The sequence below is a fragment of the Meles meles genome, chromosome 1 (genome assembly GCF_922984935.1).
Source record: "Meles meles chromosome 1, mMelMel3.1 paternal haplotype, whole genome shotgun sequence".
NCBI lineage: Eukaryota > Metazoa > Chordata > Mammalia > Carnivora > Mustelidae > Meles > Meles meles.
In genome coordinates, this window is record NC_060066.1 from 7,525,050 (window position 1) to 7,665,755 (window position 140,706).

At 44.1% G+C, this 140,706-nt stretch overlaps 1 protein-coding gene and 1 non-coding gene across 2 annotated transcripts; both read left to right on the forward strand.

The window, feature by feature from the left end:
- The first annotated feature begins 60,776 nt into the window (after window positions 1-60,776).
- Window positions 60,777-121,184, forward strand: LOC123940845 (basic proline-rich protein-like). Its single transcript, XM_046003799.1, has 3 exons — window positions 60,777-61,242; window positions 118,513-118,593; window positions 121,054-121,184. The coding sequence occupies exons 1-3, from the start codon at window positions 60,777-60,779 to the stop codon at window positions 121,182-121,184; spliced, it is 678 nt and encodes a 225-aa protein (XP_045859755.1).
- Window positions 121,185-128,019: 6,835 nt separating this feature from the next.
- Window positions 128,020-128,130, forward strand: LOC123928846. The gene has a single exon (XR_006815829.1). It is a non-coding gene; the product is annotated as a small nucleolar RNA SNORA48 (small nucleolar RNA).
- The last annotated feature ends 12,576 nt before the right edge of the window (window positions 128,131-140,706 follow it).

The following is a 140,706-nucleotide window of genomic DNA, read 5'->3' on the forward strand; positions in this document are numbered from 1 at the left end:
AGAAATAAGCGTTTAGCATGTGGAGCCCCCGAGATTCAGGGGCTGGCTTCATAGAGCAGTTAACCTATCCTGACCAACATGACCAAAGAACATGTAACATCATAAGAGCAGTGACACCATAACCAAAAAGAATGAAACCCAACCTCCCTGCCGGCTGGAGAGTTCCAGGATTCGAGCAGCCGAGCCCCATCAGAGATGTTCCCCGTCACACCAGCACTGTTGCTAGAGTTTGTCACTTGGCCCCCACACTGAGTCAGCCTCCTGCCCACACCTGACTCATCCCGCCCTCTCAGACGCTGGGCTGTCCCCCATCTGTCTCTTCAGGGTCTCTGAAAGCTGCCCACACTGGCCTTCCCCAGTGAGTTGGGTTCTCCTCACGGGGCTGCGTGCTCCTAAGCACAAGGTCATGGGGGACCAGGGTTGGAGCAGTAAACAGAGCCACATGGGAAGATGGACTCTTGGCTCTATTCAGGACTCTGCCACTCAAGGGCCCCTTCCTTTTCTAGGTCCAGGCATCATAGTGGAGGTCCATATAACCGTGACCGTCCACAGTCCTAGAGACCCTGGCTCCAGTCTGTTCACTTGCATTTCAAGTCACTCACACAAGTGCTCTCTTCACGGACTCAGAAACTTGGTCTGCAGCAGGCCTGTGATCCGTGTGCTTGTGTCCATGTTTTAATGCTCATGACAACACTGGAAGGTAGTACCCTCTGCCCTTATTGCAGAAGCAGGAACGTGAGATTCAGAGAGAAGAGGTTTCTAGTATTCACACTCATGGCCCCTTGATTCCAGTATCTCCTTCTGACTCTCTGATAGTTCTTTGTTTTCTGAAAACACCCCATCATGTTGCCTAGTGGAATCAGCTCTAGGTTGGCTTAGAAAGTCATGGATCAGGACCCTGATCTTCCCTGAAATCCCTGTGTGACCTTGACCCCTGTGAAGGCATTTAACCAGCAGGAGGAACGACAAGATGCTTGAAACCTTGCAGAAGTGGAGGGGATTGGATGTGTTTCTAGATATAAAAATACTTGAGAGAGGGAAGCCGTCCAATCAACAGAAGGTGGTACTTCCCCTGTGCACATCAGACCTCACTGAGGGTGGAATGCAGAAAGCATCTGAGCTCTCCCTGCATTCAGAACTTGTGGAGAAGGAGAAGGTGTGCAATTTGTGTTGTTCTTGTTGCTTCAGAAGCTCAGAGAGGGGCTGGAAAATCGTGACTTCCAAAGCTCCCAGCTTTGGGTTTGTGTGGACATCTGGGCCTGGAGATGGTATCATCTGGCATGAGTGAGAAAGCCTCCCTTTAGCAAGAAGTGATTTGCAGGAAGGGAATTTCTGTACTCTGTGTGTGGGCCAAAGACAAACCAAATGTTCCCTGGCATTCACGCTCCATCACCGGTGAAATGGGGTCCCATCCACGACCATCCATGGGGAGAAAAGAATAAGAAACCCCACAAGACTGCATCCTCTTTAATCCAGAACCAAGATCCCGCATGTGAGCACACTTTGGAAAATAAAATATAAGGAAATAATCTGAGATGGACACAAAGATGTACAACACACGTCTTCCCTCCCTACTGACAATATAAACAGTAGACATAGCCTGCAGACTTCACTAGAGTGAACCGATCCGATCCCTTTTGTGGTATAGGCACATATTAGAATCCTGTGATGCTATTAAAAGGATGTGTCCAAAGACCTGGTAGTAGGTTGAGAAAGCGTTAATAAAGTGCATGTAATGTCAGCCTACAAGTTGCCCATGTGCCAGCAGGTGCTCAAGTCCCTGGGAATAACAATGCCTCCGGGAGGAGACAGTGCACAGCCCGTCTCCTGGGTGAGGAGGGAGACTGACTTCTCGTCATTCATTGTCTCATAACTTTCAAATCTTCAGACAGAAAAGGACCATAGAAGCCCAGCACGGTAGAGAAAATAAGACCCACACTAAGACATATGATGAGATCTGACCAACTTCCAGATAGAAAAGGGAAAAAAGCTCACTTACAAAGGAACTGGAATCAGAATACCATCAGAGTATTTTCAACGGAAGGAGCAAAATAAATATATTTGCAGAATCGAAAGTTAGCTTCTACGCAGCCGTTCTTGGGAAGCTACTTGGATTTGTCCTTCCGTGTACAAGAAAGTAAGTAAATGGGAAGACAGGGGACTCGAACACAGGCAACTGGAAGATCCAGCCTAACAGGACAGCATCCAGACCCAGAGGACCCCCTACTCCAGACAGCAGAAGGAATCAGAGTGCTCCTAGAGGGAGGAATTCAGGAATATAATATGGATTAAGGTCATTTGTGATGTTAGGTCCCTTGAAAAAAATTAACAGTAGGTACCTAGGAAAGTAAACAAATAAAATACATGAAATGACGTTGACTTACAGAAAAAATAGAGTGCAGTACTTAAGGCAGGGCTAGAAATTATCTGCAGAGTCATCGTGATGTATGTGTTCATTCAGATTCCCTGAGGAGCAGATGTTAAAAGATGTACATGGGATTTACTGGGGGAAACACCTAAGGAAGGATAAAGCAGAGGGAGCCAGAGACAGATGGGAGCCGCCACGCAGCCCTGACATTCTGAAGGAAAGAAAGTCAACTTAAGGAAATGTTCCCACGCTGATGAGCCACCCTCCGGCCCAAGTCCCCCACTAAAGGAGTCCAAGATCCAACACACAGGGGCCGGAATCCTTGCCCACGCTCTGCTGTCCCTGAGCGGCGGCAGCTGAAGGAAGCCGTATCCAGGGGTGGTTCCAAAAGGGCAGCCTCCACAGTGACGGGCGATAAGCAGAAGTGAGGTGTGTCCCCTTCCAGTGGAGGAGATCCAAGCCCCAGGACGTCATCCTGTGCTCACTTCACTGTTACGGTGAACTTGGAAGCCACTCGCTGAGATGGTGACAGCACAAGTTGAAGTTCATGGACGTTCTTGAGTCACAGAGAGAGGACAGACCCCATAGACCCACATCAGCACAACGGACCTGCCTCCCTGAAGACAACTTGGTCATTCGCTCAAAGGAGGGCACCAGCCACTGTCCCCATAGCCTCAGGGCTGTCCCAGCTTTTCTGTTGATGGGGTTCCCACTTCCATCATACCCTCAGCAGTATGCACCAATGCAGCTCCGGCCCTCATATCCAACCACAGCAGACCCAGGCTCTGGTTCCCACCTCGTAGGCTCAGGTGGAGCACTGTGCTAGGAGTCATAGGGTCTGGCTTCTCCACCAGCCAGGGTCTGTGCACCGCATCCAGAAGGTGCCGAGGAGTTCACACACCTGAGCACACTTGGACCCATGAGAGACAGGAGGTGAGAAGGAGTCAACAGATACATCCTGTCCCTTCTTCCCCATGGTAGATTGTTCTGAGGTGTGAAGCACCAAAGGTGTCTTATGTGAGTGAGCAGGTATGTCTTTTGTGACGCTGTGGCCTCAGCAATGCACCCCCGTCTGTATGTCCTCCACTGTCCGTCTCCCTTCCCTGCACCCTCCCTCATGCAGGGACCAACCTCACACAGAGCCTGAGGGGGGGAACTTGGCCCTGGCTCCACACTGAGTGGCTAAGCCCTTTCCGCAGGAGGCCCCTCTGATCTGCAGGCAGCAGAGGGGCTTCAGGAGAAAGAGGCCTCTGAGGACAGGAAGGGGAGGTGTGCAGAGCTCTGTGTTCAGGACGACAAAAGAGAAGCAAAAAACTGAGTATCTCAGAAAGGGAATCGGGAAGCACAAACCAGGAAAATGACTACGATCATTCTGTGAGACTCTAGGAACCTGTTTGTTTACCCGCCTTTGTGATTTTTCCCTGACTTTTTCCTACGAAGATGAGCAGTAACACGTACACTGTGAAAACAGCAACCTACAGGTCAGGATTAGAGAGTAAAAGAACAGGAAGTTTTGGGTGCCCACAGCAGGAACACAGTGAGGACCAAGGCTGGGGGAGGGGGGCCAGGCCTGCTGAAACCCCACCTACACCAATAATAATAACAAAACCCACAAGACCAGTGAATTACCTCTCTCACTCTCAGGTCCAAGAAATGTCTTATTTCTTTTCTTTTCTTTTCTTTGCAAGAAATGTCATATTTCTATATATTGCTAAGTCAAATTAAATCCACCTCAGCCTTGTCAGCCAAGATCAGCAATAAACCCACTTTCATTTACTTGGGAGGGGAATGAAGCCTCCCATCTCTCCTGAAACCTCAAATGATACAGTTGGCATTTGTTGACCGCTCACTGCCTGTCAGAGGCTGTTCTAGGCACCTTGCATGGATTAATGCACTTTATCTTCACGACATTTTGGGTTAGATACAGTTAACATCTCCATGTTATTGATAAGGAAACTGAGGCACTTGCCCCAGATCCTACAACTAGGCAGCGACAGAGAGACACGAGGCTCTGAAACCCACCTTCCTAACTGATACCCTATCATGCATGTTCCGTGTGGCACCACAGTCCAAACACAGGAGAGCCTCTGCTCTCCCAACTGCCATGGGGGCTGCTCCTGGTCTTCCTTGTCAAGCCCTGTGTGGTCCATTTGAGGGGAGGGGCTTTGCTGCTGTTCACCACTCCAGCGCCCCCACGGAGATGTGGACTATGACCGAAACACTGTGGAACCGGAGGCTCCATCCACCTGGCACCTGCCCACTGTTTCTCAACTCAAAGTTTGACCGAGTAACCCCCACAACTCTTCTTCTTAGTGGCTCAGGAATTTCAGTTCTCTTTCTCTGGGATTATGCCCATCTGGAGAATCCACCTCCACCCCCACACCCTAGACTAGGAAAGAACTGAATCTTCATCCACAGGTCAGTTTCACCCTAGAACAAGGGAGGTCCATCTCTCAAAGGCGTGAAGTCTTCGTCTTCCACTGAGGAAAAATATATATATATTTATTTTTCTTTTCCGAAGGGATCCAGGGCCGCGTGGCACTGTTGTACAAGTTGTGCACTGTTACTGTAGGAGGTGCCATTCATACTAATAGTCATCATAGGTTTAAATATTTATTAAGACCATTTCTGAAAGATCAAAATAAAGTACCTTGAGAAAGGGGAGGGCTTTCTCTTGGCCCAGAGATGGGGCTGGGAGTGGTTCACCACAGAGCAAAGGGGGAAAGGTCAAAACACCATTAATGCCTCAGGAAGACATCCTGTTAACGTTTACTGAGTACCTCCTATGTCCAGGTTTCTTTATATTCATTATGTCCCTTGATCTTCAAAACAATCTTATAAAGTAGGCAACACTCTAATTTGCATTTTACAGATGAGAAAACCAAGAACTAGTTAAAGAGTTTGTCCAAAGCTGAACAACTAAGAAGTTGGAGGAGCAGAGACTTGAACCCACACCTGCCTGACTTCCCAAGCCCCACCCCCACTCCCACCCCACCCCCACCCCTGCTCCAAACCTCTGTGGATGACAAAGTCACACCAAGACTTGGGATTGGGCGAAGAGGGATCAGATGAGTTCTGCAGTCACAAGACCCACTCTGTTTGCACCAGAGTTATATTCCTTTTACGTAAAGTTATGTCTCAGAGTTCCGAGATGGTGGGATCACACAACGTGTGTTGGGGTGGAAGGTCTGCGTGTTCAGAAACCTAAGTGGAAGCCATTGCCACCAACTGGCATGTGTGGCTTTGGACATGTTATTTCATATATCACAGCTTCAAATTTCCTCCCCTGCAAAACTAAGGCTGGTGCTCACTTCCTTGCGGGGGCGGATTAAGTGGTGTCTCTTACATAAAGTGCCTAGGACACCTCCTGCCTAAATGTGAGTTTCCCTTTCCACCTAGAACCCTCCCCACTCCTAAATTCCCTACCACTGAGTCCGTAAGGAACCTGCCTTTTCAGTTAAATTCCTGGAGTGAGCATTTAAAGAGAGGCTTAAGCTGGGTTTTATTATCTGATGCAGATAACTTTTTTGATGTGTATCAATCATTTTCATTCGTAAGGTGGGTGGATTTTATATATCTATAGCTAGCTTCTGGGAGAAAAATCTTTAAAGCTTCAAGATGGGATTTTAAAACATCTTTATAGATGAAAAAAGCAAAAGTTTAACCTTCAAGGAAAATAAAAGAGAACATGAAGTCTATTCTTGAACACACACAATACAAAAAAAAAAAAAAAAAAAGACCAAGTTTGGGATTGCAGATGTATGACCTTGATGTCCATTGTTCCGGCAGCATAAAAAGGATTACCTCCCCCTGTGTTGTTGAGGAGGCAGCCCAATGCATCATATAATTCCTCCAGTTCCATCCTCATCCAGGACGCTGCCCCGGAACCTAAAACCTCCCTATCAGAGATGCCTCGCTCATTCATATCATTGCTCCCCCACCTACAATCTCCATTCATTCATTCACAAAGAGTCTCTTTTCAACTGATTACCATTGGCTTAGCTGCCCTGATACTGGCAGCCGCAATATAGATACCTGATTTACAGAGAGGGGGGAGACAGTAGGGATGCACACACAGTCACATCATTTTTTAAAAGATTTTATTTATTTATTTGACAGACAGAGATCTCAAGTAGGCAGAGAGGCAGGCAGAGAAAGAAGAGGAAGCAGGCTCCCTGCTGAGCAGAGAGCCCCATGCAAGGCTTGATGCCAGGACCCTGGGATCATAACCCCAGCGGAAAGCAGAGGCTTTAACCCACTGAGCCACCCAGGCACCCCAACATTGAGCAAGTTTTATGCTTTAAAGTAACTATAGAGGAAGTAACATACTATAAGAGTAGTAAGAATGGTGGAGGGGAAATAGACTCAATTCAAAAACAAACACAGGAAACAATATCAACAATATCGCTATTGTGCTCTAAGGTGCAATGAACAAGCTCAGAATCGGAAACACTTGACATTGCCTGGGGATGTTACAGAAGGCTGGGGGGGAGGGGAAGGGGAAAGAGTGGGTCTCTGAGCTGCTTATAGGAAGAGCAGAAGAAGAGAATATCTTGGTCCCTTCACTCCCTGGTAACAGATGAATTTCGTAAGAGGAATAATCTAGGTCATCCTAACTGCCCCTTCCTTTCTTTGCTTCCATAATTTCTGATCGTTTGCCAGATCAAGGCTTCGAAGGTGTAACACGCGGGCTAGGTCTGTTTTATAAAAGGTTGAAGTGCAGAATGGGAGGACCTGGAGCATCATCGGCTCCAAGCTTATCTTTTGCAGATCAAATTTCAGCCCCTGAGAGGTTAGGACTTGGGCCCTGGGTTTCCCTAATCCTCTAAATGCCTCCCCCTGAAGGTGCTTATCAGAGTATACAAGAGCCCTCACATACCTGGGACAGCAGGTGCCAACCGCCCCATTTTACGGAGGAGAAAACAGAGGCTGAACATAGGACAGGAAGCCCCTTGCCCAAAATCACAGGGCGGAAGCTGTAGGCTGCGAGAGCAACCCTGTCTGGGAGTCCGCGCCCCAGCCAGGCTCGGGAGCGCTTTCCCGCTGATGCGCTGCTGCCGCCTAGAGGCAGGAGCTCCGAGGGGGCGCCCAGGGAGGGCAGGCTGAGCTGGGAGCACGCAGGACCCCAGCAGGGAAGCGACTTTTCCCAATTCCCGCCGAGCCGGCCCACTCGCTCAAAACTTCTGTGCATCCCTCCGGGGCTACTCCTGCAAGCCATACTCTCTAATGCGGCCAGGCGGAGCCCTGGGCTGGAAGCAGGTGCAGCCCGCGCTCGAGGGACCGTTTTCCCTCCGCCTGGTGATGAGCATAGGGAGCGCGGAAGGCGATATCCCTTGGAAATAGTTGGCTGCAACCTGTGGGTTTGCACGATGACTCTGTGACTCCTTCGGAGCGTGGGCCAGGCGGTGTGTCTCCTGCGGGCACCGTCCACGCAACGCCAGGTACAAGCGGGCTGGGATGCAGCTAATCGTCTGCCCCATCCCTTTCATTATTGGCCATTTCGGTGTGACATTATACTTCGTGAGTCTAACTGTCGGTAGCGATCATCCTTTTGAATAATGCATTGTCGCAGGCAGGTGGAGACGCCGAGGGACCCAACTGCAGACCCATAGCGCCGCCACGTGGTGAACCAAAAGACGACGGCTTCCTCTCGCGGTGCTCGTGCTCCAGGACGTCGCAGGAGACTGACATCTACGGAGGGAAGGGAATTTTAAAGAAAGGTCCAGCTTTCTTTAGCCAGTCCTACCAATCCCACTAACATTTCATAGCCCTGCTCTGTGCCAGACACCGAGGGACAACTCCTAGACCCGATGATAAATAGGACATGGTCCCTGCCCCGTGGGGAGGACAGAGGTGACCACCAAGAACCCAGCAGGATCTGATGGAGATGGAAAGAGAGGGGCCACAGTGTCCAAGGACTCGACAGTCCATAACCAGGCCAACAAGTCTTTAGTGAGGCTGCCCCTTTCCTGCCACATGGTCAAAGGTATTTCCTCGTTCTGGGATTTCTGAAGAATTACTTATATCCGTCACGAGAATCCTGGATAGAGGCAGTTCCAATTGTTAAGAGAGGTTGTTCTTAGCTCTTCAGAGGTCACATACCCTTGGAGAAGCTGAAGTCTGTGGGTTCACCCTCTTAGAAAATACACCCACGTCACCTGCAACCACACGGCAGAGAGCTTCTCAGACCCCGTGATGCTCCTGTAAGCATTCCCCTGAGCATCCCTGGTCTCCAGGGTCATTCTCTCCTGATCACTTGGAAATCTATGCCTTAGCTCAAAAGAATCACCCTTCTAGATTACTGACTGTGAGATAGGTGCAGGTCATCAGTGAAATCAGAGAGATTGCCAAGCACCCACCATACACTCCGGACAGCTCCTTTACAAGTTGGCAAGGGACTTGGCATTGGGTCCTGTACCCCCTTTGTCTGACAGTCTGGATGCCACAGATATTCAGGGCCTGGGCTTGGGTCCACATGCCTGCTTCACCCTCAGAACAATCACTCAGCCTCCCTGGGGCTTGGCCTTCTCACCTGCCAGCTAGGAGAAGTGCTAAGTCCCTTTCCTGGCTCTACTTAGAATTAAGGTTAAGTCTGAGTGCCTGACAGATACCAAGAGCTCAAACACTAGCTTTTATCATCAGCATTATAATCAGGATGAATTAATTCTCTAACCCAGCCAGCGACAATTTACCTATCACCCACTATTCACCCAGTGGCAAATACTAAGTATTGGAGACACAGATTTGGCCCGATGCCTGGCTATGTAGCTAGACCCCCCCTTCCAAAGTTTGGTCCAAGGACACACAGCAAAGTTATCACCCAGGAACTTGTTAGAAATGCCAGATCTCAGGGCCCTGCCCAGAACTACTGAGTCAGAATCTGCATTTTAACAAGATCCCTGGGCAATTTCTGAACATTTTAACATTTGAGAAGCCCTGCTGCAAGTCTTGAAGAGAGAAAGAGAGAGAAGATGGCTTTTGAACAGTTGCCTTGCTTTGTAGTCTAGAGAGAATCAGAACCAGCCAGAAGCAAATTGTCTTTGTTCTTTGTCATGCAAAGTGTCACTATTCAAAGCAGGTCAGAGCACTGTTGCGACCTCACAGAGGTTGTCCTTCCAAGGCCGGGGCCTCTGCAGACGGGCTGGTAGGAAAGGTGTACAGTTGGCTCAGAAACTAAGGAGCCTCCTGAGGGAAAGGGACCAGAAATTCCCATGCCTTTCCTTTGGAAAGTCAACGTCGTTGGAAGCTCTCTGACAAACCGAGGCGGTTGCAGAGCGATCTCCTAGCAGGAATGGCCACCGAGGGAACTGCAGGAGAGCACAGCAGGCAGGAATGTTGGGGCTGGGGCGATGTGGTCTAGTCGAGGGTGGCTATGTAAACCCAGAAATGAATCCTTACAACAGGGGTCATTCTCTTCACTTCCCAGGAAGGACACTTCAGCCTGGAAGAAGTTTCTCGAGGAAAGTCCCAGGGAGCTTGAGAGTCACCCCCAAAGCTAAGCCCAAACACTGCTCTCTGCTCACAAAACCACCAACCAGCACAAAGGGTGCTCTGGTGAGAATAGCCACACTGGGGGTTAGGGGTGGCGGGGGTATTAAGTACAAATTTAGTACAATCAAGACAACATTCTCCAGGGACACACAGGAGGAAACGTAGTTTGGCACTGAGCCATCAGGAAGACCTTCTGCCCTTTGAAGCAGGCTCAGGAGAACACAGGGGCCCAGGGAAGGTGGAGCAGCAGCCAATACAAGGCCTGGGCCTTGGGTACGAGGCAACTTGGCCTCACTGAAGCTTGAGAGCGGAAGCGAGTCTGCGACTGCAGAAACTGATTAAGGCCAGATCTCCGAGGACCTAGAGGACCCCCTACAGAACTTGCGGGTACCTGGGAGCAGTAGAAAGCCACAGCAACTTTTGAGAAGAAACCGTGCTTCAGATCCTCTGGGGACCCCAGCGAGGGTGGTTGGAGGAATGAGAGAAATTTGAGGCAGGAGATCCAGTTAGAGGATGGCCCCCAAGGGGCCAGACAATGGAGGGGAGAATCTTGGAGAGGCATTTTGGAGGGAAAAGACAAGCCTCCCCGCTTGCTGAAGAACAAAGAAAAGGCTGGGAACTGAATATGGCCCCTAGATCCCCACCTTGGCAGGTTTGAAGCCAGATGAAGAAGAGTGGCTGGGAGAGAAGGGGGGCTCCGGCAACCTGGTGGCTTTTCACCAGCAGGCAGCGTGTCTCTCTCTCTCTCTTCTTGCTTTCTGTTCACCCTGCAGCCCCGCAGGAAAATACTCTAAAACCCAACCAATGCTTGGGAAAATCTGAGAGCAGCCAGAGCCCCGTTAGGACAAGGGGGCTGGAGAGTGAAGGGTGGAGTCAGGCTTGCAGGTGTGAGGGCCCAAAAGCACCCCAGACACCAGGGCTGTGAGTGTCCATGGTTAGCCAGAGTGGGTCTGCATTGTCTCACATCACATATTGCAGGGGGGTGGGGAGGGGGGTTACTCTGAGCGTGGGACTCCACTGAGAAAGGAAAACTTGAAGCTCCTGCCTTGTTTCCCCGGGTCTCTGTCCTCAGTGCCTTTGTCCCAGTGGATTTAGTCTGTACCCCATCACAGTAATAAACCACACCTGTGATTACAGTATCTTGTCTGGGTCCTTCTAATGAATCATCAAACCTAAGGGTGGCCCCAGGGTCCCCCAAGTACCCACCGTACTCTCCAGGCCTGCCTCCTCACTCAGGACACTGCTGCAGCGAACAGCAACGAGCACATGGGTGCATCTGGACAGCTCCCTGCCTCAGTTGTACCATGGAACTCGTTTTCTGGATCGGCACCTCTTTAGTCCATGTCTAGATGGACTAAAGCCACTCCTTGAGGACTTAGCCATTCTGGTGCACGTGCGAACCTGGGAAGATGCATGTGAACACCCCTTCCGTGTGTCGACCCTTCAGGAATGGAAGACTGCAGCCAGTGGGGGAGACACTCTCATTCTCATCTCTTGGGCGGAAAATTCAAAAATGCCGCCTGTGTGGTTCTTCCAAGAGCCCTTCGTGATGGGACTGAGCTCGACCACCCACAGCAGTAACCGCTCAGTTCTTCGCCTGCTTTGGCTTTTCCTCCTTCCCCGTTTTACTCTTTTCAGCTCTCCACTCCGGTGCCATAGCATCACTTTGCTAAACAGACTACGTGTACACAAGCCCACACTCGGGATCTGCATCTGGGGAGGAACCCAGGCTCAGACCAAGCAAAACTTCCAGATGACGACGGCCTCGTGCTCCCGCTCCTGGGACTCTGTGGCACCTTCATTTCAGCCGCAAGATCGTCTGCGGTCATGCCATCACGCAAAGGCCTCATTACTGCTGGAGAGTTATATGCCAGGTTCAAAGCCGAACTTCTGCGAACTCTGTCTCCTCGGTGGGGTCAAGTCTGTAGGAGACCAGGAACAGACACGACCAGGGAGAAGACGCGCATGAAGGGAAATGCACATTCCTTCCGCCCCCTCTACACGGGCAGCCCCACCAGCACTAGACTTGCCTGCATTATGAGCTTCGCATAACCCTTAGCCCGTGCTCCTGCAAAGCCATCTCTACGATACAGCAGCCACGCAATGAGCCCTTCTCTGGAGAGCGAGAGCGCCAACCAGTGTAGCCCTGTGGGCTTGCAGAGTCTTGATGGGTAGAAGTGATAGAAAATGTCATTTTATCTTGCCAAAATGTGGAATGTGAATCTGGCCAAACCTCTAGAACTAATTACCACTTTAGAGGAAGTATGGAGGATAGAGGAATGTCTTAAGATACAATCCATCAAATCCAGAACATGGAAAACTCTAGAAGATAAATGACCTGGTTTCTTTAATAAGAATCTGACGAGACGAAGAGCCAGAGAAGGAGAGACAGGAATCCTCCAAGATTAAATGAAGCTTAGAAACATGTCAAGCAAATGCGATATGCGCTTACTCCAATAAAAGCAATTGTAAAAAAAAAAAAAATATTTCTTTGTACTCCATCGGGGAAATTTGAAAACTCTCTGTATATTTGACGATATTAAGGAATTATTTTGAATTTTTAGGAGTGATGGTGGTATCATGGTTATATTTTTTCTAAGAATGTGTCTGTTCTCCTGAAGCCTTTACAGATAAAATAATTTGATGTCTGAGATTTGCTTTAAAATATCTCAACATGGACAAAAATAAACAAACAAACAAACAAAAAAAAAAAAACAATGAGGGTAGGGTAGGGGGGATAAATGAGACTCACACAGTTGTGATCATTGTTGCCTGATTGGTGTGTGCCTGGGTGCTCATTAAGCTTTCCTGTCTGCTCTCCTGCAGATTTGGAAATTTCCCTTATTACAAAAAAAAAGAGGAAAGGGAAGAAGGAAGGTGGGAAAGAAGGAGAGAGAGAGAGAGGGGAAGCTGTCCTGTTGAAGCTATCAGATATGTGGCTGCTGTTTCTCTAAAGATGATGTCATCCCACTAGCACCTCTGGTGGTGGCCTCAGAACAGCAGTAGGAGAATGACAATGAATGATGCTGATCATGATGTCTGTGCTGAGGTAGGGCAAGTGTCCTTGTCTGGGATGGGCTGAGAAGGAGCCACAGTGATTCACCAAATTCTGTCGACAGCTGCCTTCAGTCTGTGCAGGTCCTGTCTCAGTCTGGGGTTGTGCCCCCCTGTCCCCAAAGTGCTTGTTTGGGACAGCATGCATATGCCTTGTGCAAGCCAATCCCCATAGGAGCAGAAATGATGATGGCAGGGAGGGCTGGTTGGAAGGGAATTCTAGGAGGAGAGACTTCCCCAAGCCCTCACCTCAGCTCTCCGCTCACACGGTGAGGGCACGCTGTAGACAAAATTCCTGTTTGGTAAGTCGTGGGAAATACTGAGTATCCATAGTTCAGTCCCTTCTTTTCTTCCTCTGGGGAGTGAGCTGCCCCAGAGAACAGACTCAAGAACTCGAACCAAACCGTAAAGACACAGAGAACCCCTGAAAATTTTAAAGTAAAGAAATGAGGGATGTTAATCTTTCATTTAAATCTTACCTTCTGCCCTTTGCATCTTCTGTTCCCCTTGCCCAGAATGCTCATCCCTACACTTTCCACCTCTTGTCTTGATCAGCTTCCATTCATTCTTTAGGACCCAGCTTAGATGACACTTCCTCTGAGAAGCATTCTCTGACTGCTCCATCACTTAGAACCTACCAGTGTCCAAGTTCATGTTCACTTGTCTCCATACTAGACTGCAAGTCCCAAGGAACAGGGACCACCTGCCCTGTTCATCCTTGAATCCCTTGAGTCCCTAGCTCCCCACCACATGATAGTACCAAATTAATCAATCTAACGTGAACTATTGAATTAAATTTGAAATGTGACCAAAAATACATATATATTGGAGATATATAGATAGAGTGAGTGAGTGAGCAGGAATCAAAGGTCCTCTGTCAAGAAGGATGGATGGAAGATGATAAGGACAAGAGAGGACTGAGCATGGCTCAGAGACAGGGCCAGCCAGCCTTCCCTGGGATTGATATATGCAGATAGAAGAGTCCTTCTCTTAGGAGTTGCCTAAGCTGCTTTGCACATCACCTCTTGCTACATCCTTGAGGATGCTCTTAATTTCCTCAAGCCAGTGTCCCCGTGTCCCAATCCATTACTCCACTGTAACTCCAGTTACGATGAAGGCTTCATTATATGATACTTTCCCTGTTCACATGCACTGGGCTTTCCTCTCCGGTCTGTATCCTGGCTGATACAATTTATCAGCAACATGATAAACCCCCTCTTTGCTTAAACTACTTTCTTTCTTTCTTTCTTTCTTTCTTTCTTTCTTTCTTTCTCTCTCTCTTTTTCAGCTCACCTATACAGTGATTGAATTATTTATACATGCTATGACCATGGCAGTAGGAAAAAGAAAATAGTCATCATGCCCAGGTATATAGATAAGTGCTCTAGATAAGTGTTTCCAAATATTAGTGTCATATGAATGACCTGGTGCTCTTTTATATATATACATACTTTGGGGGGACATAATTGACATAGAGCGTTGTATTAGTTTCAGATATAACATAACAATTTGGTATTTGTATACATTGAGAAATGCTCACTGTGATAAGTCTGGCTAACATGCATCACCACACATGGTTACAATTTTTTCTCTTGTGATGAGAACTTTTAAGATCTCCTCTCTTAGCAACTTTCAAGTATACAAGACAGTATTATGAAGTACAGTCACCAAGCTGTATGTTACATCTGTGACTTACTGTCTTATCATTGAAAGTTTGTACCTTCTGACCACCTTTGCCCATTTTGCCCTTCCCCATCTACTTTTTTTCTGTTCCTTGCCATTGAGATCCAGACCCATCCACAGGTAAAGAAATAACTGAAAGGGATTGAGTAGTGCTGAGCTCTGGACACCATGAGAGCTCAGGGGCTATTCTTTTTTTCTTTTAACTTTGTTTTATTTTTTCAGTGTTCCAAGATTCAGTATTTATGCAACACACCCAGTGCTCCATGCAATCTGTGCCCTCCTTAATACCCACCAACAGGTTCACCCAACCCCCCATTCCCCTCCCCTCCAAAATCCTCAGTTTGTTTCTCAGAGTCACAGTCTCTCATGGTTTGTCTCCCCCTCCGATTTCCCTCAACACACTTCTCCTCTCCATCTCCCAATGTCTTCCGTGTTATTTCTTATGCTCCACAAGTAAGTGAAACCATATGATAATTGACTCTTTCTGTTTGACTTATTTCACTCAGCATAATCTCCTCCAGTCCTATCCATGCTGATACAAAAGTTGGGTGTTCATCCTTTCTGATGGAGGCATAATACTCCATCGTGTATATGGACCACATCTTCTTTATCCATTTGTCCGTTGAAGGGCATCTTAGTTCTTTCCACAGTTTGGCAACCGTCACCATTGCTGCTATAGACATTGGGGTACTGATGGCCCTTCTTTTCACTGCATCTGTATCTTTGGGGTAAATACCCAGTAGTGCAATTGCAGGGTCATAGGGAAGCTCTATTTTTAATTTCTTAAGGAATCTCCACACTGTTTCCCAAAGTGGCTGTACCAACTTGCATTCCCACCAACAGTATAAGAGGGTTTCAGGGGCGATTCTTAAGTATCCCAGAGAAGATGATGCCTAACCTGATTTCAAAGAGCCTACTGCCCAGCATGAACCCAGGGACATTGAGAGGGAGCTGGCAGGATGATTGCTCCAGAAAATGTTCCCATAACTCACAATAAGAAGTCCCTGTCCACTCCGAACCTCCCGTGATCCCTCCCAGACACTGAGCCCTTCGGAGGTGGCATCACAGCCATGCACTGACCTGACGGAGGGGGTGGAGATGACAGGTCGTCCCCAGAACCCATTCTCTCCTCTTCCCCCAGGCACAGAAACAAAGTGCACTGCCACCTTCCTAGCAACTAGGTATGTTCTTAGGATGAGCTTTGGGCCAGGGGAGTGGAAGCAAACGAGTGCATCACCTGGGAACTAACCCACTATGATGTCATCCTGACTCTCCCCATCTACCACACCAGTGGAGCAGAGGAACTAGGAGCCCACAAGGTGGAAGGAGCCTGTCTCTGCCCTGCCGTGGCTGCCTCAGAAGGGTGAGTGAGGAATAAGTGTGTGTGTGTTGAGCCGCTGAAACTTCATCATTTCCCTCTTGGGCCACCTGCATCATCTATCTTAATCATGTACCCTAATTCTAAATTTATTTCGAACTAAGAGATACTCAAGAGCAGGTTCTGTGTCTTAGTCATCACTGGATACCCAACGCCCGGCTGCAGTGTGTACTCAGTTAACATTCTTCTGGTATTTTCCCAATATCTGCTTTATTCTTGGTCTTTCAAAATTTAAGCGAAATTAGTTCGAACCCCACATATATGGCAACTTTTCCAAAGATTTGGGAGAAGAGGTGGGGCAACGGAGTGGAGAAGGGTAGCTATTCTTTTCCTCTTGTTCCCGTTTTAAATCTTCTTGCCCCCAATGCTCCCCCCAGATCCTTTCTCTTGGTTTGTATGAAGAAACTTTCTTGCACGGGTTATGTGGATTTCTTGCAGCGTATTTTAATATTTGAGGAGAGAAGAAAGAAATGGTTGTACCAGCACAGTACAGATAAATTATTTGTTCCTAAAAATTACTTGGGAGGATGACATCTGTGGGAATGGTGGAGTAAGGACCTCCAGACATCCACTCCTCCACAGAAGGGGTGCCCCAGCATGCACAGGGAGCCTTTTGGCATCATCTGGGAAACTCGCTAGTCCCAGGCATTTCAGGAAATAACTGTATAATTAGTAGCTGACAACTAAACTAACCAAGCAGAGACTCTGGTGGCCACAAAGACAAAGATCAGAAGATTATCGCAGCAAAAACAGGCATGGCTGATAGCACAGGCCAGTTCCTGGTGCCAGGGATTGTTTCTCTCTCCCATCTTCTAATGCCCAGTCTGTGTTCACTTAACCCCAAAAGTCTCAGAATGTGTTTTTAAAGGCAGTTTGTTCATATCAGCTTAAGGTCCATGTATTATCTAACTCTGCAGTGTCCTACTCTGTAATGGCTCTTCCTTTCTCTTTCTCCCCCAGACTGAGCTGGGCTGATTGAAGCCTCTTGATGTCAGGCCCTGTTCTAAGACTTTACAGGCATTATCAGATTTAATCTTCACAAGAAACTGACAATACAGTCTTTCAAATATCATATTCCCATAAAAAGGAGAATTCCCCTATTCCCCTTGCCAGGCAGTCGCAGGGTACACTGTGTCCTAGGCTGCTCATTGACCACACACAGCCCATGTGGTAACTCAGCTACAGATCACATACTTGTCTGTGCAATAAGTCCTACCATCTCCATGGAACAGGTCAAGACCTGGAGCGCAGAAAGGTAGCACACTCTCATCTCTGAAGCACACAATACCTGTTAGCTGGCTCTGCATCAGCAACAGTAGCTCCTGATCCACCTCACCACAGTGTCTGTGTCTCCCACAGAGCTCAGCAAAAGGAAAGGCTCGGGACAGAAATGGATGTGCCCTTTTGTGTGAGCGATGGCACACACACACCCCTTTTGAAGCCACAAGGGGCCACTTCTGGGGTTTTCTACTTAATGTTTTCCCACTCTGTAAGACACAAATAGGAATCACTCTGATTCTGTGCTTTCTAGGATGCCACGCTGTGTCTGAGAAGAAGGGAAATACTCACAACACCTTGAATGTAAGGCTGGTGTTAGAAAGCCCTGCATATTGGAGAAGGAACAGTAAATAAAGCCTAAACCCAGCAGGAGAAGAGAAATAATACAGATTAGAGCAGAAATCAATTAAATAGAAAACAAAAGAACAGACCAACAAAACTAGGAGCTGGTTCTTTGAAAGAATGAATAAGATTGATAAACCTCTGGCCAGACCTATCAAAAAGAAAAGAGAAAGGACCCAAATAAATAAAATAATAAATGAAAGAAGAGAGATCACAACCAACACAGAAGAAATGCAATTATAAGAACATATTATGAGCAACTATATGCCAAAAAATTAGGCTGTCTGAAGGAATAGATGCATTCTTAGAGACTTAAAAACTACTAAAACTGAAATAGGAAGAAAGAGAAAACCTAAACAGACCCACAACCAGCAAGGAAACTGAAGCAGTCATCAAAAATCTCCCAACAAACATGAGCCCAGGACCAGATGAATTCCCAGGGGAATTTGCCAAACATTTAAAGAATTAATACCTATTTTTCTGAAGCTGTTTCAAAAAATAGAAATAGAAGGAAAACCTCCAAACACTGTCTATGAGGCCAGCATTACCATGGTCCCAAAACCAAAGAACCCACTAGAAAGAATTACAGACCAATATCTCTGATGAGCATAGATGCAAAAATTCTCACCAAAATCCTAGCCAAAAGGATCCAACAGTCCATTAAGAGGATTATTCACCATGATCAAATGGGATTTATTCCTGGGCTGCAAGGGTGGTTCAACATCTGCAAATCAATCAGTGTGATACAGCATATTAATAAAAGTAAGAACAAGAACCCTATGATCTTCTCAATAGATGCAGAAAAAGAATTTGACAAAGTACAGCATCCTTTCTTGATTAAAACTCTTCACAGTGTAGGGATAGAGGGAACATACCTCAACACCATAAAAGCCATATATGAAAAGCCCACAGCAATTATCATTCTCAATGGGAAAATATGAAAGCTTTTCATTTAAGGTCAGGAATACAGTAGGGATAGCCACTGTTACCACTGTTGTTCAACATAGTATTAGAAGTCCTAGCCTTAACAATCAGACAAGAAAAAGAAATAAAAGGCATCCAAATCTGCAACGAAGCAGTCTAATTCTTACTCTTTGCAAATGACATGATATTCTATGTGGAAAAGCTTAAAGACTCCACCCAGAAATTGCTAAAACCCACACAGGAATTCAGCAAAGTGGCAAAGTATAAAATCAATGCACAGAAATCAGTTGCAATGAGACCAGAAGAAAAAGAAATTAAAGAGTCAATCTCATTTACAATTGCACCCAAAACCATAAAATACCTAGGAATAAATCTAACCAAAGAAGTAAAGGATCTGTACTCAGAAAACTACAGAACACTCATGAAAGAAATCAAGGAAGACACAAAGAAATGGAAAAATGTTCCATGTTCATGGATTGGAAGAACAAATATTGTTAAAATGTCTACGCTACCTAGAGCAGTCTACACATTCAATGCGATCCCTATCAAAATACCATCAACTTTTCTTGTGGAGTTGAAACAAATAGTCTTAAAATTTTTATGAAACCAGAAAAGACCTTGAATAGCCAAAGGAAAGTTGAAAAAGAAAACTAAAACTGGTGGCAACACAATTCTGGACTTCAGGCTCTATTACAAAGCTGTCATCATCAAGACAGCATGGTACTGGCACAAAAACAGACACAGATCAATGGAACAGAATATAAAACCCAGAAATGGACCCTCATCTCTATAGCCAACTAATCTTCAACAAAGTAGGAAAGACTATCCAGTGGAAAAAAGACAGTCTTTTCAACAAATGGTGTTGGGAAAATTGGACAGCCACATTAAGAAGAATAAAACTGCCCCATTCCCTTACATCATACACAAAAATAGACTCAAAATGGATGAAGGACCTAAATGTGAGACAGGAATCTAACAAAATCCTTGGAGAAGACACAGGCAGCAATCTCTTTGATCTTGGCTGCAGCATCTTCTTGCTAGGAACATCGCCAAAGACAAGGGAAGCAAGGGCGAAAATGAACTAATGCGACTTCATCAAGATAAAAAGCTTTTGCACAGCAAAGGAAATGGTGGACAAAACCAAAACATAACTGACAGAATGGGAAAAGGTATTTGCAATCTGTCTTATCAGATAAAGGGCTAGTATCCAAAATCTATAAAGGACCTATCAAAATCAACACCTCAAGAAAATATAATCCAATCAAGAATGGGCAGAAGACATGAACAGATATTTCTCCAAAAAAGACATCCAAATGGCCAACAGACACATGAAAAATTGTTCCGCATCATTCAGCATCAGGGAAACATAAATCAAAACCACAACAAGATACAACCTCACATCAATTAGAATGGCTAAAGTTAACAATTCAGGAAATGACAGATGCTGGCGCGGATGCAGAGAAAGGGGAACCCTCCTACACTGCCGGTGGAAAAGCAAGCTGGTGCAGCTACTCTGGAAAACAGCATGAAGGTTCCTCAAGAAGTTGAAAATAGAGCTACCCTATGACCCAGCAATTGAACTACTGGGTATTTACCCCAAAGACACAAATGTAGTGATCAGAAAGGGCACCTGCATCCCAATGTTTATAGCAGCAATGGTCACAATAGCCAAACTATGGAAAGAGCACAGATGTGAAGGATAAAGAAGATGTGGTATATATATACAATGGAATATTACTCAGCCATTAAAAAAATGAAATCTTGCCATTTGCAATGGATGGGACTAAAGGGTAAAATGCTAAGCAAAATTAGTCAATCAGAGAAAGATAGTCATCATACAATCTCACTGATGTGTGTAATTTAAGAAACAAAATAGGATTATAGGGGAAGAGAGGAAAAAAATAAAACAAGATAAAACCAGAGAGGGAGACAAACCATAAGAGACCCTTAAACATTGGAAACAAACTGAAGGTTGCTGGAAGGTGGGGGATGGGGTAACTGGGGGACGGACGCTAAGGAGGGCATGCGATGTAATGAGCACTGGGTGTTAGATAAGCCTGATGAATCACAGACCTGTACCTCTGAAACCAATAATACATTATATGTTAATTTTAAAAAATAAATCAATAAATGTAAAATAGAGAGATAGATCCATGATAGAACAATAGATCAATAGATCGATAGATCGATAGATCGATAGATAAGTAATCAACCCCCCCCCAAAAAGAAAAAATCCCAGCATACAGTAACTAGTTTGTCAGTAAATCAGTGAAAGATGACTGGGGAATCATAACTGAGAAGGCAGAACTGATTTGTGGATAGAAATATAGGAGAGCATCACGGAAGAGATGGTGTTTGCCAGGTCGGCCCTGGTAGGTACACAAAGTGAAGCACAGTAAACATGTTTATTATCTAGTAAACAAGAGCGAAGAGTAGAACATTGTGGGACTGTGGTTCCATGAGTAGCCACCAGAGGGCAGTACAACATGGGCTGGTATTTAGGGAAAGTTGGTTGGTTTAGGTGTTGGTTTCTTTACCAGGTTCAGTCCTCAGCAAAGTTTCTTAAGTTTCTGGCTTCTGGGGGCGTGGCTAGTTCTGAGCATTCCTAAAGTGCCTGCACGTGGAAGCGTCTTGGCTGAAATGTGAGGCCATCACTTCTGTATGGAGGGATTTTTTTTCCACATTTACCCTCATTGCCTTCCCTTGGGCCCCTGCTCTCACTAAAAAGGTCCTAACACCCAGGTCGAGCCACCATCTGTTCCCCCGTGCAGATTCCCACCACTTAAGCCTTTTTTCCAACCCCCCAAACACAAGTCCCTGTTCGTTTTCCAAGACCACCTTCTTCCTAAGATCTCCCGGCAGCCAGACCAATTTAGTGGTTCCATTCATGTGCATTACATTGGAATGTAATTATTTCTGTTATTTTCATTAAAAATTCTTAAGTCAGTACTTAAGAATTAAGTACTTTATTTTCTTACTTCTCAGGCACATCTTGTAAAAAAACAAAAACAAAAACCAGAGGACTCAAATTTGCATGTGTCCCGACCCCATGGGAGAAGCCGGTGCTCACATCTCTGCTGACCCCCGCTGGCCACATACCATAAAACCACCTCAAGGCGGGACTGTGTCCCAGGCTACTTTGTATTCCCGGTGCCCAGCAGAGTGCGTGGCACATGGTCATTGCTCCCGAAAAGGTTTGCTGGATGAAGATCGAATGAATGAATGGAATAGTATTCCAATTTTACAATCAGGGCTCTGACCGTCAGGCCGAACTCTCTGCCCTTTGAGCCTTCCACATGCTGGGACCACTAACACCGCAGCAAAGGGCCTGGTGTGTCTCTCCCCTGCCTACGGCACCCGTGACTTCCTAATGCGCTTAAAGAGGATCCTGGCTCCTCACATGGCCTCTGAGCCCCGGCGGATCCCCCACGGGGCCTGTCTCACCTCACACACTCCCACCCACCGGGCTCCGTCCGCTGCCATGTCTGCACAGTCATCCTGCCTTTCACGGCGCATTGGCACGCAGCTGCCTCTTTCCCAGATGCCCTTCCTTCTGATCATCCCCTGGCTGGCTCTGCTTTAATATTCAGATCTCAGCTCCAAAATGACTTCTCTGAGAGGCCTCACTTGTCATCCAGCTCAAAAACAGATGCCCATCCCTACTGATCACATGAGCCAGTTTAATGGTCTGTATCGCATTCACTTGCATTTCCACCTGTTGATTTGTGTATTGTCTGATGCCCTAACTAGACAGTAAGACCTAGGAGACTGGTGTCCTCCCAGTGCCCAGCACAGAGCCCAGCCCAGAATAGGCCCATGTGTGCTGAGCATACGCTCCTGGGAGCAAGACCATGGTCAAGCCTGGACCAGAGCCTCTTCTCTCCAAGCTGCTCCCCGCTGACTCCAGGCCCTGCTGCCTTCAGCCACGGTGAGGTGAGTCACCAAAGGAGGAGGAGGAGGACCAAGGTTCAAGAAGTGAGGCCAGGGGCAGGTGCACAGGCTGACCAAACAAGGATCTCGGGTTCAAGAACCAGCAAATGCACCATTTAAAGCTCTGAGTTCTCCATATTTCCCAAGGTGAGCCAGAGACAGAAAGGAACCAGCAGGAAAGAGCAGAGGCACAGGACCCAGAGGGTCTAGATTCAAATCCCCGTTCCTCCATTCACGAGAGAGGGCCTCGGACGAGTGACGTCGCCATCCCTGCCTCGGTGTTCTCTTCTGTAAAATGGAGATGATAATCACAATATGGACATCACTAGGTTTTGGGGGACTCAAATTACTCCATGCTTTTTAGGCGCTGGTGTCTAATGTGCACCCGGCATGTTAGCTGTTAGAATGGACTTGCGCTGTTGTACCACGAGGGCTCTTTTTATTTTCCCCAAAGATTTTATTTATTCATTTAACAGACAGAGATCACAAGTAGGCAGAGGTAGGCGGGCGGTGGGGGGGGGGAGGCAGGCTCCCCGCTGAGCAGACAGCCTGATGCGGGACTCAATCCCAGGACCCCAAGACCATGAGCTGAGGATCCCGAGCCCATGACCTGAGCCGAAGGTAGAGGCTTTAACCCCCTGAGCCACCCAGGGACCCCCACGAGGGCTCTTTTTGCGCGTGTCTCCCTAGCAGAGCTGTGAACTCGGAGAGGGCAGGCATGGTGCCGTGTCCCCTCTTCCCGGGAACCCAGCCCCCTCCACAGTGGGAGGCAGAGGCTGTGACCATCAGCAGGAGTCTCTCTCATCTCCACGGAGAACAAAGAAATCCTGGATTCCGGGACCTGGGAAGCCCCTTCAGCTGGTTGTACTTGCACGTGCTTCTGTTACCCTCCTTTGAATTTACTTACCTTTAACAAGCCCTTTGCAAGTTCCCCTGTTTTCCAAAAGAAGCCACTTCCCGAGAGTGGGCTGGACCCATGTGGTAGGAGACGCAGTTCTGCAAAACGTTAAAATAGACGCCTTTCCTTTCAGGATTTTTCTGCTTCCCCCACTCCGGCATGAACAGCATCACTGCATCTCCAGACCCCATGGAAAATCTCGGCGAGAAGGACGTAATGTATGTCCCGCACAACTGCCAGTATCGCAGCCGATTTCCAAGGAAAATTGCCTCTATCCATCACAGCAGCCCTGAGCAGACACGCATTAGTGAGGAAGACCCCGAGCCAGCCTCTCCCAGGGGGCTTCTCAAGGCAATGGAAAGAAAGCCCATCGCTGTAGCGAAATAAAGTGAGAGAAACAAGGAAGTAAAAGAAAAACCACCCCAAATCAATAGACATCCCCCCATGCGGGCCCTTGGCTACCTTCGCTGAACCCAGGGCCAGACACCGACTTGGAGCCCGGGATGGGTGGTGGGAGGGAGGGCGGCAGGACCGCAGCTGCGGGGGCGGGGGGACGTGGCGGGGCGGGGGCAGAGCCAGCTTGGGCAGGGCGGGCATCCCTCCAGGGAGGGGAATAACCAACAACAGGGCCTCTGGACCCATTCCTGCAGAATCCATCCGGACATTTCCTTTTTTGGGGGGGGAGGGGGAATGGGCAGGAGAACCCACCTTTACTCTTGAAACTGGGACCCAGCCAGACGCACCCGAGCTTCTGTCTCCCATAGGGTTTTCTGAGCCGATGGCCATCCAGGCCACATTTCTCACGGAGTCTCGCTGCTACTTTTGTCTTGGGCAGCTAGGGGCTGAGAAAGTGCCCAAAGTCATAAGCATAGGAAATGGGGAGCGGAGGGGGAGGGGGATCCGGCAGCTAGGGTTTGCGCCCAGGTGTCCTGGCTCCTCTGGGCCAAGATGCCTTGTCTGTGCCCTGGGAAGAAGGCTGCCCGGCCTGGAGTGGGGGCGGGGCGGGGGGGTGGGGAGAGCGCGATCACCCGCTACTGCCACGTGCTCTGTCTTTCCGGCTGCATCCTATGCCCTAGGCCTCTCAGCTGCAGCCCTGGGCACACATTTGTTTTGTCCGGGTGGAGCCCTACCATGGGGCAGACAGCCTGCCCTTCCTGGGGCAAGGGGCTCCCTCCCGCCCCACCTCTGTCCTGCAGCACAGCGGGAACAGGACTCTCGTTTCTCGCTGGAACTACTGTGAATGGGGAAGGTGGTGGGGTCAGATCTCCTCTGGGGAGGCCCCCCACAAACAGTGAACCTTGAATCTCCTGAAGCCTGGCAGGAAAATGAAAGCACGGAACCAAGATTGCTCCCCGAGCAGGCAGCACCTCTGCGCCAGCGCTTGCTAGGGCAGCCCAGAGCAGGGCAGGGTCCATCTTCTTGCATTTCCTTTAGGAGGGGTTGGGGCAATCTGGGGTTTGGGTAGAATCTGGGGCCTCTCCACTTGTGTGGCTATTTGAATGGAAAATTTGGAACAAAGCTGCAAAGCCTTTGCCGGCCACCTCCTGAGTGAGTTGAGAACATAAGTGATCGAAATGACTTCCAGAGATGACTATCTCCAATCAGTAGATGATGAAAATCAAGCACGTCCTGCTGTCACCCAGCAAAATGTCTGGAAGACCAGGCGCGGTATCCATGGTTCCCCGTGTACAAAACTGGAACTACTTCATACATGAGGCTTGCCGTGCATGTGGGGCACCGGGTTAAGCACTGTGCGGAATCAAGAAGTTGGGGTACAGCTGGAAGCGTGCACACCCGGGGAGCAGAGGAAGGAGACGGAGGCAGAGCTGAACAAGCGTGCACAGCTGGGGTGCAGAGGAAGGAGGCTGGGGCACAGCAGGAAGGGTATGCCCCTGGAGTCTGGGTGTGAATTCTAGCCCTGCCACCTTGCACTTCTGTGATCTTGGGCAAGTCACTCTGACCCTTGGGGCCAGCTCCCTCTCAGACCACACAAGTTGGGAGGATTCAGGGAGTGGTGTCCACATATCCATGTCATATGGTCCCACTGTGGCAGACCGTGGTCAGTCACATTCTGCAGATCAGCCACTTTCCTGCAGGCAGCAAACCCCAAGTGGCTTTGCTGGAGCTGATCTTAGGCATATGAGCATCCCACCAAGGGTTTTATGTAGAAGAAAAGGAGACCCCCTGATATATAGGACTTTAGTTTCCTCGTCTGCTTTCTCTGACAGTGTTTTGTCTTTCTTCAGGTTCACCATACCTGGTTCAGGTTAAACATACCTGAATTAAATTAACTAAGGGAGCTCTTCCACTGAGAAATACTGAACATAGTAACAACAATAGTCATTGACTTGGGAGCACCTGGGTGACTCCGTCAGTTAAGCATCTGCCTTCGTCTCAGGTCATGATCCCAGGGTCCTCGAATCAAGTCCTGAATCAGGCTTCCTGCTCAGCAGGGGGTCTGTTTCTCCCTCTCCCTCTGCTGCTCCCCTTGCTTGTGCTCTCTTTATGTCAAATAAATCAATAAAATCTTTAAAAAATGTATTTTTAAAAAGTCATTGACTAGAACAGAACACACAGCATAATGAACCATATATAGTTTGTAAAAACAGTTAACAAAGAGAGAGAAAGTCTCAGAGTATATAGCCAACATTTCCCTACCATCCAGCCTGTGGGACTGCAGCCCCTTTTCCCAAAGCCCCCCAGCTGAACACAAAGACAGGGGAGTTTCCTGTCCACCTGCTTTTCTTCATGCAACATGACCACACAGACTGCCCTCTGGGACAGCCCAGCAGTGAGACAGCTGGGAGTGCTGGAGATAGCACAAGTGTGTAGGCACCCGGACAGGGTCTAAATCCCGATCATGTCCTCTGAGGTTGTGTGGTTCCATTTGAACCTCGGTTATCTCGTCTGTGAAATGGACATACCCATATCCGGCTCAGAGGGCTAGAGAGGGACTTTGAGGTCGTGTACCTGAAGCACTCAGCACAGAGACGTTCTCAGCAGGTGGTAATCATTCTCGCGCTCAGTAGAGAGCTCTTCCGGGGACAGAGTCTGCTTGGCTTTGCAAAGTCAGAAATCTGATTTTGTCAGCCCATGGAGAGTTTAAACCACATACCCTGAAACTGAAACATAAATCAAAATGCCAGTGTGTTCACTCCCATTGAGAAATTACCTCCATGGTGGATTCGCTTCCTGCTACTGCTGCGACAAACCCCACAATCTTAGCGGCTTAAAACAACGCAGATTTATTATCTTACAATCCAGGAGGCCAGAAGGCTGGCCTGAGTGTCACCAGGCTCAAATCAAGCTGTTGGCAGGCTGTGTTCCTTCCGGAGGCTCTAGAAGGGAACCTGCCTCCTTGCCTTTCCAGCTCCTGGAGGCCGCTGCATTCCTTGGCTTGTTGCCTTCTTCCTCCATCTGCAAAGCCAGGAGTTGCAGCTGGAAACTTTCTCCCAGCACATCACTCTGCCCTCTTCTTCGGTTTCCCTATTCCACTCTGAAGGACTCTTGTGATTACCTTGAGCCCACCCACATATTCCTGGCTAATCTCCCTTATTTTAAGATCAGCTGATTAGCAACCTTAATATTATGTACAGCCTTATTTTGCCTTTGCTATGGAATATAAAATATTCTCAGGTTCTAGGAATTAGGACGGGGACCTCTTGGGGGGACCATGATTCTGCCTACCGCACATGGAAACAAGAGTACTTGAGGCCATATAACAAACACAGTATTTCCCACCCAACAGGCTTGTTGAGCATAGAATTAGAACCAAAATGGTGCCAGGCTTACGATGCCCAAGTGTTCACTTCCACCATGGTCAAGCATGACCTGATCAATGGACCCAGTGCCTACATAACTTCTTCCCTGATGAACACTGGGCTGGTCCTGGCAATATTTGCTTCTGTGACTCCCCTTTTCCAATCATCCAAAGCTGATCAAGCCATCACTGACACAACCACTGAACGCTGCCTTCTGATGGACACGATTTTCTTTAGGTGGTGATCCTAAGGTCTAGGTGTCCTAGGTGTCCTCACATTTCAATGACCACATTTTGCATCTCTTTTGGTATCCATTATGTATAGCATTTTAAAGTTGAATTCTCCAAATGTCAGCATATCTCCAAGTTCTCAGGGAACATTTAACTATGTTCCCCAAGTACTCACAACATCGTGGTTCAATCCTGTGGTTCTCCTGAGAGCCTTCTTTGAGTCAAGCACAGTGATATCTGGAGGGTGAACCAGACATGGCCCCATCCCTCAAAAAGTTCACCCTGTTTTGAGCTAGATAAGGCCTGTGCGACACAGGTACAAGATATCACCCACCAAGACCTTCAAGACGGGCTTCAGAACAGAGAGTTGCTTATAAGCTAGGGGGTGCAGGGACGGGGATCCAAGGCAGTGACATGGTCGCTCCAACACTAATTGAATCATTTGCCTTTGGAAGGCATTGTAGTGTGACCCATTTTTATCATGGCCAGACTCTGACTGTGGGCAATTTTCCCTTAATTTTGAATACTAACCCAAAGGAAAAGAACAAGTCGTTTATTCTTATGATCACACAATAGGTATGAAACCATATGCTATGTTTTTCAGTTGCCAAGATTCTTATTATGTTCTTTATGTTCTGCATAACGATAAGTATCTATTATGTTTTTTTCAGGATCACTAGGTGGGTGTCGTCATCTTTTATCAAGTACCAACAACCACTGGCATTTACTGAGTGCTTCCTTCTTGCCAGGCCCCCTGCCCCGCATTTTCCCCATGTCCTATCACTCAATCCTCCAACAACACCAGGAGGTAGGTACTATTACTACCTTGATTTTGCAGATGAAGTAACTGCAGCTTGGGGGACTTCTGTAAGCTGCCAAGACCACAGGCTGCAGCCCAGCGTGGGTGGAGGACAGATGTGAACCCAGCAAGTCCCCAGCAGAGCCTGTAAGCTCAGGGAGGTTGTGGCTTCCATGCATTTGACCTTAAGTAAGAGGTCACCATAGACAAACTGCAGTACAAAACAAAACAAAACACCACTAGAAAGGATGGCTACTTGCAGGCAGTGGCTTATAGAGTAGTAAGATTTGAGGGTGCCTGGGTGGCTCAGTCATTTAAGCATCCAACTCTCGGTTTCGACTCAGGTCTTGATCTCAGGGTAGCAGCATGGAGCCCCACGTCTGGCTGCACGCCCAGCGGGGTGTCAGCTTCTGATTATCTGTCTCTCTGTCTCTCTCCTTCTCAAATAAATAAATCTTTTTAAAAAAATAGTAGGATTTTATGGAGGGCACGTATTGCATGGAGCACTGGGTGTGGTGCATTAACAATGAATTATGTTACACTGAAAAGAAATTAAATTTTTAAAAAGTTGATTTTAATAAAAAAAGTGTTACACACAAAAAATAGGATTTTGACAGGATTTGCATTACAAGCAGATGGAACAGTAATCTTAATTTTTTTTCAGTTGTGTTAAAGTATACGGAACATAAAATTTACCATGTAAACCGTTTTTAAGTGTATGGTTCAGTGGTACTACAGAGGTTCACATTGTCGCATTGTTGGGCAACTATCACCACCATCCACCTCCAGAACTCTCTTCGTCTTGCAAAACTGAAACTCTGCCCCCATTAAACAATAATTCCCCACTTCCACCATTCTGCATTCTGTCTCTGTGAACTCTACCATCTGGATAGTTCATATAAGAGGAATCATACAGTATTAGTCCTTTTGTGGCTGGTTTATTTCCCACAGCAAAATGTCCTCAAAGTTTATCCATAGCATAGCACACATCAGTATATTCAAGTCCGTATAACCAGACTTTTTCTTCCCTTTTAAGACTAAATACCCACTGTCTGTGCATATCCCCATTCTGTTTATCTGTTCATCCATCCATGAACACTTGTGTTGTTCCCACCTTTTGGCTATTGTAAATAATGCTGCTGTGGACATGGATGTACATAGCATCCATTCGAGACCCTGCTTCCTTTTGGTACCTGCCCAGAAGCACAATGACTGGATCCCGTGGTAATTCTAGTTTAATTTTTCGAGGACTCATTGCACCATTTTATACAACAGCTGCGTGATTTCATATTCCCACCAGCAGTGCACAACGGTCCCAATTCTTCACCTTCTCACCAACACTTGTTATTTGCTGTGTTTTGATAGAAGCTATCCTCCTGGGCGTGAGGTGGCATCTCATGATGGTTTTGATATGTACTCCCCTAATGATTAGTGATGTTGAGCGTCTTGTTAGCCATTAAGAATTATAATCTTGATATCCTTAATGCACATCAATAATGGAAACACTGACAAGACCCCTGCTCTCCAGCAGGGCTGTTTTGAGGATGAAATGAGAAAGGAGACATGGAAAAACCAACATGGCAGCTGACAAAGAGCAGAGAGGCAATAGTTGGTAACTGTGTCTGTTATCAACTGACACCACAGTGCTACATACCAAATCACCAGAATTCAGACACTTAAAACAACGACCCATTTATTACTGCTCATGAGCTTACAGCTCTGGTCTGGATGGCTCACTCATGCAGCTACAGTCCACTGCACACTGGATGGGCAACTCTCCGGATTTTGGCTGAGCTCTTTCACATGTTTGCAGTTGGACTGGCTCTAAATTGGTCTAAGCTTGCAAAGCTGGGATGACTCAGCTGTTTACATGTCTCTCACCTCCCTGCAGCCAAGTAGCCCAGGTCTGGTCTTGGAGTAATGCCAGAGGCCCAGCCGACACAAGCAAGCACGCTTCTAAGTTTCTGCCCGTGTCAGGTTTGCCATTGTCCCATTGGCCAAACTCATGTGATAGGCACGATCCGATATGAGACCCAGAGAGGCATGTGAACAATTGAGGCCATTAACACACCCAATCCACCACGTTCTCCAGGCACCAGAAGGGGTGTGACCAATGTAGGTAGCACTCTGTCCAAGTGACCTTGAACCACCATGACTAAGTCTACAACCTTGGGTCAGCCTTTCTTCTTCTCTGTTTTCAGAGATCATACGCAACCTGCCTATGCTGACAACTGCAGATTCAAAAAGGAAGTGAGCTTAGAAATAGGGCCAGTGAGGGCACTTGGGTGGCTCGGTCCATTGAGTGTCTGACTCTTGATTTCGACATAGGTCATGATCTCAGGGCCATGAGATCAAGCCCCGCATGGGGCTCTACACTGGGCATGAAGCCTGCTTCAGGTTCTCTTTCTCTCTCTCCCTCTCCCTCTACCCCTCATTCCTCCCTCCCTCTCTCTCACTCTTAAAAAAAATTTTTTTAAGAAATAAGGTCAGTATTCTTGATAAAAGCAAGAATTCTGGAGCCAGATATCATGGGTTCAACTCCAGGCTCTAATATTTATCAGCTGTGCAGTCCTGGACAAGCACTTAACCTCCCTGTGCCTTAATGACATCAATGAAGAAGAGATATACATGTTATCTTAGGGTTGTGGTGGAAATTGTAAAAGCTAATATAATAAAGCACTCAGAGCAGAGCCTGGGACCTTGTAAATATTGTCTAAGTGTTGGTCACATTATTCTGTTTTTAAGGTAATTGGTATAAACCAATGTAAAGATTACAGTCATTCCCAAAGAATACTCAAGTAAGGAGAAACCCTAGCCCCTGATACTTGTGGACGTCAATGCATTTTCTTTATGCACCTCAAAATTCTTATACATACCAGACATGCAGGAAAACGCACAATGAAAAGACTTCCTGCAAAACATGCAGCTCATTAAATGTTATATGGAGAAGAACAAGAAGAAGCAAGAAACGACATCATTTTCCAGGAAATTCCCTTTAGAACTGTAAAACGTGTGCAATAATCCTATTTTACTGAGGTTCTTTCTTCCTTTTGGAACTTATCAAGGAAACTTACTAGCAATTCTCGTGCTTCTTTCATATTTCCAGGGAACGCATTCCTGAAAACAGAAATTTTATAATGTTTGTAACAGAGCCCAGGAGCACCTCAACTTTACGACTCTAGGTGGGAATCCTGGGTTTTCCCCTTGTAGCCAGGACAAGCAGTCAGGCTTCAGCAGGACGGGGGGTGCCCTTGGTGGCAGGGGGCCTGAGTCCAGTGATGGCTCCACCACTTGCTACCTGGACCTCAGTTTCCCGGATGCCATCCGAAAACCCCGCTTCACAAGATGCAAGGGAGGACAGAGAGGGGAAAGGATGCGAAAGGGCAAAACGGTCCTGGAAATTAAGCAGCAGTGTGTCCGTGAGGGTCCCATCAGGAGACAGGAGCTCCCCTGGCCCCTTTAACAAAGAGAAGTTGACATAAAGAATCGCTGACCAAGTGTGGGAGACCTGGAAAATAAAACAAGACACTGAGACATCACAGGAACCACACCGGCAAGAACAGCTACTGGCCAGAGCTGGGGAACAAGGAGAGGCTGGGATTACTAAGATAAGGTCACTCCCAGGAGGGGCCCCGTGGGGCTGCCCCACAGGCATCTGAGGAAAGGGCAGTGGCTGGCTAGCACTGGGGTCTTTTTTGGGGACAGGGTGATGCTGATCCCGGAGCGTGGAACCCCTGCCACCTGGAACCCAGCCAGGTCTTTTCACCACACTGAACGCCCTGGGCTCCCTGGGGCACAATTTCATCTGTAAAATGGGACTGCTGGCCTTTGTCACTAGCGTACGTGTCTCCAGCTGTAGAGTTTTCTGAGTGTGTGATCCTTGCAAGGACTTCACTGGGCTTCCAGCATCTTCTTCTGGAAGGGCGTCTCTCCCAGGGTTCTCCTTTAAGAGAGAGATAAACAGACACATAAATGGATTTTCTGGAGGCTGAACTCAGCTTGAAGGTATCCACAGGCTCCTCGCATCTCAGGATCAGTGACAGATTCTATGATTTCCAGGTGGGGATGGCATCCCAGGGATCATCCCTCAGCCCTGGGTGTGCCTGCCAGGCGCTGTGAGGGACTGACACCCAAGGGTGTCCTGTTCTCACAGCTGGACACCTGAGCCCACCTGCTGAGCGAGCCCACACTGCCTTCTTACCCTCTCTCCACCACAAACCTCACTCACGCCATCCAGCCGCCGACTTCCTGCCTCCTCGAGCTCACCAAGCTCTCACCCTCCTTGGGCACTCGGCACAGACCTCCTTCCCTCTGTTTAGATTGCCTTCTGCAGACCTTTGCTCACCTGGCGTGTGATACAGAGCTTAGCTCAAATTTCTTTCTTGGAGAGATACCCAACACTGACTTCCACGTCTCTCCAGGTACTCTGCCTTTGACCCTGTTCCATCTTCTTCCCAGTATGTATCCCTGTTTCCAACTTACTTGTTGATTCTTTTACTTCCCATTTTCCCCAACTAGAATTAAGATCTTTTTTTAAGATTTTATTTATTTATTTGACAGAGAGAAATCACAAGTAGGCAGAGAGGCAGGCAGAGAGAGGAGGAAGCAGGCTCCATGCCAAGCAGAGAGCCCGATGCGGGACTCTATCCCAGGACCCTGAGATCATGACCTGAGCAGAAGGCAGAGGTTTAACCCACTGAGCCACCCAGGCATCCTAGAATTAAGATCTTGAAGGCAGCAGGCTTTTCCGTCCTGTCACAGTAGGAGCCCACACCCAGCACAGTTTCTGTCCCATAACAGGTGCTCAAGAACTGGTTGTGGAATGAATAGATAAATAAAATATTTTAAACTCTGGAGCCTGGCCTCTGAATGCCTGAGCACATTTAGCAAGACACTGAGTACACACATGGCACTTAATAAATTCCTGATGGACTTATTCCTGCCAGCAACTCTCCCCTGGGAACCCGGCAGCTCTGTGGATGTCTTCATAGCATCAGACCAACCATTCACTGGGGCAGGGATAGAACAAGATGATGCAATCTGAGGTCAGAGGAGACATCTAATCTCTCACACCTGAGCTCCAACCCATCACCTGGAGGGTTTGTTAAGACAGAAATTACTGGACCAACCCACCTCGAGGGTTCTGATTCAGTAAGTCTGGGGTGGGGCTGGAGAACTGGCATTTCTAAACACGTCCGCAGGCTGATGCTGCTGGCTGGGCATTCCACTTGGAGACCACAGCTCACCAAGTAATTATAGGGACAGTCATCCCTACACATGATTGTTGCAAAGATCAAATGCAATTTTTAGGAACGTGCTTAGCGCCATGTCTGAAAGGCGAGGCGAGCTCCATAGTTTATCTGCCCTTCTTGTACCTGCGCTGTTCACCTGGAAAACCTGAGCAGCCTCCCAGGGGCCTCTCTGCCTCCTCTCTCTTCCGTGCGATTGATTTCCCTGGCACTTCAGGAGACAGAGTCCTTCAATACAAATCCAATACCACTGCTCTTTTCAAACCCCCAATGCTTCCCTGACGCCTGCTGACTTGAATCCAAATGGAAGCCGTGAATGGTAAGGCTTCTCCCAACTTACTCTGAGATTTTATCCATTCTTCTCTTCTCATTTCCTGCATAAGCCTCCCAAATCAAACTTTCATTTGCTGGGGGAGGCCAGATGTGGTATTCTCTACTGGGCATGTGGAGTGAGGAGTTCACGTGGCACAGGGGGGCGGGGCGGAAGGGTAGGTTGTGTGGTGGGGGGTGGGAGGTGGGAGTCAAAATCTGGGTCTCTCACTTTCCAACTGTGTACCTGGGGCAGGTCACTTCATAGTGCTGTCCTCAGTCACGAAGGGAGGAGAGCAGTCCTCTCTTCAGTGGGCTGTTGACTGAGGGCATCTATGGGAAGCACTTAGAACAGCACTCGGCATGGTGGTGACTCAGTGAAGCACCGCTCTGCTGACCAAGAGCCGCTAATGGTGGGAAAGATAAGAAGGACCCCGATCTTGTCTGCAAGATGCAGAAGACACCAGAGCTGGGGCTGTAGGGGAGGCAGGTAAAACCCCCGTCCCAGGGTAGAGTCCTTAGCAGACTTCTCTTTCTAGATCTCTCTTCCCCATTAGTTTGTCATCCCCTTGCAGATGGGAACTGTCTTATTCACGCCACGAAAGGAAAGAAGAGCTATCCTAGACGACTGGGAGTCCCTTGTTCTTTGGCTCTAGAGAGCGAGGACATCAACAACCAGGGTGGTTGTTACTGAGCAGGAAACTAAGAAGCACCATCTCCAGCAAGCCTGTCCCAAGATTAGATGGTCTTGCCTTCGAGGGTCCCCTGAAGACACGTGTCGGAGCCCTGAGGCGGGCTTGGCTCTCTTCCCTGCCAGACCTTCCCCCTCACACCTGCCCTCCCAGTTTTTAGCTTAGTAAAACCCAGTAACTTAGTAACGCAGTTACTAAGATAATCTTCTCCCTCACTGTAACTTTTTGATAAAATGATACAAAAATCAGTGCAAAGAAATAAGCAATGTTGGTATAGGATCTAAGACTTGCCAATTGCTAAAGCTTCCAGCGGAAGGTCAGGCAGATGTGGGAGGTGTGAGCAGTGCCACCTGAGCTTTGCACACAGAAGCGGCAGCCCGTCTGTTGGGAAAGCGCCTCAGCACTCCCTGCAGGGACAGTCGGATGCAACATTGATTGGTAGGCACTGGAGGGCTTCTCTGGGCTCTTCCAGGAAAAATATTCTGGGTACCAAAGTGACTAAATCGGGCTCTCCTATTCCGGCCCTTGATGTCTGCACAGAAGGGGAGAGAAGGCTGGGAAGCAGCCATCCCGGGTCAGAGGGCCCCCAGCCCTGCTGCTCGGTGCTCACTGAACATCGCCCTGCTTGAGCCTGGCTGACCTCCTCCCGGGATGCACTTCTCAGGCCAGCCGCACAGAAATGCCAGGTATGCGATCTTTAATTGGAGACTTGGCAGAGACGTTGGCCCCCCTCCCCAAGCCTACATGTAGGCAGAGGGGGGAGAGAAGAGTCCCCAGCCAGAGCAAAGGATGCCAATTTCCACTTGGCAAAGTGGCAGACATTTCAGAGAGGATTACAGGGCAATTCTAACCAGCTGTCACAAGGGCTGAGTGTTGTTCTAACCAGTTGCCCCTGTGTGAACCCTCCTCTCCAGCCAGGCCAGTCTGCCCTGTCCTCTGAACACGCTGTGCTTACTTCTCCCGGCACCCCCGGCACACCCTGTGCCCTCCCTGAGATGATTTCACTCGCCCACTGCCCACCCACACCCTCCCTGCCCTCCAAGGCCCAGCTGAGGTCTTTCAGAAACATCCTTAGACCCCTAGATCTGAGAAAGTAACAACCCCATCGGCCATTTACTAAGCTCTTGCTGTGTGCCAAGACCACAGTAAACATTGTATATACATTGTGCCCATTCTCAAAACAATCCTGCAAGGATGCATAACAGAAGAAGCCGGGACCTTCCTGGTTCCAAACCCATGTGCTTTCCGTGCAGAAATCAAATGCAACTATTTTTCATTTTATTTCAATGCCAGTATAGTTAATATATAACATATGGTGTTATATGAGTTTCAGGTGTACCATAAAGTGATTCGACACTTCCGTATAATGCTCAGTGCTCATCATGACAGGTGCACTCCTTAATGCCCTTGACTGTCATTATTTTTCTTATGGGCTCCCCGTGCCCACACGTCTTGAGGTCAAGGACTTTATATTGTAATCCCATGTCCGCCAAAGTACTTACCACAGAATATTTCCTTCCAGTAAATGTTCCTTTGTTCCTCTCTATCTGCCTCTTACCATCAAATGGATCCTAGGAAACACAGTTTGGAAATTTGCTTTTTACTGAATAATCAGACAGCTTTGAGTGAGAGGGCTCAGAAGGTCACCTGCTGCAGGTAATCAGGTTGCATCGGGACATCCTCATTCAAGGGGATGGTTATGACTAAGTGCCTATGCAAATTCCCCAGTCTGGGCATTTGAACAATTTGATGAAATAAATGAAATTTCCCCAAACTCTTACCGGTAAGGTGTCTAGATATATATTTAAAAACCCTGTGGATAACTGGGGGAGCTCCATCAGTTAAGCATCTGCCTTCAGCTCAGGTCACGATCCTGGGATCCTGGGATCCAGTCTTGTGTCAGGGTCTCTGCTCAGCAGGGAGTCTGCCTCTCCTTCTGCCTGCCCCTCCCCCTCTGCTTGTGCGCGCTCTCTGGCTTGCTCTCTCTCTCTGATAAATAAATACAATCTTTAAAAAAAATAAAAATAAAAAGCATGGTATGGGGCGCCTAGGTAACTTAGTTGGCTAGTATCCAGCTCTTGATTTTTGTTCAGGTCACTATCTCAGGGTCATGGGATTAAGCCCCACGTTGGGCTCTCCCACTGAGAGTGGAGCCTGCTTGGGATTCTGGCTCTCCTTCTGCTTCTGTCCCTCTCCCTGCTTGCACTCTCTTTCTCTCTCTCTCTGTCTCGAAAAATAAATAAAATCTTTAAAAAATAAAATAAAAAGCATGTGATGTTAGAACTCCCAGGGGAGTCAGGGAATGAGAGAAAATTATTTTAGTGATCTCCCATCTGCCAGCCAGCCAATTAGCCAGAGAATGTTGTCCCTCTAGTTACTCCCTGCGGCCCTGGGCCAGCCCCACCCTGTGCTGGCTCCCTAAGGAGCCCGTTTGGCATTTTCATTAGGAATCTTGGAATTCTGCCCCAAGATGCACATAACCTGCCTCATTCCACACCTGACCCGCAGTCGGGAGGCTGCATTAGCACGAGGCCTGCAGAGGGAGTCCTTGGGGGGTGGTGCAGATGTGTGAACACGGGCCATGACAGCTCGGTGCTGACCAGGGACTACCTCTGGCCCCTGTGCCGGTGAGACCATGGAGAGAATGGGAGCCCGGTGAGGAGAGCCCAAAAGCTTTGCCCAGCTCAGGAACCGGCAGCTTCCCTGACTGCCTGGTTGTGCCCAGCAAAAGTCAGGCCCGGAGTTGTTAACCCTTCCCAAGTGTTCAGGGAAGCTATAAATCCTTACTTTTCTTTGGAATCTACCCATTTCTAAATATGGGCAATTTATTTAAACTGCTTTTAAAACTCCGTTGGATCAACAAACCTGATCGAGGGCTGGATCCTGCTTCCAGGGAGCCGTCGATGACCATCCCGTGGAAGCAAGGCCTAAGTCCAGAGAGGTGAGGCAGCTTGTCAAGGATATACAGCTTGTTGGTGTGGAGACGACACAAGGCCTGGCAGCCCAGTGGCCAGGCTCAGTCTAGCCCTTGCCCCGCAGCATCTCAGCAGGCTCAGGCCCCTGGCCGGGTTGCTCTTACGTGTCCCTGCACGTCCCTGCCAGGTTCATCTGTCTGACCCACAACCCCCCTTCATGATTCCCAGTGGCTTCCTGGACTCGCATTCAGTCTTCTGGGTCGAGCATAAAGTTCTTCCTCTTCCCTTCCTTCCCCCAAGTTCATTTTAGGAGCTTCAGAACTTGACTCATTCATGCACCTACACGTCCTGGGCACCCCAAATGCAGAGCAGGGTGTCCAGCCCTGGGAATAGAGTCGAACGAGATCCAGGCCCTGTTGTAAGGAATTGGGATGGTCAATTTTATGTGGCAACTTGGATCAGCCATTGTGCTCATGTGTGTCATCAAACACAAGTCCAGATGTTACTATGAAGGGATTTTTTTAGATGTGCTTAATATTTAAACCAGTAGACTTTGAGAAAAGCAGACGACCCTCCATGATGTGGGTGGGCTTTATCCAATCAGCTGAAGGCTTTAAGGGAAAAGACCAAGGTCCCTGTCAGATAAGAAAACTCTGCCTCCGATGGCCCTTAGACGCAATCTACAACTGGTCCCTCCTCACCTCCAACCTGCCAGCCAGTCCTGCAGAGTTCGGGCTCGCCACCCTCCAAAATCACATGAGCGAATTCCTTAAAATAACTCCCTCCCCAGTGCATAGATAGATGGATAGGAAATAGAGAGAGAGAGAGAGAAAGAGAGAGATACATACATACCTTTCTCTAGAGCACTGTGCCTAATACAGAAATGCATAGTCTGGTGGGAAAGAGACTGACTACAAATTCCTTTCATCATACTAAATTCACATTTGATGTGGAGGCTCAGGAAAATGAGGGAAAGGGCAATTTTTTCCCCAGACTTGCAAACAAGATTTTGTGTATCTGTGCTATATGTGTTTTTCAGAGAAAAGCATCAAAGAATTTTAGAAACCACCCCCCCCCAAACAAAAAGCAACTCAAGGACCACTAAATTTCCTGTTCCCAGACAGCCCTCCCAGCTCGATATTCTGTAACTCCACGGTCCATAAAGTGTTTCTGTGGGTCATTTTGCTCTCGCCAACCACAGACCTGCAAGACTTCATTCAAAATGAAGCCTCCAAGGAATGGTACCAAATGTCCTAAATCTGGAATCGGACTTATTTGTGGATCCAAACTCTGCCCCTGCCGTTTACCAGCTCAGTGACCCAGGACATGCCACTTCACCTCTCTGAGCCTCCATGTCCTTCCACCTCGAGATGGAAATGATACCATCCCACAGGGTTGCTGTGAGTCTTTAATGAGGTGGAAAACACGACTGATCAGCATGGGGTTGAAGCCACAGAGGGGACTCAGTAAACGTCCACTCACTTTTACTCGTGCAGATACACTCAAGGCTCAAGGAGTCACCGTCTTCAGCTTGCAGGAATGCAGCAGAAGCCAATCATGGCCAAGTTGCTCTCCTTCCGATCATAGACATGTAGATATAAGGAAAGAAAGGTAACACACTTGCTCCTTTTAATCCAGAATCCTGAGACGGGACAGATCACTTCCCTCCTCTTTTCTCAGCTGCCCATTTGGGGTCATTATACCACCCTCATAGAATTGTCATGATGCCAGGATGCAAGTGCTTTCCTGTCTCTCAAATCTGGGAGATAGGGGATGGATGCTAGGCACCTGGGGTCAGAGTCAGAGGGACCAGCCTTGCTGTTCTGCCTAATAATCTCCTGGTCTTCAGACCTCTGTTCTCCCCAGTAACAAATGGCGGTTGGTGAGACCATGTACCTCAAAGTTTTCAAGGATTTCATGAGCTAAGTCATACAAGGCTTGGGCTCCCTCTCTAGTAGAGGTTGTAAGCAAGTATGATTTTTTGTTATTACCCTAATTTTTGTGGGGAAACATGGTCACCGTATTGCTGACACCAAGATCTTGCTGCAAAATTCCCCTTTACCTAACCTGCTTTGAACTGGCATTCTATCAGCCCCCACCAAAAAAGCCTGGCAAGTGCCTTTTAGAAATGTACTTCTCACTTTACATCTTGGATCATTGAGCTGGGTCAGCAATTAGCTCTCCCTGCCCCACCCTTGGCCCTGCTTTCCAGATGGGACTTCTGAGGTCCAAGAGGTGAAGCCACTTGCCCAGTAGGGCATGGCTGGGAAGCCAGGGAAAAGTCGTCCGCTCCCCATTGTTTCTGCTTCATCTTACTGACTGCACAGGGGTCAGAAGGTTGATACGGCAGCCAAGAATCTTGGCAAGCACTCCTTGGTCGGGGGTGGGGGGGCGGTCACAGAGTAGGAGAAAGCATGGGAATTTTATCCCAATTATGCCCTGTTTAACTTGGCCTTCCCTATAGCCTACAATGCCAAACTGCCAGCAGAGTTCTTGCCCTTGGGTAGCCATCAGGAATTCTGACTTCTAATTTGGGCTGATTACTTTGGACAAGTTGCCCTGCCTCCCTGTTCTAATCTTCCCATTTATAAGTCTGGGATAATAATAGCTTCCTCTCTTTGGGGAACATTTCAATGGCTTTTTTTTTTTTTTCCTGAACAGGGTTACATCATTTGTTCCCCTTAATTTGCTTTGTTTGGGTAGGCAGGAAATTATTTTCAGCCAGCAGCCAGTAATCACTAATTACAATAACAATTTGTAAAAAATGAACTGCCAAATGTATTTCAAGACTAGATCTCTGTTTGCTAATGAAACATTCCCCAAGGAGTGGCTTTTAGCTGAGGTTCAGGCACCATGTGGCTATGGTTAGAGACTGGACTAGAATAGAATGTGCAATGGACTGTGTGATAGGAAGCCCTAGGTGAGGCTGGGAGAACCAGGCGAGGCCAGGAGACTCAGGTGAGGCCAGAAGACCCAGGTGAGGCCGGGAGACCCAGGTGAGGCTGAAAGACCCTGAGGAAGTCATTTTACCTGTCTGAGCCTCTGACTCTTCAACTATGAACAGAGAGAGTTGGACTAAACGACCAGTAGCGTCCTCTTCTGAGATGCTGCACTGACTCCGCCTATAAAAATCATTTCATAAAGTGGTTCTCAATCCCCCTGGTCCCTCCCAACCCTGACCCCCATTCACCTTCCAGAAAGCTACCAGCATAAACCAAATCATTTCATTCCCTTTCTGAAACTCCTCCAACAACAGAGGAAGGAATGTGAAAAACATGGTGATTTCATGAAAAGGTATGGTATGAAGTCATTTAAGATGATGTGTAAAGAGAAGAAAAGAAGAGCTTAGTTTAGGTGAGAAAGGAGGATGCAAGTGATGCAGTAACATCTCAAAAATTGAAAATACGTAAGGCAAAGAACAGGCGGCAGTATCACAAGGTGTTAACAGAAGTTAATTGACTCAGCTTACTAAGTGCAGAGCTGGGACTCAAACCCAGGCCCCTGCATGGAAAGAATAAGAGTGAGTTGTTAGAACACCATGGGTAATAAGTATCCAGCATGGGGAAGAGTTCAAAAGACAACCGAGGACTGGAACTGTGACGTGGACCAAGAGAACCTGTATCAAGATGTTATTGCTCTTACCTGCCATGAAACTCACCATGGATTATAATCAAATAAAGTTAGTTAATGCATTTTTTTTCAGACCATTCACTTTATTCATGTCCTTCAGAAGAGTTTCTGCACACATTAAGAAGGCATGTTTTGCTCATCCTTCAGAATCATCCTTTAAATATCTGTAGAAGCTAAGCAATAAGTCTTGGGTATCTTTAAGCAGTTAATCTTTTTATTTATTCCATTAGCTCACTATTAGAAGTCCTAGATTACACAATAATTAAATTATTTGATAGCTCAGACAAAAATCATGTCTTTTCCTCTAGGATGGACCACTGCCTTTGAAATTACACTCTTAAAAATGGTAGGTCATTTATCCCAGGCTTAGTATTTTAAAAATCTCAGGATGGTCCTAATAGTCCCTTCCCACTAATCACCCATGGTTTTCTGGACAAAGCCCTGATTGTCACACTCCCTGATGACAGACATGTCCCCTGGTCTGAGGCTCACATCCCACATAACAGAAGGCAGTAAGAGCTAGATGAGTGTAGACCCAAGAAGCAGGTAAAAATCACTGGATGTATTGTTTTCTTAAATGAAAGAGTCAGACTTAAACAAACAAAAACTACCCTGTTTCATAAGATGATGGGGTGCAAGGCTATTGACACTAGAAAGGCAATTCCCCCGAAATGATGGAGGAGGAATTATTGATTCAAGTTAACAAGTACTCCATGGGGCCACTCTCTCAAAACAGGAAAAACATCTAAGACAAGACATCAAGCGGTATTTTCATGGAGATGGCATTGTGCTTGGAGTTGGGAGGCCAGGATTCAAACCTCAAGTTCTTTCATTTCCTCCATGGGTTTTTTGCAAGTTCCCAACCCAACTTAAGTTTTGTTATCGGGGTCCAAACAAATGTGGCTAACAGAGCAGCACATAACTCACACTCCAGAAAACATGAGTGGAAAACAAACTTAAAACACAGAAAGGAGAAAAAGGAATACTTTTCTTATACATTATACAAAAGATACATATTATATATAAAAATACATATATATTTCAAAAATAGGACTCATAAGAGCACCATGTTATCTATCATTGAGGACGAATAGTACGCAGAGGGACCTCAGGACTCTTGAGTCTGGAAGCTTTCAGCTTGAAGCCCTTCAACTCTAAGGGTTCCATAGATATGAGGTGGATGTCTGTAGTGTTTATCTTCCCAGTATCCATTGCCTCATCTCATGATAACAATATCCTGATCTCCTTTTGGGAAACCATCCCTGTTCCACTCTCCATATGGTCCAGGCAGGGCTCACCTACCCCATGTTACAGTGACAGGCACATGCCCAGTCCAGTACCCATCCTACTATCTCTCCGCAGGGACGGCATCAGGTCTGGCCAGGACTTTTAACAGAACCATGAGAAAGAGTTGTGCTCTTTAGGATGGGGCTGTTCAACAGGTGGAATGTCCACCTGCACTGCTGATGGACATATTTACAATCACCTGGGGAGACCCTTCCTGAAAAGAAAGGCAACAACTCAGAGAGCAGCACCGAGAGATAGAAAGAAATCAGCACCTAATGGCATTCTTTGGCTTCCTGGATCCAGCCATGCCTAAAATTATTGCTTCTCCAAAACTTTTGAGCCCTAAAAACCGTTACATTGTCTTTCAGCATATGCCACTGTGAGCTGGGTCTCTATCATTTGGAACCAAAAGAATCCTGACCAACACAAGAGATTCCATGAATTCCTTGAAATAGTATGCAAATGTTATGCAAATATGCATAGATAAATTTTCCTAGAGTTTTTAATGAATTCCTGAACTAACAAGATTAAAAATGACCATTCCAATCCAATGCTAACATTTTTCAGGTGAGAAACCCAAGACCAAGTCAAAGGAGTAACTTGCCTAAGGTCACACAGCAAGCTGGTGACAGAACACAGAGCAGAGTCCAGTTCTGCTCACTCTTCCTATGCTTACCTCCCTCCTCATCAGTGGAGCTCACCTCTGGCCACTGAGAATCACCAGGGAGTTGCTAACCATCACTATGTGCATGCTCTCCCCTAGACCAAGCAAGTAAGAATGTCCAGGGATACACATTTGAGAACTGATGTTTTTTAAGCCCCCTGGGAAATTCTAACGTGCAGTTAGGATGGGAACCCTTGCCTTGCAACATGAAAACAATGGTGAAGAAGCACACACAGCCCAACGATTCCAGTATTCCTCCCATATTAAATAAGCGCCTACTAACATCAAATTAAATATCTTACTCTACCCAAACACTGTAGTAGGTGTTGAAGTACAAAATTTGAAAAAAGACATAAGACCTGCCTGGAAAAACAGCTCATCTCTCGTGTAAAAAAGAGCAAGAATCGTCCATCCGAAAAAGGGCCACTTTTCATCGGCAGCAAAATGGAATTCTTGGCAGCCCTAGCTCAAACTCTCAGCCACCTAACTCTTAGTCTCTTAAATTAAGTAAACAGTTCCTTCACAAGATACGGTCAAGTGTTTGCATCTGTTTGGAACAGTCCCATTTAGGGAACGTACGGCATTTGAGTGTATTTACGAAAAGGGCAGAATTGAAAGGTAAAGTTTTTGTGCAATCGAAGTTAAATTGCTGTCAGCATAAAATAGACTGCTGTATCAATGAGATGTTTTATGTAAGCCTCAAGGTAACCACAAAACAAAAACAAGATAGATCCACCAACAGTAAAGAGAAAGGAATCAAAGCATACCACTACAGAAAATCATTAATTCACAAAGGAAGGCAGCAGGAGAGGAAGAAAGGAACAAGGGAACTACAAAACAGCTAGGAAACAATAAGATGGTATTACTAAGACCTTACACATCAATAATTACTCTAAAGGAAAATGGATTGAATTCCCCAGTCAAAGGACATAGAGTGGCTGGATGGATTTTAAAAAGAAAGAAACAACACCCCACTGTATGCTGCCTACAGACTCATTTCAACTTTAAGGACACACACAGGCTCAAAGTGAAGGGATGGAAAAAGATAGTTCATGCAAGTGGAAATAAAAAAAAAAGTGGGGTGGGGGTGCCTGGGTTGGCTCAGTTGGTTAAGCATCCAGCTCTTGATTTGGGTTCAGGTCATGATCTCAGGATCCTGAAATCAAGCCCTTTGCCAGACTCTGTACTGAATGTGCAGCCTGCTTAAGATTCTCTTTCTCTCTCTCCTTTTGCCCCTCCCCCCAACTCTCACTCTCACTCTTTCTCCTTCTCTTAAAAACAAACAAGGGGCACCTGGGTGGCTCAGTGGGTTAAAGCCTCTGTCTTCGGCTCAGGTCATGATCCCAGGATCCTGGGATCAAGCCCTGCATCAGGCTCTCTGCTCTGCGGGGAGCCTGTTTCCTCCTCTCTCTCTGCCTGCCTCTCTGCCTACTTGTGATCTCTGTCTGTCAAATAAATAAATAAAATCTTTAAAACAAACAAACAAACAAACAAACAAAAAAGAACCAAGTAACTTTACTTATATCAGACAAAATAGAATAAGTCAAAAACAGTAACAAGAGAAAAGAACATCGTTATATAATGATAAAGGAGTCATTCATGAAGAAGATATCATAAATCATAATATATATATGCACCCCATATTAAAGCACCCAAATATATTAAGCAAACACTAACAGATACGAAGGGAGAGATAGACCACAGTACAATAGCAGGAGTCTACTGCAATACCTCACTTTGAACAATGGATAGACCGTCCAGACAGAAAATCAACAAGGAAACATTAGACTTGACCACACTTTAGACCAAGTGGACCTAACAGACATCTACAGAACATTCCATCCAACAGCAGAACACACATTCTTCTCAAGTGCACACAAACATTTTACGAGGCATATTTCTATGCACTGGCAATATAGAGATGAAAATAAGAAGACTCCTGTCTTTTTTTTAAAAAAAAGATTTTATTTATTTATTTATTTGACAGAGAGACAGATCACAAGTAGGCAGAGAGAGAGGAAGGGAAGCAGGCTCCCCACGGAGCAGGGAGCCCGATTCAGGGCTCGATCCCAGGACCCTGAGATCACGACCTGAGCCAAAGGCAGAGGCCTAACCCACTGAGCCACCCAGGCGCCCCAAGAAGACTCCTGTTCTTGAGGAGCTCCTATCAGAGGCAGAAGAAGTCAAGTCATGACTTTAGAGAGCGTTAAACATTCTCAATAAAACAATTTATGTCATAGAAAGTCGTACTGGAGAAAGCATAAGAAATAGCATCCTGGGAAATTTTTTATGTCAAAATTGGGAAAGGTGGATGAAATTAAGGCAAGAGAGGTAGAAATTGGGGGGCAGGTATAGATAATAATGTTGACACCTTATACCTGTAACCTTCTCCAGAGGCTTGCTCTTGGGCAAATTGGAGTAACCTTTCTTGGAGACGCACCATAGGCAGGGACAAATGATACCCGACCACTCAACCCAAATGCAGACACTGCATAGCCCAAGCTGGGCCGGCACCTCTATCCAACACGCTGAGATGGAGTGACACTCTCTAAGCCCCATTATGATCTGCACAGGGAACTGGGGTGGAGCTGCAAATGGAGTGTTTCTGGGGCCCCTGAGCATCTGGATCCTCCCCCTCAATCACTTCTCTTTCCTACAGAGGTCCTGAAAGGTAGATCTACCAGAAAGAGTGGCCATCTAAGAGATAAAAGTCTGACTATTATTCACTGGGCCAGTAACCAGCAGTTGAATTCATCATTCCCTGTTAAAGAGGAATTTAAAACACAAGTTAGACCAGAAATCGTTGCAGCCTCTACCTCACAAAAAATCCACATCCAAATTTTGACTTCTCTCACTTGCCTCTTTCACACGTAAGGAGCAAAAATGTGGAGCAGCACTCTGTTAAACCTGGTTTCGTTAATACTGGATTTCTAAATGGAAGCGATAAAATTTATGAATGAAGTTGCCTGCCAGCCTCTTCTCTTTGGTACAGCTGTGCCGTCTGATACAGTAGCTATTAGCCACATGAGGATATTTAAACTTACACTTAAATGAATTAAAATTAAAAATTCAACTCTTCAGTCACACCAGCACCATTTCGAGTGCTCAATAGCCACACATGACCAATGACTACCATATTGGACAATGTCGATGTAGAACATTTCCATCTTTGCAGAAAGTCCTATTGCATAACGCTGACCATAAGGAAGCAAGAGGACAAGAAATAAAGGGTACCCTGTCTCAGAGGGTCAGGCAGGGCTCAGTTTACCTAACCAGGCTCTGGGAGCAAAAAGGAAAACGGAAAAACAGACAGGAAAACTGATCTGTACTCTTCAACACACAGTGAACCCACCCAGTAATGAGCCCCGCCGAGTCTATGCTTCAGGATCCAACCCGTAAATGCACATCACCCCCTCACAGAGAAACAGATGTCAGGCCAGGGGCAAAGGATCCTCTCTGTTTTCATGGTATTCATAGGAGACTCCTATTAGCCAAAATAATTCATTTTTTTAATGGAGTGATTTATCACTAATTTCACTTATCCAAAGTGAACTTATCCAAACTTATCCAAAGTTCACCATCCAAAAGAACTATGAATCACAGAGAAGGATTGATTGACCTAGTTCGGGTCAGGTGCTCTCCCTTGAATCAGTCTCTCTTGGGTATTGGACGAATATGGCAGCCAAAAACGGGGGGGCCATGTGATTAGAACATGAGTGCTACTCGTGGGAGTCCCACTACAACCAGCAGACAGAAGGCAGGGGCCCTCTACATGGACCATATAACCCTCATTTCACTTCTCAGCTGGTTTAGCCAATCTTGCCTTGTTTGCTCCTGGTCTTTGAGATTTTGGAGGACAAAGATCCTGTTTCCTCCACTGTGCCCACACATATATGTCTCACAACTTGTTCGCTCTTCTCAATAAATATTTAACTAAATGATAGTAGATGACATTTATTGGGTCCTACAGCCCAGGACAAGCTGTGTAATCCATACACAGTAACTCATTTAAGCATTATAGCAACCATACGTGATGGATTTTATTTCCCATTTTTCAGATGAAGAAACTGAGTCTCATCAAAATAAAATAATTTGCTCAAGGTCACAAGCAGTAAGTGCTGGATGGGGAATTCAAGCTCCCATCTATATGTGACAAGTCAACACGCTGGTACCTTCTGTGCTGCAAAACGCAGGTGGGCAGAGAAGTCCTGGTAGAATCTATGGAGAGGACCAACAGAAGAGCTCACTCTACACACCCAAGGTCACACAGCTTGTCCACTGGGAGACTAGAATTTGAACTGATGTCTAGCTAAGTCAAAAGTATGTCCACTCTCCCATAATTGGGATAGCGTGTGCATAGAACCAAGGAGAGCGCCTGACCATGGTCACAGCCCAATTAACTTCAGCTATTACTGTATCCTACACCAAGTTGTGAGAAGTGTCTGTCCCTGATCAACAGTCAACTGGTCCAACAGCAAAGAATCCACCCAAAGATCCACAGGATTGAAAAGATGTGATTGTGAGGATTCTAGATTATTTCCATGCCATGAGTCCTCCTTCACAAAAGCCTAGCAGTATCCCTCTGTTTCTCAGAACAGAATCTGCTGGTGACTGGGAGATTAATCAGACTTCATTAATTCTGCAAAATAAACCATGGCATGTTTACCCTTGCTCTCAAAGGCATTATCATCAATCACCAAAATCAAAGCTCACTTGTCTGAGCAGAGGTGCAGTGGGGCCCCAGGAGCAGGTCACAACGCCAACAGCTTCCCGATGGCTTCCTTTCTTTTGGAGCCTTCCTGGGACCAGCAGGACCAGCTGAGCAGTGCTCCAGTTATCAGTAACAGTCATGAACAATAACCCAACATCTTGGAAGGGGCTTTAGTGCTGTGTATTTTTGCTCCAAAGAAGTAAAGACAAGCTACGTTTAGAAGAGATTAGAAGTTTGAAGGGCACAGATTTGTTTTTTCAAGCCACAGCTTCTTAAGTCAAAGCCCAGATAGGCCTGAGAGATCCAGAAAGGGTCAGTGACGTGTCCAAGGTCACATAAGTCATTCACGGCAGATCTGGGATCAGAACTCAGGATTCCTGAGTCTCAGTCTACTGCTCTTTCCACACCAATGCTTCTGCCTAAGGGCTTCAGGTTGATTAGAATACACTCAAAAATATTTACTCCTACCTAGGATGAATATATTGCCTACCTTGGTCTTGGCCAATTGATTTCCTTTGGCCATTAAATAGAAATAGATCCACTGCAGGGCAAGGGTGGAAGTGGGCTTGCGGAGTGAGATCTGCTCTGCATTCCAGAGAAGGACTCCCCCAATGAGCCTCTGGATTCCAGAAAGTTGAGAGGCTCGTGGAGCAAACCCAGACTGAGAGGGAAGCTTAGACACATCTAGTCATGCCCCATCTAATTCAGCTGGGCCCTCGCTGATACAGACACAGGAGGGGAGTAAATTCCTGTCTCTGAGATCTTTGTGGCTGTGTATCATGCAACAGGAGTTGACTGATACAAGGCTCATCCTGAAAACAAATGTACAATTCCCGGGATGCAAAATTATGTTAGAAGGACCCTAGGCTAGGGAAGAGTTTAATTTGAATCTTAGTTTGGGCATTTAGTGACTTTGGGACCTCAGGAAAATCATTAAAATTTTCTGAGACTCAATGTCCTAAACTCTAAAAGGAAGGTAATAATATTTACCCCTATAGAGGGGCGCTATGGCCTGAGTCATCTCACCCAAAAATCGTACGTTGAAGCCTTAACCTCCAGTGAGGTTAAATTTGGAGACTTGGCCCATAAGGAAGTAATTAAGGTTAAATGAGATTATAAAGGTGGGGCCCTGATCCTACAGGATCACGGACTTTGTAAGAAGAGATGCCAGAGCATTCTCTCTCTCTCTCTCCTTCCCTTTCCCCTCCCCCTGCTCTTTCCCTCTTTCCCCCACCTGGTACTCACTCTCTCCAGCCCTGTGAGCACACAGTGAGAAGCCTGGAAGAGCTTCTCAGCAGGAATCCAACCCCACTGAACTTGGACTTCCAGCCTCCAGAATCCTAAGAAATACATTTCTGTTGTTTAAACCACCAATTCTATGGTATTTTGTTATAGCAGCCCAAACTGACTGATACAGGGGATGATCAGAACTAGACATTCAGAATTTTATGTCAACTGCCTGGCATATAGGGGAGTTGAAATCTCAAACCTCTGGCTGGAGAGTAGAGAAAAGGTCTATAGTAACTACGCAGAACATCGGTGTGTTGGAAATGCTTTCTCCTCCGGTGTGGTCGTAAAACCCTGAGTTTTAGGCTAGGCACATTACACCCAATATAATAAAAAGTATATTTTCCAGATTTCTTTGCCGCCATTGTGATTCAGCTATATGCCAAGAAGATGTCAGTGGAGGTACCATGTACAATATCTGAGACGTGTCCTTAAAAAGAGAGGGGACATGTCCTCCCCCACTTCCTCATTCCTTTTTTTTTTTTTAAAGATTTTATTTATTTATTTGACAGATAGAGATCACAAGTAGGGAGAGAGGCAGGCAGGCAGAGAGAGAGAGAGAGGAGGAAGCAGGCTCCCTGCCAAGCAGAGAGCCCGATGCGGGGCTTGATCCCAGGACCCCGGGATCATGACCTGAGCGAAAGGCAGAGGCTTTAACCCACTGAGCCACCCAGGCGCCCCACTTCCTCATTCTTAAAGCAGGCTCAAATGTGCACTTGATGGCTGGAGCTCAAGCAATCATTTTAGAGTAGGAAACCACATGCCACTTAATGCAGGAAGGGGAGAGAAGGAGCCCACGTTCTGACAGCTTGGTCCCAACTTTGGACCACCTACCTAAGGACTTATTTAATGTGAGAGAAAAATAAACTAGCTTGATTAGGGCACTGTTAGGTATGGTAGTCCTACTCAGCATTACTTGGAAGCTTGTTGGAAATGCAAAGTCTCAGTCTCCACTACAGGCCAACAGAATCAGAATCTCTGGAGCCCCAGACTCTGTGTTTTAACAAGCTCTCCAGGTGCTTCTTGTGCTCTCTGGAGTTTGAGAGGCATTGATGTGGAGGTTTCCTGCGCATACACCTAACCTGATAACTGAAAGAGTAGTCCTAAATTGCAGGTTTTTGTCAAGGACTTGGTGAAGGCTTAAAAGGCAAATGATATAAAGCCAGGGAGGATGGCAAAGCTAGTAACTGACAGTGTCAAGATTTAAAGTGATTTTGACAGAGTGAAACACTGAACCAAAGCCAAGAAGATGAAATATAATGGGGATATATAAAAAGCAATCAAAATGTTATTTTTTATTGGAGGAAATATAAAATGTTCTTCTGTTTGACTTCTTAAAAGAAATGTAAAATTACATATTTTAAAATATAACAAATAATGCTATAAATCAATGCCAATTATGACTAGTGAAAGGAACAAGGGAAGGAGAGAAGATCAGGAGAGGGGAGAGCACAGAGTGCAAAGGAATAAGAGACATAGAGTCAAGGACAGAGAGGGTGAGAACTGAGGTCCCCTCCCAGGCTCCCTCTGTGGATCCTGAGATGACCTTCGCAGCTGGAGGTAATCATCATAATTAGCCAGATTATGTTGAAACTTACTACATGCCAGCCGCTGTACTGTGTGCGTTATGCAAATGTATTCTCTCGGGAACTCTGTGAGGTAAGATCTATTATTATCATTGTTTTTCAGATGCAGACTCTGAAGCAGAGAGGTTGAGCAGGTCTCCCAAGGCCACACAGCCAGCACAAGGTGGAAGTGGGATATGAACCCCAGGAGGCAAGGGGTCAGGGATGTGACCCTCAGCTGTTCTGGTGTACGCTACCCTTTGCAGCTGCCCCCTTCTTGTTACTGACTGATTAATTTCTACTAATTGAAAGCCTTCCATAGAAATAAGGAAACCCACTACCTCACAGTCCAGAGGTAGGGTGGGATCCAGGGGCATTATAATTAACAGCTCGAAGACGTCATGGCAGATACAAGTTTTTCCACTCCTGTGTGCTTGGTCCTCAGCCTCTGGCTTCATCCTGTAGCTAGATCACCTCATAGTTCCAAGATGGCAGCCAACAGTCTTGAAACGTTGTGCTTTCTTTTTCATGGCCAACAAGGAAGAGAAATCTTTGTGCCTGGCATGGAATCTAGTGGAATACATATCTTTTAATATGTTCTATTGTACCAATGTAGGCAAATGACCATTCTTAGACAATAGGGGTCATCAATGAGAATGCTATGAATTGATTGTGATTGGTTAATCAGGACCTACCCCAAAGTTAGGAATGGGTCCAACTGAATCAGGACTCCATGGTATCCAGGATGAATGGGCTCCACTATTTTTTGTGATTCCGTCTCCTTTTTCTTTTAAAGCAAATCAAATTCTTCATCTGTTTGAATCCTCACAAAATAATAAAATACTGAGAAAATAAAAATATTCACTAGAAAGCAACTTGGATAGAAAACCCCTTTTTAACTCTTCAGCAGCTTTCCTAACCTTATATTTTTGGACAGAAAGCCTTGTGCTTTCCCTTGACAGGTGTAATTATGCTATAAGGAGAGGCCAGGTCGTGGTGAAGGCCAGGTCAGGTACTCTAGGAGGTGGGAGGAACCCAGCATTTACTAAAGGTCTAGAGAGAACCAAGGCCCAGAACTGTTGTGCATTTGCTCATGGTCATTCAGTCGGTCAAGTGGCCAAGGTGGATTTCAAACTCTAGTCTCTCTGATTCCATGACCCTGGTTCTTCCTACCACACCATACAACCCAATCGAGGATCATCCTCATTTGCTGAAATTATTAGCATTGAACTTTTTAACTGAGATTCCTTGGCTATTTCTCTCTGCTCTGTGGCTCCTGTTAGTTGTGACAACTACTTTCAGATTATAGCAGATTTTCTACTAACTTCCATTTCTTTTTTTTTTAAGATTTTATTTATTTATTAGAGAGAGAGCAAACACAGGCAGACAGAGTTGCAGGCAGAGGCAGAGGGCGAAGCAGGCTCCCTGCTGAGCAAAGAGCCCGATGTGGGACTCGATCCCAGCACGCTGGGATCATGACCTGAGCCGAAGGCAGCCACTTAACCAACTGAGCCACCCAGGCGTCCCCTAACTTCCATTTCTTGAACACTTACTGTGTTCAATGTGCCAAGAACTATGCTAGCCGCTTTATGGGAACAGTCTCAGTTTATCTTGCCACTAACCCTGTGATACAGTTTATTATGCAGAATGATTTTAGTTGCAAGCAGTAGAATCCCAAACCAAACGTCACGTGCTGGTGGCTACATCCACAATTCTTTTATAGTTACGACTCTCTCTAGATTTAACTGTCTTGAATTTATCTGGCTTCAGTAGAACTCACAATCTCTTTTCCCATTTTGTCTAATTGAAAAGATTTAATTGGGGCCACTTCAAACAATTCAGAGGTTTTAATGGACGGAGGATACCTTCCACTGGTCCTCGCCTGAATTTTCACCTGACTTTATCACTTAAAGACCTCGGTTTTATCTTTTATTGTTTGGAAATCAGAATCAAGGATATCCTGTAGTCCTCCGAGTCCTCAAATTTTGGGGCATTTCTACTCCCTTCCATCTCTTCAAAATGGACAATTCTTTCCTAAGCTCAATGTTCTTATTGGCACCAAAGGTGTGTGAGTCACATACTGTTGCAAAACCTTTCTGCCGAAACCACAAGCTCATTCAGTACATGTCTGTCTCTCTCTCACTAGTGATTACTAGTGGCACATTTAACAATGTCTCTCCACGAGATAACGTGAGGGGCTGTTTTTCCACCCTTCAATAACATACTGGTCGCCTCCCACTCCCAAGCCCCAGAGGTAATGCCCCTTTAATTTAGGTTTTCTGCTACGGCAGCGCCTCAGTTCTAAGTCCCAATTGCTATATCAATCAGCCGAGCCTAAACAATGCTGCGGTAGCAATAAACAATCCACAAATCTTTACAAGAGGAAGGATTATTCCTTGCTTATGCCCATGTCCTCTGTAGATGGGCTGTGATTTTGCCATGTCTTCTTTCTTCTAGGACTCCGACTGAACACACAGACACTATCTGGGACATGCCAGCCTGGCACCAAGGAAGAAGAAAACAGGGCACACGTTCCTCTGCTTAGAAATGGTACGTGTCCTCTACACACATTCCATTCCCCCAAACAAGTCGGTTAGTCAAGCCTCACTTCAATAGGTGAAAATTATTCTCTTCTCATTGGAAAAGATATCGTAGAGACCCACAGTGAAGGCAGTGTGCTGGTAAATGTTTACATGCCTCTTGGGAAATAAAAGCCCTGACTTCTGGCTTTTGCCAATTTCCATGGTGTAAATACTCCCATGATGGCCAATTTCAAGCTGCCGGTGTCACTGAATGCAGAATTAGGAAGAGGTGTCTGTCCTCAGCTCTCACAAGCAATGTAAGCCAGCCACAGCTTGGCGCTAAAGCTACCCCATTTTAAATCAACAACTAAACATAAATCGAGTCATACCTGCTATGGGCTGCAGGAAGCAGGACAAGGAAGGAGACTATTTCTTGACTCGGCATAAACCTGAACGGAACCTAAACTAAGGATTTGCAGTAGGGCTGAAGACTTAGACCACTCAGAATTAAGTCTTCATGTTATTTGTTATTCCTCTATTAACTGGTATATTTGAGTGGAGAGTGAGAATGTGAGAATGAAATAAGAATCATCTTTTGCATCTATAAATAAGATGCAGCCCCAGGTTCCTCCTTTGCGGAAATTCTTATTAAGGACTTGGATCTCCTCCAAGAAAAATAAGGCAGAGATCATTCAAACTCTTTCATTCCAAATTACTCCTGATAGGAACTGCTTGGTGAGTCTACGTTTCTATTTTTTATATGCGCTTACAAATTTCCAGTAAAAAGTTTGTTTAAAATGTCCGTGAGCTTGGAATCAGCTCTAAGTTCTTTTTTTTTTCCTCCAAAGATGCTCTTTAAGTAAATGAGCATCAGCACCGTGATGACATGGAGCAAGTTGCTTATGTGCTCTGAATTTCTTTCCCCATCTATAAGATCGGATAACAATTCCTGCCTTTTAAGACTGTTATAAGCTTGAATATCCAGCATACAGAAAGCACCTAAGAGTACCTTGTACATGATAGTCCCTCAATAAATAATTATTACCATGCATAACTAAGAATATGGATAAGAATTCTTATGATTATTACTGAGGCATGGGACAAGGAAGTTTGAGTCACTATTTACAATAGTGTAGCCTCAGAGTACTCGGCAGGAATAATCTGGCTGTTGATTTTGAGTACATCTGACAGGAATGACTTCTGCAGCCCCTCTGGAAGCATGGATACTATTATCATTTAACAGAACTCATCTCTCTAGTTGTTAGTGCTTTATGACTATAGACTTTGAACTTGGCCCAAATTGTCAGTCCCACAGAAAGACTGGGTGGTTTGCCTCAGGGTGAAATCTTGGCCTGAAGGGGGTGGATCCTGAACCCCAACCTCGGAGAGCATGGAAAGCTCACTCAACCATGTTGTGGCCTTTCATAGTGATTCTGACATAAAAATACCAAAAGGAAAGTCTACCTCCAACTCCACAGGAATTCTGGAAGAGCTGAAGGACCACTCAAACATATATGCCTGGCATACCACTTAAGGTCATAGGACAGAGCTTCAGAGAGATCATGATGATGATTCATCAAAAGAACAGCCCAGGTTAGTTGACCATAGAGTTGAGGGTCCATTTCTGGGTTCTCCATTCTGTTCCACTGATCTATGTGTCTGTTTTGTGCCAGTACCATACTGTCTTGATGATGACAACTTGTAGTAGAGCTTGAAGCCGGAATTACGATGCCTCTAGCTTGGGGTTTCTTTTTCAATCTTCCTTTGGCTATTCAGCCAAAGGTCTTTTCTGGTTCCATACACATTTTAGGATTGTTTGCTCCAGTTCTCTGAAAAATGTTGATGGTACTCTGATAGGGATTTCATTGAATATGTACATTTCTTTGGTTAGCACAGGCGTTTTAACAATATTTGTTCTTCCAACCCATGAGCATGGAATGTTTTCCCATTTCTTTGTGTCTTCCTCAATTTCTTTCATGAGTGTTCTATAGTTTTCAGAGTACAGATCCTTTACCTCTTTGGCTAGGTTTATTCCTAGGTGTCTTGTGGATTTTGGTGCAGTTATAAATGGGATCAATTCTCTGATTTCTCTTTATTCTGCCTCATTGTTATTGTATAGAAATGCAACTGACTTCTGTGCATTGATTTTATATCCTGCAATTTTGCTGAATTCCTATATGAATTCTAGCAATTTTGGGATAGAATCTTTTGGATTTTCTAAATAGAGTATCATGTCATCTGTGAAGAGTGAAAATTTAACTTCTTCTTTGCATATTTGGATACCTTTTGTTTCTTTTTTGTTATCTGATTGCTGAGGGTTGGACTTCTAGTACAGTGTTGAACAACAGTGGTGAGAGTGGACATCCCTGCCATACTCCTGACCTTTGGGGAAAAGCTTTCAGTTTTTCCCCATTGAGGATGATACTCGCTGTGGGTTTTTCGTATATGGCTTTTGTGATATTGAGGTATATACCTGTATCCCTACACTGCAGAGAGTTTTTATTGGTTGGAATTAGAGGGTATTATGCTGAGCAAAATAAGTCAGTCAGAGAAAGACAAATATGGTTTCACACATGTGGAATTTAAGAAAAAAAACGGATGAACATAGGGGAAGGGGAAGAAAAATAAAATAAGACAAAAACAGAGAGGGAGACAAAGCACAAGAGACCCTTAACTCTAGGGAATAAACTGAGGGTTGCCGGAGGGGAGATAGGTGGGGGGATGGGGTAACTGGGGGATGGGCATGAAGGAGGGCACGGGATGGAATGAGCACTGGGTGTTGTATGCGACTGATGAACCACTAAATTCTACCTCTGAAACTAATAATATGCTATATGTTAATTAAATTGAATTTAAATAATTTAAAAATAAATAAATAAAACTTAAAGAAATAAAACATGGAGAAAAAAAAAAGAACAGCCCACCACTTTCCTGGGGTCAACTCATTCATTCTTTCGGAGTTGCTGTAAATAGTCAAGATGTTTCTTTCAGACTTGTTTATGCTTCTTGACTTAAAAACTAATGATGAGGAAGATGCTGGTAATGATAATAGTAAAAACGGTGCATGGCCCATGTTGTCTGAGACTCCGTGTCCTACTGTTCTGTAGTGTGTGTGTGATTCTGTGTATGTGTATGTGTACTGGCTCCTCCCAGGTGACTTTTTTCTAAGATTTTTTTTTTTAATTTATTTGAGAGAAATTGAGACAGAAATAGCAACAGAGAGCATGGGGGGGGGAAGCAGGCTCTCCCCTAAACAGGGAGCCTGATGTGGGGCTCAATCCCAAGACCCTGCAATCATAACCTGAGCCGAAGGCAGATGCCAACTGACTGAGCCACCAAGTGACTTTTTTAAAACGAATTATTAGTTCGTAGAGGTGCACATAGCGATGTTCCAGCAGTGACAATCACACACAGTAAAGGCACCAAAACCTTGGAAGCAATTTAATAAAAGCTAGTGGAGACAGAGCCTCAATTAATTGGGTCTTCCAAAATTAAGAATGTAATGTTACTTGCATGAGCAGCTCCACACATGCGGGGTACAGCAATGGTCCCATTATTTATTTTTCCAATTAAGTAATTGAGTAATAGTTGCTGCTTTAACAAATATACCCCTAAATGTTCATTTATTTCTCACTTACGTAACAGTCCATGCAGTCACATTTCTTCCTGTTGGAGCAAAGGGAGCACCAATTTCTCTGAGCAAAGTGGGAGCATTTGGTCATGTCCAGGCAGGTAAGATAAGGAAAGGTGAAAGTCCCAGCAGCAGCACCCCCATCACCATCAGCAGAATGCCTTCTGTAATAGTCTATTTCCAAATCGGACGAAGTGGCCACCAAATCCTGGCTTGGCCAACAGCTAATCGTGTGACCTTGGCCCACTCACTTCCCCTCCTGAAGTCTGAGCTTCTTTATCTGCAGAGCGGAGCTAACATGGTACTAAATAGGACTGCTGGAGGATTAACTGAAAGAACAGAAGGAAAACTTTAAGTTTAGTCCCTATTTTGTGGTTGGCTTTTAATGCCTCATTACTCCCCTTTCATTCAATGGTTATTTTACCTACCTTCCTACTATTTGTGTAATACAGGCATGGCTTTGTGAAGGCTCAAAGACATGTAATAGCTTTCTCCCTCACAGAGCTCATAATACATTCATTGGTTCAATAAGCAATTATTTTTTAAAGATTTATTTATTTACTTATTTGAGAGAGAATGTGTGCGGCAGGAGGGGCAGAGAGAGAGAGAGAAAATCTCCAGCAGACTCCCTGCTGAATACAGACGCCAAGGCAGGGCTCAATCCCACAACCAGGAGAACATGACCTGAGCGGAAACCATTGGTCCGCTGCCTAACTGACTGAGCCACCCAGGTGCCCCAGTTCAATAAGCAATTATTGAGGGTCTATTATGTGCCAGGCACCCTGGTGGGTGTTAGAGCATACATAAGGTAAGTCAAGGCCCTTGCCCTCAAGCGGCTCACGTTCTAGTGGACTAGGGAAGACATGACAATACATAGAGTGTATCTACAGCCCTGAAAGAGAAGAGCTACACCAGGGGTGTGTGGCATGGCTGTTTTCATAGGCCAAGAAAGCATTGATGAGCATCGCCAGGTGGAGGGGCCTGAGCAGAGAATTCTAGAACAGCTGAACCTGTGTGCACAAAAAACATGGCAAGTATGAGAAGCTGCGAGTTTTCAAAATCAGTGTCCTTGCAGAGGTACCAGGAGACACGGCTGAAGAAACTGGTGGAGGATGAAGTATAAAAAGCCACAAGAGAAGCGCTCTCTTTCCTGAAGAGGCAAAGAGGAGCCAAGAAGACAGTGCAGCTGTTGGAGGACCGTGCTTAGCGTCCTACCCTTTGGAAAAGTTCTTCTGCAGTCTGGGGTATGGTGGAAGTGGGGCTGGATGAGCTCAAGACAAGGTGAAAAGTCCAGCCCCATCATTGTCCAGACTGGAGAGATGAGGACTCACACTAAAGCAGTGGCCGAGGCAGTGGGGAAGCTCTGTGGCTACCACCGCCACTCAGGAGGAGGATCACGGGATGCCAAGCGGAGAGAATGGAGATGGGGATAAACTGAGAACAATCCATGCTACTGGGTGTTTGGCAGCGGCTTGACTATGACCAGGAAAAAGAAGATGGGGCTTGGTGAGGAACTAACACACACGTAGTGAGTTAAATAGTGTATCCAGAGGAGGACGATGCTACATACAAAACACCACTGGGCTGTAGATTATTGTGCCGAATTAGACAAAGGAGCAAATGCTACCAGTTCAGACAAAGCAAACAACGTTTGATCTCTTTTTTGTGACTCCTCTTTGCATAATTTTTCTGCTTTTCTGGGAGCAATCACACTGATACACGTAGGAGTAATTCATCTACTCTCCTTAACAACAGCTGAAAATCTCTCATTCTAGGCCCACAGCAGCAGTTACGAAGACACTATGACCCCTTCTTCCCCTAGATTTGCTTCTCACTCTGCTCGGTATCTTGTGCTATTGCCAAAGCGTTCTTTCATTGCGTGAGTGTGACCATGTAATTTCTGGTGCATTTTAGAGTAGTCCAAGATTTATTGAGAATTCATAATTTCATAACTTCCCAGAAAATCTTAGGGTCTGAGTTATAAATATAAACACGGTAAAGTCTGCCCCCAAGAACTTTATGAAATAGGCAGGGAGCCCACTCAGACATTCAATAGCTAGTTGTTCAGTAGTGTAGTGGTACTAAGGGAGACGCTGGAAATACGAAGTGGAACTAGATACGATTCCTGCCATTAAAGACTTTTACGTCTGATGGGGAAGGCGAATAAATCAAGCCTTAAAGGAATGGGTGAAAAGTGATATATTAGACCATAAGATGCCTTGGGAGCAAGAAATAGGAACAGCCAACCCTATCTAGATGTTCAGAGAAGCTTTCTCTATGTGACGTGTACATAAATCACAGAACACAAAGTCTACTAGGAATAGACTCCAAAGCAGGATATATACCAACTGCTATGGAAAAGGGACTAACTCATTCCAACTGAGTAGATCCAGCAAGAGTTTTTGGAAGAGACCACATTTTAGTTGGAACTTGGGAGAGTCAAGTGAATTAATTCCTGCAAACAAAGTGGGAAACATAAAGGCATGTTTGCAGAATAGGGTGATATCCTTTACTAATATCAGGTTTGGGGCTTGAAGACAGAAGGAGACAGACATACACTTCTTAAAAAGTTACAGCATAGGGAACATAGTCAATAATATCGTAACAATATTGTATGGTGACAGGTAGTGACTAGACTTATCACGGTGAGCGCTAAGTAATAGAGCAGAATTGTCAATCACTGTTGTACACCTGGCATGGATAAAACATTGTATATCAACAATATTTCAATAATGAACATTTTTCTGTCAACAGCAAATCTAGAGTTAAAAATACTACAACGTTCAAGAAGTACCATGAGGCAGTAAGTGATTAAGAGCTGTTAGAGGAAAGGCTGGAAGCAAGTTTGGTGAACGGTGAGGTCACCAGTATGTCTGAGTCATAGGCGCCTGCATGGCCCTGTGGCCAGAGGCTCCTTGTGGGCTGTAAAGGCATTCTTGCCCACCGGTGGACAGTGGGTAAATGATGACAGTTCACTCCGTTAATCTTTCCTCAGCCATCCAGAAATCGTGAGGACCTGGAGCTCCTTGCTTCATGTTTATACTTTAACCAAAACTCTAAGAAATTTAGGGGCCTCAAGGGAACTGATAGCACTTTTCTGCTGCTTGTTCAGATGCAAACTGAGAAGCCAAAAAAGTGACCTCCAAAAGTTGCCCTAAGTCCAGAGTTGTAAACCTTTTAGGGGATGGGGATGGGGTCCGCAGGGAGAGTGAACGGACCCACAGATATGGAAGGGAGCTCTTCATGGGTTTTTCTGGGATGTTCTTCCCACCGTCCCTGCAGGACAGAGTACTGAACTTGCAGCCTGGGCCTCTGCCACGACCTGGCATTGAGCATTTAATCTTTCCATCTCTTCACATCCCGCGTTCCCGTTTGTAAAACAAGAAGGTTGGAGCGCCATACTAATAGCTACGTATTTAGGGGTCACCATACACGTCAGGCCAAGCGCTTTCCACTTTCTTAGTATTACAGGGTTATGCTCATTTCAGGCATGTAACAGCGATGATGTTATGCTCACGGAAGTGTCCTTAGCACCTGTCACCACATAACTATTACACTCCTGACTACTTCCCTGTGCTATCTGTCCTTTTCATTCCACTTCTCTTCCGATCCTCACAACCACCGTAGCAGACTTTACTAACCCCATTTTACCCAAGACAGTTCAGAGCGTGTGAGTAATACATCCGAGGTCACACAGCAGCAGCTGCAAGGCCAGACTGCAATCGGAAGTTGCGGACCCTAACACCACGGAGTGCGGGTTTCCTAGGGCTTAATCTTCCCCGCACTGGGACCGGAGGTGCCCTTCCCGGGACTGCCGGCCGCCTGCCCCTCCTCCTGCCTGAACTCCCGGGAACGCGCCCTGCCACCACCGGGCATGCTCAGTCGCTCTCGAAGGGTTTTCGTTCTGCCTGAGGAAATTTTTCACGCCGACCCGGCAGCCGGGCCCGCCTCGCCCACGTCTCCTTCTCTCAGGATTGGTCAAATTCAGCGAGTCAGCGAGGCGGCCCAGATGGCCTCCCCACTCCCCCCTCCCCGCCCCCACGCCCAGGAACCGGAGAGCTCTGGGCGCGCGCGCTCCGAGCGTGCGTGCGTGCGTGTGAGTGAACACGTGAGACCCCGGAACGTGCACCGAGGGCTGGGGCAGGAAACAGGAGGCGAGGGGCGGGGCTGCCGTTGCCATGGCAGTGACGTCAGGCGTCGGGGAGCGAACCCGCCCCTTCCCCACGCGCGCGCGCGCACACGGAGACATGCACACGCGCGCGCACCGCCGCTCTCCCTCAGACACACTGGAGGGAAAGGTCAAACTAAAGGCGAGGGAGCCGGGAGGCCGGAGGGAGCCGCCGCTGTTGCCGCGCGCCATGACGAACGCGGCCGAGGCTGCTTTCTCTCCGCGGACGCCGCCGAGCCACTGCTCTCACCGCGCCCCTCGCCCCCGCCCCCCGGACCCCCCTCCTCCCCGGCTCTCGCGCGTCCCCGCGCCCCCTCCCCATGGCGCTCGGGGCGCGCGTCGGGCCTGGGGCGCGCGCCGGCCGCGAGCGGGAGCGGGCGCGGGCGCGGGCGGGTGGGGGCTGCGGCGGGCGGGCGGCCGGCCTCCTCGCGCGACCCCCGGTACCTTCGCCCAGCCCCTCAGCGAGAGCCCGCCAGGTGAGTGCGGCGGCGGGGGGCAGAGGGCGTCAGAAGAGGACAGGGGAGCGCTCAGCCCCCTGCCTGACTCCTTCCGGGGACGCTGACAGGCGCTCGGGACCTGGCCTCTGGGGGGCGTCGCAGGGTCAGCCTGACGGGGGGGGGGGGGTATTTATTTATTTATTTTTTTTGCGCCGCTGCCCCTCGGGGTCCGGCCCCTGGCTGGTGAGGGGGCTCGGCACCGGGGGAGTGCAGCTGCCGGGTAGGAGTTGGCAGGGTGACCCGGGCGTGGGGTCAGGCGACGGGAGGGCCCTTCTCTGGGGCTTGGTAAAGTACCGGGAGGGGGCGAGGAGCCGAGCAAGGTGCGCGGGGTTGGGGGGGGGGGTAGGTGAGGTTTGGTCCGCTGGAAGCTTTTCGGACGGGGTCCTCGGGCAGTTGAGGGAAACTCTGCCCTTGGGACGAGGCTCTGTGCTTTTGCCCGGGCCAGCGCAAGTGGCGGATTTCACAGCAAAACTCGGGGAAGCCAGGCAGGACCGGACGGAAGGGAGAGGGACCGGGAGGACCCGTCTGGATGGGGACCAGAGATGAACAAATCTGCCTGTGGGTAGCACTGGGGCATGATGTGTGGACGTTGCCATGCCAGTGTTTGGTGTTTGTTGCTTGTGGTTATTTTAGGACCAAATGATAAAAAAGTTACTTGGGAGAGAGGGAACTGCTTGCATGGTCATGAGCTCTTCCCTGGGTGTGCAGGAAATGGGTAAATCTTTCACATTACCACCCGCCACTGAATCGGTGCCCAGGGGGCTTATCAACGATAAATACAAAACTTGGAATGAAACACGGGAATGTCTGTCGCATGAGTTTCAGGTGTCAGGCTCCGTGGTCCGTGGGAGAAAACTGGGAGGGCAGTGTAGTCCTTGATATGCTCAGGCAGTCCCCTTTTTGTAATAAGCTTTGGAGCTCATCGGAGTGGAGTTTAGTTGTAACTGCCAGGGTTAAGTAATCACACTGACCCAGTGCCACCCACCAATCAGGAGCTTCCGTGAGTGTAACTTGGAAGACTACTACATAACCAGTATTGTGAATAACCAGTGGTTCTGCTGGGGTTTTTCCTCTTTAATTGTCCGCTCTTACATTGCTCTTACCAGACCTTAAAATGAGTGATCCAGTTAAATGCTCTCCACTAAGTCCCTTTTAAATTATCAGGCGCTAGCTCTCACATGTCATTTTTTCATATTTGGAAGTTGCTTGGGTATCTCAAATATAATAGCTTCAAATTGATAAGGATTTTTTGAGTAGTAAGTCCAGCTTAAGCGGATTATACCAAGTGGGTAATGTGTTTTAAAATTTAAATCTCATCCAAGAAAACCTGTGGTTTGTGAAAGGTGCAGGATTGTGACAGCTGAGGAAATGTCTGAAGGAGTCTTCTGTGAAGGATAAGGGAAAACCAGGACACCTGGTGAGGTCGATGTTAACTGGCAGGGCCAGCGTATGCAAACTTGCTCCTTACTTGAGAATTTCTGACACGCGGGAGCCTCTTCTCTTGATTGTGGGTCTTCCATTATTTGTCATTTTCAAAAAGTTCTGTCGACAGAAAACCCTCACTTCAAAATTGAGTGGTTGTGGCATGTACCCAAGGTACCGAAGAGTTTCAGTCCAAGATGTAAAGGAGGTCTATTCAGTTTGGGATCTTGTTCATTCTTTTTGTGCAGCAGTTTTTGTATCTGACTCTTCTGATGCCCCTTTGAGGTCTTACTCCTATTGGCTGTTGCTGACATATGTCTGTAAACAATCCTGTCATGGGCTACTTGACTGTTACAACCTAAAACATCATTTCCTGTAATATATAAATAATTTTTTTCGTCCTTCCTTCTCTCTTTTTAAAGGGAACTGTAGAATTGGGCATATCAGCACTTACTCAGCATATGCCCCTCCTGTAGATCTCATTGACCTTGATAGCATAATGGAGGTCACGTGTTCATGGAGATAAACTGTTCTTGAACAGTTTCCACCAAGTGATAAAGACATATGGGAAAGAGATTTTTTTTTAAAGTTTTTTTTTTTTTAATTTATTTATTTGAGAGAGAGAGAGAGATCATAAGCAGGCAGAGAGAGGGGGAAAACAGGCTCCCTGCTGAGCAGAGAGCCCGATGTGGAGTTTGATCCCAGGACCCTGGGATCTTGACCTGAGGCAGAGGCTCAACCCACTGAGCCACCCAGGTGGCCGGGAAAGAGATTTGAGATATGCATATCTTGATTTTTTTAAATCATTTTTATTGGGAATTTATTGTGCTCACTGCCAAAAATAAGTCATTGATTTCTTTTTGAAGAATGCATACCTTTCTATTTTACTTTAAAAGAATCACTTAACTTCTTTTTTCAACTTTTCTGGTATTGCTTGTATAGTCTGTACTGACAAATGGTTTTTTGGGTGACATTTTTAAAGGTTGGGAAATAAGGAGAAAGGCAGTGATACTGGGATGAATTTGGCCTGGGAAAGCAGCTGTGCTCTAGGAAATACGATATTTACAAGTATAAGATTGCAAAACAAATTAACTAGTGGTTAGGTATGTGAGAATCCTATATTTTACAAAAAGGATTCACTAAAAAGTGCCTTCAAATAATCCCTTTTACATGGTACTTAACCAAACGTGACTTGATTTATAAAAAATCATTTGGCATACAACAATTTAGGAATAGATTTGGGGAATAATGTAAGATTTATCAGTATGTACCTTGAGTTCTCCCTTTCTCAAAAGTGGGTACAAAATTAATATTTATGGGCTTCTTAAATTCAAGCTTATGCTGCTTGTATACTGCCTATTAATATGTTATGAATAGAAAACTTGTCATCTGATTTGAGCTGTGCCGTTTAAGAAGTACATTGAAACCTAATTAAAATGCCAAAATTTTATGGTCAGGTTTGTGTGGAAGCCCATCCAAGGTAGTGTAGTTAAGGTATCAAAAGCACCTTGTTGTAAGATACTGTTACTAGGACAGTGGTCCTGTAGCATAGGCCAATGAGTGGTTATACCCAGACTTCAGCAAAATCAAAATAAGTAGATTTGGTCTAAAGTCCACATGCATTGAAAACCATTACCTTGAATTTTTCTCTAGGTGCAAATTATTCCTCAGAATTAAAGGCTTGATTTTCCTAAGCTGTAATTCTCTTTGGGTCACTTGTGAAAAATTCTATTTTGATAAAAGAAGGACTATGTACTCTTTGAACTTTTCAGGGAACTTTTTTTTTTTCTTTTTGTTAGTGCAGTTGGGTTTATTTGGAATCATAGAAGGTCTTGAATGAGCTACTCAGCGAGTTTTCATCTGAAATCATCTTGCTTGGGTGATGTATAAACAAAACAGTAATGTGAGTTAATACAATTAGAACTTGCTTACAGGTTATCTCAAACTTTATGTTGGGATACAGGGTAAAGGAAGAAACTGTGTACAATGGGTAATTAATCTAGTTTGCCTTAAACTGTTCATGTCTGGCTTCATAAGAGTGATACTTCTCCGCAGTTTGAGAGATGTCTTATTTTTAGAGACGGAATTTAAAGGGTAAGACCTTTATACGGGTATATAAGTGTTCAAAGCATCAAAGTGTTTGAGTGCTTTAATAGTTTTTGTTTTGTTTTTGTGCTTTGGACAGAAAGCAAGAAATTATTTTCCTGCCAAATATGGGTTGAGAGCCCAACTTTGGGATAATGGGCACGGTGTTTTTCCTCTTATCATCATTGAATATTATAAAAATTGAGGGAGCAGCTTGAATGATGCCATTGCGTTCTTAGTACAGGCTCTTAGTTCCTCTCTTGAACAAGTGAGTTAAAATGAAGTTTGAAGATGTGATATTAAAAGAAATTTTTTCAGTTTAAAGAAAAAATTCCAAGGTATTGTCTCAAGGGATTGCTAATTTTAGAGCATGGTGAGATTTTAAAAAACCTTATTACTTGGATTTATCAGTAATAAGGGCATTTAATTAAACAAATTTTAAATAATGCAAAAAATTAAGTAGACTGTTTTGGATTTAAAATATTTGTGCCAAGGGGTGCCTGACTGGCTCAGTCAGTTGAATGTTGAATTCTTGATTTTCATCTCAAATCATGATCTCTGGTAGATGGAGTCCTACCTTGCTGGGCCTGGGGCCTGCTTGAGGTTCTCTCTCTCCTCCTCCTTCTGCTCCTCTCCCCTCTTGCTCTCTAAAAAAAAATAATAATAATAAAAAATTTTAATTGGAACATAAGGCTGATTTATGTTATCAGTTTCATTATTTAACTCAATGTCACTTTAAAAATGTCATTCAATTTTTCTGTTCCCATTTTTCTATAAAATGCAGTTAGTACATGCTTTATGTAAAGTTGGGTTTTTAAATAATATTTGCTAGACTTCTTAAGCATAAAATATTACCTAATAACTGAGAGGTATATGTAAATCTTCTATATGGGATTTTTAAAAAAAATTGGACCTTGTAATCTATAGAAATTGGGACAAAAGTTGGAAAAATCAAAAAGGCCAAGTTCAGAGTTACAGTTTATCCTGTGAATTGTATTTTTCTCATTCTCCCTAAAGGATTTTCTTTCATTCTTGCTTGTTTATGCTTTCTAAACTCCAGTCGCGCTAGTTTTTAGTGTTGGATGGTATCTACACTATCAATAGAAAGTTCTCTTGTAAATCTGCCCTGTGTATCTTCTCAAAGCTGTTCCATCTGGGACACTGTTTGAATTTCACTTACTGAGTATGCTTTAATCACAAAGTATTACTAAATAGAAAGATTCTAATGATGTACTTCTATTTGTTGGCTAATTAAACAGCATAATAAAAAATAAAAATAAATAGGTTATTGCAATTTTCACAAAGTAGAGGAAAATATAAATTTATCTTAAGATATTTTATAAACATTTTTAGTTACTCCAGGGACAGTTAAACACAGTATGTATAATTTAATATTTATAACTATTATTAACATTTGTTCTAATTTTATTTGATATATTATTAAAATCAGAATACTAGGTGTACAGTCTCATTTAAAAATATCTGTCTATGGAATATTTTTCAAAACAACTTGCCCTTAAATGGGCAAAGGATGAAAATTTTACGGTTAAAACTTCTAATTAAATATACAGTTAAGTATTTGATATCAGGTATTGTTTTGATTGTTATCTTATATATGAGGATTTTTTTGGTATGTTTTTATAGGATTACTTTCAAGTATTTTATTTTCAAAGTTTTTTTTTTAAAAGCACTTTGTTCTTAACGACTATTTTGGAGTCTTCACACTTTTATATTTGAAAGAAGTGGAAATGAGTGATTTATTAGGTTCTTTTCATAAAATGCACTAATTTAATTGGAGCGTGTGGTGTAACTTACTTTTGTTATAATCAGAGAGTTGTCTTTATCCTAAACAAATTTATATGAGAATAGTTAGCAATTTTGGCAAATTTAGGTAGGATAGAGTGTGTGCAGAACTGATCAGTGTTGGACTGGGTGGGTTTACAATATCATATGGAAATGGTGTTTCCTTTATAAAGACATTTCTGTTGAGTCTGTTTAAGGATCCTTTCTTAAACATGCCTGTAAGTAAATATATTATACACATTAGTCAAATGATATATTGAAAGATTTAATTTATATCCTGTGCTTCTTTCCCATCTTCCTCCTTTTAATAATTATCAATAATTGGCCTTTAGCCACTTACTATGGCGGAACTTTTAATGCATGATAGAGTGGCCCAGGGTGGTGGTAGTTTTTTTTTCCTAGTGTCTTATCTGATGGAGAAAAGTGAGATTGTTCTGTAACTCTTAATACATGTTAAATACTGCTTTGAACATTTGCTTTTAATTTATGATTTATAAAGGGGAAAGAACTTTAAACACTTCTGAGATTATTTAAGTGGTTATATACCCCTCTCCCCACCTTGCCCCAAATACTACTGCAAGGAATGGAGAGGATAAAGGTAAAGAGGCATTGTATGGGTTAATTTAGTTGTATAAAGGGAATATATTTGTTTTAATACAAAATGTTTTAAATTAATCATTAAATACTTTTTCCTTCTGATTGTAACCTTGCTTTTTTATTAGCACTTCTGACTGTGAAGAGTCAAGAGTAGCAAACTGCCAGGAGAAGTATATGGGACTCTTGAATCAGTTTACGTATTACTGCTAATGGCTGGGGAAGAATAAGTACTTCCACACTGATGATTTTCAGTGATCACATAGAGCTCCACATTTTATAAGGTGGGATAACAGATGGGGAAGGATTATCAGATTCAAAATCATTGTTAAGAAAATTCAAGATTATCAATCTTCAAAAAAATACATTATATCAATTATAATCACATATCCTATATTTTCCAACACTGTACAGTGTTGACTATCCTGTGGCCATAAATACAGTAGTTAGTATGAGGTTATACAATGTGCTCATTTAAATTATAATTTAACTGAAGGATGAACAGGCTGATATTAATCTTATCTTATTTTTTTCTGTATTATAACAGTTCGTCATTGATTTTTTTTTAAGGTCTAGTACTGTTTGCTTGGTTTTGCGTATGCCTAACTCTATGATTGAAGATCAACTACAAGAATGAATCATTGAGAAGTTAGAATCACATTGGGAGAGGCATGAGGTAAATAGAACACAATGGTAAGGATGCTTGGGCAGTTCAGTTGGATGAATGTCAGACTCTTCATTTTGGCTCAGGTCATGATCTCGGGGTCCTGAGAATGGGCCCCACAGTCTGCAGGAATCTGGCTTGAGATTCTCTCCCTCCCTTTCCTCTTCCTCCCACACCCTTGAGCCCGTGGTCTCTTTATCTCAAATGGGTCAATAAATCTTTTTTTAAAAGAACAGAATTGTATGGATATATTAATTTTTCTCTCTAAAGCAGTGGTTTTGAAACTATTCTGTAAAAGGTTCTGGAAGAAGTCAGGCAGGTTCATTCCAATTTCAACCAGTGCAATCTTACTTTGATCAATTATAAGTATGAAAGTTTACACAGGTTTCTTTTGAGAGCAGGGTTCTGTTGTTTAAAATAAAAGTGTGATAACCACTATTGGTAGCATATTTGATCTTATCACTGTTCTACTTAAATCCTTACAGTGGTTGGGTCCTTTTATTATGATTTTGAAGACTTTTCTTTATCTAAGACCAACTTCATTCTTCTTCTCTTCTCGCTCTTTCTCTCATTTCCCATGTCAGCCCTTCATTCTAGTCCTACTTAAACTGCTTGATATTCCCTGAGAGGAAAATGTTCTCTTACATCTCCATGCCTTTGCAAAGGGAGCTGCTGTCTTTCTTACCGTGCCAGGCAGGAGTCTGCTCCCTTGGAACCTTGGTCACAACTCCATAAAAGCATTTATTTCTTTGTTTTGTAATGGTGGACTTCCTTGAGAACAGAGCCCATCTAATTTTATCTTTGTATCTGTACTACTTGATGTTCATTAAGTATTCAAATGTCTGTTGAATAATTGCATTTAGAATTTGTGAAGTAGCAGAATTGCTTTAATGTACTCCCATGTGAGTAAAACATCCCAGATCCAGTCTGTGCAGTGTTTTTAATGACATAGTGTCAGGCTGTGTATGTCAGAGGCACCCAGTTGCACTTATCGTGAAGTATAATAAAGCCGAAAGACACATAGGAAGATGATACTAAGTTCTTGTGTCTTTTTTTTTTCTTTTCTTTTTTTTTTTTTTTTGATTTTTTATTTACTTATTTGACAGAGAGAGATCACAAGTAGGCAGAGAGGCAGGCAGAGAGAGTGAGAGGGAAGCAGGCTCCCTTCAGAGCAGAGAGCCGGACATGGGACTCGATCCCAGGACCCTGAGATCATGACCCGAGCCGAAGGCAGCGGCTTAAACCACTGAGCCACCCAGGCGCCCCAAGTTCTTGTGTCTTAAATGAAGCGTTTTGGATTTAGTTATCTAATCCTAAAAGTTGGTTGTGAAAACATGTTAACAATGATTTTATAAATTCTATACAGGTCCGATAGCTCATGAAAAAATTTCTTCATATGTGACTAAAGCAAACAGACTCAAGACCTTCGTATGTCAAAGTATAATACATTGATGCCACTCGTAGAGGTTAAAAAGTGGGCCCTGACGCTGCCCTGCCTAAATACATAGCCCTTTCCTGCCTGTCGGTACTGTGTGAACTTCTGCAACTTACTTAACCATCCCGTACCTCCTTGTTCATATCTGAAAATGAGGATGTTGAGAATGCTGCTTTATATGGCTGTGATGAAGTGTATACGAGAATGCCCACCACCCAGAAAACACCAGTAAATGTTAGCTCTACTTAATTTCTAGTGGCTTCTTGTTTAAACAAATGAATGTTTATTGTGCATCATTTAAAATCAGTTGCTTTAATATGTGAATATCTAATTGAAAAGAAACTTAACATTTTTAGTTAGCTGTACCTTTCACCTAGCAACTGTTTTATCCCCTTACTGACTCATTCTCTGGTCTCCCAGTGGAGTATAGACTGTTTCTGTCAGATGGGTGGACATGGGAGATTTGAAACTGTGTTCTCCTCATGTCTGCAGCAGAGCATTGTGTTCCCACGACCTGTGCATTTCTAGGTAGTGCCCACAAGAGAGGAGGGAGAGAAATAGCAAGTATAAGAATCCAGCGACAAGTTCTTAAACAAGCCTTAACCTGTACAGATAAGTCCTAACATTTCATTCCTTTAGTAGAGAATATATATTCAGCTTTTTTCCTTTTTTACATTTTCCTTTATGACTTTGGCTTAGAATAATTGATTGTTTAAAATCCAGATTTGCATTCATTCCAGAAAAGTACATACACATTTACTTTAATTAGTCTGTGAACCTGTTTTTCTCTCCTTCTTACATTTACTTCCCTACAGTGAGGGAAATCAGTAGGATGTCAGTCATTTGTGTCAGTACTGTGTTCTATGAAAATCTTATGCACTATGAAACCCTGTTAAATAGCCCATTTAGGATGCAAAGAAAATGTTAAGGGAAGAAGGAAATTGTATTCCAAGATACTACTTTGTAAAGAGTGGGTTATTCTTATAACAAATAATAGCCAGCTTGTCCTTACAGCCTCCTTTGACTTACTTCTTCTGTGTCACAACACATAATGGGTAACTTTTAAAACTGTTCCGTTAAAGGAAGGAATTTAACAAGCATTGTTGAATGTTCACTGGTAACTCTGGGTGACTTGCAGATAAACCACGCAGGCATTCGTCTTTATATACTGCTTTATGACCTGCTAGTGAGACCAGAGGGTGAAGGGAAGGTGTGGGAACGAATGCTGGAATGAGAGTGGAAACGTGCTGGATTTTGAAGAGAATGGGGAAACAAAGTAAGTGCGAGGACCATTTTTAAAATGCCAGTAATATGCAGTGTGATAGTCTGCCATGAGAAATTTGAGTGTTTATACAAACTGATGGATATACTTATCATCTTGTAATCAGAACACTAATTTTATATTAGCCAATTTTTGTTTAAGTGCCATTTGAGGAACTTTTAAAACATTTTTTGCACCTCCCTGAAAATTATAGCAGGTAGGTCATGCTAAGAAAAACAACTTCTAGAATAAATACAATTTTGACGAAGCCCGTTTCCTTTGTACAAACCAGGACACTGTGTTCGCGTTTAATGTTATCTGGCCTTGAAATTTCATTTCCCTTCAACAGCATGCCTTTCTGTGTTTGTCAAGGCAAACAACTTCTTGTTTTACTTCTTATCTCAGTTCTTGTTCCTCGTTGTCACTATTAATATTATTATTATTTTGTCAGAAAAGAGAAATACTGTTTGGACTTTTTCAAATGCCTCAGATATGCTGGGTTACATAGAGGAGTGAGCTAGGTTTCTATGACTTTCCCAGTTCTGTCCTCTCTATAGTGTCTCCCCCATGCTGTCCTCCACCCTTCCTTGTTTTAGAAGGTTTCTAATTGTTGGAAAAACTTCTCATTGATATCAGTCTGTTTCCCATCTTACTTTCACTTACAGGTCCTTGGCATTCTAGGGCTATGTATGTGAAGCGCACAATAAATTCTTACACACAGTAATTCTTCAAGTATCTGAAAATGACTATTAAATCCTACTTGATCTTTTTTTCCACAGTCAGGGGTAAGAAGCTAATTCTTAAAAGATATGCACGTGACGTGCTTTACAGACCTTTCTCCAACCACATTGCTAACTCATGACAAAGTCTGTTCGTCAGTATACCTCTTCAGTTGGCCAGAACTGAACCAACTGCTTCAGATGTGGTCTGACCATGGCTGAATACAATTAAGCTATTATCTGAATACTGTACTTCTATTAATGCAGCCTGAAATTTGCATTGCATTTTTTGGCAGCCACATTACCCTTTGATCACATTGAGCTTCTGGTCAACTAAAACCTTGTCTCCTTCTCACGTGGGCTCCTTTAAGTCTAATCTTTCTCATTCTTTATTTGCCAGTTGGATCTTTGAAAGTAACATGCATGAATGAGGTCTTGGCATTACCATAAAAGTTTAAATGAATTTATCTTTTTCAGATTTCATCCCATTTGACTGTCTGGAGATTTGAGCTAACATTTGTATAAAACTGCACAGTTTTCTTGGTGCTTTCACATACATTTTACTTTAATCTTCACAACAACCACCCAAGAATCAGAAGAGAGAACGACTTTCCACTAAATCAGAAATTCGCAGATGTGGTACTACGTCAGTTTGGTTTTTTTTTAAAGATTTTATTTATTTGATATATAGAGAGAGATCACAAGTAGATAGAGAGGCAAGTAGAGAGAGAGGGGGAAGCAGGCTCCCTGCTGAGCAGAGAGACCGATGTGGGGATCCCAGGACCCTGAGATCATGACCTGAGCCGAAGGCAGAGGCTTAACCCACTAAGCCACCCAGGCACCCTGTCACTGGTTTTTTGATAACCGATCCTGTGCTCATCTTATCACTGCTCACGTAGTAAGCATTTAGCGTGCCCTTCCGTGTGGGGCCAGCACACTGGTACTGGTGCATCAGTGAGACAGACAGAGTACAGTCTGCCTGCTGGCATTTGTGGCCTGGCACACAAATAATTACTGCCAGTTGCTCAGCACTTAGTATCGGTAAGGCGCTGTGGTGGACTGCTTTATTGTTAAGAAGAATTTGTTGCCTTTCTTTACAAGGGTCCCCTCTGCAGGAGGATTATATTTCCTACTTTGTTGAAATCAGGTTTGGACACTTGGTTTTCCTCGACCAATAAAATGTGAGAGGAAGCGACATATTCCTTGTTTGAACACATGCTTTAAATTCCATCTTGTGGTTTTCCAGGGGCTCTTTTTCCTCTGTTACGGAACCAGTATGCCTTAGCTAGAGCTCGTCCCAGAGTGATGGAGCAGAGCTGAAGCCAATCCATGACAGACATTATAGACATAAGTGAGAAATAAACCCCTGTGTTGTAGGCACATGATTCTGGAGTCGTCTGTTACACTGTATATCATACATCCCAAACTACAGTGTGATGCTAACATCATTCGAGGTACTCGATGAAGACACGGAAGATGTAGGCCTTGTCCTCGAGGAGAGTGCAGTTTTGGTGAATGCATTCAATGTCCACAGGTTATTGGTAGTTGGGGAAAAGGAGAATATACATCTGGAAAGGACTTTGAAGTTGGGGCTCTTTGCCGACCTTCATTTTACCCCGAGGCTGAATTAGTGTGTTGACTGGGTCTATGACCCAGCTCCTCACTGTTACAACTTCTTATTCAAAATTTGGTCAGCATGGTTGTCTAAATCCTCACTCAAATCGCCTTTTGTTAAAAAAATAAGTAAGAGGATGGGCTTCTACAGAAAGTCAGCAGAAACTTTCGTAAATCTGTTAATCAGCACTCACTGGGTAACCTAAGCATCTACCTCGCTGAACTGTGCCTCCTGCACATCCAGAAGAATACGAGGTCCTGGGTTCGTTCAGATTTCCCATTAGCACGGCAATGCGCACATCTCACTTTGCATGGGCTGTTAGACAAAGCCCAGGCTGGGATTCTGAGAGGAATGTCCTCACACTGAGAAGGTAAGGAATACATGCCCCAGTGTTCGGGGGAGCATAATGACATGTAAAATTTTATGTGGATCTGCATCATTGTGGGGTGTAGCATTCCTCACATTCTCAAAGGGAATCGTGATTCCCCTGGAAGGTTACAAGTCCTGTTGTGGAGTGAGAATGGAAGTGTAACAAGGATCCAGAGAGTGCCAGGATATAAGGGAGAGGTGGGACAAGAACCCAGAAGGGAATCCAAGAAGGAATCATTGGGAAGAGTTGAGGACCAGGAGCAAAGACAATGTTACAGAAGCTGGCTTCTTATTTATCATATTAAAAAAATCTGTTCTAGAATTTTGTATGAATTCTGCAGCCATCCTCATGGTATTTCCTTATGATTCCTTAGAAGTTACCAAACTTGGAGATATATTTAATGTCTTAGAATAGGATTTTTTTTTTTGATCTATAAATACTAATTTAAAGCAATTCTTGTCTTCTTTTTCTGTCTCCTTTTTATTTTGGCTTCAATTACTTTTTTCTTTTTTTCCCCTTAATCCTTTTTTACCCTTCCCAGATTAAAGATCATTCTAGTTTAAAAAGGCTGACTCAAGATGGGAATGAAGTGGTCTTTTAGGTTTTCTGTAGACAGTTGATCCCATGTAAGGAAACCTGCCTGTGTTATTCTTTAAGTCTTTTAAGTTTTTCTTTAGCACTTCTAACAAATGTCTACCTTTTAAAACAACTTTGTTGATATATCATTGTTACACAGTAAACTGCACATATTGAAAGTGTACAGTTTGGTGGTTCAGTGGGTTAAGCCTCTGCTTTTGGCTCAGATCATGATCTCAGGGTCCTGGGATCGAGTTCCATGTCGTGCTCTCTGCTCAGCGGGAAGCCTGCTTCTCCCTCTCTCTCTGCCTGCCTCTCTGTCTGCTTGTGATCTCTCTCTCTGTCAAATGAATAAATAAAATCTTTAAAAAAAAAAGTATACAGTCTGATAAGCCTTGACATATATGTATGTCTGTACAGCCATCACCGTTGGGACACCTGGGTACCTCAGTTAAGCGTCTGCCTTCAGTTCAGGTCCTGATCCCAGGATCCTGGGATCGAGTCCCACATCAGGCTCCCAGCTCCCCTCTGTTTGTGTGTTTTCTCTCTCTCTGTCAAATAAATAAATAATATCTTCAAAAAAACAAAAACAAAACCATCACCGCATTCAAGATACTGAACATAACCATCTCACCCCCAGAAGTCTCTTGGTAATGCCCCACTTCTCCCTAAGCAACCACTATTCGTTTTCCTTCACTTATATTTGTTGGCATGTCCTAGAATAAAGTTTATACTCTTTTTTGGTCTAGCTTCTTTCCCCAGCATGATTATTTTGAGGTTTATCCATGTTCTACCATTCATCAATAGTTTATTCCTTTTTTATTGGTAAGTAGAATTCCATTGTATGAATATGCTGTAGTTTTTGTGTCCATTCACCTCTTGATCGCCACTGAGTTGTTTCTAGTTCCTGACTATTACAAATAGAACCGTCATGAACATCCACGTACATGTCTTTGGATGGATGTATGCCCTCATTTCTCTTGGGTAAATGAAGAGTGGAGTGGATGAACCAATCAAATGGTAGGAGTAGGTGTGTATATATAGAGTGAGAGATTTTAAGAAATTGGTGCACACGGTTGTGGGAGTTAGCAAGTCGAAATCCACAGGCCAGGCCAGCAGGCTGAAACCTCAGGCAAGAGAGTTGATGTGGTCCTGAGGCCAAAGTCTGTAGCCTACGCCAGCAGGCTGGAAACTTAGGATTACTATTCCTGTTTTGAGACCATTCCTTCTTCCCCAGGGAACCTCAGTTTTTTGCTTTGAAGACCTTCAACTGACTGGATGTGGCCTAAGCACATTATGGAGGGTAATCTTCAATTAATGTCAGCTGACTGAAAATGTCAGGCAAATCTACGAAATACTTCCCCAGCAACATCTAGACTAGTGTTTTACCAAGGACGGCATAAAACGTAGCCATGTTGATGCATAAAATTTAACTGCCACAATCCCTAAGTATGTCCATTTTTTAATGCTATTATAGAGGATATGTACTTTAAAAAGTTGAGTTTCTGACTGTCGCTAATTCACTAGTTTGTTTTGTTTTTTGTTGTACTTTTAACCGCAGCCTTTTCATGATTCTTAAAACAGATGAATGGCGGTGTTTTCATTCTAGGTTAGGATTACCTTCATCTTTTTAGACCTGTCCTTAAAGATACGAATTATTTTAAGCAGGTGCCATGCCCAGCATGGAGCCCAACGTGGGGCTTGATCTCAGGATTCTGAGATCAAGACCTGAGCTGAAATCAAGAGTCAGATGCATAACCGACTGAGCCACCCAGGTGCCCCTAAAAATATGAATTATTTTACATACTTGCTGATGTTATTAATCTCCCACTTTTCTTATTTATTGGAATCCTTTTCATTTTAAGTGTCTTAGCTCATTCAAGTCATCTTTGTTTTTTTGTATCATAGGATTAAACCATTCTTATTTATTTTTAAAGATTTTATTGAGAGAGAGAGATCACGAGCGGGGACGAAAGGGAGAAGCAGGCTTCCCACTAACCAGGGAGCCTGATGCATGGCTTGATCCCAGGACCCTGACCTGAGCCAAAGGTAGACTGAGCCACCCAAGTGCCCCGGTGCTGATTCCTTTTAAAAAAGAAAGAGAACGTTTGGGAGAAAAGATGAAAGTTCACATTTCTAGGCATCACCTTTTGCCCTTCTTTCTGTGAACAAGTCATTTAACTTTTTCTGAGCCTCAGTTCCTCATCTGTAAAGTGGAGGGATATCTATTTCATGGAGCCATCATGAAGTTAAATGAGGTGATTTTTGTAAGGAACCTGGGATAGACCTTTTTTACAGAACAGCTTTCATTATTATTTTATTCAACAGATGTTTAATACTATTAGCATTTCTTTATGAATTTAGAATAATTTTGTCACTTTTTTTTAAGATTTTATTTATTTATTTGACAGAGATCACAAGTAGGCAGAGAGGCAGGCAGAGAGAGGAAGGGAAGCAGGCTGCCTGCTGAGCAGAGAGCCCGATGCAGGGCTCGATCCCAGGACCCTGAGATCATGACCTGAGCGGAAGGCAGAGGCTTTAACCCACTGAGCCACCCAGGTACCCCAATTTTATCACTTTGTCCAAAAGAAAACCACAAAGCACTGTTCTAAACTCTAGAACTATAGAAGTTAAAAAGATGAGCAAGGTTCCTGCTCTTTTTTTTTATTTTTTTTTATTTTTTTTTTATTTTTTTTATTTTTTAAAGATTTTTTTTTTTTTTTTTTTTTTTTTTTAAAGATTTTTATTTATTTATTTGACAGAGAGAGAGATCACAAGTAGGCAGAGAGGCCGGCAGAGAGAGGAGGAAGCAGGCTCCCTGCGGAGCAGAGAGCCTGATGCGGGGCTCGATCCCAGGACCCTGAGATCATGACCTGAGCCGAAGGCAGCGGCTTAATCCACTGAGCCACCCAGGCGCCCCGGTTCCTGCTCTTTTAAAGCTTCCATCTTGGCGGGTTATGACAGGAGAGGCAGGCTGTAAACAAGTAAAGGAATAAACAAACCGAATAATTTCAGATTGTGATAAGAGCTATGAAGAAAATCAAAGAGATGTGCCAAAGAATTACTGGGGCGGGGAGTCCACTTCTGAGAGGGCTGCCAGGGAAGACCTCTTTGAGGGAGTAGTGTATCAGTGGAGACCCCAGAAGGATTTGAAGGAACCGGGTATGTGATCTACAGGAGATGTGTCTGGCAGAGAGAAGAGCGAGTGCACAGCCTGTAAAGTGGGAAAGAATTGGCACATTGGAGTGTTGAGAGAAGCCTGGAGATGCTGCGGGAGAAGAGGAGAGAAGTCAGGGCAGTGTGTGTAGAGCCTTACGAGCCACAGTTAGGAGACTGGGTTTTATTCTAAGTGCTGCAAGAAGCCACTGGAGGGTTTTAAGGAAGAAAGTGGCATGTATATTGGATGGAAATGTCCCATGGACCTTTGGAAACATTAACCTAGCTGAGCCAGCTGTATACGTTAGCGTGACTTGGATTTCTCGTTGCCCAAGAAACATTAAACTACTTACTTTTCCTAATATAAAAATCCTAACCAGATTCTGTCAAGCCAAGTCTGTGTTATCGAAAGCAAATACTATTTAAATCTTTCTAATTTCACTAAGATTTTTTATGCACTTGTATGTATTTTTAAAAATAGTGTTTTCTGGATTTTTTTTTCTAAGTACATGTGGCAGTTGACTAGCATCTGTAAAGAGCACAACTTTGGTTTCACGTATGAGCATAATTAACTGACCACATGGAAACGTTTGATAAATATTAATAGATCTTTATACATGATTTCATCATAGAACTATGGAATTACTGAGCTGAATGGACCTTAAGAATTATTTAACCTTAATTCCTTTCATAGAGGAGGCAATTTAGATCTGGAGAGGTTAAATGGGTCGCATGTAAGCACATAAAATAAGCCTGGTTTTTATTATCCCCCAGTTGCAGGATGAGAGATTCTTGAGGCAAAATGTGGAACCGGGAAAAGACAGTGGCATCAGTTTGCCTTTCATTTGCCGCCTTCTCTGTTGATTACTTATTTTACACCTCTGCTGTCTACCCTTATCCCTGGACTGGGGACACTGAGATGAATCAGACAGGCCTTAGTATGGAAACAGACAAGTAAACAAACTGTTGCCAACAAGCTTAGTGTGTTGTGGGTGTCAGTGCTGAGCATGTCTGTTGAATGACGGTAAGTTCGGTCTGTTTACCTGCACGATTGAGTGCCTGGCCCCTGGTGTAGTAAATACTGTGTTGCTTCTGCTTTTTGGCCTTTCCTGTGCTCTTTTGCCTCCTAGTCATAGCCCTGGGCTAAACATAAGCCAGTTTGAAAGCTGTATGTCAGACCGTATCTGACCAGTAAGATTTGTCTTGACAGCTCTGCTCCTGCCACTTGAGAGCACTGAGGCCTCAGTATGTCCCCATGGCCAGTGCTGAGCCACGGTGACAGCAGCATGTCTTTTAAACAGAAACCCAGGTAGAGACGGATTGAGGAGTACTTGATCTTGTATTTCTCCTCTCAAGTGATTCAGATTTCCTTAATTCTTAATTTTGAAAACCTTTTCAATGGAAATAGAAACATCAGGTTTTTGTTTATTTTTTTTTAAGATTTTATTTATTTATTTGACAGACAGAGATCACACGTAGGCAGAGAGGCAGGCAGAGAGAGAGAGAGAGCGGAAGGGAAGCAGGCTCCCTGCTGAGCAAAGAGCCTGATGCGGGGCTCCATCCCAGGACCCTGGGATCATGACCTGAGCTGAAGGCAAAGGCTTTAACCCACTGAGCCACCCAGGCACCCCATGTTTATTTTGACTCATTTACCTTTTTACTTATATTTGGGGGTGGGATAGCCGTTCCTAAGAAAGCTAGCACATGAAGTTCATTGTTGATGTTCTAACATGTTCTGAATCTTAAAGCCCCCCAAATGCATTGAGAGAACAGGTAGATAAAATAGCACTGCTGTAATTCAAGGAGAAACACTAGTTTCCTTTGAAGCCTTTCTCTTTCAAAAGCTTATAATTTTCTCTGTAACCCACACACTGTCCCATGGGCAGGTATTTTTTTTCCTTGCCCTTGATTCTGTATTATAACATTTTATTAGGAAGGGAAGATACTTTTTGTCTCCCACATGAAGAATGGCCATATTTGCAGGGGTTGGTTTGTTTGATAATAAGATGTAATTCCATACCCCAGAGTCTGCCGTAGTTTGAAGAATAGTTATCAGTATCTTTTATCTACGAGAAATATCTGTGCCATTGTGTGTGTCTGTAAAATCAAAACCTGCAAATATACATTGTCAAGAATATTAGATGATTAGTTCCTGATGACTATTATTTTTCACAGAGTATTAGAAAACAGCCAGTTTTGACAGTCTGTTGTAGTAGGTGATCATGCATTCTCCATCTCTTGGGTCATACGAGGATAAAATTACCCATCTCCATTATCTCCTGGACCTTATGAGGAAGAGAGGTAGAATTTTAGACCTGTGAACTAAAAAATTTGGACTCAAGTTAGCAGTCTAAAAATGATAGAACCAACTTATGCAAATAACTGTCTCCCCCCCCCCCCCGCCTTTATTTCATGTGGATTGAGAAACTGAACTCTAGAGGCGTTTTCTGTGAAAGGTGAATAAGCTATCTATCATGGATGATTTTAGCTTGTGTAGAAAACATCTGCTATACTAAATATAAAACTGTCAGCTCTCCGAAGGTGTCTGCAATTATTACTCATCTTTCTCATTTGACAGAGGGGGCATGTGGCATGAGTGAGAACGGGCTCTGGAGCTGGGCTGTGGGGTCAGGGTCCGGCCCAGCAGCTACTGTGTGGCTCTGGGTAGACGCTTTCCATCTCATACTCCTCATTTACGAAACAGAATGATACCAGTACCTACCTAACAGGGCCGTTAGGAGGACTAGATGTGTTAATCTGCATGACCCACTAAGAACGCTGCCAGTAACACTGTGAGCCGTGAATGCGTGTTAACAGTTCTCCTTATCGATGCGCGGCTATAATAGTTAGGTGGCTGCTTTTATGGGTGACGTTTTCACAGGGAATTTGGCATTTGAACTAGACCTTGATGTATAAACAGGATTCATAAAAGGGAAATGTAAAGACTAGAACATCGGAGAAGCTGTGTGAACAAAGTGGAAAGAGGAGGTAAAGCATCTTTTCTCTTCTTTTCTCCTATTTATTGCATATTAGCTGTTGCACCTGCCAGTGAGCTCTGCATTTGGTGAATGTTACATTATCTCAGTCTTCTCAATAACCCTACAGGATAGATACTTACAATTCTCACTTTACAGATGGGAAAGTAGCCACAGAAAAGTGAAGTCACTTTCCCAGAGTCACAAAGTTAAATGTTGGCCTAGTTCTGTCTGATTATAAGGCTCTCACATTCTTATTATTATCCAGTACTGCCTTCCTAAGAGACGACTGGAAGAGGATTCAAAAAAAAATTGTTTTTTTTTAAAGTGTGAAGCCTCCATGGTTAGAATTCTAAACGTTAACAGAATCACGGTATTAGGGTTGCATGTGATCATTTTGTCATAGTGAGCGACTCTGGATACTGTGTGTGCTAGTCCTTTCCAAAGATTGAAGAGAAATGTGGGTGCCAGTGCTTGCTGAATGCGTTTCCCCTGGCATTCTAACTGTGTGGAAGTACTTGTTTCTTCTGGCCTGAGAATGACGGGCTTTGGGTTGCTAAAGTTTTTATTTTTCTTATTAATTATACAAATTTCCACAGTGGCATCCTGATGGACGCCTTCAGTGCTCTTCACACTTGTTTGTTGCCTGCTGTCAGAGAACCGTCTTCAGTTTCCTGCATCGGAGGGGTGTCTCCTGCTCTGCTTCCCAGCCTTCAGCATGGATGCTTTCTGTGTGGAGAGTTTGGAATATAATTAGGATGATCTTCATTCTGTTACTGTTTATTCGTCCTGTCCTCAGGCTACTTTGTCACTCTTTCTTTTGAAACTTGAAGGGAATTGTTAAGTCCATGCCCATACTTTTTCTTCTCAAATAACTCACTGGCCTTGACTTGAGTTTTTAATTTTTCTGGCTCCCATGTACTGTTTTCTTCCACGAAAGAGCGGACAGTTGGTTTTCCCCTCTTTATTTTTAATGCCTTTTCTTTACTATCTAAAATTCCTCATCCCAGAAGGTACAGCCCACAACCCGGGTGCTGGCCTTTGTCAAACTAGATGAGACGTAAATGAACTGGAATCTTGGCGACTGGCGTCTTTCCCTAGGATGTATCCTTCCCTCTGCTTTTAAGAAAAAAGAACATGCTATGGTAACAAATGGCAGAGATGTAGCCAGAGATTGAAAAATAAGAAACAAAACCGTTCAGGAGTTGTCAACAAACCATTAACACCTGCTATGCAGACTATAAGACACTGAAGATTTCTGCCTTTAAGTAAATCTCTTATCTATACCTTTTCTAAAAATCTTCCTCATCATTGCAAAGCAGGCCTTTATGATCTGACTACTGCAGCAGCCCTCATCAGGGCCTTGTCCTCGCCACGTCCCGGTCCCCTTCCTTCAGGTCTGCGTCTAGAACACTAGCAGTGTGATCTTAAAACAGGGATCCAGTCTTGGTTGTTGCCTTAAAAGTCACCATTGGTTCTTCTAAATTCCTTTCAGCACCTCATCCAACCTGTAGCTTCCTTTGGATTGTCATTTCTGAAAAGGAGAACAGGTATCTTACCGGCTTCATTCACCACTCTCCCCCAACACCTAGATCAGTGCCTGAAAGCGCTAATTCCATAAATCCTCTAGGCCAGGGCTTCCCAAAAGGTGTGCCTGTAAATGGTTACTAGTTGGTTGAGAAGTACCCATGGGTGTTTTCCACCTTTGTGAGGGCCAAGTGGAAGCTTGGCTCATCCAGGGCTCCACAAAGAGTAATTGGATCTGAGGTCCCTGCATAATGAGCTGTGACACGTGGAGTACGGGCAAGATGTCCCTCGCCCTGCATATCTACTTGAGCAGCCCGCCTCAGAGCGTGCCACTGCCCGTGGCGGGTGACGGGGCCGTGGAGCTGCTGGAGAATTTGTGTCCCGGTGCCTGGGGAGCCGGCACAGCCAGAGGCGGTACCAGTAGCCAGAATGGGAATGGGAAGCAGTGCAGGCTAGTCAGTTTGCCAGCTCTCTGTAGAAGTCTCAAATCTGTCTTCACATGCGTCGGATACATTTGGTACACTTGTGGCTGCTCTGCTCATTTAGTGACCTTCAAGTTAGCTATGGAGTGAGCAGTCTCACCTTGTAGGTGCGTCTACAAAAGATTTTTAATTTGCAGATGCACATTGATAGGAACTTGATGTAAGAATGCTCTAATTGCTTTGAAACCTTTTCACATACCACAGGGATTTTTTATAATACTCGCCGATGAAAAAGACCTTTGACTCTTTGTACTGTAATTGTACATAATGTACCTGTTCAAATGACTAAAAGAAATTATTTTTTTGCACTTGAGCAGATAGGTGTGAGTTTGGTTATGACTTAGTTTACACTGTAATTCTTAAAATGCTATTTAACATTTTAATAAGATTTTCTTAACTGAAAAGTAAAAACAGAGAATAGTGTTTCTAAAATTACTGTCATTATATCATCACTTAGAGATGGGCCCAGTTAGCCTGTTTCGTGGGAATGAAGCCAGTGCTTTGTTGTTGCTTACTTGCTTGCTTGCTTGTTTTCGCCCGAGTTAGTTAATGCCACGTCACGTGAAATTCTGTAGAACTCTGTGTTCACGCAGATGATCGCCCTCTCAGTTCTCATGTCTTCAGATGGAGACTTTTGCTTTCCGAGGGAAGGTTTTCAAGAAAGTGCGAGTGTAAACCTGTAGACACTATTAATATCATGTAGTGCTTTATTATTTCAAATATGCGTTTATGCTCCTGTCATTTACTTACTCTTACGCCACTCAGAGTTATTTTTAATTCCGTGTTACAGGGTCTTGTTATTTTACAGATTAGGAAACTGATTCTGAATAGTTATGACTTACTCAAGGTCACACAGCTAGTGTGTCAGAGGAAGTGTAAGGATTTGATTGAACAGATGTGCTCTCTTCAAGGAAACAATGTAAGCAGACTTTGTCAAAGGTAAGTTTAGTAGGAGAGTCATTTATACCTCTTGTCTTTAGAAGAGGATTCTTTTTCTCAAGTAGAGCATTAAGTAGATTTCCCACTTTTTAAAAGATTTTATTTATTAGAGAATGAGAGAGAGTGAGTACGAGAGTGGGGAGGTTCAGAGGGAGAAGCAGACTCCCTGGTGAGTGGGGAGCCTGATGTGATCTATCCTAGGGGAGGGAGAGAGAGAATCTCAACCAGACTCCAGCTGAGTGGGAGCCGGACACAGGGCTCCATCTCAGGACACTGAGATCGGGACGCGAGCCGAAACCAGGAGTCGGATGCTTAAATGGCTAAGCCACCCAGCTGCCCCACTGTGTGTTTGATTATGAATAAAAGAACAAAATAAAAGAACATTTATGAAATACAGATTTTATGTTATAAGTAAAGATGGTGTCTAAAATGTATTTGATAATTGATTTCCTTGTAACATAACATACTTTGTTACTCGACTTCTGTATGTTTAATTTTCAGCCGTCTTCAAGAGTACATGCTATAAAAATGTATGGCATTTGACAGAATTACCTCATAACCCTGAAGAAAAGTGTCTATGTATTATGCACATGAGTTAAATATAGTAGCTCTGATAAAAGTGTCTTTCTTGTGATCAACCTCTAAAAAGATTAAACTTAGAATAGAGAAGGAAATTGAAGGAGAAAGTTGGTAATAACTGGTTCCTTGCAACTGAATGTGCAGCATCCTAATTAGTCAAGTATCCTGTGCCTACCTAGGCATGAAATAACTCTTTTTATTCGAATTTAAATCCGCAAATTTTCAATTGTAGAACAACTTGAATAGTCTTTGTTGTAAATAGTCACTGAATTTTTTTTTTCAGTATTTGTCTTCAGAAACAATGAAGGTCATCTTATATCCGTAGAGACCACATCCCCCTTCCTCATTATTTCTATATTCTGTAATGGATAAAAGTTACTTATAACACTTAGACAAACAAAAACCATTGTAGAGCAACCTTTAAATATAAATACAGGGCATATATCAGTGACTGAAATCTCTTACTCCAAAAAAAATCCATACTCCAAAAAAAATTGATACTGGAAAATTAGTGTATTTGTGTATATTGGTGTTTTCAGTAGTTGTCCGATGGTAGGGTGTGTATGTATGTACACCCACATGCTTATAGATAAATGTAGGTTCATTTCTTGGAAATCACTGTGACTTAATTGTAGACTCTAATTGTTTTAATAGTTTTTAAGAAATAACTTTATGTGTATTATATTAAAGCAAGTCTTGGTTTCAGTGGGGTGTGGATTTACTGCATTTTGCTTAGTCTTCCTTCTCTCTTTCAGGTAACTAGGAAAGCATGGGAAACAAAATGGTGTTGGTGTATTGCTTTATAAAGAAAGCCAAGTCATGAGTCTGTTCCTCTTACTTTTCACTTTGCTTGGTTCATTTCCATGGACTGTATTTCCCTAACCTAAATCTAATGGGGATAGGGGGAAAAATATTAGACTCCTACTCAGTGTAGCTGTAGTGCCAGTAAAACCCACTGTACTGGCAGTCTGAATTGGCACACTTCCGCTAATGAAGGGAGTCACTTTTAATAGTAACCAGGGTGGCTTGCATAAATTGAGACTGGTTTGGGTGGGTGAAAGGTCACTCTGATGATTAGGGGATTAGGACTGTCATTTGCTTTGTTGTTTCTTAGTAATCTTGAAACTCTAGGTTTAGGGAGAGAAAAACTCATTTTTGCATGTATTAAGTAGAAAAATATCTTCATGTGGTATCACTGGGTAGTATCTTTAATTTTGCATATTTACGAAGTTAAGTTTCTAATGTGTATCTGCTTTGTTGATCAGTCTATTTGGAAGGAGCAGTTGATGAACCACGTTTTCTCTTGCTAACTAATTAATAACAACCTTAATATTTTTGTCCCAGAATGTCACAGACATCATTCAGCCCTGAAGAGCCTGTACATCATTAGATAAAGAAGGTGACAGGTTACATGCGTGTCTGTTCTTCTGCTCATTTGTTGTCGAGAAAGTCTGTTGTTGTAAACATCCCCGACTGGAAGCTGTAAGACAGCAAAGCTTTCAGTCAGATGTTTGCTGCTACCGGCTGTTCGCGGACATCACTCGCTCTGACGGCACCTGAGAGGTGGAATTGGCGAGGCTGGCGAGGGCATGGGAAACACCAGAAACGTCTAGATGCCTTTGATAACTGTGTGGAAGAACAGTCCCGTGGTGTGGGCCGCGGTGCTGAGAGCAGGACCCCCTGCTCTGGGCCAGGCCTGAGCTTCCCAGAGCCAAGGTGCTGAGAGGACTGAGTCCAAAACTTCGTTCTGCTGTGGGTTCTGAGGTTTGTTTCCCCCATCCGTGAACTTGGTATTCCTTACTGCCTTTCCAGGGTGGCCTAGAGTTCCACTTCCCAGCAGTTCGGGAGACTGATTTCCGCTCTTAGAAATTCCTTCGAAGTTCTGCAGATTTGGTTTTCCACGACCACCACCCAGCAGCATAAACCTAGAAATTTCATTCTGTCTGTAGTGAAGAGGTCTGCACGTGAACTTTATCACCATCCTCGCACCCCCTAATTTCCTGTACCCCTCACCCCAACTGACGTCACAGCTCCCGTCCCAGCACCCCTGACTGAAACATGCCTGACTGCAGGCCACTGAGCCTGCGCACAGTGTGTCCCCGTGCTTGTGCTCGTCTTCCTCCAGTAAGTGCATCTTCCCAGGTATTTTCAGGTTCCCGCTTGCCTTTTCTTCATTAGAGTATGGACGCCTTGTAAACAGGTGTACTGTGTCTTGTTTTTTGGGTTTCCCCACAGAGCTGAGTAATACGGGGCTTTTCTCAGAGGGCATTCAAGGTGAGATAATTGATCGTGTATAATTTTATAGCAGCTTCTTTTCTGCGTTTTAAAATTTGTCTATTAGACCCTGGGAAACTTTTGTTTTATTGAAATTTTTGTCTTCAATCAAGCAATGCTATTGTTATGATTAATTATTATTAAACTGCTAAACATCATACTGTGTTAGGTTCAGCACATAATTAAACCAAAAGGTAAAGTTCTTGCTAACCTGATTTTATATGCATATTTTTTTGATTACATGACAAGCTTTCTGAGGGCAGGGGCATTCTATCTTTATATAACTCCTGTTCCTGCACAAACGTGCGTATATAGGATTCTAATAGCATTTTATGTTATTGCAGCACGACCTACTATTTCCTTTTAATTTTAATCCAGAGGAGCAAATGACAGTTTGGGTCATAGTGTGGCTATTCCAGATGTATCTGCACTGCAGCACTTACTTTTAAAGGCTTCTTTGGTAGAGTGGTGATTTACAAGACTTACTTGGTCAGGAGTGGAGGGAGGGAGGGTTGTTCATTGCTTCAGATGCAAGTAGCTTGGCAACTTGTAAGTATAATTTTCAAGTTTGACAATTAGCATGCATCAGGCATCCCTACTGAACTCTTAATGACGCAGATTTATTGCATATTCCGCGACTCTCTGTTTTAGTACACTGGGAGCTTTTGGTTCCAGATAGCTGCAAATGGATAGAGCCGTTTCTGAGAGCCCTAGAAGTGCTCCCTCGCAGAGGTAGAAGGAGTTCTCTGGTAATAAGATTATTTTGTTAAACAGGTGACATTGTTTATTTCCTGTGGAAAAGTTTGTGATTGCTTTAAAATTAAGTAAAATGGATAGGAACTGCCTAGTTTAATAATTTGCACGGTTGAATTTGAAAGGTTTTTCAAAATGATGGCCTAAATCCAAGCTAAGACAGTGTAACAACTCTACCCAGCTAGTCCAGTTATCCCTTGATGCTCCAGGATTAATGGTACAATCAGTGTTATGTAACATTTGTTCTATATTATTCTGCCCTAATGAGGTGGATCGGAGACCATGTCAGCTGTAATTCTAGATGCCCTTGCTTCAGTGTACTTGAGTACAGCCTTTTAGTCATTTGCAGATGACTTCCTCCTGTTTTAATTTTGAAGAACTAATTCCCATTGGCCTGCAAATTTAGCAATTGATTATTTGGAACAAATCCCTTAAAATGTTAGATTGTCAGTATCGGTAAACCTGTAACAACTTGTTTCCGTAGCTGTTGACTTAGTTTTTAGCGAGAACTGTGTAGTCAAGGCCAGAAACTGTTTAAGATTTTTTTATCAAATTAATATCAAAAGCAGAACATTTTAAGTTACTGAACACCATTCTGAAAATGACAGTGTTTTTTCCTTAAATATTTTGAGATTAGTTAGGGATTACTTTCTTAAGCGAACAACTACTGAATTGTGTTAAGTTCAATTCCAGTTAGATATTATTGTGTACAGATACTCTTGGTTAACATCGTATTGTTGATGGGTCCTCACTGGTCTCAAGACCTGAGTCCCTTCCCCCCTCGACTCAGAGGCTCGGGGTGTACGGTGAGATTAAATTCCCGACATACCTTCCTCATTGCATGCAGCACTCTGGGTCCCTTTCACTTCTCTCATTAAAACTTCGTTTATTGGATGAATGTGCTTCTACATGCTGCATGTATTCAGGAATTTTTTTTAAAGTTTGAATATCAGTCTGAGCTCAATCATTTTTTAAAACTATGCTGTTTCAGATAGTCTCTGTCATGGTTTCCCAAGTTTGGTTAATTATGTGTGGACATATGATACATGTTTCGACGTTGGCTTTTTCTTATCTGTAGCATATTACAAACTTCCAAATAATTTGACTGCTGTCTTTGACTTTCTAACATATTTGGTGAAACAGTTAGGTTGCTGGTTTTCAAATATTAGTGTGGATTATAAGTACTTGGAGGACTGACTAACTGAAGCAGATTGCTGGGCCCTGCAAGAGTTTCTAACTCAGGAGGTCTGGGGTGGGGCTTTGAGAATGTGCATTTTCCTCCTAATTTCCCAGGTGCTGCTGATGCCTGTGTTCTGGGTCCATGCTTTCAGAACCATGAGGCTCATTTTACAATCTTCTCCCCATTCAGGATTTGCCCATTTAACAACTGAATTAAAACAATAACAACAACATTAAATCCCCAGCTTAAAAACATGTAGTAATCCAAAAGTTTGATTTTAAAAAGGTTTGTTAGAAACCTGAGACCCATTTTTCCCCCAGAGAAAGTATCATATTTATTGGCTAGTCCCAAAAACCCCATTTCAATATATTTGCAAAGAAAAGCAGCAGAAGAAAAAAATCTGTTGAGGTAAGAGTAGTTGAAACAGAAAACAGTACTCTTAGAGGGAAAGAATAAAGGGTGTGTGTGTGTTTGTGTTTAATCTTGAGACCTGATACTTCAGGAAAAGTAGCCCGAAGGGGACAAGAGGCCAGGCCAAGTAGAAACTTAGGAGGTTCTGGAAGGTCCTCGGATGCCTGTAAAATTCCAGAGATTTTTGGTTTGCCAGCAGTGATTCTTACATTTAATTTTACTTCGAAATTTGAGAATTTCCCTTTCTTTGATGCAAGTGTATCGATAAGGCCACTTCTAATGCTTAATAGAGGCTTTTGAGGTAATATTAGTTTAATCAGAGGAATGCAGAGAGAGGAAAGGGGATTTCTGTGGGTAACTGAACACTTAGGACAGTGCAAGGTAAGAGATGAGAGAATGTGGGAAAGATGTTCCTTCAGTGAAATTGTCTGAATTACGAATGTGGGGGAGATGGGAAGAGGCGCAGGGGAGGAGAAGAGAAGTGAAAAATGAGGACAAGGAAGACCACAGCAAAGCTTTGAGCTCCTCAGAGGTCTTTTATTCATTGTGTCTTTTACCCCAAATGGGAATCCTTCTAATGGGCAAGAATGGGTGATGAAGGCATCATACTGGCCACTAAATGGGTTCCTGTAAATGCGAGTTCACTTGTTTTGAAGAGAGGGATACAGGAAGATGAGAGCCTGTAAACTCAGCCACATTTAGATCTGGAACATTTACAGGATGTCTGCATATATTGCCATAAATTATTTAAGCGAAAAGAATATCACTTCTGCCTTTTCCCTTGGATTCTAAACTTCATCTCAAAATACCTCCCAACTCTTGCCTCGTATCTGTGGATCGCTGTACCAGTTCTTTTTTCAACAGATTCTGCAAAATCATCTTCACAAAATACAAGTCTTCGTATGTACGGTAACATAAATTTGACCCCCAGGTAAAAGACCAGTGTAAACACAGTAAAGCGTTTTGTTAGTCCTGCTTTAAGCCAAGTTGCAGTTCATGTAAACATCCTACACTCAGCTGTAGTACACGGGCTGGCTGGGAGGTGGATGTTTACTTCAGCTGACTTGGACTATCAACCGTTAACATCGATGGAGGGTTTGGCAAGCATAGTACACAGAGGCTTGATTTTTTTTTTTTATGTAATTACTTAAATTACTGCCCGATCTTTTTCTTTTGTGTTATTGTATCTCGAGCATGAGCTAAGACTCTAGGTATTAGGACCAAAAAATGTCCTTATGTGGTAGTTGGGGTCAGATCTGTAGGCATCGCAGTGTGCTTCGACAAACACGGGCTTTGACGTCAGACATCTGTAGCCATCTGGGCTCTGCCGGTGAATTTCTATGTGATTTGGAGGAGGGAGAGCCACTGTTTCACACCTCAGTGCTTTTCACATCTGCAAAATAGGTACGGTATGCACTTCACAGGACTGTTGGGAGGATCGATCTAGATGACGGACGTAAAGTGGCTCATTAGGACAGTGCCTGTCACATTAAGCACTCAGTAATTGCTAAGATGTTGTTAATGCTAGCTACAATGGCTGATAATAGTACGTAGCACATTTTCGGTGTTCAGTCAGTAATTGCTGTTATGTCTAATTAGACATAACTCGTTTTTATTTTAGCAGTAAAGATGACACCACCTTTCTGTTTTAATAGAAATGGTTTGCATCCTTGACAACGCCGTGATTTAGTGGTAAAGAGTTGTGAAGGCCAGCTTCTTGCACTCCTTTTCTGGGACTGCCACTGACCAGATGTGTTACTGTGAGGGAGCTAAGACTCTCCCTGTGCCTCAGTTGCCTCTGTCTGCTTAACTAAAACAGTACCTACCTAATGGGATTGTTACGAGACTGAGTTAATACCAGTAAAGTAGTACTTACTAAGCTCTTGATACATCATAGCTATTATTGCTTTAAAAACATGTTTGTTATCTGTTATTTTTTCCCAGAGTATAATTGTGCTGTACATTTCAAATAATTTAAAGATAAGCTAATACCTAATAATTAGTTCCAACTGTGTTTTGGTTTGGCTTCAATGATTCTCTCACGTTTCATGCTTCCATTGAAAATACTCTTCTTAAAATTTTCTGTAGCTTTGTTTTTCAGTTCCAGCAACTTTTTATTTTTTTGGTGGGTTAAAAAAACAAAATAAACAACCACAAAATTGCTTAAGAAGTACACATTATTCTAGCAGCTTGGCCAGTGTCTATAAACCCTTGTCTGTGCTTAAATACTCAATTAGAATTTACATTTGATGGTTCTCCTGTGGAAGATGTCTACCTGTTACGAGAAATTCATAATTAAAAATGTGAAATTAAAACATGGAGACTTGTTTTTGAAAAGGTGAGTGCTATTTGTCTTATTATATTTTATTTGTTCAATAGAGTAGGGTAATTTTTCATTATTTTGTTACTGAGAGCTGTTATATTATGTTCTTGGAAGCAAAACATATTTCAGTGAGTGCTGCTTGTTCCTTTGAAACTTGTCAAATGCTTAAATTGTTTTATAATTTATAACACTTCAGAAAGAACCTTGCAACGCATTACGGAAGCATTATCTAATCTAAAGGTAGTTTTATAAAATGTGATTTTCACAGTAGGTGTACTTGGGAGTTCCCCATCAATTCACCTTTGAACCTCAGTGCATAAAATAATGGAATTTTTTTAATATTCTCAGATATTAAAAAATATTTAACATATCTTATGGTTTAGGCTTTTTTTTTTTTAGGCTATGTTACTCGTTTTTCTCCTTTTGTTTAACGGTCATGTGTCTGTATGTGTATATCACATCTTCCTGATGATATCACAGGGTCTTTGCTCATGGGGCTGTCAGCTCAGCCCCCCTTTGTCACTTAGCAAAAGCTCCACATGAAAGATAGCTAAGATTTGAGTATTTGTCTTGTTTTAATTAATACAGTGAAACATTCCAAATTATGCTGAGCTGTCCCCCACCCTTAGAGGAAAACACATGCTTTGATTTCTTTAAACACTATATATTTATTGGAAATATAAAATAGATTTTTTTCCTGATGAACATGTGCTTATAAGTGTAGGATGTTACAGAATCTGAATAAATATTAAAATGTCCCCCTGTCCCCCCTTATTTACCAGTTTTTATTTGCCATTTTTTATATTTTTTACCATTTTACATTTTTTACCATTTGCCTTATTTACCAGTATTTATTTGCCATTTATTAATTGATTGGTAGAGAATACAATATAAAATTGGATGTCTTTGATAAATTTGGATGGATATGATCTGAAATTGAACTATTTTTAGGGCACGTGGGTGGCTCAGTTGGTTAAGCAACTGATCCTTGATTTTGGCTCAGGTCATGATCTCAGGGTTGTGGGACCCAGCCTGGGCTGGGCGCGGAGCCTGCTTAAGATTCTGTCTCCTCCTCTCCCTCTGCCCCTCTGGCATGTGTGTGTGCTCTCTCTCGCTCTAAATAAATTAATTAATGAAAAAATAAACATTTAAACTTGAACTATTTTCGGTCAAGTGTGAAGATTTGATACCTCACATAATTATTTGCTAAGCATTTGGCATAAATTATTTGAACTTTTCTATCATTATCCCTTTTCTTATCTCATTGATTCCCAGTAGTAGAAATGTAGGATTCTAAACCAATGTCTCAGTAATCAAAAAAAATCAGTTAAAATGCAGAATCTGATACATGAGAGCTTTCCTTTAGTTCTGTTTATTTCAGTTTCTTTAAACAATGATTCTACTTTCTTATAAAGGTCAAAGTATTATTCAGTGCAAAATCATACGCAAAATTATAATAAGGAGCTATATAATTTCTATATTGTTAATGTGTACTGAGATTTTTTTTAAGCTAGAAATATGCTGGTATCAGATTCTGGATTAAAATGACACAGGGGTTTTTTAATAACTTTGAATTCTTTATAAAACTGCCAGTATATTGTGAAACCAGCAGCAGTTTCACATTTAGGATTTTTATCTGTATATAAATTAGGATTACTTTTTTACATCAGCCTTAACTTCGTTTAATTTTATGGAAAAGAACCAATCCCAAGGGTATTTTTATGATTTAATACAGGTTATTCCTATGAGGCTAAGGAAAAGTCTTCCATGAAACCAATCTTAGCTGTAGAACCTGTTCAACTACTTAACTGTCTGTCTTGGGACTATAACCAGACGTAATTATAACTGGCTTAAAAGTTCTGACCTTTTCCTTGCTTATTTCAAAGTGATTCTTTCAAGACTCTTAAGCTATGTTCTGTATTTGTCCTACTGTGTAAAAATATTTAGAGATAGGTTTGAGCTGTTGGTTTTTTTTTTTTTCCATTTTATTTATTTTTTCAGCGTAACAGTATTCATTCTTTTTGCACAACACCCAGTGCTCCATGCGAAACGTGCCCTCCCCATTACCCACCACCTGTTCCCCCAACCTCCCACCCCTGACCCTTCAAAACCCTCAGGTTGTTTTTCAGAGTCCATAGTCTCTTATGGTTCGCCTCCCCTCCCCAATGTCCATAGCCCGCTCCCCCTCTCCCAATCCCACCTCCCCCCAGCAACCCCCAGTTTGTTTTGTGAGATTAAGAGTCATTTATGGTTTGTCTCCCTCCCAATCCCATCTTGTTTCATTTATTCTTCTCCTATCCCCCTACCCCCCCATGTTGCTTCTCCATGTCCTCATATCAGGGAGATCATATGATAGTTGTCTTTCTCCGATTGACTTATTTCACTAAGCATGATACGCTCTAGTTCCATCCACGTCGTCGCAAATGGCAAGATTTCATTTCTTTTGATGGCTGCATAGTATTCCATTGTGTATATATACCACATCTTCTTGATCCATTCATCTGTTGATGGACATCTAGGTTCTTTCCATAGTCTGGCTATTGTAGACATTGCTGCTATAAACATTCGGGTACACGTGCCCCTTCGGATCACTATGTTTGTATCTTTAGGGTAAATACCCAGTAGTGCAATTGCTGGGTCATAGGGTAGTTCTATTTTCAACATTTTGAGGAACCTCCATGCTGTTTTCCAGAGTGGTTGGACCAGCTTGCAGGTTTTGTTTTTTAAAAACAGTTTGAGAAAGTTCCCTTGCTACTTGTTCTCCATGCAAATTTTAAGAGTCCAAATTTTCCGGGCAGGGAATCTTCTAAGGTTTTTTTGAAAAAGTATTAAAGGTTCCCCTGAAGGTATACATTTGGTTTCATTTTGACCTTCTAAGTTTTCCTTATTCTATATCTTAACTGTGAACATTTTTGTTTTGGGTATCCAGTTTATATTTTAACAGTCAAATGCTTCAAAGTATCATCAGTGCATAGTCAGTGGCACAGAAAGATTCCGTATTCACCAGAATACTGCATTACTTTTAAGTGAAGTTATCAGTATGTATGAGAAATAGAGTTTGGGGACTGGGTATTGGCAAATATTTTATTTTCAGATAACTTTGTAAATGTTTGGCCATTGGTTCTGTACTATTTAGAGTAAAACGTGCAGGTACCCCTTCGCTGTCTCCACACTCATATGGCACATCGTCTTCTCTGTTACACTCTAAATTGTGAGCAGTGCACATCCTTCCAAATTCCTTTCGTGTTTTCACACACATACACCCTACTGGCATGGGTGGGATTTCTAACATCATGGATTCATACTATATATAGTGTGTACTTTTTCATGCGTTTTAGAGAACTTTTCGTATCTTTGCATCCCTAGTTTTTAGTTCCATATATAAATGTGCCATAACGTGTTTACTTCCCCATTGGTAGACCCTCCCATAGTTTGCTCCAGTATTTCACTATGATAGGCAGTTCTGCAAAATGCCGGTATTTTGATGCCTAGTGTAACTGTTTCTACAGGACAACTTGTAAAGATATAATTGCTGTGTCAAGAAAGATGTCCATTTAAAAATACCGAACACATCCTGATAAATTAATCTCAAAGAGTCTGTGCCAGTTCATACTTTCATTAGAAGTACAAGAGAATGCTTGTCTCCTCACATCCTTGCAAGAGCGCCCTCAGTCTTGTTCAGTTTTGCGGATTAGAGAGTTACAGAGTAGTACCTCCTATTTGCATTCCTTTGTGTAAGGAGGAAGTTAATGTCTCTCCGTGTCTTTATTGGCTTCTCTGTTAATCTCAACTTTCCTCCCCTCCCCCTTCTTTCTGTCTCTCTTTTGGCTCGCATATTCATGCCCTTTACCCATATTTCTGTTGATTTGCTAATTTGTTCTTATTGCTTTCTAGAGACTCCATATACTTTGGACAATTTTTTCCTATGTTGTATGTGTTGCAAATACTTCTTCCTTATCCATCTTTTTTTTTTTTTTTAACTTTATTTAAAAGTGTTATGTCATATTTTGTGATTTCTGAGTTTTGTTGTCTTTCTTTAGGAAGGCCCTTTCCACCTTTGGTATTATACATAAGTTGTCTTAAATTTGTTATGTCTTAATCTTTTAAAATTAGGTTTCATCAAAGCTAAGAAATGCCACTGATTCCACGACACTGGTATTTTATATACTAAGGAAGAAGAGGGACGCCTGTGTGGCTAAGTCGGTTAAGCAGCTGCCTTTGGCTCAAGTTATGATCCCAGGGTCCTGGAATCCAGTCCCACCTTGGGCTCCTTGCTCCCCAGGGAGGCTGCTTCTCCCTCTGCCTGCCTCTCTGCCTGCTTGTGTGCTCTCTCTCTCTCTTTCTGACAAATAAAATCTAAAAAAGAAAGGAGAAAAAAACTTTGAGGAACAGAGCATGTACTTTCTCATCATTTCAAATTTTATAGTTACTTAAAGATCTCTTTTAGACATTTATTCAGACTAATTTTTTTAATTATAAAGCATAGTAAAAGAAAGTCTATTGGCTCCTTTTTGCACTAACAAACCTTACTTAGTCCTTGGGTGTTCTGAATTTGTCATGAATTTAAATACGTCTTTCATTATTACTCTGTGAGTATTCATAAATACCACAGTTTGTGAAACACCTGTTGTAGTACTGATGCTTCTCCGGACACTTCTGTGTATGCTGTCCTCTCAGCCCTGCAGCAGCCCTTCAGGGTAACTGTTATTAGTGCATTTTACAGTTGAGGAAACGGAGACTCAGAAAAGTTACTTGTAATCAGAGAGCAATTAAAGTGATGGACATTGCTGAGTACAAGACGCGGTGCAGAGGCTCATATTCAGGATGTGGTGCCGAGTCATTTGTGGAGATGAAGACAGTAAGTACATGGACCAAGTCTGCCCTCAAAAATAGAGGCAGTCCAGAAGGAAACATCTGTTCATTGTTCAGAAGTGTGTGATTAATGTGTGATTCTTTCAGACCTTTTCAGAACCGTTGTGTGCTGTGCTGTTCAATAAATGTTCATTTCTGTACTTACTGATAAGTTTGCTGATTTTTTGTTGTTGTTGTTCCTGTCAGTTTTCATATTTTTATGCTTCTGGAATCAATAGGATTTATAATGGGCCTTCACTTTAAGATGGGCAATGAATACAGTGATACCAAGAAAATTTCATAACCGTTCTGTTTACATGTTAAACCTACACCAGAACAAGAGGTTAGAGTTGCATACTTAGCCTTGAGCACTGTTATCTACATCGGAACCCTAGCCAGTCCTAACAGTCATCCACCCTCAACCTTTCACACAAACTATGTTTTTAAAACTGCATATACAATGAAAATGATGGTTTTTATTATGAACCAAAGGAAGTCATTCAGCCTACTTTCACACAAGCAGTCAGATTTTTAGCTTCAAACTGAATGAATGAATATTTTGTACTGTTTGGTTATACATGAAAAATGATTGGACACATCTCAGGCAACTCAAGGCAGGTACAAGACTCACAAGGGTGCCGCATTAGGAAAAAGCTAATTGTAGTGCTAGGCAGACTCAGCGTGGCCATGCCATACAGGGATATGTTAATGGTAAGGGTTGGAGATGGTGCTCAGGATAGAGCAGAGCACAAGCCTTTTCGAAAGTCATGTTGCATATCCTGGGGTTTGAATCCAGGCCTTTTATTTATTTCTGTGTAGAACAGATTGAGTGTGTAAGAAGCGGTGTTCATAAAAGTTGGCAAACCTGTTTTACTTGTTTCTCAGTCTTTTCAGAGCACTGCTTATAAAACACTGATATTTATAGTAAATATCTCATTTTAAATACAGGCTAGCCCTATTAAGTCATGTGTCCTTGTGCCATACTCATTTAAGAGGACTTCACCCTCGGGCAGGTGATTGGAGACAGCTCTCAGTACCATGTAGTGTTTGAAGACACTAAAGGGAAAGCAAGAAGAGAAGAATTTTGAGGAGAAAGTGATCACATTATGACCTTTGGCTAATTCCTGAAGCATTCCAACTTCATATTCCTTATATGTAAATGAGGACATTATAGACTTGTAAGTCCCTTTCTTTACCAGTGTGACTGCATCTAGGGGTCTGTCTTTGTGTTCATGTGTATCACTAGAGCCCGATATGTAGCAGTATGTAGCAGAGAGTTCCAGGTTAAACCACTTGGACTCACCTGTAAACTGGAGGTCCCGATCTCCTAAATTATAATGAGGATTGGATTGGATAACCCAGACAAACCGTTTAGCACACTGTGTGCACAGATTAAGCACTCAGGAAGTACCTCATGCTTCTGAACTCAGTCCAGGGTGTCAGGTCTTAACACAATCTAGATCTTGGATCTCTTAGGTAAAATCAGCCTTGTCTTTTTTTTTTTTTTTTTTTAATTATTTATTTGACAGAGTGAGCACAAGCAGGGAGAGTGGAAGGCAGTGGGAGAAGGAGAAGCAGGCTCCCTGCAGAGCGGGGGGAATCCGAAGTGGGACTTGAACCCTGGTTCCCAGGATCATGACCTGAGCTGAAGGCAGTTGCTTAACCAGCTGAGCCACCCAGGCGCCCTTGTCTTTGTGCCATAAATGTGTCTTGTTCTCAGTTCTAATTAAACGCTGTTAGTGGCGCTATATTTATCTCTAATTTATCTACATGTCTTCTCTTAGATTATGAGTCCCTTGAGGCCAGAGATCGATTTATCCATCTGCATTAGTTCAATGTCTGACGTAATAAATTTTGTTGAAAGCATAAATTTTATTCTTGTTTTTAAATGGAATCCCTCCCCACTTAGTGGACGATAATCTGGAGCAAAGGTGACAAGTAGAAATGTCACAAAATCCCAGTCATGGTCTCAACCCTTCCCCCTTATTTTTTAATGGTTTGATGTTGCTGTTTTAACAAATGCCCTTGCATTCCAAAGAATTTTTTTTTAATTTTTAATTTTTATTAACATATAATGTATTATTAGCCCCAGGGGTACAGGTCTGTGAATCGCCAGGTTTACACACTTCACAGCACTCACCATAGCACATACCTTCCCCAGTGTCCATGATCCCACCACCCTCTCCCCCAAAGGAATTTTTTTACTTCACAGTGTTTTCCTTATAGGAAAATAAAGTAAGAGAGTAACTGCTGGGTGGAGAAGACTGTCCACTAAGAATTAAAGTGCTCCGATCGGAAATTGTATAAAGACTTCGTAGCGGCAGTAGGAAAGAGTATGGATCTTGGAATCAGCCCTGGGTTCATGTTACAGTACTGCTCTCTTTGCCGTCTCACGGTGATCCCAGTATTTTCTCTCTACAAAGTGGGCGCGTCCACTTCATATTACACGTGTAACAGTAAGAAGACTACAGGTTAGGAGGGTGCTCAGGGTAGAGCGGAGTCCAACTCTTCAGAGGTTGTTAGGATGGTGAGCACGAGGTAATACGTAGTACTAGCACTGTGCTTGCTTAGTGGAAGACACTCAGATCGTTCTGGGACTTCGTTTCCTGCGGGGGCTGGTGAGGGGAGGTTTCGTGGGGAAACTTCTGTAGGAGCAGGGAGATGAAGGGTTACCCTGAGCCCAGTCTCCTTGCAATGGTAGAGCAGAACCAGAGCCAACTAAGAGATTTTCTGTCTTGGAGCTAGTTTCAATTGATAGTATTCCCTTTAAATTTGGGGAAAACCAACGTGTTACATCAAACATGCAATTGTTTTCTATTAGAAATATTGTTTAAATTAGGGGCACCTGGGTGGCTCAGTGGGTTAAGCCTCTGCCTTCGGCTTAGGTCATGGTCCCAGGGTCTTGGGATCGAGCCCCGCTTTGGGCTCTCTGCTCAGCGGGGAGCCTGCTTCCTCCTCTCTCTCTCTGCCTGCCTCTCTGCCTACTTGTTATCTCTCTGTCAAAAAAATCTTTTAAAAAATATATTGTTTAAATTAATTTTACTCTTGGTTAGATTTGAAAAACAGAACTAAATTGTTAAATGGTAACGTTTTACTGACACCACGCTGATGTTGTAGGGAAGACAGAGATCAAATGGCTAAGGTATATAGCCAAGAATTAAGACCCATAATTAAAGGTTAACATTTTCTCAACACAAGAAGGCAGGTCTCTGCTTCATCATACTTGCCACACAATCATTGATAACTTGAGATACACACTGAAAACATTAGAGCAATATAGGTCTTTACTGATTTTTATTTTCCTTGTAGAAGGTAGAAGTGTGGCAAGAATTAGTCTCAGTACTGCTAATACAAATAAAATTGGTTGATTATTGGGTCCTTTCAGTCCAGTGGTTATGGTATATGAACCTTCGCTGCCTGTGAGTTTTATCCAGATCATTTCCCAGTTACTGTTTTTTTTTAAAGATTTTATTCATTTATTTGATAGAGATTGCAACTAGTCAGAGAGGCAGGCAGGGAGAGAGAGGAGGAAGCAGGCTCCCTGCTTGAGCAGGGGTTTTAAAGGAACCCCACAAAGGCCCCAACTTTGCAGTTTCTCCTCTCCCCATTCTTACTTTGTACTTTCATACCTTTGTCCTAAATATTTTCTTCCAACTCTCAGTTCGTATTTTCTTCATTTGTCCTGCTTCTCAGAGTGTGTATTGGTTTAGTGATTTAATTTGACTGCAGTATAATAGAAAACTTCAAAACAATAGCCTTAAACAAGTTGGTGGTTTGGGTTTTTCCCCTCTCACGCAGAGTAGTTTGCAGGAATCCTGGTGTCATGGCAGACTGAACTAAACATCAGTCTTCCTCCCACCACCATTCGATAGCTCCAAACTCATAGAGGTGTCAGGTAAAACATAACAAATATACATAGCTGCGTGCAAGAGAAAAGAAAGGAAATCTTGGCTGCCAGAAATGAAGAAAAAGCCAGAGTAGTAAGCTCAGGAGCTGAAGGCTACGTGGACCCCAGGGGTTATCATCTTGACTCTTAGCCTCACCAGTGGACGGTGGGGGGACTTGGACAGCAAAGGAGACATAACCTGACAAAATTCAGGGAGGCTGAGACAGACCTCTGCACAAAGTCAAGACCCAGAAGGTGCTGCAGCCTCAGGAAGGGAGAAGCAGAGCGACTTCTGAGCCTAAGACTAGGTGAAAGGGGAGGAAGAGTTCCTTGAGGAACAGTTAGAATGTCCAGTAGAGTCTCGCTGTCGCGGCATCCATGCTTACCTTAAAAATTACGGTGAGTGTCTCTTCAATGTAGCAGCACAATAAGCTGTTGGTAGCAAACCAGTGGGCAAAACGCAGAAGTTTCTGCCCTCTTGGGGTCTCTAGTCTAATTCAACCAGAAAAAATGTACTAATGTATACATATCATACACACTGAAGACAGTTTTGAAACAACAGAATGAATACGTTAGAATACAGCACACGAGAGATGGAAAAGAAGATTAACACTTTGGAAGTTTGAGAAGGCCAAAAAAAAGAATGGGAGTGGGGCGGGCCATTGTGAGCGACCTGAGCTAATGTAATTGTGTACAACTCTTGGTAAATCAATGTTATGCACTGAACACCCCCCCCCCCCAAAAACCCACCCACACTCCTCCCCTCAAATCACTCTCAACAGCCAGATTGTAATGAAAACAGTTTCACACCAGCTTCTGTCACAAAGTACAGGTACTAAGCAAGAAAAGAGTCCTTGTAGGCTTTTTGGCTCTTTGAGATGCTCTGACTCCAACCTTGCCCAAAAATTCCTTCAGGGGCTCCTGGGTGGCTCAGTCGGTTAAGTATCTGCTTTTGGCTCCGGTCACAATCCTGGAACCCTCTGCCCCTCCCCCTGCTCGTGCTTTCTCTCAAATAGTCTTAGAAAAAATTCCTTCAGGAAACAGAATTCTGTTACCTTAACAAAACCTGTGTTCATGACTGGACGGAGGATCTTGTAGGGGATTGGATTAGGACATTATCCCAAAGGCTAGGGACTGCAAGCCAAGCTGGATCCTTTGACCTTTCCTTGCAAGGGTGGGGTGTTCAGCTAGCCAATCCGTATAAGCTTGAAAACCTTAAATTTCAACATCAGTGCCAGTTTTTGAAGTGCATCATTCTAGTTAACAGCACAGATTTCATCGATAAAGTTGTCAACATTTAGTGTTTAAATCAGCAAAGCTTTGTATGTTCTTCAAGATACAGCAGTACCTGGAGAAGTTTCCTCTTGGCTATGGATACTCTGAGAGTGAGCTGAGCATCCTGAACTCTACTGTCTTGATCAGAATTTTAGTAGGACCCAAGTGATGACTTTACATAAGTAATAACATGTACCACATTTGCTGGAGTATTTCAGTATAAGTTGCGAATACCTTAACAGCTGTATTGAAAGAGATACATGGCAAAGAAGTTTCCAGAACTGATCAAAGACATTGTAGCCTAAATGATACCTGCCTTCTGGTAACAGAACCAAAGTAGCAGTGGCATTTAAACTGTGTAGGCTATCAAGGTAGATTGTCCCAAGTGTTCAGGAACCCCACAAGATTAGTGGGGCCACCGGCTTTTACTGTTCTTTGTGACCTACTGTCTTCAGCATGTGGCTTCCGTTCTCATCAAAAGATGGTTCACAGTCCAGGTAACAGGAAAAAAGGGCCAAGGGCAAGATATGCTTCAAGTATGATGACAAAATTAAGACTTTTCAGGGAAGAATAAGAATTGGTCACCAGTAGGCAGACACTTAAAAGTTAGAGGGTATTTTTAAGGTAGAGGCAAAATGACCCCAGATGAAATCCAGAAATGCAGTAATAAATGAAGAGCAATGGAAATAGTAAATATGTCTGCAAACATAATTATTAACTGTAAAAGTGGGGTTTAAACAACCCGTGCAATTAAAATACATCATATAATAAGGCAGGAGAAAGTTAAGTGGAGTTAGTGCTCTCAGGTTCTGGCACTGGGTAAGTGGTAAAAACACTGTCATTAAAGTCAAGGATGCATGTTAGTCTGAGTTAAACAGTGGTAGAATGTGTTAACAGTGTCGGAGAAGACTACTACAGGCAGATATGGAAAAGGAAACATGAAGCAGGTGGGTCAGATTTTAAAATTGCAAAACATAAACCCAAACACTTTAAGTGATTAATTACTGGAGTTCAAGTTGAAAAGCTATCAGCTGAATCGAGATTATCCTCCTACATACTTCTTACAAAAGACACCATTATAAGGTCACAGAAAGGTTGGAAGTAAATGTATAGGGAAACTCTGTTCAATAACTGAATGAGAATAATAGGACTATATCAAGCCAAGAGATTTAAAGCAAGAGGAAGCACTAGAGATAAGACATTTTGTAGTGATAAAGGAATTCCTTTACCCAAACCAAATAATCCTAAGTGTATACGGGCCTAAAACAAGTTTAAAATACATGAAACAATGACAGAAGAGGAATAAATCCTTAACCATACTTGGAAACTTTTACACAGCTTTTGTGATAGTTAACATTGTATTCAGACCGAAAAAAAAAAAATCAAAATGTGGTTGATCTGGACGATATTCTCGCTAAACTGTGGTTAGTTTACATATATTGTCCACTGGATCAAAAGATGTAACTCACATTTTCTTCAAGTAAAGAGTGAATTATTTACCAAAGTTGGCCTTATGCTGAGTCATAAAACAAACCTCACCAAATTTCAAAAGATCAAAAGCCTTCAACATTCTCTAACACAGTGGAATTAGAAACCAGTAACAAAAAGATGACTAAAGAAACTCCCAACTTCTTGGAAATCATGTAATAGATTTCCAAACAGTCCTTTGGTTAAAGTATAAATCAAATTTCAAAATATTTTGAGGTGAAGAATAATGAAGATACCGAAATTTTATGAGTTACAGCTGAAGCAGAGTGTACAGGGAAATATATAGCCTTAAATGCACATATCAGAAGAAAAGCAAAGCTGAAAATGAATGACTTAAACTCCTAATCTCAAGAAGCTAGGAAAAGAACAGGAAATAATAGACAAAATCAGTGAAATAACAGAGAAAGTCAACAACGCAAAAAGGTTGGGTTTTTGAAGTCTAATAAGATTAACCACCGCGGTTTAAATTTGAGATGCTAGCCGGTGAAATAATGCCTAGCAGGGCCACCTGGGTGGTTAAGCATCCGCCTTCGGCTCAGGTAATGATTGCGGTGTCCTGGGATCACGCCCCACGTCAGGCTCCCTGTTCATTGTGGAGTCTGCCTCTGCCCCCCACCTTCCGCTCAGACTCAAGTGCTTGCTTGCTCGCTCGCCGTCTCTCAAATAAATAACATCTTTAAAAAAGGAAAAAGCCTAACAAAGTTTTGAAAGAAGAAAACACTGTACACAACTGGTTGTATGCATAGGAAATTCAGAGGACTCTATAAACTAAGGGATTTATCAAGGTCATTGGATAGGGTCAATATCAAAAATCAGTTGCATTTCTAAATGTCGGAAACATTGAAATTGTTAAGATGATACCATGTACACGAGCATAGAATATCAAATACCTAGAAATAATTTTTGAAAAAAATCATATTGAGAGAAATCTGAAAGGATCTAAATAAATAAATGGGTATACATGTTGATGACTTGGAAGGCAGTTTTGTAAATTGTTCCACAACTTCAGTGTGATATTGTCACAATCCCAGCAGTGTGGGAAGAAGTTAACAAGCTGATGGAAATGCAAAGGACCAAGGCTATCCAAGGTAACCCTGAACAACAATAAAACTGAACGACTTTCACCAAAACTGTGGTTATAATTAAGACTGTAATGTTGGTTGGTGTAAGGATAGACAAATAGATCAATGTCACAGAAAAAAAAGTCTAGGCATGAATCCACATATATGAGTCACCTGATTTATGTCCATGGCAATGGACAAAGGGATCGTCTTTTCAATAAATAATGTAGAGTCTGATATCCATATGGAAAAAAGAGACCTCTGCATCAGACAGAAAAAAAAAATCAATTCCATATGGAAAATAGTCTAAGCGTGAAAGGGAAATAATGAAACATAGGAGAATATCTTTAAGATTTGAGGTAGGCAATAATTTAAAGGACTTAAAAGCATAAAGGGAAAAAAACTAAGCTAATCTATGGTGATAGAGTCAAGATAGAGGTTATCACTATGCTGAAAAATTTTTTTCAATAAAAACAATTTGGTATCAGGTATCAGGGAAGAAATAAGATATGAATAAGGGTATAGATAAGTTGTTTTTTTAATGATAAGGCTATTGTGAATTTACATAGACAAATTTTAAATTTTAGATATTTAAATGTAGATAAGTGTATGTATATATAAAATATCACTGAATAAATCTGAGTCTGTTTTTTGAAATTTCCAAGTAATCTGGCAGCTCTAGATGGTTTATATTGTAGCCTATTAAACTGTCAAGAAACATAATCTTTGTAAATACTGTTCTAAAGAATAGAAAAACATGGGAAAACCCCACTTTGATACTAAAGTCAGATGGGATATATGAGGAGGTTTACTAAAGACCCATGGTTAACATCACAGCTTAATGATAAAATTTTAGAGATGCCCCTTTAAAGTCAGCGATAGGAGAGGAAGGGCTGTTGTGCACCTGTTCCACAGCGCCCTGAGATCTTGGTCAGTGCAATAAGACGGGAAATAGACTAAGCACTGGAAAATAAGAAACATTTAGCGGGCAAGATCATCAGTTTTTTTTTGAAAGTCCAAGGGAAACTACAAAGCATTATAACTAATACGAGATTTGAGGGTATTTGGATGTAAGACCAAATATGCAAGAATCAGTGGTGCCCTTTTCTACTCAAAAGTACTTGAAAGTAATATTTAGGAGAGTCTCATTCACATTAAAAACTATAAGGTACCTAATAATACACCCGAAGTTAATGGGGAAAAAACTCTACAGAAGAGGGCAAAGAGTCAATTAATACAAAAATATGTTTTTGGTCTCTAAGTAGTCAAGGAGATGCAGTTAGATGCCACGTCACAACTAATCACATAATACCAAAGAAGGGCACAGAGCTTGGGAAAACAGTTTACACTTCTTTTTAACTTATACTTTTTTTTACATCACTTTAGTAAAGATGAAATCACAATTTGTTGATAACAACAGCCACATATAAATATTTTTACAAAAAGTTCTGCATCATACTTAGGATTAGAAATCGTTGAACACTGGAAGCTTATTATAGACATTTTGTAGCAGACATCGACGGTTGAATTGCTTTTTCCCCAACCTGGAAAATCGCATTGATGTTTTTATTGTAAAACAACATATTGGCTCTAGATAGAAAGAAGTCCAATATTTTGTTTTAAATTCAGCTATATTTGAAGTTACTAGCAATAAGTACAGTTTGTGAACTACCATAGTCTCCTACATTGGTCCTGTTTTGACTTCCCACAATTATCTAAAACATTTCATTACTGTGACATTCATTCACGTGAAGGTTACAGTTGAGATTAGGAGAAAATGTATAAGAAAACAATTTTGATAAAATTCCTTTCTCAGCATATGTAATAGCAAAACACAAAGGTAATTCAGTGCCTGTGATACTCAATGTTTAGTATTTATACTCAAAATTTGAAACTCAAATTTAATATTTCTTGAGACCTTTGCTTTAATATAGTATCTGACACAGATTTTATATTTAGTTCACTAGGTTGTAAATTCAGTTTTCTTACAAACAAAGGTTGAGATTTGATAGTCCTCCATCTAAATGAATGCTTTTTAACTCCTAGTGATAAACATTATAGATTGATTGTATTTTAAAAAGAGTCACATGTTTTACATTTCCAAGTTCACTTTTATTTCTGAAGGAAGGTGAGGTACCTACGTCATTGTTCCCATAATGCATCGTGTGTGCACCATAAAGCACGTAGGAGGTTATTTCCCTCGGCAGTGTTTGAATTAACAGGAAAAAAGAAAGTAACTTACATATTCTTAGCACTAGAGTCTCCAGTCAAATCCAGTCCATGGTCCATGAACTAAGAATGGTTTTGACCCATGTGCAATGAAGGATTGACTTAGCAGGTCTGACTTATTCAAATCGTGCACATTCCATAGATAAGTCTGGCCCTGGACCAGCTCCTGGGAGATAACCTCTAAGCTCTTAGAATATCCCTTGTCATGTGAGTGAGTGCCTGTGTTTACTCGAGGCCTTGAGTCACACCAGATAGTTTATGATAACAATGATTCATGCAATTATGATGGGGACGTTGTACCATGCGGTATCAGTATAATCTCTGAGGAGCTGGGAACTGAGTGAGGTCAGCCTTGTGAGTGCTACGTGCCTGTGAAACTGACCCCCAATAAAAACCCTGGACATGAAGTCTCGAGTGGGTTTCCCTGGTTGGCAATGTTGCGTACATGTTGTCCCACATATCTGGAAGAACGAAGTTCTGTCCGTGCAGCTTCTCTTCGGACACCCGGGAGCTTGCCCCTGATCTCCTGGCCTCGTCTTAATGTGCCTTTTATGTGCTGATTTGAAACCCTCTTTTTGCTGTCCTAAATTACAACTGTCAGCATAAAGACTTAGTTCTGAGTTCTGTGAGTAATTGAACTAGATTGTGGTCTTGGGGACCCCAACACAATATGGTTAAAGAATTATTATTATTATAAAAAAGAATATGCAATAGAAACCATGTGTCCCATGAAGCCTATCCGGCCCACGACAGAAAACTTTTGCCAACTCAGGCACAAATATGTTATTTTCATGCACTGAAATCCTAACAATTAAAATGGACGAATATCAATGTAAAAAAATCTCAAACTGTTTTAAGTGAAAAAAGTAACAGAAGAATAATACAATATGATGCTGTTTATGCAGCTGGGGTTACCGTTGTTGTAAGTAAGAGTGCATGAAAACCATACGAATCCCGTAGCAGGGATATCAAATCCCGTAGCAGGGATATCCACAAACGTCAGGACATGGTGAGCTCTGGGGGAAAAAAAGTGAATGGAAGGTAAACTTGTCACATTTTCATTCTTTTTTTTAAAAAAGATTTTATTTATTTATTTGACAGACAGAGAGAGATCACAAGTAGGGAGATCACAAGTAGGCAGAGAGGCAGGCAGAGAGAGGAGGAAGCAGGCTCCCTGCGGAGCAGAGAGCCTGATGTGGGGCTCGATCCCAGGACCCTGGGACCATGACCTGAGCCGAAGGCAGAGGCTTCAACCCACTGAGCCACCCAGGCGCCCCTCACATTTTCATTCTTAAAAGAGATTCAGGGGAAAACTCCGACCTCACAAAACAAGTGAAAGTGTTTTCTTTTACTAATTTTTAATTCATTTCCTTGAGTCAGTTAGCTTAGAATTCTAGAACTGTTGTGCTAAAGACTTCAGCTGCTTCAAACAAATTCCTAAGCCCTAAGTTAAGAAACTGGCGTTGGTAGGTGAATTGTCCAAGGTCATGCTCAATTCTTACTTGTTTAAAGAGGCCATTCACTAGGTAGTATGTTAGTGCTGGCAGGGTTAGTTATTCTGAACTGTGCAAACTTGGAATTTGGTTCTTTAAACGTAAATACATAGGGGGATGCTCTACATTCTAGAGACCTATCAAGTTGTCTTTCAGTTTTGTGAATCTATAAATTGAAGAACATTGAGAGATTAGGCGAGTAAGGAAGAAACAGAAACTTCCTGAGAATTCAAACAACTAGCTTTTTTGCCAATAGTAAAACATCGCCTTCTCCAAGATTAATTTCCTGTGAGCTGGGGGCCACTAACTCCACTGTAGCTTTACAGTGTAGGTGAATTAATTAATTCATATTTTCTTTAAAAAAAAAAAAAAAAAAGAAGTCTGGGATGCCTGGCTGGCTCAGTTGGTTAAGCAGCTGCCTTTGGCTCAGGTCATGATCCCAGAGTCCCACATCGGGCTCCTTGCTCAGCAGGGAGCCTGCTTCTCCCTCTGCCTCTGCCTGCCACTCTGTCTGCCTGTGCTCACTCTCTCTGACAAATAAATAAATAAAATATTAAAAAAAAAAGTCTGTGCTCTTTGTAGCATAAAGATCATGCCAAATTTAGTGTCCCATTGGTATCTTGAAGATTTTAAGGGTACTAAAATTTTAAGTACTTTTTAGGATTTTAGTAATCAAAGCAAATCAGGATTTAGTAAATCAAATTTTAGTAATCAAATAAGAAAGTGATTTTTTTAAATGCTTTGCAGGGACACCTCGAGGGGGGGGTGCTCAGTTGGTTGGATGGCTGCCTTTGGCTCAGGTCATGATCCCAGGTCCTGGGATCGAGTCCTGCCTTAGTGTCCTTGCTCGATGGGGAGCCTGCTTCTCCCTCTGTCGGCCGCTACCCCTGCTTGTATGCTCTCTCTCTCACACACAAATCAATAAAAAGAAATAAATAAAATGCTTTGTAGACAGTAAATAAGGGTAAAAGTCTTACCACTGATGTTAAACACACAGAACTCAGATTTCTGGTACATAAAATTTAATGACACCTTTCGTACATACACTGGGAGTTATTGGGAGAATCGAGTAAGATAATAAATGTTAAAAAAAAATAGAGAAACCCTTTATAAACATTTAAATCTATGTAAATGAGACTTATAAAAAGTATTACTCTCACCCTGTGATGACACTGGTGGGTTGATTATCATGGTAACGGAAAAGCACACACTCTCTTTAGTTTCCTGAGACCAGAGGTGAGCTGTGTCAGCTATAAATAAGGAAAAGTAACATTCATCCAGCTTTTTCTTTGTAACCCAAACCAGGTTATCTGAGAGAAGAGAGAAAAACAAGACCTAGTTCCAGCCCTTTTTTTCCTAATTCAGTGTTTATTGAGCACCTACTATGTGTTAGGTGTAGGGAAGCTAAGTATTTACATTAAGTATCATCCCATTTGCCTGACAAGATATTACCTGTATTTTTCATATGGAACCTGAGGCTCAGGGAAGTTAAATAACTTAAATTCCAGTAGGCTCAGAACTAGCATTTGAACCCATTATTTCTAGCTTGAAAGCCCATGCCACCCAAAACAACTAACAATACAAGAAAAGGAGCCGAGTGTTAAATCGTCCGGTCAGTTGTTGGTAGCAGGTAGTGGGAGGAGACGCTAACGTGGGCTGCAGCAGGCAGGGGAGGCTTCTTGACAGAGGCCCTGAAGGACAGTTAGAATTTGGCGGGTGAAGAAGAATGAACACTGTCAGCAAGGGGAAGTGATAGCTGGTCACCACTTCCCGGGTCCCTACCTCATTGAATCCAATGGTGTGTGTCTTAGAGATGAGAACACACTCTGGCCGTGCTGTCTCTGGCAGGCATTTGGTCCCAGAACAAGAGATAGGGTTGGGGGATGGGAGACTTACTGACACATGGAGGATGGAAGACGAAACCTGGAAATGATGGAGGATTCGGCTCCTTTCTAGAACTCAAGAACAAGACCCAACCCCAAGGCCAGGATAAAGGCTACGATGCAACATTTCCAATTCTATAAACACACCACATCAGAGAACTATTTGAATGTTTTCAGGCGGATGGCACCTGACTTTTGAAAATCCTTTTTAAAGCAGGCATCGAGGTAGGGTGGACAGGGGTTGGGATCTTGAGACACCAGGGACAGATTAAGAAGACTTTGTCCCCGAACACCATTTACTGATACTTGCATTTACATGAATATATTGAGCCTCAGTCACCACCGAAACTTTTGGGTTGTGAGTATAAAATAATTGATACAAAAATTCTTTTAAAAAGACAAAAATTGGTATAAATTAAGTTTCATTTTCAAGCAGCATTGACATCAGTACTACTGCAAAGATTATAATAGGGAGTTTATCATAACATGTGCTCTAACATGGTTTTAAAAGCTTTTCCCTAGCTTTGAAACACTTACAGAATAGATATTTATATATATAGCTTTTCATTTCTATTGGCAATGACTTTTAAAGAGAATTAAACCATATCCTTGTAGCCAGACTTTATAAATAAAAGTGGTAACAGAGCCAAGGGAAACCTTATTTGGGATACGTAAGATACTGTGTTTTGTTTAATTTTCATATTTTTAATAACAAGATAAAAGTATAGATGTAAATTCCTGCCCCCACCCTGCTGGCTACCAGAGTCAGGAGGGTATGTGAGGTGAGCTACCGATTAAATACATTCCTGCACCTTAGAGCGTCCCTGTACAGCGATGTTGGGTGGTATTTTAACCCATTTCCCTCCAGCCAGTTTACTCAGATTTCGTTTCTTATGGTCTGTATTGTTAAAACAGTACACAGGCTTTTCATGGTCTAAACTCACTCCTGGGTCACCTGGGTGGCTCAGTCGGTTAAGTGTCTGCCTTTGACCCAGGTCATGATCAGGAGTCCCAGGATCGAGTCCCACATCGGGCTCCCCGCTCAGCAGGGAGTTTGCTTCTCCCTCTGACCCTCCTCCCTTTCATGCGTGCTCTCTTAAATGAATAAATCAATCTTAAAAAAAAAAAAAGTCTTTCACCAAAGCCCAACGTGTAAGGCACACGTGAGCCCACCTGCTCGGCTGTTTCCCCAGTTACCCTGAGAGCAGTGAAGGGCGCGGTTCGGAGGCCGTGAGGGAAGGCCACCTTCTTTACTCTCATCTTTGACCACTAGCCTCAACAATTTCTCCAAATCAGCCGCTCTTCGTCATGTTGACTTGTCCAGAAGATCCTGTTTCGTATTCTGTGCCTTTCCATATGCTGTTCTTCTGTTGGGAAAGGTCACCCGTCCTCCTGACCCTTTATTTCAATGGCATCTCATTGTCTTTGATGGGCTCTTTCGCTAGAAATCTTCCCTGAGAACCTTGACTGGGCTTCCAGATCCTTCATTCTATTCCTCTGTCATAAAAGTTATGACACCATAATAGTTAATTTCTTTGTCCAACTCTCCCACACTGCAGTTATGGTCTTTTGGAGAACAGGAACACGTTTGATATTCTGCCTCCGGTGTTCGACGTGTGATTGATCCTAAAACTAATACCTCCTGGGTGGAGAGACAAGAAAGAATTTACCAAGAGACCAAGTCAATGAATAATTTGAACCAATACCTTGAACCAAAAGGAAAGTAGGGGAACTGACAAGAGAATTCTCTTCGCATGGCTGCCTGGTTTGGAATTCGTCTGTGGGCTTAAGAGTGGACCTGACCCCGCTTCCCAGAAGGCAGCCATCACTAGGTTAGCCCTAGGGAATGTCCAACATGAGTCATGTGCCTGCTGCCGTATCTGGTGCTGTGTATTTATAGCTAACGCTGGTACGTTTTCACTTGTTAAACAGCAAAAGAAAAATGGTTGCATCAAGGCCAAACAAAACACTAATGGAAATGGTTTTAATAATTAATTGTTTAAAGGCTTACGAATGACAAATCAACTGGGAAGCTATAGAAACATTTAAACTGAACTTTCAGCTAAAGGAACCACTCTCTGGCTTGTTCTGGGGTTAAATGGGGGTAATTTAAAAGCTGCCAGGAAGGAGGCCACTGATACTTTGTTTTGTTTGCCTTTTTTTTTTTTTTTTTTTAACAACAACCATGTCCTTGAAAGGAAAAGCGTTTTACATTTAAGTGCTGCAAGATGATGAGACTCAATAAAACGCAGACTGGAATGAATTGATAGCTATGTTACTTAATATAATTTTACTGCATAGCACAGTTTTCAAAATCACTGTTAGATACCATCTAAGCTTCCTGTCCTTATAGCCTAGTTGGCACATTACTTCTCTCAGGTAGTTGTGGCAGAGCAAAAAGCTCTATGGAGATTTTCTTACTTAAGTTTTTCCTCTCTGTATGTAATTCCATTGATGGGCCTCAGTGAACTCTCAATAAACGGTTAGCAAAAAAATTAAATTAAAAAATGCAACAATTCCCCTGGATAAAAGAGAGAATGGTACTTGCGTTTATTGAACATTTACCATGTGCAAAAACAACGCCGGGCACTTTTTCACATGGTATCTCGGGAAATCTTCACTATTAGCCTAAAAAGCCACCCCTGCTCTATAGATAAAGATACAGTCTTGGCAAGGTTAGCCCAGTGTCCCACCCACGCAACATGTGGCTCAGAGAGGGGTTGGACCAGGTCCATCTGACTTAAGTCTCTATTTTTTTCACTTTTTCATTGCGTTCCAGTGACCATGCAGTAAGAAACCTTGTTATCGGAAGTAAAGGTAGGACATAAAGGGAAGTGCCCCTAAGGGGTTCATGTCCTCCCGTCTTGTTTTTTCATTCTTTCTCCTTTTGGAGAAGATGAGCAAACCTCTATCCCTGGCTCCCCCCTTCACTATTCTGTTGCGTGCCCAGATTGATGTTATAAAAAGATGATGATTTACATTTGAATAGTAATTTCAGTTTACAAAGAGTTTGCAACATCCCTTTTCCTCTTCATTTTACAACAGAGAAAATTAAACTCCAAATAGATTTGTGACTTACCCAAATTCACATATCTAATTAACAGCAGAGGAATTTTAACTAGAGCCAGAATTCCTGATTCCAGATACTCTTCGTTATATCCTCAAGTGAGAACATGTGTGGTTTTTCCTCTACGGCTAGAGAAGATTTCACTCTCCAGAGCTCCATTTGCTTCTTTTCTTAAGAAAAGCTTATCCTTCCAAGGGATGAAATTTATTAGGTACTCAGAAGCCTCTCCATATCCTGCTGTAATCCGGATATGCAGATACCACTCTCTGTTGAAAGATGTCAAAACATTCCACAAATAGGTGTAGAAAAACACATGCAAGTGATTAGACCATCATTATTTATTCCAAATGATATGAGGGTGGTCCTCAGCACAGCAGCGAGAGAAGGCTTAGAATTCCACCCACTAACAGAGAGCTTCCAGCCCACTTTTCTCGCCATGACTTCTTACATAACTGCTACAAAAGTCCATCAGCTGAACAGGGCAGACTTTTCCAGAAGATGTCAGAATAGAAGAGGGAACTGTAATGGTTATGTTGTCTCATTGTCTCAGTTTACTTTAAGAAAATTAAGCTGGAGAAGGAGGGCTGGCCTTAAAATGATTTTCCCAAAGTGAGCAAGTAAAGTGATAGAATGGGAAGAACACTGGGATTTGAAAGATCCCAGGGGCAGTCTGCTTCTGGAAGCCTGACTTTGCTTATCTATATCAGGAGTATTATAATCCCACAATGCTGTTGAGCATATTCAGTCAGATGATAGAGGGACAGAGGAACTCGTGTTTGTGTGTAAGCAGACAGAGTAGTAATCTAACAAGGAGCTAGAAACACATTTGTATAAGATCAAGAAGGGTGATCTGTCCACAGCAGAGAAGGGGGTAGTGTTGAGACTATGAGGGGCTGGTTTAAAGATCTTCGGGTTGCTGTTTTTAACCAAATGCTTTACTCAGGTTATAGCTTTTGCTGTCTCGTTGTGATGATAAAGATGGCAGAACAAGGTGAGTCTAAAATCTAGCATCTCTTTTCCTCCAGACCATTGATCCTTTCACTTTTCTGTTGCTGCCCTCAATGTAGAACACACAGACTTTGATGTGTGGTTATACTTATTTTTTGTATAGAGAACAGTTCTTTATTCAATTTATTTAATTTTTAAAGATTTATTTATTTATTTTACAGAGAGAGTCATGGGTAGGGGCAGAAGGAAAGAGAAAAAAAGTCAAGCACATTCCTCACTGAGCATGGAACCCAATTCAGGGCTAGACACCAGACCAGGAGATCATGACCTGAGCTGAAACCAAGAGTTGGATGCTCAACCAACAGTAAGAGAACAGTAAGAGAAGCTAAAAGACACCCACCCAGGTGCCCCTTTTCAATAATTTTAATCATTAAGTGTTCTGAGACGAAATATTAGTAGAGGGATTTTTCTCCTTTTTGTAATTGAAGACTCATTGATTTTGACCAGTTTTCCTAGAGAAGACAAGCAAAAATCTGGACCAAAATAATGTTTTAAACTGAAAAAGAACCAGTAAGATGGTAAGGAATTCCCAGCCATGATCTGGGGAAAGGTGCAAACTTAGAACAGTAAGCTCAGTATTCATGAATGCTTAGGAGTATTTGCCAAGCTAAAGAGGGAGCTGAAAGTCACAGCTACTAATCTTGGCATTCTGGGGCTACAAATACAGAGTCAATATTCAGGATTTATCAAGGTGGGCACCATCTTGTAAACGCCCCATTTTGGTCTGGGACCCAAAAGGTTTATATCCTTGGAACAAGAGGAAACCAGAAATAAGTGAGTTGTCAATCTATTTAACCAGGCTTCATGTCTGATGGGTGGCCAAGAGCACAGAAAAACCTGAAATTTGTAAGCATTCCCTCATGTCTACAAGAAGCAAACAAAAATCTTCTTATGTATCAAATTATTTCTAAAAATAAATTTTCAATTACAGTATACAGCACACAATCCCAAATAGCCAGGCCCTAAGGCAACAGGACAGCATGAGTGAGAAGAAACAAAATGGACCCACAGGGACATATATTAATATTATCATATATTAGTATTATCAAACACTGAACAACAAGTGAACTATGTTCTAAATAGAATTTTGGAAATCATTGGGTTTAGCAGCAGATTAAACAGTGAGTTAGTAAAGAGTGAATGACAGGACAGATTAGAAGAAATTACAGAATGAAGAATGTAAAGACAAAATAAGGGGAGGTGGGGAGCAAATAGAAGAGAGAGTGAGAGTCTCAAAGATACCATGAGAAGACTCATTACAGGTTTAATCAGAGTCCCAGAAGGGGAGGAGAGAAGAATAGGGTGGAGTACGTTTCATGTAAGGTAATACTTGAGAATTTCCTAGAAATGGTGAAAGACATTAGTCCACAGATTCAAGAGACCATAAAATGTCAAGCAGGCAAAACAGAAAGTAATCAATGACATACTGAAATTGTAGAAAACAAAAAACAGAAAAATCTTAAAGGTAGACAAAAGGGAGAACTTACTTTTAAAAAAGTGAGGTGTAGATATCTCAATAACAGTAAGAGAAGGCAAAACATAGTGGACAAGGGCTTCAGGAAATTAATTGCCAAACTAGCATTCAGCACTTCACAAAAATACTTTCAAGAGTGAAGGAGAAATAAAGATATTTTCTGGTGATAAAATCAGGGAATTTATCACAGATAAACCTGCACAAAGGAAATTCTAATGATAATCTCCAAAATGATAGGTTAGTGATGCATGAATGAAGAACAGAGAAATTTATAAATATCACATGGAGTTAAAAATATTTAGAGAGAGCTGAAATACTACAACACTGGGATATAAATCAGAAAGAAGACAAATGAAGTGAACAGTTTTCTAAGGTCTATGCACTGAGAAGAGTGTAAAGGTATCGACTCAAAATAGACTCTGATAAGTCAAAAATGCATATTTGACTTCACTTGACCACTAAAAGGATAAATATTGTATTACTTTTAACTAATAGCCCCAAATGGAATGGCTGATAAAGACAGAATTCTAGAGGGTGGTGGAACCTAGGTACCAAATATGAAACATGATTTGTAAGAGTGGATTTAAATCTAAATGTATCATTAATATCAAATGGAAATGGAATCAGGGCTCCAGTTACAGAACAAGGATTGCAAGACTAGATTTTTTTTTAAATAGAAGTATAAGCTATTTACAAGAGATACATTGAAAACACATGAATACTCAAAGTTTGAAAGTAAAACAACAGAATTATGCTCTATCAATGTACTATCACCTAAAATAGGATTTAAGGCAAAAGGCATTACTAAGAATAAAGGTCATTTTATAATGATCCAAATCACCAGCAGACCATACCAATTCTAGTTTATATCTACCAATGATATGTCCTCAAAACACATGAAGCAAAAACTGATATATCTACAAGGAGAAATATATAAATCTACAATCACAGAGATCTTAACATATTAAAATCCCATGGACAATCCCTACCCACTAGGGAATGAGAACCAGTAGGAAAATTTCCACTACGTGCACCCTCACATGGCTGATTGAGCCTGCTGTCTCCGAGAGTCCTGGCAAAACCACATTCCTCTCAGCAGTGGTCAGTTCAGTAAAGCACCCTTGACCTCAGCTGACCCCCTACCCTATTTGACTCTTCCCCATCCCTGTTCTTTTTCCTTGGGATCATATCCCAAAATAAACTCTTCATGCCAGTACTTCTCCCAGCCCTGCTACTGAGGGACCCAAGCTGAGACCACCCGTGGCCCTACGGACACTTTCCAGATGGATTCTGGTATTGGATCAGTCCGACGGTGGTTGGGGTCCCTGAATGTTGGTAAGGGGGTCACATTAAGCCAGGCGTACAATAGCATCACAGTTACTGAGAGGTACACCCATGGTGAGAGGAAGGAAGAAGGTGGACGATGATGCTTTGACTTATGAGCTAGTGGGGACATTGAAAATATGTGGTTGGTGTTAACTACTAGAAGCATAGAACTAGCTGAGTTTGGTTACTGGTCTTGAGAAGTCTTGTAAAAGGAGGAGAAGATGGCCGGCTTGGTGAGCCAGCTATCCACCTCAGGAAATGCTGTGAAACCAGAGCCCTTCCTCACAGCATAGAGAACCCGCCCTTCTTCCTACAACCAGCCAAGGCAGCTGAAATTCAGTCCTGGGCCTTCATCATGCCCCGTGCTACAGAGTTACCAAGGAGAAGGAATATAGCCTTCATGATCTCTGGTGCCAGTGTCAGGACCAGATAAGGAAACAAGAGACCTTGAGACGCGGGATAGGTATATTTGGATGGACAAATCTGAGAACCTTGAACACAGATTCCTCCGAACACCCAGAGAAGCAGAGCCCTCCCCGCTCCCAGAGGAAGGAGGACGGTCTTCCTCGCCAGGAGACACCGCAAAGACCACCCAAGGCAGGAGCCTCACGAGATGATGTTTGTCTTGAGATCGGTCTCTGCCTCCCTTACTTCCGCCAGAGCACGGAGTCAGGCCAAGCACAGCCCACGTTGGGCAATCCAGCTCCTTCTCTGGGAAGAAAGATTGTATACACCCAGAGAATTGCAGGATTTGGTAATTTGCACTAACATGAGCCAGGAGACCTCATGGTGGAGTGGACCGTAAGGAAGAGCGGAGAAAAGACAACCTCTTTGCACCCATCGAGCTGACTTTGCGTGGTTGTAAGAGCAAATGAAGAAATTAATATTCACGGCAAACTCTCTGCTAGTCACTGTATGAGACACTTCACATAAATTATTTAATTAGAATAAAATTAGATAAGTGTAAACACTCTTAGAAGTTATAATCTTGTTTAGAACACTTAAATATGTTATTTTAATACCGTGCCCTAGGAGAAACTCCGTTCAAAGGTTTGTGAAACCTTGGTGAGTAAGAGTCAAAAGGAAAAAAGACAAGAAGGAGTTGGGGGAAAACGAACCGTGAGAGACTGTGGACTCTGAGAAACAAACTGAGGGTTCTGGACGGGAGTGGGGGTGGGGGGTTGGGAGAGCCTGGTGGCGGGTATTAGGGAGGGCACGTATTGCATGGAGCACTGGGTGTGGTGCATAAACAATGAATCTTGGAACGCTGAAAATAAATGAATAAATAAGTAAAATTTTTTAAAAATTTTTAAAAAAGAAGGAAAGGAATGTGACATTGCAAAATTACAGAACTCTTAGAATATGACTTTGAGTAAGTTGTTATTTGGTTTGGGGGAGAGCGGGCTACCTGAATAGTGTTTTAAGAAAACTCGCTGCTCCTTGATCTTGGGAGAAAGCAGGTCAGGAGCAATTCTAACGCAGAAACTCCAGAGAAGCAGTTGGGGCTTCAGTGGAGCAAAGTGAATTCCTGGGGCTGCCCCTCCCCCACAGGAGGTCACAGTGAGAGGTCCTCAGTCTGAAACTCAGAACCCAGCCTTCTGGGGACCCAGCGACGCTCCGCACCGTGATTTTGGACTTCCCAGCCTCCAGAACTGGGAGAAGTGAATTTCCAGAGTTTGTCAGCATTGGTGATATTTTGTTACAGCGGCCCACACGGACTAAGACATCCTTGTGGCCTTTGCACCCGCCTTTACTGTGGGCCTCAGTCAGAATACGTGTTTAAAACGTATGTTCCTCCTGCTGCCCTCTTGGCTTCTGGAAGTCAGGGGCCTGTTTTATCCAATGTTTCCATACACAACAGCAGTTTTATAAATGTCCATCAATGACTAGCTTGATGACTGAAGGAGCAAGAAAATAGATTTTTGATAAGAAAACGTGGCTGGATTTCAACTCGCTGTCCAAGACATTTTTAGGAAATAACATAGATACATAGTTACATAGAAGTCAACACATGCCAAGGTTTGTGACGGGGGCAGAGACAAGGTCAAGACTTTCGGAGGGCCACAGAGCATTAACTGCAAACCACTGTCGGGAAGTCAAACAGCAGCTGACCTATCTCTGCCGTCCTGTTTCCTGCTCAGCCTGCGTGGCCTTACAGAATCACAGCTCGTTTGGTTCCCAGACACGTGGTGTTCTGGACGCAGCTCTCAGGAGCGGTTCCTGAAGCTCATTCGTTAAGCTCATTCTGATGTTTCGGAAAACTGTGCCTGTCTCGCTTTCACACTGTACCCAGGTGCTGGCAGCCAATTTTGTTTTTTTGTGCTTTTTTCTTTCTTTCTTTCTTTTTCTTTTTAACAAAAAGCGTGAGGGCCCTGGTGTTGGTAGGGAAGGGAAATGATACAGGCTGCATAATGCAACTCACTGCTAACTCTCATCCGAGTGCAGGGTCTGAGACAGACCTGGGTCCGAACCCAGCTTCTGCTACTTGAACGTTGCATGATTTGAGGTGAGTTTTATAACCTGTCTGAGTTTCATTTTCCTCATTTGTAAAAGAAAGTTAATTCCGCCTCCCGTGAACGGGTCAATGTTTAACAAGTGGTTCTCAGAGGAAAAAAAAACAAACAAACCAACAACCGCCCTCATTTGCAGGGCTTGTTGATGTCCATGGTGCGATTCTTCCCTCCGAGGACTGTTTCAAGGTGCCAGTCCATGTCCATGGTCACAGAGTGGGGCAGAAATGAGCAGAAGGAGCACCGTCATAGAGCATTCCCACCGGGCAGGGGTCAGAGATGTCGGTGACCTCGCGGGCCTGCCCAGTAGTAAAACACAGTGAAATAATTAGGAAGTGCTGAACTTTAAGTTCTATTACTTTTGTTTTCAGTACAAATATCTTTATATATAATATATTAATATCTATAATTTGATGTGCATCTATTTTGTTTTTGGTAGAAATATCTTTACATAGGACATATTAAGACAATATAATTTGATTTTAATAATGGCTGAATGTGGAAGCCAGCTCACCACATTCCTGAAATTTAACACTTGGCCGTCATGAACCGTAGGTACCGGTTTCCAGCACACAACTGGCCGTCTCCAGCTCCGGGACTTCGCCAACGACACAGCAATGGCCAGATTGCTCCATGGTAGGTACCCGCGTCACGTGATGTAGGACTGGAGTGTGGCCAAGCATACCGCCACACTGGTTTTCCAGAAGGGCCATATCAACTTACCTCCCTGCCAGCAGTGCCCGAGGGTTCCCAGATCCCTCCGACAAAGTGCATCCGTGGAGAAGTAAAATGTGGGTGGGCATCCCCGTGCAGTGTTTGAAGCAGCAGCTGGGCGTCGAGCCCGGAACCCGGACGAATCTCCCAAGCATAGCGCTTGTGATAAGAAGTAAGACTGAAAGAGATTTCGAGCACAATACTGTTCATTTCAGTGCATACAGAGCAGTAGACTTGTTTTCCAAAACATACACGTTAAAAAGTGCACATCAAGTGTATCTGAGTGCTGCGCGTGGCGGGAGAGGGTTCCTTGTGTCAACAACATCTATTGAGCACTGAGTGGTACAGGCCACCTGTAAGCATCCAACATTCGGTCTCTTTTCTCATCCTTGGCCGACAAAAACTCTGCTGAGTTTATGAGCTGTATTTCACGGGTGTACTCTTATAGCCCATTGAGTTTAATGAGCTGCGCAAGGTTGCATGTTTAAATAATTTATTTTCCAGAATAAAACACATGGATCCTCTCTGTAGGGTATTTCTATAGTTAAGCAGTGTTTGTAGTACAGGAGCTGCATACAGCATTCGTCAACGCTCAAAACCATCATGGCCGGGGCGCCTGGGTGGCTCAGTGGGTTAAAGCCTCTGCCTTTGGCTGAGGTCATGGTCTTGGGGACCTGGGATGGATTCCCACATTGGGCTCTCTGCGTGGCAGGGAGCCTGCTTCCTCCTCTCTCTCTCTCTGCCTGACTCTTTGCCTACTTGTGATCTCTGTCTGTCAAATATGTAAATAAAATCTTTAAAAAAAAAAAACATCGTGGCGAAACCCCCCCACAAAAAACAACAACAAAAAAAATCATGGCCAGTTTGATGCAAGCAGGAATCGTCATAACAGCTGCAGAGAAACGAGCAGTTTCAGCTCTGTCTTATGTGCACTATAGCACTCAACCGTCACCAAATAAATAAATAAATAACGGGAAGTTTAGAGAAGCCAAGCCTTTCGCCCAAGAGGAGAGAGCCTGCAGGGACAAGGACAGCAGCTGCCGGGCAAATTCAGCAGTCAGCTGGGACCCTGCTGGGACATCTTGCTGGCGAGGGACACCGGGGACCTGAGCATGCCCCTCTCCGTTGCTCTCTCCTGCATTCTTTGTTCCGAGGCCAGAAGCACATGTACAATTGTGATTAACTTATAAGTGTGAATTATTTTGTTTGTAAATAAAGATAAAACCACTAAGAACCTTAGACGTTGAAGGAACGTCCCTTGTGTTTATTCACGCGATTAGAATATTAAGGCCTAGAAAATGCAAGGTTCCTGATGTGCCCAGGCACACAGAAAATTTTCCGCAGAGCCCGGACAGCGAGCGCTGTTTCCTAGTTCTGAGACCAGGTGTGGTTTAATAGACTAAGAGAGCTTAGACACCTTTAGGGCCATTAACTAGCTATAAAGCTGAGAAAAGCTGCTGGATATTCCCAAGCTCCTCTGTCCTCAGTCGTTGCAAAGATCATCTGTTCATACATTGATGCCCTCATTCAACAGAGAATTATAGAGGCAACTTCTGTGTGCCAGTCACTGGTCTAGGCCCAAAGATATAATAGGGAGTGTGTCAAAATCTGGGCACACGCGGAGCTAACATACTAGTAAACTTAATTCAAGTAACCAGAGAAATAAACATGTCAGTCGATCAATCAGTGAGTAATGTAAATATATAATATTTTTTTCCATGTAAAAATATAATAAGGCATAGTAAGGATATGGAGAGTGACAAGAATATATTTTACTTAGGGAAATCATCACTTCTCAGAATTCAGAATCTACATTCCTGGCCCCAGGCTCTGTAGTAAGGACAAGCCCCTCCCCTTCAGATTTCTGCCAGGTGAGCCCAATGGTTGTCCTACTAGGTCTGCCGGGTTCCCTGTGCCTCCCATTCAACTCATTTCTCCCTTCAGTTCCCTCCAACTGCTCATTCCTCCCTTGATTTAGCTAGTCTTAGGTAACAGGACCTCGGTCCTCCTGCCAAGGACAGAACATGGGTTTTGAAATCAGACTTGGGTCGCAGTCGCCTAGTGTTTGGTTGCAGGAACTTTGGAAGAGCTGAGGAAACATCTGGTTGAGCCCCAGGTGCTCCCCGGAGCCCTCAGGGGGGCTTCTGGCTCCGGAACCTCAGGACTGCGGTCCTGGTCAAGAGGGAAACCAGCCAAATCAGGAAGCAGCCACTGCCACTGCGGGTCCAGCCCCACAGCGCATCCGTGACCAGTCATCCCCCAGAACAGAACACTGCGCCTTGTTTCATTCCAAGCCTGGGTCTCTGTTCCTCAGATCGGTGGTGCTCCGCCGCGACCACCGACCCCACTGTCTTTCCGATTCCCGTTCTCTGTCTTCTCTAGAAGTGTGTTCCAGCAGGAGCATGGTATCCCATCCCAGTTCACCACCAGTGGCGGTTTGCACCATCGCACCAGCACGTGCCAGGGGTTGCGAGGACATCCCCCACCTCCCGTGCAGGGGTCCTCATCGCTAGCTGGCCAGCGAGTGCTCCAGCTCCAACATCCGATGTTAGAGTCTGCTTCCTGGGAGCACGTCCGGCCCCGACTGCCCCAGACGGAGATGCCGCACACAGACTCGGAGGTGAGGAGTGGCATGTTGGAAGTTGGCTGGGGCCCGTGTTCAGGAGATCGCTGCAGGGAAGTAGGGATGGCTGGAGTGGTGGAGGGAGAAGCTGCCCTCTGATGCAGCTGTGACTGCAGCCTCGGCCAACCCAAAGGCATCCCCACCGCACCCCTACCCATAGATGCCTTAAGCACCTTCAGATCAGCTGGATTCTATGACCCATGTTGAACTTGCGCAGCAACTGTCCCCTTACAATGACCCTCTCAAACCCGGCAGATGTCAGGATTCTGCAGGGAGCTCTGGGGCTGCAGTGGCCTTCCATTTGTTCTGAATGGAAGCCAAGAGGCCAGTCAGGGGCCATGGGATGTACCCTTGAGTGGGTGGGGCAGTCCCTGCTCCTGTGAGCAGTTCCTAGCGAGGGAGATGGCTGTCAAGGTCAACACCAGTGTGTGCAGCATCCAGAGCAGAGACCCTGAGGAGGGGCTCCGGGGGGAGCCCCCATGGGATCCACGCACATGAACATGTTACTTAAAGAAGGATGTGGCTGGAAAATGGAAGGACGGTGAGTTTCACTCGGGGGTCTATGTTGCTGTCCTGCTTTCTGAGCTTACTCTGTTGAACCCCCCCTTTGTGAACTTGTGCTTCCTCCTTTGAGAAACAGGTACCACTGTGAGAACACCTTGCCCTGCCACGACACAGAGCTAACCCTGAAGCACACGAAAATCTGGATGTGAGAGCCGGGGGTGAAACTGTGCATCCGTGAGGGTCCCTGTTTGCATGGTCCGACTTCGAAGAAGCGCACAACGGGGTGGTGAGTTCTGGAGCAGAGCTCCTTGCGGCTTGTGCCAGAGCTTTACAAGGAGGAGGGGAGAATTCCTTGTCCCAGTGCTTCAACCCAAAGAGGACTTGCAATGATAGGGCCCTCGAATTTGGTGAGGAAAGGAAAGAGGGAAGAAGAAAGAGATGGAATGTCTGTGAGGGAGAAAGACAAGACACTGAATCCAACATTTGTTAAACCAGCTGCACAGGACCGGGTGCTAGGCTCAGCCTTGTGTCCACATTCTCTCTCCGAGAGAGAGGTTGTTCTATTCGGGCTCTCTGGGTAGCAGGTGAAAGAAAACCCAAGTCAGACCCTCTTTTTTTTTTTTTTAAAGATTTTATTTATTTGACAGACAGAGATCACAAGTAGGCAGAGAGGCAGGCAGAGAGAGAGAGAAGGAAGCAGGCTCCCTGCTGAACAGAGAGCCTGATGCGGGGCCCAATCCCAGAACCCTGGGATCATGACCTGAGCTGAAAGCAGAGGCCTTAACCCACTGAGCCACCCAGGTGCCCCTAAGTCAGACCCTCTTAAGGGAAATAGGACTCAATCTAACTTAAGCCCAACAAACCAACAAAAACAGAAACCCAAGGAATGTCTTGGCTCAACAACCCAAAGGAAGGGCTGACTTCTAGAACTTGATCCTGGGGCGTCAGTGGTGTCTCCAAGGCCCAGTTTTCTCTGTTCTTCATCGCACAGCTGGCCCTCCCACTGCGCTGGCTTTGCTCGCGTGTGTGCGTCCGCCAAGATGGCCGCAGCTCCAACCTTTCCTTCTCAGCTTCAGATCCACTTTGGGGGAGGACCTGCTGCACTTCGTCCTCCATTCCTGCCCAAACCTTATCCCTCAGCCCACGGGTCACACTACCTCCCGGACCCTGAATCCACGTGCGGGAGAACTTGGTGTTGTCTGAGGGAATGCATGATTGAGACATGGCTAGAAAGTGGTAGTTCTGCAGGTGGAGACTCAGTCCACATGACTCTGAAGCCCGAGTTTCTCTGGCAGCGATGAACACCCCCCCCCCGCCCTACCCTGTACACCCCAGCTGAATCACCTTACCCCCTTGAACCTTGTCTCCTCGTCTAGCTCTGAGTTTGACAACTCCATCTTGAGGAAACCTGTTACCGGGGGAACTATCATGGCAATATCCAGTCAGTAATGGCGTCACTATTGCCAAGTACCTGGTTCTCTTTCTTTCCAGCATTTGTTTGCGATGAGCCTGAGCACAGATCAGCTCAGCCGTCATTGTACTGTTCACGTTCTCTTTGGCTTCTTAGTACAAGGGCCCTCTTTCTATTTCTGCATGGGAGACGATGGGTACTTTGGCCCCAAGCATGGAGCTCATCGAACACACCAAACCCGATTCCTCCTTCACCCTGCTCCCCGCCATTACCGTTGTTGTTCCGGGCTTCCCTGTAAGACAAATGCTTCTTTCCACCATATTGACCCCAAATATTTCATCCATTCACTCTCACTGAAAGCCAAGTGCTTTTTTCCGGCTGTCTGCAAACCAAAGCTACTCTGTGGGGCTGTGAGGGCGGCGAGCCAGATTACCTTTTACGGGTTGTTTTTGGTTTGTAAGACGGCAGCGTCTTTTGTAAACACGGTATGTCAATGCCACAGAAACTGTGCCTACCGAACTAGCGGTCCGTCGTCGTTTCCATCTGCAGTGGCTTCTGGCTGGGCCCGTCTTTGTCACTGTGTTTGTGCAGTTGCAGTGTTGTGTCGTTATAATTTTATATTTTGTTTCTTTTGCCTACTTCCGTGAGTTTTCCCTGCTATTCACCTGGACTTCGCTGTTTTAATTGCTGCTTTATGTTCAGGAAGTATTTGTTGGTTCATTCAACAAGCATTTATTTAATAACTACTTAAGTATTCCCTTGGGGGTTTCTCCCAGGTTTTATTATTATAGATAATGGAATAAATATCTTTGTGCATATACCTCTCTCTATTTTTTGGATTATCTTCTTAGGATAATTTCCCCAAATGGGATCATTAGGATGAGCATTTGTATAGCTCTTAAAGCTAACAGCCAACTGCGGGTACATGTCTGTTTGTGTGAATCTCTTTTCTCATAATCCTACTCATTCAGAGGATAAAATCCATACATTTTTGTAATACAGGACCCTTCCATGAACTGTCTCTCCCATCATTTCTCAACACTCTCCAACTGTCCATCTCCCTCACTTTCACCCAAAGTGTAGATGTTAGCGTTTTATGTGCAGGATATCTTGATTGGAACACGAAACGCCTGCTTTCACGGGTGCTAAATGCTAGACGAACGGCTGGGTCGCCATAACAAATCATCGCCCGCTTTGCTCAGTGCTGTGGGCTGAATTGTGTCCCCCCCCCAAATTCCTATCCGAAACTTCTTCCCCCCTTGTGATGGAGGTGGGGCCATTGGGATGTGATTACGTTTTGATGAGGTCATGAGGGCAGAGTCTTTATAACAGAATTAGTGTCCTTACAGGAAGAGAGCTTTCTCTCTGCCTCCCTCCCTCCCTTCCTCTCTCTCTTCCTACCCCCCTTATCTCCTCCCTCCCTTCTTCTCTCTCTCCCCCTCCCTTTGTCTCTCAATGCCCTGTGAGGTCACAGCAAGACGATGCCATTTGCCAGCCAAGAAGAAGGCCCTCACCAGGAGCTGAACTGGCCAGTACCTCGATCTTAGACATCCCAGCCTGTAGAACCATGAGACAACAATTCTGTGTTTAAGCCACCCAGGTAATGGTATTTTGTTTTAACAGCCCAACCCGACTGATACACTCAGGATCCGTCAGTCTTAACATTTATGACATTAATAGATAATAAGTGGGTCATCTGGATTTCAGTCTAGTTCTGCATCTGATTGTATTGACTTCTCATGACAGGCCTATAAATAGGCCTATTTTGTAGGAAATAAAGGTCAACAGGGACACTTGGGAAACTCTAAGTGGTTCAAGATGACTCGAGGGGGAGGGTGCTGTGGACAGGAAGTCACTGGCTGGGAGGACTCCAGTGATGGTAGAGACCAAATCACGAAGGGCCTTCTTGGTCAGATTCAGGAGTTTGACATTTGACCAATGAGGCTGGGATTTGGAAGGTTTCTCGAGAGGAGTCACATGGTCCGAATAACATGTTGGAGTGTGCTCTCACAGCCGGGGGGTGGGGGGGAGCGGACTGGAAGCAGGGGTCCCAGTTAGAAGACCTGCATCAGCACAGTCTTTGAATGAGGGCAGCTTCCTCTAGAAGGAGACAGAGTGAGCCGATGGGACTAACAGCCACATTTGTTGTTTCCAGATAGGAGCTCTGAACCATGCCAAGGCCTCTTCTAAGGATTTTAGGTTTTCCGGGAGTCACTGGATAAAATAAACCAACACAAAATCGATAGCAAACTTTATGCTAAATGGTAAAACATTAGAAGGTTCCCTTTGAAAGAAGGAGCAGTTGGCACGTCCGGTCAACATTGTACTGAAGGTCCTAGCTAGGGCAATAAGGAAGACAAAGACATAAAAGGCACATAAATTGGGGAAAAAATTGTCTTTTTTCTCAGATGCTATTATGTATACATTAAAAATCCTTGAGTTTTGGGGTGCCTGGGTGGCTCAATTGGTTAAGCACCTGTCTTTGGCTCAGGTCATGATCCCAGAGCCCCACGTCAGGCTCCCTGCTCCCTGCTTCTCCCTCTGTCTGCCGCTTCCCCTGCTTGTGTGTGCCCTCTCTCTCTGTCAAATAAATAAATAAAATCGTTTAAAAAATCCTGAAGTTTTAAGCTATTACTGGAACAGAAAAATACATAAAAATTATATATCTCTATGTTAGCACAAAACAGTTAAAAATAGAATTTTAAAAGACACGAATTAAAGTATGATCTTAAAAACATCAATTCCTTACCCATCACCCTATGAAAGATGTGCATGGATATTTCAGAATACAACTGCAGCCCTTCCTGAGGGATACTGAAGAATACTGGCAGGGCGGCTGTGCCGTGTTCTCGGATTGGAAAAATCGATAGTTTCAAAATGTCAGCTCCTCCCAAACTAAGTTATAGGCTCAGTGCAATCCCCATCAAAATCTTTGCATGTTTATTTTGTACAATTTCACAAGCTGCTGTTTGAAGAAAAAGAAAAATGTAAGAGGATTTTTTTTTTTTTTTTTTTTTTTTTTTAGCAAGACATGACAGTGTTTCGGTAAACAAGGTGGTGTGGTATTTATGCAAAGATAAAAAAAAATCAGCCAGTGGGGGTGCCTGGGTGGCTCAGTGGGTTAAGTCTCTACGTTCAGCTTGGGTCATGATCTCAGGGTCCTGGGATCGAGCCCCACATCGGGCTCCCTGCTTAGTGGGGAGCCTGCTTCCCTGTCTCTCTCTGCCTGCCTCTCTGCCTACTTGTGGTCTCTCTGTCAAATAAATAAATAAAATCTTAAAAGAAAAAAATCAGCCCATGAAGGAGGACAGAGAACTTAAAGACAGACCTCACATGCCCGGACTTGCTCGTAGTCGAGGCAGCGTGGTGATGTTAAAATCCCCGTATTGGAAACAACTGAGATTATACCCCTTTCACACACTGTGCATAAAATCAGTTGCAGGTGGCTTGAAAAACTAACAGGAAAGGCCAAATACTGAGCTTTCAGAAGAGACCATAGGAAAAAATGCTCATATTTTTAAAGATTTTATTTTTAGTCATCTCTGCACCCAAGATGGGACTTGAAATCCCAACCCCGAGATCAAGAGTCACGTGCTCCACCTACAGAACCAGCCAGACTCCCCTGAGAAAACATCTTAATAAGTTTAGAGTAGATATCTTAAATAGGAGTAAAAAAAAAAAAGTAAAAGCATAAAGAAAAAGAGACAAATTGAGTTGTACTAAAAATTTTAAGTCCCGTTCAACAAAAGATAAAAAAGAATTAAAAAGCAAGCCACCAAGTGGGGAAGATATTCATACCATATAAGGCATTTTTCAAAAAAAGAGGGGTAGTACCCAGAATATATAAAGAATCTAAAAAAATAATTGAGAAAAGGCAGGCAACCTGGTAGGGGAAAAAGGCACGAAGATGTGAACATGGACCTCAGAGGGATAGATATCCCAATGGTCAGTAAACATGGAAAGTGCTGCTCAACCTGATTGTTAACCAGGGGAATACAGAGTAAAATCACAATGAGATGGAACTAACACCAATGTGACTGGTAGAATGAAAAAGACTAACAATACTAAGTGTTGGCTATGATGTAGAGATTCAGAAACTTCTAGTCCTGATAACTAGAATGTGAGTCAGTACACCTGCTTCAGAAAATGATGTTGCATCACTGAGGAACGCGGAACATTCCACGTTCCCTCCTATACACGCCAAGATAAGTAGAAAAGAATGTCCTTAGCAGGGTTTTTCCTAATTACCAAGAACCAGAAGAAAACCGAATGTCCACTGTGTAGTGCACAGACAGCAAGAAAAGGAGTATTTTAGAGGGTGGCACAATGTGGTGAGTCTTGCAGTACTGAGCAAAAAAATAATCAAGTCACAATGAATCATACAATGGAGTTCCATTTTCAAACAGTTTAGAAACAGGTAAAAGTACGATGCAGCAACAGGCGATAAACCCACAAAGAAAATCTATACAAGTCAAGTGATCACTCTTGAGAGCGGGAGGGGCGGGGAGTGCTACTGGTAAAGAATATTGAGGGGGCTTCCGCAGGACTGTGAGTGGTCTCCTTCTTGGCCCAGGGCATTGAGTGGGTGTTCACTTACAGCCTTTTGTTAAACTTGTCTACATAATATATTTTAAATTAAAAAACGCTTTCTATTTAAAAAAATCTGTGTTTAAAAAAATGCTTCGTATTTTTCAAAAAAAGATTTGTAGTTTAAATTTAAAAATGCTTTCTATTTTTTAAAAAGCCTTATATTTTAAATTAAAAAAAAAAAGAAAAACGCTTTAAAAAAAAAAAACTACCCAAGGTCCTTGACCTGGGTAACGTGGCATCTGGTGGGTGGGGCCTGCCTCATATCATCCTTGTTTATCTCAGCTTGGCTTTTGGGCTGTGCCCAGGCCTGGTTCATGCCATGGACATGTGGGTTTAAAAAAAAACAAAAAACCCACTACCCTAAACCCCAGTTAATTCTAAGATGCAATGAGTATTTGATATTGTAATGAAATGGACAGGATCTGACTATCCAAACATGCTGTGCACACTTATTGTCAGAAATACGCTTCGATTCCTGTAATTTACGTTTTGTTGATTCTGGACTTCATCAAGACCAAAGCCCACAGGGCTTTCACCCCGCACCAGAGACCAGAGAAGCTTCCAGTTCATTTACATCTCCTTTGGGCTATAGCTATAGCAACGATGCACTCATCAGAATAAAAATGGAAGTGGGACCCTCCTATTCCAGGGTTTCAGAAAAAGTGAGGAGAAGATTGACTCAAAATAAGAACAAAGAAAAACAAGTGGCCTCATTTCTGTCCCTGCCAACCCCGAGGTCACGATTTACCTGCTTTGTTCTTCCCAGTTCCAGTTCCAGAGAATATCTCACAAGTCTGTTCTATTTAGCCGTCTTCGGGAGGCTTGTGAGTTATAAATACTAGCGGCTGGGAACATGGTTAGGACCTCGCCGACTTGCCGTTTTGGAAAAGTGAATTTTTTTTAGAAAATCTGTTAGGAAGAATATTCATATACATCAATTATGTACATAAAGGACACTTGAGAAAGGATCTTTAAACGAGGTTCCCAAACACTCTCAAAGATCTTCAGGAAGGGGAGGAAGGTGTATATTCCAGGAACACATCTAACAGCATCAATCCCCCGAAAACGCGAGGCTATGAATTTAGCAGACGGTTTGTGATCCTTAGTCCTGACTAAGAACCAGCATGATTTTTCTCAGGAGAGATTATTTCTCATTAATCTCATTTCCGTTTTTAAGAGAATGACTAGGTTCCGGATAGAGAGGGTGTCACAGACATCCCATGTCTCGATTTTCACGAGGCATGGGTTCGAGTTCGAGGAACTGAGTAAGTTTTTAAAAACTGTCAGATTACTGACATTGTCATGCCAACTTCAAACACCCCAGTTCTTCAGGCCGTCCCTTAAACACTTGACTTGTGTCTGGGTGAAGAGGAAGAAAATGTGCTTTTCAACTCTACAGATGACCCAGAACTGGAGAGAGAGTTCACGCATTATGTTGCCGACTCACTCATGAAGGGATTTAAATGCATACCACAGGGGGAATGAAACACGATGAAAACCAGTAGGTTAAGAAAGTTCAGCAACACAAGTTCAGGATTGAAAGATCTTGACATTCGTGTCATTGAAAAAGACTGTTCAGTCCCAGCTCACAAGGAAGAGAATTCGTCCAAGGACCTGAATCACCCGGAGCCTCAGGTGGGAGCCCCGCCCACCCGCACCTTGACTTCAGCCTGGTGAGACCCCACAGGGGCCTCCGGTAACCCACGCCCAGACTTCTGATCCACAAAAAGTGCAAGATAACAAATTTGTGTTCGCCAAAGTCACCAAGTTCGTGGTCCTATGTTCTGCGGCCACAGAAAACTAATACAGGGACAAGAGACCCTTTTGGCCCATTCCTGTCAATTTCTCTTAATAGCCTTCATTTTCTGTTACATTGCAGTTAATCCCCAGCGTCCCTCCTTGCGCAGAGAGGAGAGGCTGGCTAAATTGTGGCCGGCATACCCACTCGGGTGTTGCCAAGGAGAAGCAGGTTAAGTGGACTGTTAGCATCACCATTGTGCGGAGGTCGAGGAAGAGAAGCAGGTTCTTAGCTCTAGACCCATATGCCCTTTTAGTCTAGACCTAGAAGTTTCTGGGTCTAGACTTAAAAACAACATTCCAGACTGGGATACGGCGTTAGGAGCCATCGGCATACAGATGGTAATCAAATCGGTGATAAATGTTTCCGTCACCCAGGAGGAGTGTGTATGGTGAGAATAGAAGATGTGGGAGAGAATTCTGGAAAACCTACACTGAAGAAACAGCCAGAAAAGGGGAGCCTGGCAAAGACTGAGGAGATGTCAGGAGAGCGGAGCGGAACATCGGAGGAGACAGGAGAGTCGATAAGGACTGAGGGAGACAGGAGAGTCGATAAGGACTGAGGGTGTGCCTTCAGGGGCTCAGAGCTCAGTTCCGCACCTCTTCTTCCCAGATACTCTGTCTCCGGGCTCTCTTGGCCCAACTGCCTGTGCTCGCTGCCCATCGCACTGTTTTCTAACTGCTTATTTCCCAGTCTGGCAGCCCCCTTAGGGCAAGGGCTGTACCTTTGATCTCCGTACTCTTTGTAGGCTGGAGTCCAGGCACCCAGGAGTGAAGGATGCACGACACTGACCTTCACGACACCCCCCGCGTGGGATTGATTTTACTCTCATTGCACAGATCTAGAAACCAAGGCTCACAGAGGTCCCGTGATCTGCTCAAGGGGACATAGCTAACGAGTGGCAGACTCAGACCTCCCAATTCCAAATCCTGTTTCTTCTCATCGGAGGACAGCTGCCTGCAGTGTTCTCCGTTCCTCCCAGACTTGCTACCCCGACTCGAAGACATGCCCAGCCCCACGGACCTACCACTCCTTGACTCCCAGTCTGTAGAGACTCAATGCCTTTGACTGATAGCAAGGTGGGGTGATGAAAAGGGGAGAGTAACCTAATAGATATTTACAGGTTGCAAACCCACGGGGTCTACGGAGGAGGTTCTCCAGCAGCTTTCTGTGTCTCTGGACATTTGCTTCTCCCCAATGACTGAGCACAGAGTCTGGGCTTAAGTCTGAAGAGCGTCCCTCTTTGGCTTAAGAAGCCGCTGCTTTGCCCTGCTTATTACCAGTACTGGGGCTTTCCCTGACCCACTGCACTCATTTCCATGACATAATAATTATGCAAAGTACGATGGAACTATGCTACTAGATTTAAAAAAGATGTTCTAACAGCAAACCCTTTTCATCAAATGAAATCTTACAGGAAACCTCGGGCTTGAGGCCGGTAAGGGCAGAACGGCTCACAGTGGAGGGTTTCCGGGGAAAGCGAGCGCTCTCGGATAATCACTTCACCCCACACACAGCCAAGCTGGTCCAGCAGAGGGGACTCTGCAGAAAGCGGGCTATCATTCGCAGGGCGCACCCTGAAAAGTGTGTTTGTGGTCCCCCCAAATGTCTGCTATGTGAAACTGTCTACTTTTGCACAGGGACAGTGATCACAATGGTTGGCTTATAACTCACAGAGAAAGGACCCGTCCCCCGTGGGAAGAACACGTCAGCAAGGCCACCGGCAGTAGCTTGCTGGAAGGTCACTTGAAGGTGGTCATTTGAAATTTTTCTCACCCTGCATCCCTTCGCTCCCTTCCCACAATGTTCCCATTTTAATAATGGGTCCCTTGGCCATGCCCTTCACTGTCACCCCACACCCTGAGGTGTTCTGAGGTCCGAGTCAGCAGAGCCCCGATCCCTACTCCTCAGCCTGCTTGTAGGGCTTCCTGAGACCTCAAGTTCCTTCTAGAACATGGGGCTGGGCCTTAACCTTACCTGTTCTGATGAAAGCTTGGGAACTTTTCCCCAGGAGAAATGCCCACGCTGACACAATGCTGTGTATAATTTTGCCATGTTCCTCTATGCCCCAAGCCATAACGTCTCCCCAGCCCTGCCCCGGAAGATGAGTATGACGCTGATGTGTGAAGAACAGGTCGGACAGCCTACCTTAGTCAGTCATAGAGGAGGGACAGGTGACAAGCAGATGTTGCACCCGTGTGACTTCGCTCCTACCCACGCACTCCAGCAGGGAACAAAAGGCAGGACGGGGAGCTGCGGACAAACCCGAGAAGGACAGCGCAGAGACAAATGCAGGCAGCACGGGCTGTGCCGATCTGATAAGAGGGTTAGGTTTCCCTTCCCGCCTCCGCCCCTAAAGCCCTCAGACTAAGAAGCTGCGTGCGCTCCCTCCTCCCTGGTAGGAAACGGTCGCTCTGTCCAGGCAGTAGCCATGCGCCCGTGCTCCCGAGCCAGCAGCCTCTCTCCAACATGCCAGGGTCCTTCCCACCTGGGCCCGTGCCACGCCCTCTGCCAGGAGGTCCTGCCTTGAGGTCAGGGGCCCCCTTGCTTCTCAAGAGTCAGCCCCGTTTCGACTCCGAGCCATAGCCCCGCTTCTGGGTTACCTGCCCCCTCCTGTGCCCATCTGGCCCCGCGCCCACCTTCTCACTGTGCCCGGCACGCTGTCCTCTAGCTGTCACTCAGTCATCTTCTCCACCAAGAGGACCAGCTTCCTGGGGACAATGACCAGCTTCCTCTACAGTGTCTGGCACGTAACAATCGCTTATAAACATCTCTGGGATGCTGCCGGTGGGTGACCTGTGGCCGACTCACAGAAAGAAAGGGGCCGATGTAGGACACGTGAAGGAGACAGACACTCTGGAGAGGCACCGAGTTCATGGTAGCTTCTTTCATGAAAATAAAGACAAGCCGCAAGGCTCTCAGAGCAGCTGAAGTGGTGGGCGCTGTGTGATTTGGAAGCAGCCCAAAGCAGGGCGGAGAAGGTGCACCTGCCGGCCAGCGTGCTCCCAGCCTGGGCCTGAGCCCTGCAGCAGCTTCGGGGCAGGGTCCCTGCACATCTTCCCGAAGCAGCAAGGTGGCCACGGGGCTCCATCTGCCTTCCCGCACTAACAGGGGTGAGCATCTTGAAAGATGAAGGGTTTGGAGCAGCGGTCTCGTTTCCAAATGCATCTTATAGACCTGCTGTTTGTTAGGCTTTTATTCTCTTTTTAGTTCAGCTTTACTGGAGTTTGCCTTATACAGTGAGTCCAGTAGGTCCAGCCGCTAAGAGGAAGGAGCAGTCAGGAGCCCAGAGCTCCTCCTCGCCCCAGCACCCGCGGGAGGAGGGCCCCGGAGGAACCCGGTTGGAAAACCGTTACACTAAATTGCTGATCTCACTCCAGGGATCCCAAACTCCGAGGACCCCAAAGCCCAGATAGGCAACATGAAAGGGTGACCCTGCCTCATTTTGGCAAAACTGGGGTGTTCTAGCAGAGGCAGCCCCAGGAAAAAGAAGCCGTGCTTCTGCCATAGGAGCGATTGTTGCTGGACACCGGCAGACCCCGGCAGACCCCGGCAGACCCAGGAAAGCAGGCTTCGTGTTCCCAGATTTTTCCAATGAAGCCAGAAATCCAAACTTTTCCACAAACTCACCTAATTCATTCCTAAAAAATAATAATAATAATAAAATAATAATAATAATAATAATGGACTTTATTTCTTAGCACAGTTTCAGGTTACAGAAAAATGGAGCGGAAAGTATAGGGAGTTCCCATAGACTCCCAGGGGCAGCCCCATAGTTTCGCCCTTCGTTCACGTGCATACATCAGGCCGTTACAGGTGTTGCAACTGACATGCCAATATCGATATATTGTTATTAACCGAAATCCATACTTTCCATTCAGTCCGGGTGTTGCACACTCTGTGGGTTTGGACAAATGTATCAGGACGTGTGTCCACCAATACACTGTCCTCCTGAGTCCGGTCATGGCCCTAGAACTCCTCTGTGCCCTGCCTGGCCACCCCTCTTCCCTTCCCTCCAGCCACCGCTGGCTACCACAGATGTCTTGCTGCGTCTCTTCTTCTGCGGAGTAGCATGTAGTGGGAACCCTCTCAGACCGGCTTCTTTCACTTAGCAATTTTCAACCTTTTTTTTTTTTTAAGATTTTATTTATTTATTTGAGAGAGAGAATGAGCGAGTGAGAACAGGAACAAGGGGAGGGGCAGAGGCAGAGGGAGAAGCAGACACCCCACGGAGCAGGGAACCTACCATGGGGCTTGACCCCAGGGCCCCAGGGTCAGGACCAGATTCTTCACGGACTGAGCCACCCAGGTACCCCCTTCCCCCGCAATTTTCAACTCTTGAGAATGAATTGAAATGGTCAAAAAGTACTGGAAGGCAGACCTTCACCCAGCCGCATCCTCTTTGTCAGATTGGGAAATGTCTGCCTCCTGCCTTTTACAACCGGTATTGCAGGCAGAGGGCAGAGGTGAGGGACAGGAGCATCTCTTAAGAACCAGACAGGAGAGGCAGGTGGCTCTTGCTGTGGGCATGACTCCCGGCTTGTGATCCATCTTCTGCGTCCTGGCCTCACCCAGGTTCTCACCTTCCTCTCCCTTTGTCCTCCCCCACTCCACACCCTCCTCCCTCTTGCTTTGGTGAAAAAACCCCAGGAGGCCAGGTCTGTGTCACCCTGGCTCTGCCCATGCCCAGAAGCAGCCAGGACAGCCATCCCCTAATAAGATTAGCGGCCTTGGCTGCCGGCAGCCGAAGCCAGTGATAACTGGATAATATTTCTCAGCATGGGGCTTATCGTTTATTTTTACATTCATGCAACGCTCATATAAGAACCATATTTGCATTTAAAGCCTGTGGAATAGCTTAAGAACATGGGGTCAGAATCAGACAGAACTGGGACCAGATGACACTTTTGTTACCACTGACCATCTGTAGGATCCTCCTTGAATTCATTTGCTCTGTGGGCCCCCACTTTCTCAGCTGCAGAAATGAACGCAGTAATTCCTTCCCTGAGAGCTATCCTGAGGATTGGCTGCTGTATGCGGGCTGCACACAGAAAGCGTGCGCTAGGTATCAATTCCTTCTCCTTTCTCCGAGCTGGGGAGCTGGGTTTCCACCCAGTTCTGTTATCCAACTTTGTAACCAGGCGCTAGTCCTAAATCAGAGACTCACGACGAGTCAACAGCTGCCTCACTCCTGTTTATGTGTAGACTTTTTGTGGTGAACCTTTTATTAAATTGAAAAAAAATTTTTTTTAAAGATTTTATTTATTTATTTGACAGAAAGAGACCACAAGTAGGCAGAAAGGCAGGCAGAGAGAGAGAGAGGAGGAAGAAGGCTCCCTGCTGAGCAGAGAGCCCAATGTGGGGCTCCATTCCAGGACCCTGGGATCATGACCTGAGCCGAAGGCAGAGGCTTTAACACACTGAGCCACCCAGGCGCCCCTTGAAAAAAAATTTTTATATATACTTGGAAAGCACACATATCACAACCCTGTTCCTTGGTGAATTTTTGGTAACTGATCATGCTAAGCACTCAGGACGCAGAGAAGAAATAAGGGTTATTATGAATGATCTGCTGTGAACATCTCACGTATGTCTTCTGGTGAAGTGGGTCCATCTCTGTGGAGTCTATTTCTAGGAGTGAATTTGTTAGATCATAGGGTAGATGTAAGCTTAACCTTATTCCAGTCAGAATCTGCTGACTGGTTTTGCGGCACGGCCTTACCATCACCACAGGCAGCGGCCGAGAGTTCCAGTTGCTCCTGATCTTCTCAACACTGGGTTTTGGGTTTTTTTGCCTGTCTTCATCATTTTAGTCATTTCTCCTGCCCCTCTGTTGATGCTTCTCTCCTCACTGTTAGTTCTTTCTCAGTCTGTGCTTGGACATCCCCAGCAACACAGCACTCACTGCATCTAGCGGGACTCCTTTGGTCTTTGAACACTTTTGTTCTCTTAAGAAGTTCTTCTTTGGGGTGCCTGGGTGGCTCAGTGGGTTAAGGCCTCTGCCTTTGGCTCAGGTCATGATCCCAGGGTCCTGGGATCGAGCCCCACATTGGGCTCCTTGTACCACAGGGAGCCTGCCTCTGCCTCTGCCTGCTGCTCTGCCTACTTGTGCTCTCTCTCTCTCTCTCTCTCTCTCGTCAGATAAATAAAATCTTTTTAAAAAAAAATTTGCTAGGAAATACGGATCTTTATGCCCTCATCATCCTGCTTGTCTGATGGACATGCTTAGCTTCTCTGGGCCTCGGTTTCCCCATCTGTAAAACGAGAGGGGGGCAGACCAAAAGATCTTTAAAGTCATTTTAACTCCGATATTCTGTGTTAAATGTCATCTTGGGAACTCCTGCGGAGACGCCCACATAGATCTCACATCAGGGCTCTGGTCCCTCAAATGTCCCTGTAAACGTTTATCTGCTCACAGTAGAGAATGGAGACATTTATTCCTTCAATTTCTGCTTCTTCCAACAAACAGTTAGTGAGTGCCGAGTTGTCCCGGGTGCTGCAGAAGGAGCTCCCAATGGCCGAAGTGCTCTGGGTCTGTCCTGCGATGAACAGCTCCGGTAGGAAGCAGGAGGGGAAAGTGGAGGAGGGGGACCCCGAAGCATCCACGAGAGATTGTAACTGTGCCAAATGCATTTGAAGAAGACAAGAGTCCTGGGAAATGTCCACGCTGATGAAGATCACCTGAGGCTGGAGGGCAGCTGGGGGAAGGGAGGGGTGCTGCTGTCTATGCCAGTCGCTTGGGGGGGGGGTGGGGCATTGCTCCAAGAGGAGCTGGGGGAGTGCAGATTTGCCCCTCGACATTCTCAGTATTTACCTCTTTTGCAGCACATAGCTCCCAGGCCACACTTCTTGTTCTGTTTTCTCTCTGACATAAGTGTCCATGGAGTATAAGGACTAAAGGTCAGCTGATCTGGGTGGCCAGCCCCCCTAAAATGTCCACTGTGCAGAGAGCAGCCTAACTTAACTGACCCAAACGCTGTCACCATGTGAACGCAGGGTGGAGAACATAAACATCCAAATTAAATTTGCAGGATGCCGTGTCTCCCAGGGCTTAGTGGGAGCACTGCTTTGAATATATTAGAAGAAAATGTAGTATCGTTGATTTAAGCCTCATGAGAAGCCGGTTCAGCAGAGAACATCACTCTTGCTTGGCAAATGGGGAATCTGAGACACAGGAGGTCTCAGGCCTTGCCCGGGACACCTGCTTGTGAGAGTGGGGCCAGGACCACAGACTCAGGCAGTCCGGCCTTGGATGTGTGCTCTTCATCACGACGCCACTCTAAGCCTCGTAAAAAGGGCTTCATGTTTGCAAGGAAGACCTTCCCTTGCAGGTCAGAATCAGAGGCGCGACGGCTTGGCCAACTGTGGTGTTGGAAGGGTGAGCTATCGATTCTAACTTTCCTCCAGTTTTACCAAGGGGCCGAGAAATGAGTGCCCCAGGGTCACAGAGCTCACGAATGCCCATTATAATGTCGATAATCGTGATATCTATCTATCTACCTATCATTTATCATCTATCTATTATCTATCTATCTATCATGTATCTATTTTTTTTTTCATGTATCTATTTTTAAAGGTTTGATTTATTAGAGAGAGAGAGTGTGAGTGAGAGAGAGCACTAGAGGGAGGGGATCAGAGGGAGAAGGACACTCCCACTAAGCAGGGAGCCTGATGTGGGGCTTGATCCTGAGACTCCAGGGTCACGACCTGAGCCAAAGGCAGATGCTTACCTGGAACCCCTGATAATTGTAATATTTACAAAAATCACTCCAAGGGCAAGGAAGTTCCCTGAAAGGAAACAGGACACTGTCACCAGGGAAAGAGACACACCAGGGAGTGAGTGCAACTTGCCCAAGGTCACACAGCCAACAAATGGTGGAATTCAACCTGGAATCAAATCCATCTTACATCAAAGCCCAAAGTAGACAGAATATCACCTTTTTATAGCAGACCTGGAGTGGGAGAATCTCTCTTTTCTTCTCAGCCAAGCATGGACTTGGTCAGTGATTTAGAAAGCAAACTCTGGGGCATACTTAGTGCTTTCCTCTGGGTTCATGACGGTGTGAGCTGTGGATTGTGTCATCGGTCCCCTCCTTCACCCTTTGTCCTGTGACTTTATCTTCTTACACCAAAAAGCAGGGTCTGTTTCCCTCCCTGTGGATTCTGACGAATCTGACCTGGTGACTCGCTTTGGTCGATGAGATGGAGGGACAGACTGGAGAAAGTACTTGTGTTTCTACTTGCCCTTTGTAGCTTCTGCCATCCGCATGACAGGGACATACCTAGGCTAACTCATGGCTCCCGTGGGCAGATGAAAGCCCCGTAAAGCAGAGCTGTCCCGCCTCAAGTGTCGCAGCGAGGCTCAGCCCAGAGTGGGATCCCCAACCACCCTGCCCTTGCAGGAACAGAGTGTTCCCTCCAGTCTACCCTCTCCCCCAGCTGCCCCTGGCATCGGGCTCTCACAACAAATGCTGTTACTTGAAGTCACGGAGTGCTGGGCTGTTTGTGTGCAGTGAGGACTAAGTGGGTCAGTTGTCCTTCGGCATCTCCTCCGGAGTGCAGCACACATATCTAGTCTCATAAATCAGCGTATCGTCCTGACCGTTTCACTTGGTAAAAATCTGTCATCTGTCCCCTGCGGGGTATGGGACCCGATCCCCCCAAACTGTTCGATATGCATTGCATTTTTGTGCAAACGAGCTTAGAAACATGGCAAACTTTCTCTCTTCTGTTTCTCATTTTTCATATGCCCTACATTCTAGTTAAGCTCATGTCCTGATTTTGCTGTGATAGAAAGACTGCTTGAGGTCAGTTCACCTCTTGCATTCGTGTTTGTAACTGTCTGTAAATTATAGGTCATTGTTCCTTACAAAGATATTAGCTAAAACAGAGTTCTTACATGGGAGAGATGTGTTTTCTTTTCTTGTAGTACAATTCTACTATGAAGAATGTTTAAGGATTACCTTAAACTTTTTTTTTTTAATTTATTTGACAGACAGAGATCACAAGTAGGCAGAGATGCAGGCAGAGAGAGGAGGAAGCAGGCTCCCTATGGAGCAGAGAGCCCAATGTGGGGCTTGATCCCAGGACCCTGGGACCATGACCTGAGCCAAAGGCAGAGGCTTAATCCACTGAGCCACCCAGGCGCCCCAGGATTACTTAAATTTTCAAATATGACTATTCACCTATAAAAAATCCATGGATTCCACAACTTCAAAATCGAAAAGTCATATGGTTTATTTTACCTCCCATTTAATAAAATTCAATATCAGTAACTGGAAAAGTGGGATGAATTTTTAAGAATCACAAATTCAATAAAAGAGAAGTATGTGATATATATAATTCACTTAAAAATATTTCAGTATAAACTCTACTAGGTGTGTGTGCAGATCTTAAGATAGGCTAGAACTTTCACGTTGGAAGGACTTGCTTCGGCATGGCAATGTCTGGAGTGCTGCTATACGTTACGGAAAACTTGAATTTCGTAGATAGTTGGCTCCTTCGTCACTGGTAAGGATGTCCTGTGCAGGTGTACGTGCTGGGCACGGATGGGGAACAGAAGCCCAGTGAGCTCAGCATCCACACCCTCTCCATGGTGCTGCCCTGGATGGGAATCCCTTCCACCTTAGGGCGGGGGGTTTCGCTTCTGGTCCACGGAGAGGGCTGGCTAAACCTTGTCGCTCCTTTATTCATGTCTGCTTCACGTGGCCATTGCAGAGAGTCTAAGGGACAGGGAGTGGGGCCTCACAGACTTTCAGGAAGAATTTGCACGCCTGCTTCTGTGTCTGCTTGCTTATAAGGTTTGCACCGTGCTTATAAAAGCTTTGCACAATTTCATTTGTTTTCACGGGACATGCCACCTGGCAGAACTTCACCTTCCTACCTACAGTCTGGAAGGCCACCCAGATCTACCGAAGAGAACCAGGAAGTTGCAAAAGGCCAAACTGGCTTAGGTTTGGACTTAGGAAAATATTTTGTAAGTAAAAAACATTTTAATACCGGATTATCAGATTTTATAGCATTGTACCGCTAATTGTAGACACGGGTAGGGTACATGTCCGATGCTCCGGGTTCATTCCTCCTTGTACCTGGTACAGCATGTCTTCTTCGTACCAGGAGACAGGAGCACCCGGGAAGTATCCTGATTGTCTGGCCCACAGTTAGAGCTAAAACAGCAATGTGTTTTGATTAATAATATTTATCATCATGAAGTAGATCAAGGGTCAGGAGCCAAATCCCCCTGTTGCCTGTTCTTGTGAATAAAATTTTTCTGGAATGTGGTCCTGCTCATTCCTTTAGATACTGCCTGTGGCTGTGGCACAAACCCCACGGCCTTCAAAGCCCAGAATAATAACTCTCTGGCCCTCTGCAAAAGATTGCTGACCCCTGACATAGACAGACAGCTTCAGTTTCTGATCATGCTTCTCAAAAAATCCCATTCATTTGGAAGTCATGGGACTGGCTTGACCTGTGTTTTTAGAAATTCTAAAATGAGTGTCACATTTAAAAGCATGTTTGTTGGCAGTATGTTTTCATTTGGTTTTAAATCTCAGAGTCTAGGAAACCCAAAGGAAGATGTCACTCAGAAGAGGGGAGGAAGGGTTTTGTGTGATCAGAGAGGAAGAGGAAGCCAGTGAGAGGAGGCAGGGAACAGAGGAGCAACAGGGCCCTTTCCTCTTCCTCAGAAAAAGCCTGCCCTATTGACTTTCTTTCTGCTGCTTTAACACATCAGCTTTCTTCTGACCTCAGGACCTTTGCACTGGCTATTCCCTCCACCTGGATCACTTTTCCCTCTGGTATCCCCCAGGTTGGTTCCTTCTCATCATTCAGGTGTCAGGTCAACTGTTACCTCCTTGGGGAAATCTTTCCTGACCATTCACACCAAACAACGTAGTCATCCCCCCTTTCCAAACACATACACATTCGAAAACATTACCCCTTATTTTATTTTCTTTGTGTCACTCCCTAACTGAAACGACCTCCTACTTGTTTAGTGGGATCCACTCCCCACTCCAAACCCCAGGAGAGAAGGACTCTCGTCTGTCTCACACATCATTGTGCCCCTGGTGCCTTCACAGTGCCTGGCACACCCCGGGTCCCAAAGGGAAG

Bases quoted from the DNA above. Each gene is read 5' to 3' on its own strand.
- LOC123940845 (XM_046003799.1), top strand. From the start codon at position 60,777: ATGGCAGTGACGTCAGGCGTCGGGGAGCGAACCCGCCCCTTCCCCACG. The intron at 61,243-118,512 runs GTGAGTGCGGCG...CATGAACCGTAG, and splicing joins CCTCAGCGAGAGCCCGCCAG to GTACCGGTTTCCAGCACACA. The intron at 118,594-121,053 runs GTAGGTACCCGC...TGTCTTCTCTAG, and splicing joins AATGGCCAGATTGCTCCATG to AAGTGTGTTCCAGCAGGAGC.